The 112,189-nt window shown below is 43.1% G+C and overlaps 1 protein-coding gene across 4 annotated transcripts; it reads left to right on the top strand.

The window, feature by feature from the left end:
• Positions 1-4,144: 4,144 nt before the first annotated feature.
• zdhhc1 (zinc finger DHHC-type containing 1) lies at positions 4,145-102,447 on the top strand. 4 transcript variants are annotated; one of them, XM_067997813.1, is made up of 12 exons: positions 4,145-4,287; positions 34,532-34,889; positions 37,345-37,563; positions 41,627-41,802; positions 43,685-43,786; positions 68,220-68,344; positions 70,877-71,032; positions 74,437-74,549; positions 80,357-80,442; positions 96,935-97,052; positions 98,390-98,489; positions 101,097-102,447. In XM_067997813.1, the coding sequence occupies exons 3-12, from the start codon at positions 37,345-37,347 to the stop codon at positions 101,669-101,671; spliced, it is 1,770 nt and encodes a 589-aa protein (XP_067853914.1). In that variant the 5' UTR covers positions 4,145-4,287; positions 34,532-34,889; the 3' UTR covers positions 101,672-102,447. The 4 variants fall into 4 exon arrangements, with proteins under 4 accessions (XP_067853914.1, XP_067853913.1, XP_067853912.1 ...); XM_067997812.1 differs by having other exon boundaries at positions 34,532-34,898; XM_067997811.1 differs by lacking the exon at positions 34,532-34,889.
• Positions 102,448-112,189: the final 9,742 nt, after the last annotated feature.

The following is a 112,189-nucleotide window of genomic DNA, read 5'->3' as shown; positions in this document are numbered from 1 at the left end:
CCGATCGCAGCAGGAAGGCTTGTTGGGCCTGGAGGAAACACTCCTGCTCCTCCTGGCCCACAAGCAGTGTAATAAAGGCCTCATGGATCCTGCCCTTCTCACCTCCTTTTACCTGGCGAGCCCCAGGAATCCTGGTCCCCATGAGTTAAAAATAAAAAACCTATTAAAATGGAGGCATGCAGCCTCCGTAAAAGATGACCGACCCACTTCCTGAAAGCAGATTGATCGTCCGCCCCCCTTCCCCACCCCCCCCCCCCCCCCCTTCCCCGACTGCCTATTCCGGAAGTGGGTGGGTTATAGGCGTGTTGGTGTCAGATTTTACATTTTTTACGCCCCTACCCGTCCTTGAAGGTTAAAATTCCCCCCAAAAGACAAAAATGGATGCCCAGACAAAAAAGGGAAATATTAGGGAGAGGATCAAAAACTTGGTCAAGAAGATGGGATTTAATCAGTCTTAAAGGAGGAGAGGCAGAGACTTTTAGGGACAGAATTCCAGAGTGTAGGGCTTATGCGGCTGAAGGCTCAATTACCAATGGGCAAAGGGGGGGGTGCATTAAGTTCAGGCCGGTCGATTGTAGAGCTAGAGGAAGTTATTGAGATATGGAGGAGTGAGGCCATGAAGGGATTTAAACACGAAGATGAGAATTTAAAATTTGAGGCATTGGGGCAATGTAGGTCAGAAAGAATAGGAGTGGTGGATGAGCGGGACTTATTGTGGGATAGGATATGGACGGCGGAGTTTTGGATGAGCTGAAGTTTACAGTGTGTGGAGAATGGAAGGCTGGCCGGGAGAGTATTAGAATAGTTGAGGCTGAAGTTGAAAAAGGCATGGATCAGGGTTTTAGTGGCAGATGAACTTAAGTAGGGGCTGGCAAAGTTAGAGAGATGGAAATAGATGGTTTTTGTGATAGAGAGGACATGAGGTAAATATTGTACAGTCCTCAGCTGCATTAACGAAGTTCGGAATTTATACTTGTTAAGTAGTTCTTTAACTTCAGAAATATTGAAGGATCATTATTAATAGGATGTCATGATTATTTCTTTTTCATTCCCACTAACAAAATCACACTCAAGAAAGTCACTGCACATTTGAGCTTATTTTTTATTAATTCATTCATGAGATGTGGGCGTCGCTGGCGAGGCTAGCATTTATTGCCCATCCCTAATTGCCCTTGAGAAGGTGGTGGTGAGCCACCTTCTTGAACCGCTGCTGTCCGTGTGGTGAAGCTTCTCCCACTGTGCTGTTAGGAAGGGAGTTCCAGGATTTTGACCCAGCGACGATGAAGGAACGGCGATATATTTCCAAGTCGGGATGGTGTGTGACTTGGAGGGGAACGTGCAGGTGATGGTGATCCCATGTGCCTGCTGCCCTTGTCCTTCTAGGTGGTAGAGGTCACGGGTTTGGGAGGTGCTGTCGAAGAAGCCTTGGTGAGTTTCTGCAGTGCATCCTGTGGATGATACACACTGCAGCCACAGTGCACCGGTGGTGAAGGGAGTGAATGTTTAGGGTGGTGAATGGGGTGCCAATCAAGCGGACCTACATTGGCTCCCGGTCCAACAATGCCTCAAATTTAAAATTGTCATCCTTGTGTTCAAATCCCTCCATATCTCTGTAACCTTCTCCAGCCCTACAATTCTCCAAGAACTCTGCATTTCTCCAATTCTGGCCTTGTGCATCCCCAACTTCCACTATTGGCAGCCGTGCCTTAAGCTGTCTAGGCCACGAACTCTGGAATTCCCTCCCTAAACCTCTCTGCCTCTCTGTCCTTCAAGACCCTCCTTAAAACCCACCTCTTTGACCAAGCTTTTGGTCACCTGTCCTAATGTCTCCTTCTTTGACTCAGTGTCAATTTTTGTCTGATTACACTTCTGTAAAGTGCCTTGGGACATTTCACTACATTAAAGGCACCAAATAAATGCAACTTCTTGATGTTATTATCCACAGCTTGAAATATTATATTGGTAATTTTAAATTAAAACTTTAAAAATATATAATTTTTAATGACAAAAGGGTGTACATCTATATAGTTCCTTTAAAATCTTCAGGACATCTCAAAGCATGTCACAGCTAATGAATTAGTTTAAAATATAATCACTGCTGTTTTTGTAGGCAAACATAGCAGCCAATTTGCAGATGGCAGGTCTCACAAACAGCAATAAGATGAACGACCAGTTAATTTGTTTTGGTGGTGCTGGCTGAAAAGTGATTGCTGACCAGGACATCAGGAGAACACCCTGCTCTTTTTCAAAAAAAGTGCCAAGGGATGTTTTACATCTTCTGCAGCGTACAAAGTTTACATGGAATCTATCTCTGGTTTTAACCGCCGATCCAGGTGGTTGCTTGAAATGGGAAAAATGCAAAATATGTTTCAGTAACAGATGCCAGCACTTCATGCACTTGGCGTGCGTATGCATCCTATAAACAATCTGCATATTCAAGGTCTTTTAAAAAAAAACTATCAAGATTTACCATTTATTTTGAGAAATTACATAATTACTCAGAAGTTCGGCTTACAAAAAAATTATGGAATTGTTAAGTACAAAGTATAGATTTATAAACCACATATGATCTCTGTACTGGTAATTCTGACTCAATAGTTTATGCTGCCAAAGTTATCTCCAGAAAGTGATGATCAGGATACTGTATTTATTACATGGGATTCTTACCAGTGTTTGGGGAGGGATCATATTCCATAATTCTGTCCATTTATAATTAGGCCTACTGGTTTATAATGGCTGAATAAGTCAGATTCTGTTTTCTGGATATGGGATTACAGGATTTCCTGAGATTTTTACCCAAATTTAGGGGATCGTATTCAGCAATTCAATTGATTTTTCCATGAAAACCAAAAATTAGTGGCCTTGATGATAAAGGTGATGTGAAAGGTGCTCATGATGCATACTGCATGCAACCATCCAGCCAAATGTTGCAAGCTATTCATGGGAGACTCAAAGGATGTAGAAAGTACATCTGCTTTTGAATTAACTCCCATCTGAAGGCAGGCCCAGTAGGATGCCAATCCCTTGCCCATGTAGTTGACATACATTACAGACTCACAGCCTGGCCAGATTCTTGCCATTCTCCTGCCATCTCCACTTGCCCCTCCTCACTTACAAGAGGTTATAAAACTGAGACCCATTTCAAACCCTCTGAAATCAATAACACTGGGGCTACTTTCTACAATGAAGCACATCACACACACAAGCAACAGTTTTTATTAATCAATGAAAGTGACTTTTAAAAAGTTACTTAAATAAAGTCTGAAATAATGCATAGTCAATGTTTAAACCAGCTTCCGTAAGAGAAATATAGATTTACATTGACTGAGACCATTCATCGAAACTGGTATGGGCAGCGGTGGCTGCAAGATGAAGTGGATGGGGAGAAATGTTGACAACGGACACGCTAACAAGTACTCGCAAATATGTGAAAAACATCTCGTTGCACTTGCACCTGCAGCAGGCGTAGTTCTGACCAAGAGGCTCCACCTAAAATCTTGGCCTGGCTTTTCAGATTGCTGTTTTCATCATTTTCATTTCAGAGATTTCAACTTGCTGAGCATTCCCTCACGTAGTTAGGACCAGGTCAAACCAGAGCAATGGCGAACAATTCAAACCAGAGCAATGGCGAACAATTCAAACCAGGAGCAGTGATGAACAATTCAAACCAGAGCAATGGCGAACAAGTCAAACCAGAGCAGTGATGAACAATTCAAACCAGAGCAATGATGAACAATTCAAACCAGAGCAATGATGAACAATTCAAACCAGAGCAATGATGAACAATTCAAACCAGAGCAATGATGAACAATTCAAACCAGAGCAATGATGAACAATTCAAACCAGAGCAATGGCGAACAAGTCAAACCAGAGCAATGGCGAACAATTCAAACCAGGAGCAATGGCGAACAATTCAAACCAGGAGCAGTGATGAACAATTCAAACCAGGAGCAGTGATGAACAATTCAAACCAGAGCAGTGGCGAACAATTCAAACCAGAGCAGTCTCTTTCTGTCTTCGCCATCATTTTTCCCTCCTTCCTTTATCTCGTTCCATTTCTTACTCCCTCTCCTAGTCCTTGCCCAATTCACTTTCCCTCTCCCCTCTCTCCCTCGTTCTCCCAACTTTCCCCTTCCCATCGAGCGTCGGGACGCGCAGACGCGGCACGATCGTATTGTCGCGTCACAGAGGGAGCAGCGTGATGTCAGGCGGCGATGACCCAGAGTGGAGAATGGGGCTGTAACCATGGGCGATAGCGCGCGGAGCGGCCGTGGACCCCGCTGAAAGGTACTCGTCTCATGGACAGTTCTTGTAACCGGATTGGGAGGGAGGGAGGCTGGTGCGGTTAACTGCTCCCATCCCGGCCTTACCAGTGGCGTTGGGTGATGGTGGCATACGTGCGGCAACATGAAGGGATTCCCGGCTGTTTAAACCTGCTCCCTGGTGAAATGATGCGGCCCGGCCGGTGATGTCGCTTCGTGCCCAGCGCCGACTTGTTGATCAGAAGCAGACATTTGCGCTTTGGGGAGGCCGGTTACTTTTCACGGTGCTCCCCCGTGCTTTCTATGGCAAATAAATGGACTGGCCCGAAAGACCACAGACCCAGAGCTAGGCCGGAGTCACAGCAAAAGGCAAAGAAACCAGTGGCATCAGTGCCGTACCACGAACCGAGGTGCCAATAGTCAATGTCAATTTAGTATCTCAGGTGCCATGTAAAGCTTGTATGTAATTTTTGGTAAATGATAAACTGCACTTTGTATATAGAACAAAATGAGGATTGTGGTATATTAAAATGCTATTGAGTGCTAAATTAAACAATAAGTTTCATTTATGTGGTGCTTCATGGGGATGTAATCAGAAAAATGGATGCTGACCCAAAGAAGGAGATATTAGGAGGGGTGACCAAAAGCTGGTCAAAGGAGACTTAAGGAGGACCTTAAAGGAATAGAGTGAGGTTTAGGAAGGGAATTGCATAGTATGATGCCTATGCAGCTGAAGGCACAGCTGCCAATGGTGTGTATGTGGTGCACTTGCAACTGACGTTATTTGAGATCTCTAAGTCTGTATTTATGCTACATCTACAGCATATATGCAAAGGCTTTGCATTCACACGAAAGTTATAGGGTAAATATGGAGTCAGGGCTTGATCTGACTCTGGAGGGAACTAGAATGCGATACTTTCCTTCTCTTTGCTCTGGAGTTGGGTTGGATTGTGGGTTTGGATTTACACAATGGGTTAAATGCTCTGAGCGTACACTTGCAGTGAGGTAGCTTTTCCATGCATATTTAAGCTTACAATGTTTTAGTGCCTACATTGATGATACAGTTGTAGTGTAAATATATTTTAAAGTTACTTATTACAAGTTTTGTGCGAAAGGATTATTTGACCTTGGTTTCGTTAATGAAACATTCCTGGACCATGGGCGATAGCGCAATCTGTTAAAGACCTTTTTGACAAATGCTGTAACGTCAAAATGATCAATCCAGAGCATTTCACCTTGTTTGTTTACAGGAGAGGGAGTTTATTACTGTATCCAGCAAGAGTTCCAACATTTTTACTCCCTTTTAGCTGAGAAAATAGTTTGAATTTACTAAGAATGAGTAGCTCTGATTGAAAGATTGCCACATGTCTGCATTGGTCACATCGTTCACCTGACGAAGGAGGAAGCCTCCGAAAGCTTGTGAATTTAAAATAAAATTGCTGGACTATAACTTGGTGTTGTAAAATTGTTTACAATTGGTTTAAATAGGCTTTTGTTGATTTCCTGATAAGTTGATTCTCTTGTTGCCTATAGAGCTTTGCAATATCATGGATTACTGTCAATGAATATACGTCAGTCACACATGTAGCACTTAAAAACAAAAGTTCTTCTTCAATTTATTGTGAAGTTTATAATTTGTTTCAATGGCACAATATCAAATTATTGCAAAGTTTCCAATAAATAACACTAATTAAATAAAAAGAAAAATGTAAGCATTTGCAGTGCTAGCAGCTCACAGCAGCTGGTGTTGAATTTTGCAACAGGATCCCCACCCCCTAATGTGCATGGGCTACATTTGATTGGGAAAGGCAAAGTCCAGTGATGCAGCAATTCCTAAAGTTCACTATTAAAGGGGAAGTTGTGGTGGTTACAAAGTGGATTTATTGTCCACAGTGGCACAGCAGAGCCATGTGAGTAACACAGCTCCCTTTGATGTTGAAAAATTGGAGCTGTTGATATAGGTGGTGCACCAAAGGAGGGTATCTTTATATGGGGCCAAAGGACACCCCTCAATAAAAGCGCAGGTGCAAGCTGCGTGGCGGTCGGTCACCAACTGAAGCAATGCAGTCACTCTGGTCCCTTGTACCTGACTTCAGATGAGGAAGTATGTTGGTATTGGAAGCAAGGCAGAGGTAAGTGTGCTGCTCACTTTTCTTGTGGGGGATTATCGACCATTGCCCAAACCCACTTTGGAAACTGCTGTATCTTCTTGGAGGTGCTGTTTAAACCAGTGAATACAACCGTTGGCTGTTTGTACACACTTTTTCATGTGTGCCAAACAATTTTGGCACATTTTCTTCAAAGTGGATGGGGAGCCGAGGAACAACAAACAAACGTTGAGGCAGCCAGACTGAAATGCTCCTCAATTGCTAAGGTGTTTCTCAATGGGGCCAGCAGCCTCAGATGCAGAGGATAGCTCTAAAAGCCATCCACCCAGTGTTTCTTCTTCAAATAATGGGTGCACTGTGGAATGTCTCTGACTGTTACACATGGGGCCCTCCTTGCTGGTAGTCTGGATTCTTGCAAAATGTTGTGATTTGTTTTAGAGGCTAAAGCCATAGAGATGGTACAGAAGAAATTTGTGCTACCGGGGCCAAGAGGCTTTATTTATAAGAACAAACTAGAAAAAATGGGGCTTTTTCACAAGAACAGAGAATGCTAAGAGGAAATCTGATATTCAAAATTATGGGGTTTTAATAAGGTAAATAGGGAAAAACTATTTCCATTGGTTGGTGAGTTGATAACTAGAAGCATAAATTTAAGATAATCACCAAAAGAACAGAGGGAGATTTTTTTTATGCACGAGACTCTTCTCAAAACAAATCTGTTTGACTAAGCTTTCAGCCAACTCTCTCACCATGGCTTGACATCCCTTCCTTTATTCATTTTATCTTATTTTTCCTCCAGGTTCTGTTTTCTATGCAAGTAGTTGTTGAAACTCTCTTTGTCACTCCTCCTTCCGTGTTGTTCCGTCCTTTTCCACACATTGCAGTTACTCTCCGTGTATATTTTATAATTGAGTTGAATATTTTCCTTTTTATAATTCTGCTATACACCATTGTTCCTAGCAAGAAGTCTTTCATTGTGCCTGTTTCCATTTACTTGTATGGGATCAGTCTCCCATCCTCTTAATGACCTTAACAGTGTCCTCAAGTAAGCTTTCTAAGTGTTTAGTGCAAACTCTGTTCCCTAGCCACCGACTCCATCCCACTCCCTGGCCACTGTCTGAGGCTGAACCAGACCATTTGCAACCTTGGCATCCTATTTGACCCTGAGATGAGCTTCTGACTACATATCCACTCCATCACCAAGACCGCCTACATCCACCTCCGTAACATCACCCATCTCTGCCCTTGCCTCAGCTCATCTGCTGCTGAAACCCTCATTCATACCTTTGTTACCTCCAGACTGGACTATTCCAATGGTCTGCTGGCTGACCTCCCATCTTCCACCCTCCATTAACTTGAGCTTATCCAAAACTCTGCTGCCCGTATCCTAACTCGGAACAAGTCCCATTCTCCCATCACCCCTGTGCTCGCTGACCTACATTGGCTCCCAGTCCGGGAGCGCCTTGATTTTAAAATTCTCATCCTTGTTTTCAAATCCCTCCATGGCCTTGCCCCTCCCTATTTCTGTAACCTTCTGCAGCCCTACAACCCTCCGAGATCTCTGTGTTCATCCAATTCTTGCCTCTTGTGCATCCCCGATTTTAATCGCTTCATCGTTGGCGGCCATGCCTTCAGCTACCTAGGCCCTAATCTCTGGAATTCCCTCCCTAAACCTCTCTGCGTCTCTACCTCTCCTCCTTTAAGACACTCCTTAAAACCTACCTCTTTGACCAAGCTTTTGGTTATCTGTCCGAATACCTCCTTAAGTGGCTCGGTGTGAAATTTTGTTTGATAACACTCCTGTGAAGCGCCTTGGGACATTTCACTACGTTAAAGGCGCAATATAAATGCAAGTGCTGTTGTTGTTAACTCCCGTAGTGACATGACAGTGAGTGAGATCCAGTTTTCTTTAACATTCATTTTCTTCTTCAACCGTGAAAAGACTTTGTATATTGGAAGGCACATTGTGATTCAGCCCTGATATGCTGCTGTTTTTTGGTTATCAGTAGGTTTTGGGTTTATGGCTAGAAATGGTTAATGTCAACCATCAGGTAGTAGATATTCTTCTACTAGAATCTTATAAGTGCAGAAACCCTTTTGTGAGCAATCGTACAGAAATGGAAGTAGATTTCAAAAGCCTTGCAGTGTAAAATTGTAAGGAAATGTTTGATTGAATAAGAAAAACCCTCAGCTGCATGTAAGTTGATCCATTGGTTTTGTTGTCTAAAACAGCGTAGAGAAACATCATGCTTTTGACCTGAGTGACTATGTGTAAAACAATCCTGGGCCCTTTCACTCCTAAAATCTGATGCATTTCTGCATTGCTGTTTTCTTTCAAACCAAATTAGATGGAAATTTTACCTTCTATTTAATGCTCCACATGACTGCTACTGGTGTGCGTTTGTTAACACAATTTATAAGTGCTGAATTACATTATAGATCATTAACGGACAAAAAAAGGAAATATTTTTATTTAATGTTATTCTGGTACGTATCACTTTAAATCTCAGTTGTTGCACAGAAAGTTCTAAACTGCCAGGAAACTCAATCTTTTGATGCTATGCTGTAGAATGTTGTCTTGTAATAAGTTTTGGACTGAATCTCTGACTCAGTTCTCAAATAACTGCAGACTTCTGGATTGGTTCATTTTGTATTTTACCAACAGCTCTTTGTTGAATCTGAGAGGCGAGCTATTCAAATTACAAAGTATAAAGCCTACTGCCATCCGGGTATACAACAAAACAAGCTTCCTGTGAATTTGGCAGTTCGGCTTGTTCTCCAGAGAGGTCAATAAGACCTTCACTCAAAAGAAAAAAACAAGCTGAAGAATCCTCTCTGGTTTCGCAGTTTCCTTGAGAAAAGGAGTTTGATAGTTTAGATCATAAGAAATAGGAGCCGGAGTAGGCCATACAACCCCTTGAGCCTGCCCCGCCATTCTTTAAGATCATGGCTGATCTTGTACCTCAACTCCATTTTCCCGCCCTATCCCCATATCCCTTAATTCCCTTTAGTGTCCAAAAATTTATCGATCTCAGTATTGAATATACTCAATGACTGAGCATCCACAGCCCTCTGGGGTAGAGAATTCCAAAGATTCACAACCCTCTGAGTGAAGACATTTTTCCTCATCTCAGTCCTAAATGACCGACCTCTTATCTTGAGACTATGACCCCCTAGTTCTAGACTCTCCAGCCAGGGGAAACAGCCTCTGAGCATCCAAACTGTCAAGCCCTCTAAGAATTTTATATGTTTCAATGAGATCACCTCTCGTTCTTCTAAACTCCATTCTACCCAATCTCTCCTCATAGGACAACCCTCTCATCCCAGGAATCATTCAATCTAGTGAACCTTTGTTGTACCCCTTTAAGGCAAGTTTATCCTTCCTTAGGTAAGGAGACCAAAACTGTGCACAGTACTCCGGGTGTGGTCTTACCAGAGCCCTATATGATTGCAGCAAGACCTCCTTACTCTTATAATCCAATCCCCTTGCAATAAAGGCTAACATAGCATTTGCCTTCCTAATTGCTTGCTGTCCCTGCATGTTAACTTTCTGTGATTCATGTACAAGGATACCGAAATCCCTCTGACTACCAACATTTCTTATTCTCTCACCTTCTAAAAAAAAATTCTGCTTTTCTATTCTTCCTACCAACGTGGATAATTTCACATTTCCCCACATTATATTCCATCTGCCACCATCTCGCCCACTCATTTAACCTGTCTATAATCCCTATATCCTTATCTCCTCCCCGCAGCTTATTTTTCCACCAAGCTTTGTATCTTCAGCAAACTTGGATACATTACACTCGGCCCCCTCATCCAAGTCATTGATATATATTGTAAACAGCTGAGGCCCAAATACTGATCCTTGCGGTACCCCACTAGTTAGGACCTGCCAACCCGAAAATGACTTGTTTATTCCTACTCACTGTTTTCTGTCCATTAATCAATCCTTAAACCATGATAATATATTACCCCCAATCCCATGACCCCTTATCTTGTGTAACAACCTTTTGTGTGGCACCTTATTGAATGCCTTTTGAAAATCAAAATATACTACATCCATTGGTTCCCCCTTATCTACTCTGCTAGTTACACCTTCAGAAAACTCTAATGGATTTGTCAAACTCGATTTCCCTTTCATAAAACCGTGTTGACTCTGCCTGATCATATTCTGATTTTCTAAGTGCCCTGTTACTATGTCCTTAATAATAGATTATAGCGTTTTCCCTACTACTGATGTCAGACTAACTGGCCTATAGTTCCCTGTTTTCTCTCTCCCTCCTTTCTTGAATAGCGGGGTTAATCTGCTACCTTCCAATCCAAGGGGACTGTTCTAGAATCTATGGAATTCTGGAAGATCAAAACCAATGCATCCACTATCTCTGCAGCCACCTCTTTTTTAAAACTCTAGGATGTAGGCCATCAGATCCTGGTGATTTGTTGGCTTTTAGTCCCATTAATTTCTCCAGTACATTTTTTCTACTAATCTTAATTACTTAATTACGTTCCTTACTCTCATTAGAATTACCGTAGACTAGAGAAATCCTATGTAAATTGGATGATTTCTTAAGAGTTGCTACCTGTTACTTCACCACACCAAGTAATTTAGATCATTGTCCTACATAAGTATATCAGGGTTATATCTATTATTTGCCTGTTTAATGTTTATTTAATAAACTTACTTTGTATTTTGTATGTTCAGCAAAGTTTTTATATTTGCTTTTGAAGACTGAATGGAAATCTTATTGCAGCATAAGATAGTCCAGTACCTAATAACCATTACCAAATAGGGTTTGATAGGTTTTGGCAACATGCCGGGGTTAACCATTCATAGAGTTCCAAGGAAGCATGGACACTCTTGAAGGTTTGGGCAGTTGGGACTCACCCATGAGAATGGTCTGAAACACAAATGCTGATATAATGGTTTGAAAAGTCACCCGATCCAGATGCGATGCATCCTAGGTTGCTGAGGGAAGTAAGGGTGGAAATTGCGGAGGTACTGGCCTTAATCTTCCGAACATCCGTACATACGGGAGTGGTGCCAGAGGACTGGAGAATTGCAAATGTTACACCCTTGTTCAAAAGAACGATGTAAGGACAAGCTGAGCAACTATAGGCCAGTCACTTTAACCTCAGTGGTGGGGAAACTTTTAAAAACGATAATCTGGAACAGAATTAACAGTCATTTTGGACGAGTGTGGATTGATTAGGGAAAGCCAGCATGGATTTGTTAAAGGCAAATCGTGTTTAACTAACCTGGTAGAGTTTTTTGATGAGGTAACAGAGAGGGTAGATGAAGGCAATGCAGTTGATATGGTGTATATGGACTTTCAAAAGGCGTTTGATAAAGTACCGCACGCTAGGCTTATCACTAAGATTGCGACCCATGGAATAAAGGGGGCAGTAGCAGCATGGATACTGAATTGGCTAAGGGACAGGAAGCAGAGAGTAGTGGTGAATGGTTGTTTTTCGGACTGGAGGGAGGTGTACAGTGGTGTTCCCCAGGGATCAGTGCTGGGACCACTGCTTTTATTGATACATATCAATGACTTGGACTTGGGTATACAGGGCACAGTTTCAAAATTTGAAGATGACACAAAACTTGGAAGGGTAATAAACAGTGAGTTGGATAGTGATAGACTTCAAGAGGCTATAGATAGGCTGGTGGCATGGGCGGACACATGGCAGATGAAATTTAACGCAGAAAAATGCGAAGTGATACACTTGAGTAGGAAGAACAAGGAGAGGCAATATAAACTAGAGAGCACAACTCTAAAAGGGATACAGGAACAGAGATCCAGGGGTATATGTGCACAAATCTTTGAAGGTGGCAGGGCAGGTTGAGAAAGCGGTTAAAAAAGCATACGGATCCTGGGTTTTATAAATAGAGGCATAGAGTACAAAAGTATGGAAGTCATGATGAACCTTTATAGAACACAGGTTCGGCCACAGCTGGAGTATTGTGTCCAGTTCTGGGCACCGCACTTCAGGAAAGATATGAAGGCCTTAGAGAGGGTGCAGAAGAGGTTTACTAGAATTATTCCAGGGATGAGGGACTTTAGTTACATGGATAGACTGGAGAAGCTGGGGTTGTTCTCCTTGGAACAGAAACGGTTGCAAGGAGATTTGATAGAGGTATTCAAAATCATGAAGGGCCCAGACAGAGTAGATAGAGTGAAACTGTTGCCATTGGCGGAAGGCTCAACACCAGTGTACATAGATTTAAGGTAATTGGCAAAAGAACCAAAGATGACATGAGGAAAAACTTTTTTACACAGCGAGTGGTTAGGATCTGGAATGCACTGCCTGAGTGGGTGGTGGAGGCAGATTCAACCATGGCCGTCAAAAGGGAACTGGATAGGAAAGGAAAAAATTTGCAGGGCTACGGGGAAAGGGAGTGGGACTAGCTGGATTGCTCTTGCATAGAGCCGGCGTGGACTCGATGGGCTGAATGGCCTCCTTCCGTGCTGTAACCTTTCTATGATTCTGTGAAAAGACCAAACACGTGACAGTAACAATGCTTAAAATATTTACTTGATAATTAGACCAATCCTTTCAAAACATACAATTGAAAGAAAGAAAAGAAAGAACTTGCATTTAGATAGTGCCTTTCACGATCTCAGTACATCCCAAAGGGCTTTACAGCCAATGAAGTACCTTTTGAAGTGTTGTCACTGTTGTAATGTAGGAAATGCGGCAGCCAATTTGCAGACAGCACAATCCCACAAACAGCAATGAGATAATGACCAGATAATCTGTTTTAGAGATGTGGGTTGAGGGATAAATATCAGCCAGGCAAAACTCCCCTGCTCTTTGAGTGGTGATATGGGATCTTTTACGTCCACCTGAGGGCAGACAGGGCCTCGGTTTAACGTCTTATCTGAAAGACAGTTCCTCCGACAGTGCAGCACTCCCTCAGTACTGCACTGAAGTGTCCAGCTTAGATTTTGTGCTCAAGTCCCAGGAGTGGGACTTGAACCCACATCCTTCTGACTCAAAGGCAAGAGTGCTACCACTGAGCCCAGCTGACCTAATTTTAATTGAGCTGAGATAATTTTACTTCAGTACTTTTACGAGCTTGTGGAAGCAGAGTAGCGATTACTATGCAAATATTGACACATCCCTGGTGCACTCCCCACCTCCCCCACCCCCCCATCCCAACTACTGAAAGATAAGTGTCAGTTACCCAAAGGAAAATGCTGCAATAAATGCAGAAGATGGATTTTATTTGAATACTGCAAAAGAAATGATGTTCCAGTAGATCAGCAAACAAATGTTTACAGCAGAGAAGGAGGTCATTTGGCCCATTATGTCTTTGCTAGAGCAATCCAAAAACAATCCCATTGCCCTGCTCTCTCCCCATAGCCCTGTATCTCTCACTGCTTCAAATATTCATGCAATTTTCCCTTAAAAGATGCAGTGGTCTCTGCCCAACTACTCGCTGTGGCAAAACATTCATGCTGCTAACAACTCTGAATAAAGACATTTCTCCAAACTGTCAATTTTAAATTGATGACCCCTCATCACTGACGTCCCAACCAAAGGAAATAGTCTTTCCCTATTCACCCTTTCAAAACCCTTCATAATTTTAATAACCTGTATTAAATCTCCTCTTAACTTTCTCCGCTCCAGGGGAAACAGTCCCAGTATCTGAAGTCTCTCCTAATGACTATAGTTTTCCAACTGTGGTATAATTCTGATGAATCTATGCTGTATGCTTTCAATGGGTTTAATGTCCTTTCTATAATGGGGCACCCTAAACGATACCCAGCACTCTAACTGTGGCCTAAGCAATGATATGTACAAATTTATTACTTAAATGGGAGTCAGAGAAGCAACTGGTACATGCAGGAAGTGATTTATATGTAACAATGCACGTGCAACTTCTTGATATGTCGAGGATTGTAGCCCATTTTACAGCTGGTGATTTCAATGTTTCTGTCATGAAGCAAGTCAGCAAAGCTTGACTACATTACAGAAAAAATGAAAAAATTTGATGCCCTAGGATCCCTTTACGGAGCTTCTCGGGTCTAAGATTCCAGTTTGAAAACCTATGTTTACAAAGACTCAGTGACTAGAATTTAAACAGTTAAAATTGTACAATATAGGACTAGGATTATTAATTAACGCACCTTAAACTACAAAGGTAATGATTGTTATGATCTCCAGTAACCATAAAATTAAAGCTTTAGTGACTGTTTATTGCAAGTGTTAATTATTTTTCTTTGCTGAGTTTCTTTGTCACCTTAAGTAAGCAGGCAGCCCGTTCTGATGAAAGGTCATCAACCTGAAACGTTAACTCTGTTTCTTTCTCCACAGATGCTGCCTGACCTGCTGAGTATTTGCAACATTTTCTGTTTTTATTATAGTATGTGCATGCCCCTTAACGTGCTACTGGTAATTGTGCTGCATTTCATTTCAACTTGTATCCAGTAATCTTCAAATGCATAGTTTATTTGGAGTCACAGTGTTCCAGATAAATGTCACAGTTTGATAGAATGCTATTGTTAGTATAATGGTCATGTTTGTGTGGCTTATACCAAATATGGTGCTAGGGCAGTGTTGTCCTTCATCAGCTCCTCAACCAGTCTCCGTCCACTACTACCCTCTTCCGCCTGACCATACTTGTTTTTACATTGAACAACTTTTCCTTTAGCTCTACTCACGTCCTCCAAATTTAAGGAGTTGCTATGGGAGCCATTATGGGGGATAGCTATGCCTGCCTTTTCATGGGGTACGTGGAACATTCTTTGTTCCAGTCCTAGTCAGATCCCCTCTCTGACCTTTTTCCGGTACATTGTTGATTGAGTCGGTGCCGCTTCCTGCTCTCGCTCTGAACTGGAAAATTTCATCAACTTTGCTTCTAATTCCCACCCTTCCCTTGCCTTCACGTGGTCAATCTCCGACTCTTCCCTTCCTTTCCTTGACTTCTCCATCTCCATTTCTGGGAATATACTGTCCATTAATGTACATTATAGGCCCACCGACTCCGACAGGTATGTACGTTGACTATACTTTCTCCCGCCCCGCTTCCTGTAAGGACTCTATTCCATTCTCTCCGTTTCTCCATCTCCTTCGCATCTGTTCCAACGATGCCACCTTTCACACTAATGCTCCCAAAATGTTGTCTTTTTTTCCTCAGCCAAGGACTCCCCTCCACTTTGGTTGACAAGGCCCTCGACCGTATCGGTCTTATTTTCTGCATTTCTGTCCTCACCCCTTCCCCTCCCTCCCAGAACCATGATAGGTCCCTCTTGGCCTCACCTTCCACTCACCAGCCTCGCCTCCACATTCAACGAATCATCCTCCGCTATTTCCACCACCTCCAGATTGATGCTACCACCAAATGAATCTTCTCCTCCCCTCCTGCTTCATCATTCTGAAGAAATTGTTCCCTCCACAACACCCTGGTCCACTCTTCCATCACCCTCAATACCCATTCCCCTTCCACCAGCACCTTCCCATGCAAACACATGAGATGCAACACCTGCCCTTTCACCTCCTCCCTTCCCACTGTCCAGGGCCCCAAACACTCATTCCAGGTGAAACAGTGATTTACTTGTACTTCTTCCAACTTGGTACACTGGGAAACCAAACGTAGATTCGGTGATCACTTTGCTGGATACCTCTGTTTATCCGCAAGCGTGACCCTGAGCTTCCGGTCACTTGCCACTTTAATTCTCCATCCTACTCCGACTCTGACCTCTTTGCTCTTGGCCTCATACACTGTTCCAGTGATGCTTAACGCAAGCTCGAGGAACAGCACCTCATCTTTCTATTAGATATTTTATAGCCTTCCAGCCTTAACATCAATATGTGCATGACCATTGCCTGTCATATATTGGCAAATTCAAGAAAATCGCTCAGCAAAATTGCATGTATTGTAAAAGTTTACTTTAAAAAGTAAATTAAATTTAAATGCATTCTATTGGAGTTCTTTAGCAAAGCTAGGCACATGCTATGGGATAGTTAATAACTTTCAAGAACTAAATGATTGTGGCACCAGGATGGTATATTCTCCTTGTGAAGAATGAAACCACAACCAGGTCAGCAGTTAAGTAAGCACAGCGGCGATGGATAGTTGCTCTGGGAAATATTTCAACTTTCAGAAACCGGGGTGTTAATGTTGACATTTTATTTTTATTTATTTTAATGGCAGGAAATAGAAATGCTTTTTCGGTTTTCCACTGGGTGAGATTTTGTTTGCCTAGATTTCTGCTGCTGAGGTGATCACGATTTGCCAGTAATAATTTTCGTATCATGCGCTGAAGAGACTTAAAGAATGAAAGAATTTGCATTTACATAGTGCCTTTCATGACCTCAGGGTGTCCCAATGCGTTTTACAGCCACTTAAGTACTTTTGAAGTATAGTCTCTAATGTAGGAAACACAGCAGCCAGTTTGCACATAGCAAGTTCCCACAAACAGCAGTGAAATAAATGACCAGAAGATCTTTTTAAGCATTGGTTAAAGGATAAATATTGGCCAGGACATTGGGAGAAGTCCATTGGTCTTCTACGAATAGCACCATGGGATCTTTTACATCCAGCTGAGAAGACAGTCAGGACCTTAGTTTAACCTCTCATCCAAAAAGACGGCACCTCCTGACAGTTCAGCACTCTTTCTTCAATAATGACACGTCAACTTAAATAATGTGCTCAAGTCACTGGAGTGGGGCTTGAACCCACAACCTTCTGACTCAGAGGCGAGAGTGCTTCCACTGAACCAAGGCTGACAACTAACAGCCATTTAACTAGAAAGCCAATAACCGAGGGCATTAATCCACATCCAGAGCAGGGAAACTAAGCAGCCCAGCAAATTTTACACCCTGATTCAGTGATTCATTTGCAGATATCTCTAAGATATTCAGCGTTCCTTGAATCACTACTCTCGCTGCTTCCTGAGATCCATGCTCAATGCCATGCATGCTCTCGACTCTCTCTTCAATAGCACCGACTCGCTCTATGAGTTGTCCTGGTCCGCAGTTCCATTTCATCCTTTGCTTCATCCGGCACTTTAACAAAAAACTTTTTTTCTTCCTTTCAGGTGTCAAGGACCGCAAGTTTCAACAACTCTTAGATACCAACACCCATCCTTCTTCCCCTTTGCTTTCCTCTGGTCGCATTCCAATCTCAACCTTTTTCATGTTTTCAATATCCCCTCTTACCTTCCCCTCTCTGACCCCGAATGATCAGAACTCAAAGGCCTGATCCCCTCAGCTTCATCCCCTTACCTCAATGAATTTCGAGCGCGACATGATGCTGAGCTCTTCTTCCATAGCCTTTGTCTCTATGCCCACTTCTTTGGCCAGGAGTCGTCCCTCCGCACAGCAGAACCTTTCCCCCATCTTCAGAATTCTCGTTCCACCTGGACCCTTTCCCTCTAACCTCTGACCCTCTCTTGATCTTTTCATTTGGAACTGCCGACGTGACATCAGCTATCTCAATTTCTCTACTCCCCTCATTCACTAACCTACCTCCCTCAGAACTTGCAGCTCTCTGTTCTCAGGTGCAATCCTGACATTGTCATTAAACCTGCTGACAGGGTGGCGCTGTTGTTGTTTGGTGAACGAACCTTTACTTTGCCGAGGCTGAACGCCAACCCCTGACACCACCTCCCGCCAAACATCAAGCCATCGTTTCCCAGACCGTCACTAACCTCATCTCCTCAGGAGATCTCTTCCCCCGCCCCCCCACCACGGCCTCCAACCTCATAGTCCCCCAATCCCGCACAGCCCGCTTCTATCTCCTTCCCAAGATTCACGAACAGAACTGCCTCAGTAGGCCCATCATTTCAGCCTCTTCTTTCCCCATGGAACTAATTTCTTCCTATTTCGACACTTTTTTTCTCCTTTTGTCCAGTCTCTTCCGATGCCCTCTGCCATTTTAACAGTTTCCTGTTTTGCAGCCCTAAGTGTCTCCTTTTCACCATGGACGTCCAGTCGCTCTACACCTCAGTCCCCCACCAGGAAGGCCTGCGGGCCCTCCACTTCTTCCTTGAACGGAGGCCCAACCAGTCCCCATCCACCACCTCTGCCTGGCTGATCTTGTTCTTACGTTGAACAACAACTTCTTTTGACTCCACTCACTTCCTCCAAATAAAAGGTGTCGCTTTGGGAACTCGTATGGGACCTAACTATGCCTGCCTTTTCATGGGATACGTGGAACATTCTTTGTTCCAGTCCTACTCAGGTGCTCTCCCTCACCTCTTTTTCCGGTACATTGATGACTGTATTGGTGCCACTTCCTGTTCTCACAGCGAACTGGAAAATTTCATCACTTTGCTTCCAATTTCCTACCCTCCCTTGCCTTCACGTGGTTCATCTCCGACTCTTCCCTTCCTCGACTTCTCTATCTCCATTTCTGCAGAAAGGCAGTCAACCAATATCTACTATAAGCCCACCGACTCCTACAGCTACCTTGATTACACTTCCTCCAACCCCGCATCCTGTAAGGACTCTATTCCAGTCTCCCAGTTTCTCTGTCTCCATCGCATCTGTTCCAAAGAAGCCACCTTCCACACCATTGCTTCCGATATGTCTTCCTTTTTCCTCCACCGAAGGTCCCCCCCCCCCCCCCCCCCCTCCACTGTGGTTGACAGGGCCCTCAACCGTGTCCATCCCAATTCCTGCACTTCTTCCCTCACCCATCCCCCTCTCTCCCAGAACCACGACAGGGTTCCCCTTGTCCTCACCTTCCACCCCACCAGCCTCCACATTCAATGCGATGCCATCACCAAACACATTTCCCCTCCCCTCTCTTTCCAGCATACCAAAGGGACCGTTCCCTCCGCAACACCCTGGTCCACTCTTCCATCACCCCAACACTCGTTCCCCTTCCCACGGCACCTTCCCGTGCAAGCACAGGAGATGCAACATCTGCCCTTTCACCTCCTCCCTTCCCACCGTCCAGGGCCCCAAACACTCCTTCTAGGTGAAACAGCGATTTCATTGTACTTTTAATTTAGTATACTGTATTCGCTGCAGTGGGAAGACCAAATGCAGATTGGGTGATCGCTTTGCTGAACGCCTCTGTTCAGTCCGCAAGCGTGACCCTGAGCTTCCGGTCGCTTTCCATTTTAATTCTCTGTCCCACTCCCACTCTGACCTCTCTGTTCTCGGCCTCCTGCACTCTTCCAATAAAGTTCAACAGAAGCTCGAGGAACAGCACCTCATCTTTCGATTAAGCACTTTACAACCTTCCGGACTCTCAATTGATTTCAGTAACTTCAGATCATAACCACTGCTCCCATTTTTTCGGACAGCAGGTGCTGGTAATGGTTCTGCTGTTGCCATTTACAGCTCCTCTAGACCTATTGTTTCTTTCTTTGCTTGTCCCATGACCACCCCCTTTGCCTTGCACCATCATACCTCTTGTCATTTATTCACTTCTGCCCTCCATCCTATCACAGACCTTCTCTTTTGTTCTTTCCTTTCCCTCTCCTGCCCTTTCCCTGTCTCTGTGCTTGTTTAAAAACTGTTAAATCTTTAACTTCTTCCAGGCCTGACGACAGGTCATCGACTTGAAACGTTAACTCTGTTTCTCTCTCCACAGATGCTGCCTGACCTTCTGAGTATTTTCATCATTTTCTGTTTTTATTCCAGATTATGAAAGACTGCTTTATAGATTCATGGCACTAGGAACACAATATTTGTTCTTATGAGTTTAATTAACTGTGAAATTTTGAAATCAACAACAAATCATAAATTATATTTCAGGTTTTAAAACTTGTCTGCTTGAGTAGTTTGCATTGAAAATTACATTTAAATTATTTTCTAGATTAGTTTTGGCCTGTTTTGTATTTGTAATGAATCGTTTTAACATCCAAACCATGAGATTTTGATTTCCCCTGAGGGAGAACAAAATATATAGCTAAGTAGCGCTTTGGGCCTTTTTAACAGTTCACTGCTCATCTGTTTAAAATGCTCCAAAGATCCAGCTGCCAGCCATTTAAAGTGCAGATCAACACAGTAGAATAGACTGTATAAAAACCCAATGGTAATTGGTGGGATGCGTGCCTAAGTCTTCAGTGGAGTCTGTGCTCCCTGGCAACCTTCTTCCAACAATGCAACACTGAGCCAATTAATGTAACAATTGCAACAAAATCCACATCTGCCAAAGACTTCAGCTGCTCCATTGTTGAATTAATTCCAGCTTGCCGGGTGAGTCTATTTCAACCTGGTTGTTTCTATTTCCCTTCCTCTGAAAAACTGTTGCATCTTCCTGTGAAAGCTCATTAACAAAGCCTTAACAAGCAGCAGCAGATTTTTCAAAATAAAATTTCACTTCCTTTTTTTTGAAGATGGACAATAAAGTACAGTAAAGGCAACAAAAAAAATCGGGCATGTTTAGCTTTCTCCAAGAATTCTGCCAACTTTAATGCCTTTGGCATTGTTGTCCTTTAAAGAAGAGTGGAAATCATCCCTCTTTGAGAATCTCAAGTATCTCTGCTGAGCCCTTCTCTTTTTATTTTTTCCATACCAAGATCACAAACAGTGGTTGAAATCTCATTCTAATATGAGGCTATAGTCTTTTTCCCATTTTCTTTGAAAGGTGAAATCCCAAATGTTGCTTGTCAGATGTTTGTCCTGTCTTTTACAGTATTTGTGGGTTACTTGCTGAGCTGCATATAGACTGATTTGTGTTGCGGTTGATACGTTAAAGGGCCTTGAACTAATTATGTTTACATACTCGGTTGTTGGCATTAATGTTATTTCAAGGGGCATTTACAGTCTACCACTTAGTTTGGGACTTGTGCCATATGTAGGCCAGACCAGAGAGAGGTGGCAGGTTCCCTTCTCTGAAGGACATCACAACAATGGTCATTCATTTTTCTGGTGCTAGCCTACAAATCGAGTTACAATGAGTCTACAGCACAGAAACAAGCCATTCAGCCCAACTGGTCTATGCTGGCATTTATGCTCCACCTGAGCCTCCTCCCTCCCTACTTCATCTAATCCTATCACCATATCCTTCTATTTCTTTCTCCCTTGTGTGTTTATCAAGCGTCCCCTGAAATGCATCTATGTTATTTGCCTCAACTATTCCTTGTGGTAGTGCATTCCACATTCTTACCACTCTTTGGGTAAAGAAGTTTCTCCTGAATTCTCTATTGGATTTATTGGTGACTATCTTATATTATGACCTCTAGTTTTGGACCCCCCACAAGTGGAAAATTTCCTCTACGTCTGCCCTATCAAAACCTTTCATTATCTTAAAGAAAGGTTATCAGATCACCCCTCAACCTTCCATTTTCTACAGAAAAGAGCCCCAGCCTAATTAGCCTTTCCTGATATGTATATCCTCTCAGTTCTGGTATCATCCTTGTGAATCTTTTTTGCACCTCCTCCAATGCCTCTATATCCTTTTTATAATATGGAGACCAGAACTGTGCACAGTATTCCAAGTGTGGTTTAACTAAGGTTCTATACAAGTTCAACATAACTTGTTTGTTTTTCAATTCTGCCCCTCTAGAAATGAATCCTAATGCTTGGTTTGCTTTTTTTTGGCCTTATTAACCATTATGTTTAGTGATTTGTGTATCTGTACCCTGAAATCCCATTGCTCCTCTATCCCATTTAGACTCTTATTATCCAAACAATACATGGTCTTCTTATTCTTCCTACCAAAATGCACCACCTCACACTTATCTATATTGAAATTCATTTGCCAATTACACACCTATTCTGCAAGTTTGTTCACGTCTTCTTGCATTTTGACGCATTCTTCCTTTGTATTAACTATACCCCCCAATTTGATGTCGTCTGCAAATTTTGAAATTGTACTTCTGATTCCCAAGTCCAAGTCGTTAATGTAAATTGTGAACAATAGTGGTCCCAGCACCGATCCCCGTGGAACACCACTTCCTACCTTTTGTCAGTCTGAGACTTTTTCCATTAATCCCTACTCTCTTCTGTTTTGTAGCCAATTTGCTATCCATTCTGCTATCTGTCCTGTGACTCCACATGCTCTGACCTTAGTCATGAGTCTACAATGCAGTACTTTTTTGAAAGCCTTATTGAAATTACAAATATATTACATCCACTACGTTACCCTTGTCTACTCTTTCTGTTACTTCTTCAAAAAATTCAGAAAGGTTGGTCAAGCTTGACTTTCCCTTCTGAAATCTGTGCTGACTACTCTTATTATAGTTTCGTTTTCTAGATGTTTTTCTATTACATCTTTGAGTATCTTTATCTTTCCTACCACTGACATTAAGCTAACTGGTCTATAGTTCCCTGGACTTGTTCTAAAACCTTTTTAAATATAGGAATAACGTTACCTGTCTGCCAGTCCTCTGGCACTATTCTCTTTTCTAATAAATTTTCATGCATGTATGTGTGTAGATATATATATATATATATATATATATATACACACACATACATACATGTGTAATAGTGCTTATGCTATCTCCTCCCTAACTTTTAATATTTGCGAATGCAATGCATCTGGACCAGGGGTTTTATCCTCTCTTAAGTTACCAGATTTATATACAGGCATGGTACTGGAGGATTGGAGTACTGCTAACGTTGTACAGTTGTTTAAAAAGGGAGAAAGGGATAGACCGGGTAAATACAGACCAATCAGTCTAACCTCGGTGGTGAGCAAATTATTGGAATCAATTCTGAGGGACAGTATAAACCATCATTTAGAAAGGCACGGATTAATCAGGGACAGTCAACATGGATTTATTAAGGGAAGGTCGTGTCAGACTAACTTGATTGAATTTTTTGAGGCAGTAACAAGGAGCGTCAATGAGGGTAGTGCGTTTGATGTAGTCAGATGGATTTTTGCAAGGCTTTTGACAAGGTCCCACATGGCAGACAGGTCAAAAAAGTACAAGCCCATGGGATCCAAAGGAAAGTTGGATCCAAAATTGGCTCAGTGGCAGGAAGCAAAGGGTAATGATCGACAGGTGTTTTTGTAACTGGAAGGCTGTTTCTCGTGGGATTCTGCAGGGCTCGGTACTAGGTCCCTTGCTTTTTGTGGTATATATTAATGATTTGGACTTAAATGTAGGAGGCATGATCAAGAAGTTTGCAGATGATACCAAAATTGGCCGTGTGGTTGATAGTGAGGAGGAAAGCTGTAGACTGCAGGAAGATATCAATGGACTGGGCAAGTGGGCAGAAAAGTGGCAAATGGAATTCAATCCGGATAAGTGTGAGGTAATGCATTTGGGGAGGGCAAACAAGGCAAAGGAATACACAATAAATGAGAGGATACTGAGAGGTGTAGAGGAAGTGAGGGACCTTGGAGTGCATGTGAACAGATCCCTGAAGGTAGACAAGGTGGTTAAGAAGGCATATGGAATACTTTCCTTTATTAGCCGAGGCATAGAATGTAAGAGCAGGGAGGTCATGCTAGAACTGTATAAAACTAATTAGGCCACAGCTTGAGTACTGCGTACAGTTCTGGTCACCAAGTTACAGGAAGGATGTAATGGCACTATAGAGGGTACAGAGGAGATTTATGAGGATGTTGCCAGGACTGGAGAATTTTAGCTGAGGAAAGATTGGATAGGCTGGGGTTGTTTTCTTTGGAACAGAGGAGGCTGAGGGGTGATTTAATTGAGGTGTATAAAATTATGAAGGGCCTAGATAGAGTGGATAGAAAGGACCTATTTCCCGTAGCAGAGAGGTCAATAACCAGGGAGCATAGATTTAAAGTGAATGATACAAGGATTAGAGGGGAGCTGAGGAAATTTTTTTTCACCCAGAGGGTGCTGAGGGTCTGGAACTCACTGCCTAAAAGGGTAATAGAGGCAGAAACCCTCATCACATTTAAAAAGTACTTGGATGTGCACTTGAATTGCCGTAACCTACAAGGCTACGGACCAAGTGCTGGAAAGTGGGATTAGGCTGGCTGGCTCATTTTCAGCCGGCGCGGACACTGAGCTGAATGGCCCCCTTCTGTGCCGTAAATTTTATAAGATTCTTTGATAACGCGCCTGTGTCTGGCAGATGTAATTTAATATACATAAATGTAGTTTTAATGCAAAAGTGGTAGGGCCAACACCAAGCATGAGTAAACCATGCAGGGTTGCGAGCTTAAGACTGCTGAGTGGGGAAAAGACCTGGGTTTCAAAAAGTATATGAATTTGTGAAGCAGTGCTGCGATGCTATTGCAATAGCAAATAGAATGTTAGACACATTGTCAGGACAATTAAATGCAAAACAACAAATACTTTACCGTCTACCAGTGTTCGCTCTAATTTTTTTTCGGCCATTTGCGGAATGAATTTGGGTTTATGCTCTGATGGGTGTGTGTGCTACTGTAAAAAAAAATCACAACTTTGAATAGAAGATCTTTTTAGAAAACATTATTCAGGGTATATAACAAACAGAACAAATGTACAAAATAATGGATAATTGTAACAAGGTGAGCTGTCAAGGATTTTTAATTAAACAAAACTGGTTATAGAAATCTCACCAGTAAACACTGTCACCAGAGGAATGGGGACATCCTGATTGAGACCTGGGGCTCAATTTTCCGAGTGAAATTGCGGGTGCGTTGGGGACAGACGGGCTCCGAAAATCGCGGAAATCACGAGCGGATTCAGAGCCCGGCTCCAACCCGCAGACTTCCGGGTTCCTTATTGATGCGTCAGAGTGTGCGCGCGCCTCCCGAATGTGGATGTCCCACCAGCAATTAAAGCCAGCGGGATGATACTTTACATAGTTGTTGAGCTGGTTGAAGTACTTAATTGTCTCCACATTTTGGCAGGGGTGTGATTTTGAAGCATCCTCAGCGTGTTTCCCGTGCTGTGGGAAATGCTCCCTGTTGCAACAGACGTGTTTCAGCCAGCAGCCAGTGGGAGATGCAAATGCTTATTTGACACATGGGAAGAAAACGTCATTTATTGCAGCAGGGAACTCTGTCACTTCAGACAAAGTTTTGACTGCAAGATCTTTGTGTTTCCTTTCAAAATTCTGCTGTTCAAACATATTTAACCCCTTTGCGGACCCCCTCAAACTCTCACCGCCAGGATGGGAGGCGCCATTGCTACATCCGAGGACGAGCAACATCACTAGCCCCGCCAGGCACGCCGTCCACCCCCGCCACGTGGAGTTGCACAACACAGTGCTGCGCCACAGGCACCTGCACAAGAGCAGAGAGAGCGCCGTCGCAGGAGGCACTAACCTCGCCACAGGGTGTACAGACCAAGGCTCAGCTTCCTGGACCTCTCTGAGGAGCAGTCCATATGGAGGCTCAGAGTCAGTCGCCAGGTAGTCGCAGACATTTGCAGCCTCCTTCATGCCAAGCTGCTCCCGGCTGGCCGAGCATCTCCTTACCTGTCGCTGTCAAAGTCACCACTGCCCTCAACTTCTTCGCCTCCAGATCAATCCAGGGTGCCCCCAGGGACATCGCCGGGGTCTCTTAGTTGTCTACACACAAGTGCATAAGGCAGGTCACTGACGGGTAGTTTCGCAGGGCCTCGTAGTACGTCAGGACTACCTCAGCCAGACGGAGAGGGCAATAGGATTCCAATCTGTGGCTGACATCTCACAGTTGCAAGGACTAATCGATTGCACCATGTAGCAATATGAGCACCTCCATACGAGCCAGGACTGTTCATCAACAGGAAGGGCTATCACTCCATCAACACTCAGCTCATTTGTGACCACCACAAGAGATTCCTTCACGTGTGCACCAGATTCCCTGGCAGCTGCCACGATTCCTTCATCCTCCAGGAATCCAACATCCTGCCCCTCTTCCATGCACCGAACACCCTTATGGGCTGGCTTCTCGGGGACAAGGGATACCCCCGCACATGTGGCTCATGCCACCTCTGAGGAACCCCATCACCAAGCGACAGCCACATCGCCATCAGGTCTACAATTGAGCATGCTATAGGGCTGCTCAAGATGCGCTTTAGATGCCTTGGTCATTCTGGGGGAGCCCTTCAATAAGCACCAGACAGAGTGGGACGCATTATCGTCGTGTGTTGTGCCCTGCACAACAGAGAGGGGTGCCGCTTGAGGAGCCCCATCCACATCTGCCACCCACATGGAGGAGGAGCAGGAGCAACCCATGAGCAGAGCAGCGGCTCACCTGGCTGCTCGTGAGGCTAGTGAGTCACTGATATGTGACCATGTAGAAGTAGTCGGAAGCGAAAGGCGAAGGTTTAGTAAGCACAAAGGGTATGCACACCATACATCAGACAGTGTGAAGAGTCCAGTCCTCACACCACCTGGATAGAGCCCCCCACCCCCGTAGGATTATACTTTAATCCAATCTAAGGACTGGTTCGTGACAACAACAAGACCACCATGGTACTGGTATTCTGGTTAAAGGCAAAACAGATTTATTAAGTACATCACAATTAGTACAAAAAAGTGATACTTAACAAAGAGAAATAGTCACAGTCTGTTCCTTGAAACCTTGGAAGTATCCTTCCAAGTGACTGTGGTGCGGTCTCTCTCTCGCTGTGTTATGTTGACTGAAGATTTCTTTTCTTCCTTGCCAGAATCTTGTGTGCCTTCCTCAGCTTTTGAGGTCTCTTCTTATACTCTTTTTCAGTCTATGTGGAAGTTCACTATCGCATCCACATCTCTCAGTCTTACCATTAATCATGCCTCTCAACCTTCAGAAGTTACATCCCAAGCATAATTCCTGGTACCATCCGTGCCTTGTTGTTACAGACTTAACGGTACCTTATCTTAGAGTTTACATTGCCAGGCTTCATAGAACCGTTTGTATAAACAGACTTCTATTCACTAGCTTGCAGGGGCTTGAGATAGAGAAGCCTAAGCCTGTGTGACTCCTTGATTCATCTCACCTTCAGTCCCTTTATCTACATGTCTTTAGACACTATGCTATTACAGCAGATCCGCCCTTAGCGCCTGTGATTTCTCCAAGGTCTCTTATCTCTGTTGACCGGAGGTCACCGGTTACGGTTATTGGCTTGGTACAAAGAGGAGAAGAGTCAATTCTCTCTTAACTCTCAATTCGCTTTATTCACGCCGTTAGATCATATACATATAGCTTATACGTCTGGTTAGATATAGACATGCAGTTTGCACCAGGTTATACAGTTTTATACCCAAACTAGGATCTAAACGCACACCCACTAGGTTTCTCTGACACTCCGAGTGGTCACAGAATATAAAGGATAATACCCGAAAAGGAGAGCTGACGCTGGCCAGGCGTTCCGTTCTCTCTCTCAACGTCGTCTCTACGTCCCTGACGTAGGTTCTTCCACTTCCGCGATGGTTGGTCTCTCTCCCTTTGGTTTAGGCCTGCTCGCTTTTGCCTGTGTCTTCTCCTCATTGGCTCTGTCCCAAGGACTTAGGTAGCATTACCTCATTACTCCTTTTCTAAATAAGGACTTGTGTCTTATCACATCTCCTTTGTCTTTCACAAAACTTAGCTAATTCAAACCGGTTCCAGCCAGCTCAGGCCAACGACTGAACTCAGGTTACTTCAGTTCAAAAGTTGTTCTTGCCTGTGTATCAGCAGCTGGGGAATGTCAGGTTATTTTCTGCAGCCCCTAGCCAACAATTCCCACTTTGATGTTGTCAGCATTCAGTTAGTTTTAACTGCAAACTTGACTATAATAACCATCATGCACCCTTCTTGGCCCACCAGCACTTTCTTATTAAATACACGTTGCATGGCTCATACTATATTAATACACAGTACAATTTACATTTATAGATACATAGATTCATTGTACATTTCATTCTACTTCTACTATTGATTATAATTATAATAAATTATATCTCTTATTGGGTTAATTCTTACACCCCTCCATGCACAAAACATGCCTGCAACTACACATGCACCCACTGTGAGTCCGAACGGCCGTTGTCAGGGCCTGAATGTACTCATTTGTGAGCCGTGCTTGAAGCTCAATGGAGACTAACCTTCTCTTCATCGCAGACATTCCCGCACTTACCCGCGACACTATCTCAGAGATGCCCTCACGTCCCTGTGACAATATCTCAGGGAGTTGTTCATGTCCCTCTGACACTATCTCAGAGATTCCCTCCCATACCTGTGCCACCATTCCACTCATGCAGGAGTTGGACTCCTCCATCCTCTGCACGTGCACGTGGCACCATGCAAATGTGCTGCTGCCCCTCGATCATTCTCCTTTTAAAGGATGGCTCCCAGGGTTCAGCATCTGTGTCTAGCTGAGCAGAGCCTGGAGAGAAGTGCTCCCACCAACATGGACTCTCCACAGCTGCCCCTGCCACCAGTGTCTGCTCGTGCTCACGTGTGTGGTAACTTACCAGGTGCAAACCTAACTAACAAAGGACTAGGACCCACCAAAGTGTGAGTATCTGCGCTGGTGGATGGCTCACTCAGATGTGACGGTGCACCCTCAGAGACCGGCAAGTCCTCTGAGGAATCGCCCTCGCTGAAGGCCCTGTAGAAGAACAGAAGGCAATTTTAAGCATGACCACCGATGTGTCATGTTGCGATGAGCATACTGAGGTGCTGAAGATGGCAAGGCATATTAACATCAATTCCTATTGTGTGTGATGAATGTTTAAGTTCTGTCACCAGACGTATGTCAGGTGCCAGTCTCTGCATCCCCGACCGACAGGCACTCGAGGGTTCTGCTGAGCTCCAGAGCTTCCTGCTCCACGTATGTGAGGATGACAATTTGTTGTGGCCCCCTCTCCAGTCCTCGCCCTCTCCCGTGCATTCTGGGCTCTCTTCTCCTATAAGGAGAGAAAGTACAGATGCGAGTAAGTGATGGTGACGTGGCCAATCGATGAACGCATTGGTTTGGGTGCGACTGACTGTGAAAGATATGCATCAGAGGGTGAGTATGAGACAGAAACATGACATTGTATGAGGACTGAGTTGGGAGGTAGTGGTAGGGTAAGTAATGGGGAGGTGAGGAAGTGCAGGTAAGTTGAGAATGAGCCTTAAGTGGGCGTGAGGAGTGATGTGATAGAATAGTGTTGGCAGTGCAGAATTAGTTGGGGGGGTGGGGGCGGTGATGTGGAAGACGGAATGTAGGAGAATGAGTAAGTGCTCACTTTGGCTTGCCTAGTTAGGTCATTGAAGCACTTCCTGCACTGGACCCAGGTGCAGGAGATGTTGCTGCTGCTGGTGACCTCCTCTGCCACCTCGAGCTAGGCCTTCTTGGTGGCAGAGGCAGGCCACTTCCCCCCATCCACCAGGTAGAAGACATCGCTCCTCCTCCTCACCCCATCCAGTAGCACCTGGAGTGAGGCATCGCTAAATCTTGGAGCAGTCTTTCTCCTGTGCTGCTCCATTATGTTGTGTGGGTGTTTGCTCTAGGAGCAGCCATTGGATGACTGCCCCTTTTAAATAGAGCTCCTCCAGCTGACGGCCTGTGATGCGGGTGCGCAGTCTGCCCGCTACGCAGCTTTCAGACGGCAAACCCGGAAGCCACGGGTTTGCCGTCTGAAAGCAAACCCGTGGCTTCCGGGTTTGCTTTCAGACGGCAATTCAGTGGCTCCAATTGACTTGCGATCGTGTGGAAAACGGACATTTTTTATTGGACGGGTTACCCATGCGCCCAATCACCCCCTGGCTGCCATCCCACCTCCCTGCTAATATCGGGGCCCCAGTGTCTGTAGATGACAAGCCAAATGATGGAGAAGAGGGTGGCTGTCTCTGGTTCGGATGTTTCTGTCTTCTGTCTCTCCTTGTCTTCCGGTGTTTATATATTTTGTCCAAGTTTACTTCTTTAAAACTTGACAGATATCGAGGATAAGCATATAGAGGTGATTTTCTTTTAAACCGTTTTGTGATTTTGTTTTTATATTATTCATAAGGCTGAAGCCAGGCTCACAATCAACACTTGAAACGTTGCACATATATCCACTAGTTGTGAAACCACATTGTACTGCTCTGCATTTTGTAGAGTGAAAGTCACCATGTCCTGAAATGTTTTCAATAACTTTTTCAATCTGCTCTGCAATTAAGTACTTGTAGTCATTGTATTGGCTCATAATGAGCCCCTTCTCCTACATGATGTTTTGCCCAGAAGACCTTACTTGACCAAGGATCAGGATTTGTCTGTATTTATCAACCAGTTTTTCAATATTCTCAGTGCCAAATTCATAGCTGATTTGTTGTGGTGCAAGTGAAGCAAAATTGAAAGCGGACCATTCATTGAGTTCATTTTCTGGGAACCTTTTTTCCAGATGATCACATAGTAGGGATACGAATGTCAGAATTGAATTTCCCTTGAATGGTTCATCTCTTGTGCATGATGCAATTAGATTTTTCAACGTGTTGCACCAGAAAACTGTCTCACCGAGATACTGTCTTCTGATCCTGCGGATCCTGGCCCTCGTTAAACATAATTTAATAGGACAAAGTCAGCATGGCTTTACGAAGGGGAAGTCATGTCTGACAAATTTGCTTGAGTTCTTTGAGGACATAACGTACAGGGTGGATAAAGGGGAACCAGTGGACGTAGTGTATTTAGACTTCCAGAAGGCTTTCGACAAGGTGCCACATAAAAGATTATTGCTCAAGATAAAGAATCACTGGATTGGGGGTAATATTCTGGCATGGGTGGAGGATTGGTTATCTAACAGGAAGCAGAGAGTTGGGATAAATGGTTCATTCTCGGACTGGCAACCAGTGGCCAGTGGTGTTCCGCAGGGGTCGGTGCTGGGTCCCCAACTCTTTACAATCTATATTAACGATTTGGAGGAGGGGACCGAGTGTAACGTATCAAAGTTTGCAGATGATACAAAGATGGGAGGGAAAGTGGAGAGTGAGGAGGACATAAAAAACCTACAGGGGGATATAGACAGGCTGGGTGAGTGGGCGGAGATTTGGCAGATGCAATACAATATTGGAAAATGTGAGGTTATGCACTTTGGCAGGAAAAATCAGAGAGCAAGTTATTATCTTAAAGGCGAGAAACTGGAAAGTACTGCAGTACAAAGGGATCTGGGGGTCCTAGTGCAAGATGATCAAAAAGTTAGTATGCAGGTGCAGCAGGTGATCAAGAAGGCCAACGGAATGTTGGCTTTTATTGCTCGGGGGATAGAATATAAAAACAGGGAGGTATTGCTGCAGTTATATAAGGTATTGGTGAGACCGCACCTGGAATACTGCATACAGTTTTGGTCTCCATACTTAAGAAAAGACATACTTGCTCTCGAGGCAGTACAAAGAAGGTTCACTCGGTTAATCCCGGGGATGAGGGGGCGGACATATGAGGAGAGGTTGAGTAGATTGGGACTCTACTCATTGGAGTTCAGAAGAATGAGAGGCGATCTTATTGAAACATATAAGATTGTGAAGGGGCTTGATCGGGTGGATGCGGTAAGGATGTTTCCAAGGATGGATGAAACTAGAACTAGGGGGCATAATCTTAGAATAAGGGGCTGCTCTTTCAAAACTGAGATGAGGAGAAACTTCTTCACTCAGAGGGTGGTAGGTCTGTGGAATTTGCTGCCCCAGGAAGCTGTGGAAGCTACATCATTAAATAAATTTAAAACAGAAATCGACAGTTTCTTAGAAGTAAAGGGAATTAGGGGTTATGGGGAGCGGGCAGGAAATTGGACATGAATTTAGATTTGAGATTAGGATCAGATCAGCCATGATCTTATTGAATGGCGGAGCAGGCTCAAGGGGCCGATTGGCCTACTCTTGCTCCTATTTCTTATGTTCTTACGTTAACTGTACAGCTTTGATTGTTAAACAGCTCTTCTGTAAGCATTTGCACAATTCTGCTAGCTCAAACAGAATATCATTCAATGCCGCTATGGTGGTCGGGTAAATAGAGTCTGAGAGCTTCTTCAGGCAATACTTGGCAACTGGGTCATTGTCCTGTTTTATCACGCTCAAAGTATTGAACAAGAGCATTGTAATTGCGCATCAGAGCACTAACAGCAAAATATCTCGATAGCCACCTCACCTCATTTAGAGGTTGAAAGCTTCACCTTCAGTGACGTTTGCAATTTCCTCAAATTGTCCTTTTCGAACTGAAGATCTGCAGAAGGCTGCATGAATGGTTCTCAGCAATGTCTCTACTTCCTTTACCATTGGTACTTTGTTCCAGGCATCAACTATTCCCAAATCTTCTCGATGGGCCACACAGTGTTGCTCTACTAAATGTGGAATGGACTGCTTAAGCCATGTGGCAACGCCATTGTTTTGTCCCATCATGACAGAAGCGCCACCTGAAGTGAACATCACCATTTTCATCACGTCCAGCTGATTCAGAGTGTAGAAGTCTTTGATAGCCGTTGTAATAGCCGGTGCATTGCAAGAAGTTAACTTAACAATTCCACCGAACACTGTCTTATGCACAGCAGAAGCCGCTTCCTTGAACTTGAAATAAATGCTAAGCATCTTACTGACTGTAATATCTGTGCTCTCATCAATAAGTGTATGAAATAAAGATTGGCAAATCTCTGACATGATTTCTGGACAACACTGTTCATTGATTCCAAAAATTCAAAGGCACAGTTTTTGCTATGCCAGCTCACTGGTACCTGCAGATATTTAGCCATGTGGTCGTGTATATATTGCGCAGAGTGCGTGGAGTTGTTCATTTGTACTCCATGTCTATGAGAATCTTTATTTCATCTGTCTTCGATCGCTGTCTCACCATCAGGTCCATTCTATTCTCTCTGTCAGCAGCAGTTTCTGTTAACATTTTCTGCAAGCCGAATCCCAGTGGACGAGAATTTCTGCTTTTAAGAACAACACGGCAGATTCATAAGATTTGCTTGATAAATGCCTCTTCATATAGTCTAACTTCCATCCGTCTTCACATTTCTTGCCAGTGGAGAAATCACCTGATATTTTTGCTCCAGCACACATTTTGCAGATCAAGCCCACGTCTGCACTATATTGGAATAGCTCCCTCAGTTGTACGCGGTTCTTGATTCATGAGATTCCACCTCTACAATTTCATTTAGCCACTGTTCTTTGAATGCGAGACAGGATTTCTTCTTAATGTTGCCTCCATTGTTGGCTGATGCTATTGCCTTCCGCTTAAATATGGGTATGACAGTGTGATGCTGCTGTGACTCACAACTCCCGAGCTTTTTGTTGAATCGGCTTAATGACTGATTGCACATGATTTATTTCTGTTCGAACCAGAATTTTTAAATTGAGTCAGAAATATAAATGAGCTGTCAAATCGGTCAGTGTGAATTAAAGCTCCCCTCTCCCTTCCATTGAATCCTCAGCGGGGTTTTAAAAAATTATTGCAGTACAATTGTACATCTTGCAGGTCTCATTAGTTTTGGCTGCCTCTACATAAGGCAGGGAGTAGCTTGGTCATGCACACTGTGCATGAGTAAACTGCTCCCTGCCTTACATAGAAGCCCCAACTCAGCCCAGCCATCTGTGGCCCCAACAAAACTCAGCCCAGCCACCAGTGCCCCCAGTGATTAGGCTTACACACGTGAAACCGTACTACAGCAAGAATCACCATCTTAAGTACACCAAAGGGCAAAACTCAAACCTAACCGCAAAGAGGCCCAACCCCCCCAGCATAAATTAAATGGCAACATTTTAAAGGGGATGCAGGAACAGAAGGACCTGGAGTGATCTCGAATAGTACAAGTCAGTATTATGTGTACTTGCGAGGTTATAATGCAGGCACTGTGAGTGAACTTTACAGAAACTGGGCTCCTCAGCCTGTAAAGAAGGCGACTGCGAAGATACTTGACTGAAGTACGTCCTGCTGCCCATGATTAATTATCACATCACGTGCCCCGCCCTGAGACACGACCCCCAGTTTGGACTCTCCCACAAATGGAATCATTTTCTTTGGATTATATATATCTGGAGACACTTTTGTGACGGTGTTTCGGAGTCGTGCATGTTGAGTTTTTAGAAAGGTGGTTAGAAAGCGTCATCAATAACTTTCCATCAATGCTGATTCTTTAAAGGATGGACTGTGTGCTGCTCTGTATCAGTGGGATTCCAATGCTCTTAACATCAGCAATCTGAGGACCACACAAACGTAAACACATACTCACTAAAGCCAAATCAAAAGAAAATGGAAAGGCTCTCGATTTGGCCCCTCTTCAGAGGGCCAGATGTTTACGAGCAATCAAACCCTCAATAGTAACGTATAACTTCTATAGTATCAGCGGGGGGTTGAAGGAATGTAATGATTCTGTGCCCCCAGCCCTGCAGCAGACCTGATCGCATCACTCCAATTGAACAATTACCTCTGCTTATTACAGGGTGCATCAAGCAAATAGTGGCTGTGCCGCCGGATCAAACAGCGAGGGCCTTTCACAATTCAGTGGTCGCATGTGAGACAAGAGCAGACTAATCTCCCACTCCCGCACCTCCCTTGTCAATGAAACTACTTCACTCAACTCTTACCATCTGCACAACGCTCAGAGAGCCAGAGGCTTGCTCCAGGGAAGTTATGAAGCAGACAAAAGGAACAAAAAGTCCCCGGACTCCAAACACCCGCCTTGATGTGCACAGAGCCGGATCCGATTCTGAACACCATGAGGACGACCAGGGCCTGCGATACTCCAGCGCGTGCGCCCGCCAGATGTGACGATCCAGCTCCTGGGAGTCCTGGCCCAGGTTTGATGTGTATGTGCGGACAGAGTGCAGAAGTGTGCAGCACACAACAGATTGCTAAGCGGCCGCATACACAGTATGGCCATTCTTGGTTGTGTTTCACAGAGTCAGCACAATGGGATGTTTACAAACAAGAGATAAGGACAGAGATGCGTATGTGCAGCACAGCTCGGCCGAATATTATAAAGATAGGGCATGCTCCCTCCCAAAAGTTAGAGTTCTCTAGAGGGGATGGTCAAAAGTCCATTACCACAGGCAGTCCAGGGAGGTCAGGTCTGATCAATCCTGAGTGCGGTGAAGTAAAATCAGGTTGTATTGATTGGTTGTCAATACAAGAGGTCATTGAAAGAATGCTGAGGCATTAGAATGGCAAAAAACAACCAAATATCATGAGACAGTTCGTAGAGATAGTAGCTAAAGAAACCACCTGACAACAGTGAAAGATTGCGTAAATCAGCAGACATGGTATTTCTGTCCTATCTCCCCTCATGCCCGCTCCAAGCTCATTTTGACCATGAGACCCACTCCTGCTCCCTCGACCCTATTCCCACAAACTGCTGACCGCCAGACTTCCCTTTCTGGCCTCCATGTTAGCTGATATTGTTAACGGTTCCCTCTCCTAAAGTACTATACCACTCCCCTTCAAATCTGCTGTCATTATTCCCCTCCTCAAAAAACCCGCCCTTGATCCCTCTAACCTTCAAACTACCACCCCATCTCCAACCTCCCTTTCCTCTTCAAAGTCCTTGAACGTGTTGTCGCCTCGCAAATCCGTGCCCATCTTTCCCTCAACTCCATGTTTAAATCCCTCCAATCAGGTTTCCGTCCCTGTCACAGTACTGAGACGGCCCTTATCAAAGGCATAAATGACATCCCATGTGACTGTGACCGTGGTAAACGATCCCTCCTCATCCTTCTCGACCTGTCTTCAACCTTTGACACGGTTGACCGCACCATATTCCTCCCAGGTCTCTCCTCCGTCGTCCAGCTGGGTGGGCTGGCGCTCGCCTGGTTCCATTCTTATCTACTCAGTCATAGGCAGAGAATCACCTGCAATGGCTTCTCCTCTCGCTCCCGCACGGTTTCCTCTGGAGTCCCTCAAGGATCTATCGTTGACCCCCTCCTATTTCTTATTTACATGCTGCCACTCGGCCGCATCATCCGAAAACACATCAGATTCCACGTGTACGCTGACAACTCCCTCGACCCCTCCTCTGTCTCTCAGTTGTCACAATGCTTGTCCGACATCCAGTACTAGATGAGCAAAGATTTCCTCCAACTAAATGTTGAGAAGACCGAAGCCATTGTCTTTGGTCCCTACCACAAACTCTGTTCCCTAGCCACTGACTCCATCCCTCCACCTGGCCACTGTCAGGCTGAACCAGACCGTTCGCAACCTTAGCATCCTATTTGACCCAGAGATGAGCTTCCAACCATATATCCGCTCCATCACCAAGACTGCCTACTTCCACCTCCGTAACGTTGTCCGTCTCCGCCCCTGCCTCAGCTCATCTGTTGCTGAAATCCTTATCCATGCCGTTGTTACCTCTAGATTTGACTGTTCCAATGCTCTGGCGGACCTCCCATCTTCCACCCTCCGTAAACTTGAGCTCATCCAAAACTCTGCTGCCCATATCCTAACTCGCACCAAGTCCCGCTCTCCCATCACCTCTGTGCTCGCGGTCCGGGAATGCCTTGATTTTAAAATTCTCATCCTTGTTTTGAAATGGCCTCGCCCCTCCCTATCTCTGTAACCTCCTACAACCCTCCGAGATCTCTGCACTCCTCCTATTCTTGCCTCTTGAGCATCCTCGATTTTAATTGTTCTACTTTTGGCAGCCGTGCCTTAGGCTGTCTAGGCCCTAAGCTCTGGAATTCCCTCACTAAACCTCTCCGCCTCTCTCTCGTCCTTTAAGACGCTCCTTAAAACCTACCTCTTTGACTAAGCTTTTGGTCACCTGTCCTAATATCTCCTTATGTGGATCGATGTCATATTTTGTTTGCAAATTGCTCCTGTGAAGCGCCTTAGGACGTTTTACTAAGTCAAAGGCGCTATATAAATGCAAGTTGTTGTTGTCATTTAATGTAATCTGAAGACAGTTGTGGTACATCTATAATCAGGTTGTATTGATTGCTTGTCTTTTAACGTAATCTGAAGACAGTTGTATTACAGTTGTGAGTCAATCTATGCTATTTAATAACCAGTCGGGCCAGAATCAAGCGGAAGTTATTGATGAAGGATTAACAACCCTTTTGTTACGAGACCATAACAGGATAAAATCCGCTAACAACATTTAAATGTCTCACAGAGATGAAAAGCTTGGAGATGCCATATGCTAATTTAATGATGTAAATCAGAACAGCCCTCAGTAGCACTACACAAGCTGCACTGCTATGCTATCTATTAATTTCAATGTGAAATTAGTTACACAAGTGACTTTTTAATATTATCTTGCAGATGAATTTCATCAATAAGAACAGCAATAAAACTGCACCAGAACGAAATGTACATATTTCAACAGTGGACTCCCATCATCGCACAAGAACCAATGGCTGGAGCTGGCCACCGCATCCATATCAGATAATCATCTGGATAGTCTACTTCTACTTTGTTGTTGTTGTGTTTGGCACACTTATCCCTCTTCTTCCATATCACTGGGTACCAGCTGGCTACATTGTATCTTTTTTATATATAAATATAAGGCTTTATTGGACTTTTAAGGACTGTGCTTATTGCAGAGATGGATATTGCTGTTTAAATTATTTGTACACATTTCAGGAAGTGGCTGTACATTGTCCATTACTGAGCAATTTTGTCTGTTTCAATTCTGTATTGTACATTTGATGATAATTGGTTTCTTTGTACCAAAGCTAGTGCAAGGATGAGACAGAAGATTGCAAGAACAGTTCATGCAATGTTAATCACCCAAATAGTATGAATTGAAACTGAGAAAGAACGACAGTGTAAATATGCAATAATCTTTGTCTGCAATATACAGAATGCATTTCTTTATTAAATTGATTCTACAGATTTAGCAGATTTGGGTGTAAAATATTAATGTGAATGCAAAAGCATCCTCGCTGCACGGTGCAGCGAGGATGCTTTTGCATTCACATTAATATTTTACACCCAGCCATCTGGGTGTCTCTGTGAGACACTTAAATGTTGTTAGCGGATTTTATCCTGTTATGGTCTCGTAACAAAAGGCAGCCATCTGTCAATGTAGGCAAACAAGTAATCTTGGGCTCTGATCTGACATTGAATCTTCAATGTGCTTTTTTTCTACAACACCTGTTTATACCAAGCAGATGGCTTACTATGATTGATGCTGAAAATTTATTAAGATTTTCAAAGCTCTGTTGATGAAGAGCAAGGACTTTCTTTATGGCAGGCTTAAATATAAAGGCAAAATGGAACCCATTCTTACAAAGTAAAAAGTTTAGATACATTTAAATCCCATTTATCCCGTAAGGAAAACTGTACAAAATGGCTGACTTTAACAGATCATTAAGAAAGAAAAGAAGATAGAACTTGTAATTATATGCCGCCTTTCACAACTTCAGGATGTCCCAAAGCGCTTTACAGCTAATTAAGTACTTTTATTTTTAAAATTGTAGTCACTGTTGTAATGTAGGAAACACGGCAGTCAATTTGCGCACAGCAAGGTCCCACAAACAGCAATGAAATAAATGACCAGATCACCTGTTTTATGTGCTGATTGAGGGATACATATTGGCCAGGACACTGAGAGAAGTCCCCAGCTCCTCTTCAAATAGTGCTGTGGGATCTTTTATGTCCACCTGAGAGGGTAGACAGGGCCCCGTTTTAACGTGTTATCCCTCAGTACTGTACTGAAGTGTCAGCATAGTTTATGTGTTCCAGTCTCTAGATTGGGGCATGAACCTACAACCTTTTGATTCCGAGGCTAACACCTGAGCTCAGTTTAATAAGATTCACAAAGTTATTTGTCAGATCTTAATGAAAAATATAGCATCAATCAAGTTGAGAAATTAGCAGTAGTAAATCTTAAATTTAAGAAAAGCTGCTTGGCATAACAAGTTTTGGTGAAAATTTAAAAGACTTAAGTTTGTTATACTAAACTTACTGATTATTAACTGGAAAACTGACTTAAAAGTATTCATTGAAAATGTACTAAATTTGTATTAATTGGATCAGGACACGAATAGCTTTTGTGTTAAATTCTGGATAAATTGACTAGTATTTTTACTGGTCACACCAAAAGAATAGGTGTAAATTATATATACTTTTTAAAACAAAATTGAGAAATGCAACCAGTTTGTAGTTAAATGGCAAAATATAGATGGCAAAAAATCAATCATAAGTTATGATTGAAATATATTTGAGGATGGAATTCCTACCAATTAAAACTGAAGAATGCCTGACTTTCTGTATAATCTGCCCAGAGAATTGCATTTTCTGAAGTATCATATTTAAAAATTGGACTTTCGTGTGATTTTTGTTAGTGGAGCTACAAATTACAGTGAAAAATGGGTATTCAACAATGTATCATAGTAGGTACAGCAAAGGAGGAGGCCATTCGGCCCATCATGCCTGTGCCAGCTCTTCAAAAGAGCTATCCGATTAGTCCCATTCCCCTGCTCTTTCCCCATAGCCCTGTAATTTTTTTCCCTTCAAGTATTTATCTAATTCCTTTTTGAAAGTTACTTCTGCTTCCACCACCCTTTCTGGCAGTGCATTCCAGATCATTACAACTTGCTGCGTAAAAAAAATGTCGCCTCTGGTTCTTTTGCCGATCACCTTAAATCTACGTCCTTTGGTTACCGACCTTTCTGCCTTTGGAAACACTTTCTCCTTATCTACTTTATCAAAACCGTTCATGATTTTGAACACCTCTATCACATCTCCCCTTAACCATCTCTGTTGTAAGGAGAACAACCCTAGCTTCTCCAATCTCTCCACAATACTGAATTCTCTCATCTCTGGTGCCATTCTAGTAAATCTCTTCTGCACCCTCTGTAAGGCCTTGACATCCCTCCTAAAGTGTAGTGCCCAGAATTGAACATAATACTCTGAGGCCTAACCAGTGTTTTATAAAGGTTTAGCATAACTTCCTTGCTTTTGTACTCTATGCCTCTGTTAATAAAGCCCAGGATCCCATATGCTTTTTTAACAGCCTTCTCAACTTGTTCTGCCGCCTTCAAAGATTTGTGCATGTGCACCCTCAGGTCTCTCTGTTCCTCATCCCCTTTAAAATTGTACCATTTAGTTCATATTGCCTCTCTTTATTCTTCCTCCCAAGATGTATCATCTCACACTTCTCTGTGTTAAATTTCAACTGCCATGTGTCTGCCCATTTCACCAGACTGCCTATGTCCACCTGAAGTCTGTTACTATCCTCCACATTGTTTACTATGTTTCCGAGTTTCATGTCATTTGCAAACTTAGAAATTATTCCCAAGTTATTAGAATATATCAAAAAGAGCAGTGGTCCTAATACTGACCCCTGGGGAACACCACTATATACTTCCCTCCAGTCTGAAAAACTGTTCACCACTACTCTGCTTTCTGTCCCTTAGCCAATTTTGTATCCCTGCTGCTACTGTCCCTTTAATCCCATGGGCTTTAATTTTGCTAACCAGTCTATTGTGTGGTACTTCATCAAATGCCTTTTGAAAGTCCATATGCACAACATCAATGGCACTATCCTCATCAACCCTTTCCGTTGCTTCACCAAAGAACTCAATCAAATTAGTCAAACGCAATTTTCTTTCAAGAAATCTGTGCTGACTTTCATTTATTAGCCCATACTTTTCCAAGTGCCAATTAATTTTGTCCTGGATCATTGTCTCTAAAAGTTTCCCCAACACCGAAATTAGGCCGACTGGCCTATAATTGCCGGGTTTCTCCCTCTCCCTTTTTTTGAACATACTTGTTTTGTTCTAATTAATGACCCAACTAACTTGTTGGATTGTGCAACTTTAAAATGTGGGAGTTCTGAGAATATCAGCTCATTGGTAATACTAAAAAAAACAGATATTCTCCTCCTATTCATTCAGAGGATTTTCGCTCACCTAGTTCTTTTCTTCACACTTAATGCATTCTGTAGTACGTTCATTTGAGCAGCAAAAGCAGATGCAGTTAGCAGTTTAATCATATAAGTGATAATGTATGCAATTTTTCTCAGTAACATTACTTTATACACTTGCAGTAGATTGCTGTTTTCTAAAGATGAAATGTTTATAAGACATGTAAAATCTCTCAGTCAAGCACAGCCAATAATGTGAACAGCTAAAGTGAATTAGTTGAACATGTCCTAAGCACAACCAGCCTGATAACTTAGCCACCTTGAAACAGCTTCATTATCCATGTCAGAATTCATACTTGTCAGAATTATTCATTGTTTTAATTCCCAAAAATTTTAGTGCAGTATGAATCAAATTCATTGCATCCTTTTCCGTTGGTAATTATATATGTTAATTTGTCCAACACTGTAGCAAATCTGCCCAGATATTTGATTCATATAGAAGCTGGCCTGACTTGTTAGTGTAATGTATGTCTTAATGTGTGATTAAAAGTGTATTATCCAGTGCTGTACTTTACGCCATCAGCTTTAAGATTAACAATAGATGTCACTTTATTAAAAGATCTTTTTCATGTCAAGTTTTATTTTTCCAAAGTTGATATGTGAAGTTTTGCAATAAGGCAATAGTGTCACCATCCATAATATTCAGAACTTTTTAGCCTTAACGCTCTGCAGTGGCTTGGTGTTATGTTTATTTGCCACCTGGTTGTTCATTTGTCTTCAGCCAGCATCGACCCAGCTGATATAAACGTTCGAGCCAAGAACTATAATAGGCCAATCCCAGTGTTTGACCGCAGCAAACATAAACATGTTATTGAAAATCATCACTGCTATCTTTGTGAAGTTGATGTGTAAGTGTCTAAAATGGTGTCCTGTCAGACAGAATAATCTATTACTTCTCTATTGACTGCGGTAGGAACAAACAAGCTATCAGAATGATGTGAAATACTACCCACTGCAAACTTAGTTGAGGCTGCCTAAACTGACTTCATGTTGGCCCTTGCAGCCAAAAGATGGTAACCCTTCATCTCATCAGTCTGCACCAGATTTGAATACAGGACCCAGAAGCGAAAGGCCAGTGAGTCCAACTCACTACCACATTGAATCTCCTTTTGATATGGATATTAATGTGGGTTCCATACCAAAAATTAAATATTATTGCAATTTTAAAATTTCTTAACCATTGCGACATTGAGTCATATGGATCAAGAAAAGTTCACGTCTGGTGAAGATGCCTTTCATGATAGGATAGCCTGGAACTCATTGACTTTTACATGGCCACTTGGATGTGATACCAAAGGGCAGCTGATGCCCATGGAGCCATACTGCAGCATTAGTCAGCAGTGTTAGGAGGATGGGGTAGGGTTGGATTTTTTTTTCAGTACTGGCATCCAGCAGGTGAAGTTATTTTTCTCCTTATGGTAGTTAGGTACCTTTGCAGCTGAAATGTCAAAATGGCAGTGGGTGGATGAGGAGGTTTGTAATAAAGAAATTACTTTTATTACGACCTATCCTAAACCACCCCAGTGTAATGCACAGCAGATAGGATTTACCTCGGAGGTAATTTTGGCATTGGCGAAAAATATGCAGACCTTAAGCTTATGGAGTGTATAGTTTTCATTACAATGTGAGTAAAAACTACAAATAAAGGCAGTGCAGTATTGTATACTGTATTTGATTGAGAAGATTTCAAAAGTATACCTGGTTCTGTAAATATATTTATATTGCTAAATTGGCAAAGTATGAAGTGCGTTCATATTGCAGTAGATTGGTGCAGAGGTTGAATATCGATTCTGATTAAATTTACACAATATGACTGAGTCCTCAAACTCCACTTACTGAAAATCCATTAACATCCCAATGGTTGCCAAGTTCCCTGAGTCAAAATTGCATTGGTTTCTCCACTCGCTGACAATGTAATTTCAATCAGTTGCATGCTTTAAAGTGCCAGTGCTCTGTTTCTTTACCCTTGCCCAACTGTGAAGAAAGTTACCAGCTGGTCTTGGTCAAGATGAACTTTGCTCACTGGTACTTTAATTCACACTCTAATTTTAATCATTGTTGATCAGGGCACTGGTTGGCTGCAAATTTTGATAGCTGAGAAAGGGATTTGAGTTCTGAAGGATGGCAAGTACTAGACTAGAGGCTAAAATGTAAAAATCGTAAAAGGATAAAATAATTTAACTCTCAGAATTAAATAAATAAAGAAGCGAGTGGAAAGTTTCGTAAACCCCTGCTAGGAAAAACAAAGTGCGATAAACTTGTGAGATCAGTCCTTTCACAGAATGTGAAGTGGGAGAGAACACACAACATATTGTGACCTCACCAAATGTCTTAAAAGGATTATTCCAGCGATGTGTGGAGGAAGCATTTTGAAGAAGCTCCACTGCTCAGCTGTGGCTGTGCTTTTGTTGTTTGATTTCATTTGAACTCTTCAGTTTAGTCACTGCTCTGTAATGACTCCTAGATAGATATGATTCACTATGTAATCAGTTTTGCAGAGTTCAGTCCCCATGTCAATGGAAGTATGTGCATCTGTTGGTGACCTTTAACTTGTTGCATCAATAATTCACTAATGCTTGACTATATTTTAACCATATTAGAACATTAGGGGCCTAACATTCCCTTTTTGTGGAAAAATTACAGAAGTACTTGTTTTTCTTTATAATTAATGAACTATCAAAATTTGAGAACCGTAGGTAATTCTAGATTTATATTGTATTTGGTTCACAGAGGTTTGAAGTCCAAGCACTGCAGTCAGTGTAACAAGTGTGTAGCTGCATTTGATCATCATTGTAAATGGCTCAACAATTGTGTTGGAGGCAGGAATTACTGGTAAGTGATTTTTTTTTTGTTGTTGTTACAGTTTGATACAATAGTACAATTGCTCTAATTTTTTAATGGACTAATCTTTAAAACTCATCTGGAACAATAAATGAATTGAACTGTGATATAGGAATATATTACAGCGGAACCCTGATATATTGAACAATGTCAATGTATAGATGTTTTAGCCTGGTTCCTAGTATTACATTGCATTGAATTTTACTTCAGTATATGTTAAGGTTTTCTATCAATAGGTTGCAGTAACTTTGGGTTTGCCTGGCATCTCTGGACTCTCCAGCACCAGTTTCCCTCACTTTTGGGAATGTTGGGTTCTAGATCTCTTTCAAAAATAAGTGTGCAAGAGATATGTCTGTGTATTCCATCTTCATATTTTTAAATAATATTATTTGGATTCACATAGTTGTGCTGGGGAATGAAAGACTTTTCCGCTTTTGGCACACAATGTCAACATGAAGGATTTCCAGGCCAGGTAAAGAAGCTCGCAACGCATGGCTTAACCTCACTCTCGGAAGAGCATCTTTTCCTGCCCCATTGTGAATCTTTCGATTTTCCACGCTGGCTCTATTTTTATTGATCAGAAAGAAATTGGACCTTAAGTTAGCCACACATATAATTAGGAAGATAAACTCTATTTTAAAATTGGATTGGAGGACTTTGTGTATAATCTGGCCATTTGTAAGTAAAGATTTAGCACCATATTTGATTAAATCTATTCCTATTGGAAATACTTTACTGATTGTTCTAGAAACACAAATGTGGCTAAGGGACCACAATGATTTATTGCAGGACTTTTTTTTTATTCGTTCATGGGATGTGGGCATCGCTGGCCAGCATTTATTGCCCTTGAGAAGGTGGTGGTGAGCCACCTTTTTGAACCGCTGCAGTCCGTGTGGTGAAAGTTCTCCCACAGTGCTGTTAGGTAGGGAGTTCCAGGATTTTGACCCAGCGACGATGAAGGAATGGCGATATATTTCCAAGTCGGGATGGTGTGTGACTTGGAGGGGAACATGCAGGTGGTGATGTTCCCATGTACCTGCTGCCCTTGTCCTACTAGGTGGTAGAGGTCGCGGGTTTGGGAGGTGCTGCCGAAGAAGCCTTGGCGAGTTGCTGCAGCGCATCCTGTGGATGGTACACACTGCAGCCACGGTGTGCCGGTGGTGAAGGGAGTGAATGTTTAGGGTGGTGGATGGGGTGCCAATCAAGCGTGCTGCTTTGTCCTGGATTGTGTCAAGCTTCTTGAGTGTTGTTGGAGCTGCACTCATCAAGGCAAGTGGAGAGTATTTCATCACACAGTTGACTTGTGCCTTGTAGAAGGTGGAAAGGCTTTAGGGAGTCAGGAGGTGGGTCACTCGCCGCAGAATACCCAGCCTCTGACCTGCTCTTGTAGCCACAGTATTTATGTGGCTGATCCGGTTAAGTTTCTGATCAGTGATGACCCCCATGATGTTGATGGTGGGGGATTCGGCGATGGTAATGCCATTGACTGTCAAGGGGAGATGGTTAAACTTTCTCTTAATAGAGATGGTCATTGCCTGGCACTTGTCTGACACGAATGTTACTTGCCACTTATCAGCCCAAGCTTGGATGTTGTCCAGGTCTTGCTGCATGCGGGCACGGACTGCTTCATTATCTGAGGGGTTGCGAATGGAACTGAACACTGTGCAATCATCAACGAACATCCCCATTTCTGACCTTATGATGGAGAGAAGGTCATCTTTTGTCTTTATCTTTTGACCAAATCTATTGACTTTATGGGCCACTCAGATGCATACTGTTGACCGGAAGTCACCGGTTAACGGTTTTGGCTTAGTACACAGGGAAGAGTCAATTCTCTCTTAATTCTCAATTCGCTTTATTAACGTTATTAGATCATGTACATACCGCTTATACGTCTAGTTAGATATAGGCATGCAGTTTACAGCAGGTTATACAGTTTTATACTCAAACTAGGATTTAAACGCACACCCACTAGGTTTCTCTGACTAACGCTCCCTGAGTGGTCACAGAATAGAAAGGATATTATATTACCCGGAAAGGAGAGGTAATGCTGGCCAGGCAATTTGCCCTCTCACTCTCGACGTCGTCTCTACGTCCCTGACGTAGGGTCCCTACTTCCACGATGGTTAGTCTCCGGAGTCTCCCTCACAAACAAAACTGGGACCAAGCCTGCAATTCTTCAGTTTTATTCCCAAGTCTGTCTTTTCGAATGATGCTGTCTTCTCTGGTTGGCTTAAAGTTGCTGGAGTGGTCGGTGTTATCCCCTGATTGGCTCTGTTCCTAGGGGCTAGGTAGCATCACCTCAATACTCCTTTTCTAAATAAGGACTGGTGTCTCATCAAAGCCCCTTTGTCCCTCTAAGAAGCGGAACGAATTCAAACCGGTTCTGGCCAGTTCAGACCAGTGACTGAACTCCAGGTCACCTCAGTTCAAAAGTCAGTGTCTTTGTTAGCAATTCGAATTAACCTCAATAGGTTTCTGCAGCCTCTGGCCAACATCTCTCCCCACTTTTGATCCAAAGATGCCTATCTTAGGATCATTATTCTCCCTTTCTGTGTACCACTCCTGAGGCTGTCATTGTCCCCCAATGGGCATGTTACATCCGCGATATCATATGATTATAGAAAAAATACAAAAAAGAAGCGTATAAAATATACTTCACACAGTGTCCTTATATTGATAATCGCTTCTTCTGTTTCATTATAGCACTAACACTCAATTGTTGCAAAATTTCATTTTTCCACCTTCTAAGCTGATATACATTGAATATGACTAGTATTAATGCACATAAAATCACAATTACAGCAGCATGTGATAAAATCCTGACCCATGGATGTATTTGAACATTAGATCCCCAATTCCAAAACTTATCCCAGAACCCGGGGTCCCGTAGCAGTTCATCTGCTTTATCAGCATGAGTTTTAATTATTTTAGTGTGTTTAGTCCATTGATGAATTATCTCATTGGCTTCCTCCGCTATTTGCGTCCAATCTGCAGTCAGGTGCGGAATGGGTGGTAGTTCGGTAGGAACATATTTCCACAGATCTTGGTCTATATCTGTACGTTGGACTGTGAGGTTGTCGTTTATTACTATCCTCATTATTGGCTTAGGCAGAACTTGTCCACTGATAACCAGGTCTGAGGTCACATTGTTAATGGCCACATTGTGTCCTTCCAGAGGGCACTGTTTCCATCCTTTATTATAGTTCATAGCCGCTGTGGCTATGTAATAAGTTTGTCCCACAAGGGTGTATTGTAAAAAGGACTGGTTGTTAACTGGCAAAATGGACAATGAACAATTTTCATAAGTACTAAACCCACAATTAGTAAGTTTCTGTCTCGTTATCTCTTCTGGACAGGCCCAGTGATTCCCTCCTTGGTGACACTTTGACAAATCTACCCCTTTCTCAGCACCGTCCATTACGATAGCATAAGATGGTGGATTGCTCAAAGATATCCAAGTACCCTCATGATACTTGCCCACGTTATGAACTCTTTTTAACGGGTAGGTCAAATTGCCTCCGTGCCGGGGAATATGAAACACCGCCCCAACGTAATATTTCCCTTTATCCTCAGGACAGGTACCCAACACCCTGTTAGCTAAGGTTAAACTTCTGAGGTGGCATAGAGGTGTTTCTTCTCCGACCCATTTCTCTAACTGTTCATCCGACACCCAGTCTGGAACTTGGTGTGTGTTGAGCTGTAACAAATTAGTACCAATCATAGTCAACACCCAGCTAGTATATATGGTACACGTCTCGGCCTTATGGGCCTCCTCTGAAGTATTAGCCATACGGTCAATGATCAAATTTATTGTATCCTGTAAAGGTTTCAGCAATTTTACTGTGTCTAGGGTCACTCGTGATGCATCCTGACCTATTTGGCTGTCTCGTATTTGATCCTGATAACCCTCTCCAGTAATAACCTGCATTTTCTGCTGGAGGGATTGTATCTGGTTTTCCAACTCAGCTATGTCCAACGTGTTAACTGTTGCCACGCCCGATGCATAACCTGCCCCTGCCAGTTCTAATAGCCCTCTCTTTTTCCTGTTTTTTACTGACTGGAACTCGTTCCTGCTTAACTGTTTCCTAAGGAGGTGGATAAATAAGTGTTTTGTGGCATATGAACACCATTCTGGAGCAGTTATTTCAGTCAAATTGAAGACCACTTGCACATGTTGATATTCCGGTACCAAAGTGACAGATTCTCCCGTTTCCTCCAGTACCAGACCTACACCGTCCGTTTTGTACTGAGCTTCGCTACATCTAGGTTCTGGTGTTGTTTTAATCACTGGAGGGGGTGGTGTGGTAAGCCTCCTCGGGGTCCTGAAAATTATGAAGGGTCCTGGCCCCCGACAGAAACTCCTGTCTGCAACCCTTAACGCCCTTTTTTGCTCTATCCCCTTTCTGTGTTGTGTCTTCCTTTATACAATTGATGATGATCCAGCCGATCTTTCTAAAACGTCGACTATATCCACCCCAATCGATATATCTCTGGTACGAGTCACTACCCCAATCAATATTTACATAGGTGTGGTCCCAGTGGACCATAATTTTACCTCGACCGTCGCTCCCTGATGGTCGCTCCATAAATGGACCCACAAATTGATTAATAATTTTTCCCTCCGGGATTACCGACAATGTCACCTCTAGAACTGTGTTACATGAAAACCGTACTCCTGACGATCCGGATTCTTTCCCCTCAGTCTGGTTCAGTAAAAACTGAAGTCGAATACATTTTAAAGTTCAACACAACTTTAATAGCAGGGTTCTTAGTCTGCAGCATTGATTTGGACTCCTGATAGAGTCCCTCTATGCTGGCAGAGCAAGAACAAAAACATACAGAAATCCACACGTTTTTATACAAATCAATAGGGTTGGAACATTCTTAACGAGGGTCAACACCAATCATAAGCCGGGCATAGGTTGCCAGGCAAGGTTACATTATTTCCGGCCAATCATAAATCGTCCATGTGCTGATCATGCTGCTGTTAGACATCAAAGGGGATACTTCCTCACCATCCAACTTGGAATGTTCTTCCCTGTTCCTTCTGTTCCTTATTTCCCAACCTGGAATGTCTTTCAACTTTGGCTAAGCTCGTTACCTATATTGATCTGCCATAAACATGGAGACATTCAGACCAGTCCTTGAATCACATCAAAGACTCTACATTGCTAAGACCATGCAAACCTGCTGACTACGCAAACATATGGCCCAGCAGGAGGCCAGGCCACCTGTACCAATCTCAGTTACTAACTAATTAACCCTTTCTAACCATTTTGCATTCTGCTTCTTTACCACGTAGGCATTTTAATATTTTACCGAAAACTGACCACGTAGGGATTCTCATTCCCCCCTTTTATCATTGCATGATAACCAATTATTACGGTGCTCACTGGTTCTGCAGCGCAGCAACATTTAAGTAAGCAATAAACTATAAGAATTATAACAATGAATATGACTAGCCCTTGAACTAGAGAAGTCCCAATAGAACACAGACATGTTTCATCAATACGCCTTTGTACTCTTATCTGTTCTCAGGAACAGACTCCTTCTAAACATCTCTCAACTAAGTTGCGAATATCCTTGGTCAGCTAAACCTATTCATGTTAATTTGAAAAGGCTAACATAGTCAAATATCCTATGGTGCTTTATATTTTGTTTCCAGCCTAACTAAACTGAATGGTACCTTTCAGACCATTTTACACCTGTGAATTGGTGCCCTCCCCATTATATCCCTTAATCCAAATTCTCCCTACAATATCCCGTTAGATGCTGTACCTCATCTTAACCAGATTCCCTTCGTGTTGGCCACCAGTCCGGGTGGAAGAGAGGCAGAGCATCTGATAATCCTATCAAACTATAATTGTCTTCCCTTTTACATGCACCTTACCCCAGCAGGTGCTACTCCCGGTACCATTAAGATGTGTTCTTAGTTGAAACCACAGAGACAATGGGGACATTCTCACCCAGGCTCTGTTTTACTATCTTTGCCAAACCCTTCATCCTCTACTTACATTTATTACATGCAATGAAAATCAAGAAGCACATTACAACAAACTGCACTACGACTAATACATATGAAATTAATCTAATCCAAAGATGGATCTGTATATTCAGTCCCAAATTCCAGAGGTCATTTCACCAGGTGGTGACTTTAATTTGGTCAATGTCATGCTTAATGTTGTTATTGTCCTGTTGTAGGTTATAATAAACCTTCTGGGAGAGGCGTATCTCCATTCGCAATGCTTTCAAGTATTTAGGCAACAGGGGTGTCAGATACCCAAATATGTCCTGATATGCTTTTAAGTCCTTTCTGACATTCTCAGAAACTTGTAAGGTGGTGAGGTTATGCCGGTGTATCTCTACCAGTTGCTCGGGTCCAATCCGAACCACGACTTCAGAAATGGAGTAGAATTCTGGACTTAAAATATCACAAGTTAGATTGGCATATTTAAACGTTTTCAAATTAGTTGTAACACAATATTCGCCCTCTCCGGCATATACCACTTAAGTGGGTTTTAGATCCGCCTCTAGGGCCTCCATGGTACAGTTAATATCCGGATTGGTACCGGTATTATTAAACCCACACTGTGCTTCTAGGCTGTGTCCAACACTATGTGGACACACAGTGACAACATGTCTAGTAACACATCCCTTTAATTTTGTTCCAGCCAATCAGCTTAAATCTACGTCCTCTAGTTCTTGAACCCTCTGCTAGGGGAAACAGGTACTTCATGTCTACTTTATCTGGGCCCCTCATAATCTTGTAATTTTGTATCCATCGTGCGGATATCTTCTAAATATTGTTTCTCCCAATTTTATTGTTAACTGATGGAACCTAACCCTGAATTTTGGAAATCCAAATTACTGTGTCCCTCTTTACTTTAATTTCAGTCCTTTTGATTGATACCAGTGTTTCCTGACTGTCTCATTAATTAGTTGGTTTCTCTTTGGACCATGTGTCAGTGCCTTGTTTAAAAGGATTTCTCACTCGCCTGGACCACATTAACCATTTTCCTGTTGTGCTGTTGTCAAGTAACTGAGCCTGTCTGAGACTCATTCTTCAATGTATCTTCTTCATGTATCTCCGCATACTAGCAGCATCTCATAGGAATGAGCTTAGTGTTCTTGGATATTAACTTTCTGCTGGCCAGTCTCTTCTTCCTCATGGTATTTCCGAACATTTTCCATGGCACACATCATATGTCCTGTAGGATTCAGTCCTGTAAAAGCAACTGGTTTGTTTAAAGAGTGGTTGCAATAGCTCACCAGGCCATAGGCCTTTGTAATCATGTTCTTCATCCTGATCTCCGTTTCAGATGATGGCAACATACATTTGTATCTTTTATGTCCACTGTAGCCACTCTTAGGTTTTCAGGTTATCTTATCAAAAAGATCAGGGGTGTCTAGAGTGCTTATCTCCCCCTGCATGGTCCCGATGTCAGGGTAGTGGCCAGGCTATTGAGTGTAGTTTTCTCATTATTCATTATAGGCAAGGACACAAATATCTCCATGAGAAAGCTATCAATTTACTATTCTCAACTACACTTTCCTGACTTCCACTAGATTGTATATTTATGCCAGATTGATTTTTTTATCATGCCCAATTCAATGACTTTAGAGAAATTCCCATATCTCCCCACCTCGAGCACTCTGTCTCGGAAGACAACAAATAGGTTAAAACAAAACAAATCAAAATGTTTTCAAAAGAAGAGAATCAGGTTGATATCACCACGTTGTGACATTTGGTATCCGCTGATGTCTGCAGCTAAAGTCTTAAATCTTTAACACCACTGGATCGTTTCCTGCACCAAATTTCTCCAGCAAAGGTTGCACCGTAACTTTGTAACTACTCTTGGTAATCCTGCACCATCAACACTCACGTGGTCCCAAAAAAAAAACAGGGTTACCTGTTTTAAAAGAAACACAGAAAATCCATTGCGGCTCTTCTTGAGAGCCCAAGTGATTAATTTGTCAAATCTTCATTTATTATTTATTTATCCAAAGGAATAATCCCTTTACCCGAAACAAATTTAGAAAACTAAACAGGAGAGAGAAATTGCCTAGTCTCTCTCTCTCTGAAGCACGCAGCCTGTCTGAAATAAACACTGTCTCTCCCACATACAGATGTACGCAGGGCTGCAGACTGGAATTTCTAACTCCAAGTCCTAATCTCTGTGTTTTCAAGATGTAACCACATTAAGCAGATATCATTAGCAGCCGCCTGCTAAGATACGTTATATTCCTCTTTTATTAATTTATTAATGGTTTGGGCATGTGTTTCTAGCACTGTAGCTATCCTTTGCAAATATATGGTCAGCATTGATCCTCAGACAATTCCTTATCTGTATTTTCATTTATCTTTTAATATATCTTTAATGCGAGACCCTAAATCTCTGACCTTTTGATCTAATGTTGTCAAATCAATGGTGTTAACAACTGAGGCAAAGGCAGTTGCTATATCACTTATCACAGATCTTTACGTCTCCACTTTACGTCTCCATATTTGCCTATCTCTTTTTACGATGTCCACCTCCATTCCATGTCGCTCTTTGTTTTAACACTTGAGTTAGGAGGTGTTGATCTAATTGTTGAGTTTTCTTAGCATTCTCAATGCGAGTTATATAATTTGTCAGGGAAGGTCTCCCCTCTTTGGTCAGATCTTGTATTCTACTATTAATTTCAAATAAAATTGAATCGCCCCAGAACTTGTCAAAACTTCCTTATCATACTGTGGCAGGGTAAAACTGATAGGTGTTTAGTACCCTGTGTCAGTACATAGCTCAAGTAATGGACTTCCAATTGTCTAACCTATGCTTCCTTTTCATATGATTTGTTTTACATTCCTTTCTTATCAATTTTTCACTGTAGCGTGAAAACTTATATCTCAGTCAATTGTAGCCTTTGGCATTTCCGAGTAATTGGGACAATTTTACTAATATAACCTATACCAATTATCACCTCATGTTCACCTGTGTAATGGTTAGCCTCAGACAGTTCTCAACCGACTGGGTCATTTCTATCTGTTTGAACTGCTCTTGGCATGACAGTCTGGCTTCTTGGGATGGAAGGGGTTAATATTAACTTGCTCTTGTGGTAGGAGTAACTTGATCCTTCTCCCTTTTGAGATTAAGTTCCCACCTTCAAAATTTCTCTTCACACAGGTTTGACTGATTTTTTTACTTCTCACATTTGTGGATTGCTTTATACTATATTTTTGCGCACTATTTTTTCACATACTTTTAGTGGATGTGATTATAATCAACGCTCCGAGCTGTTCCAGCTTTCCGACTTTTCCTATCACAATGATCCTGATAGTTTTTTTAATCTAGCCCGTTAATTTTTAACCTTTTTAAACCACAGCCAATCACAAAATAAACATTCAAAATGCCAATTTTTTGAAGATCCCATGTCTGGAATTTAACATGCCCACACTTTATAAGAACCAGAATTTAATAGGTCACTTAACCTCAATAACTCCAATTTTAATTCGGCAGTATCAGAATTAAACACACGACAAGACAGATACATTACACAAAGGAAGAAAACACACAAGACACAGTAAGAAGGGGGCGTGGCCCACAACACCGACCAAAAAAACACTGATCAAGACAGACTTTTTAAAGGGACAGTACACTTAAACAACAAAACCTTTCTTTTTCGGGTCTCTGTCTTTTAAACATTTGTCTAGTCACTTAATTCTATCCATATTTTTTTTTGACAGTACTGTCTCCATAAAGCAATTAGTTCTTTGGCTGTGGTACCTCTGTTATTTATCCAAATTAATTCCTGAGCCTTTTTGGCGGCATCTAAGTTTTTATCAATAGTTAAATCGTCCATGTGCTGATCATGCTGCTGTTCGACATCAAAGGGGATACTTCCTCACCTTCCAACTTGGAATGTTCTTCCCTGTTCCTTCTGTTCCTTATTTCCCAACCTGGAATGTCTTTCAACTTTGGCTAAGCTCGTTACCTACATTGATCTGCCATAAACATGGAGACATTCAGACCAGTCCTTGAATCACATCAAAGACTCTACATTGCTAAGACCATGCAAACCTGCTGACTACGCAAACATATGGCCCAGCAGGAGGCCAGGCCACCTGTACCAATCTCAGTTACTAACTAATTAACCCTTTCTAACCATTTTGCATTCTGCTTCTTTACCACGTAGGCATTTTAATATTTTACCGAAAACTGACCACGTAGGGATTCTCACTCCCGCTCCCTCCGGTATACCCAAAGTCTTTCCTACACATGCTAACCCATCCACTCCCGTATAATACAAATTTAAATCCTCTCTTTTCCCTTTGTTGGTTCGGACTGTCTTATTCTGCAGAGCAAAGTTGTCCCTGGTCTCAGGATATCCCTCCGTCGTCGACACTGCTTCAGGCACGTTCATTCGTCGTGACGGCTCCGAGGCAGGTTCAACCACAGTTCTGATGATGGTCAATCCGATAGCAACAAAATGCATCATCCCCTTCATTCTAGGCTGGACCTGTAACAAACAAGTGTAATTTCTGCTCTTATGTACAGTTTCTTTTAGGTACTATCATAAGTCCAGTCTCTCCATAAACTGAGCCAGACCGTCCAAATCCTGTTCCCAATTTGTTTCAGATTCTAACCGTCCGTTTCTTCGAACCCACTTATTCCCCCTTTTTTGTTTTATTTTTCTTTCGTTTTTTTCCTGGATTCGCCTCTGCATGCGAACGGACAGTATCAAATTTGTTTTCAATCACCTCCTCTTGGACCTGTAGCAGGTCCTGTTCTTGATCTCCCGGACCTTCAGAATTCAGAACATCGTTAGCATCGAGCAGCACATGCCAATGATGATTATCTTGTTTTTCTCCTACCAACTTTAGCTGATTAATGTGGTACCAGCCAATCTTATCTGGTGCCGTTAATATCCTGTATACAGATGGCCTAGCTTTGTTTACTATCTCATAGGGACCGGCAAACTTTGGACTCAAGAATGAGGTGGTCTGGTGTATTCTAATCATTACTCTCTGTCCGGGGCTCAACTCTATCGGGCTGGCTTTTGCATCGAAATAAGTCTTGCTTTGCTGTTTCTTCTTTCCCTGTCGGTGAGCGGCTACATAATTTGCTTCTTTTACTGTTTCTACTAGCTGTTGTACCCGTTTTTCTGATATAATGTGGTCCACCTCGGGTTCAGACAAATCTAAACCTTCCAACCCCTCCATTCCCCTCATGTCCCTTCCTGTCATGAGTTTATAAGGAGTGTAGCCTGTTGATGAAGCCACGGTATTCCTGACTATCATCAGCACAAAGGGCAGAACCACCTGCCAGGTTGTCTTGTGCTGCTGCACCATTTTGGCTATCATGTTTTTCAATGTCCGATTCATTCTTTCCACAATTCCACTAGACTGTGGTCTATAGGGTATGTGAAATCTCTGTCTAACCCCAAAAAGGGTCATAACATCCTGCATTACTTGGGCTGTAAAATGTGTTCCCTGATCTGATTCTATGCTTCGGGGTAAACCCCAACGGGTAAACACCTTTTATAATAGAATTTTCGCAGTAACCTTGGCTGTGTTTGTTCTGGTCGGAAAAGCTTCCACCCATTTAGTGAAGGTATCCACTATTACTAGAATGTACTTGTATCCTCCTGGAGTGGGAGGAAGGGGTCCTATATAGTCTATCTGTAAATTAGTCCAAGGCCCTTCTACTGGTCTAGTATGTCAGAGGGCCCCTTTCTTAACATTTCTATCGGGGTTGTGTTGTGCACAGATCAAACAATTCTTGACATAGTGTTCCACGTCACCTGTCATTCCAGGCCACCAACACACCTCCTTTATCCTATCTAGGGTGCTTTCCGTCCCTTTATGTCCCCATAGGTCATGGTACCAGTGGATTATTTGGTTTCGTCCCCCCTCTGACACCACAAATCTTCCTTCACACAGAACCACTCCGTCTTGAATATAGAGACCCCCTTGTGCCTTTTGTATGTGTCTGACTCTGCTCCTTCTATTAGTTTTTTTAATTCTCTGTCTTTCTTTTGCTCCTCCGTTAAGTCCATTATTTTGACCTGCTTCTCTTTCTGGCCCCCGATTTCCCCAATCGGTGGCTGCCATTCCTGTCCACTTACAGCACCTCGTTTAACTAGTTCTTCAGCTTTCCTGTTCCCTTCGGGAGATAGTTTTGAATGAGCTTTCACTTTTGTGACCCCATATCCTTTCCCCTGTGCTTCTTCAAAGATGTACCATAATAGCGGGGCTGATGGAAGGGGTCTTCCATCCGCTGAGACAAAACCTCTCGCTTCCCGTAGGGGCAAATGTTCTGTGAGGCTATTACAAACATACATGCTATCAGAATATATGACTGATCTGGGCGGCTGCTAGTTCTGCTACCTGCGCACTCATAGTTTTAGGTAATTTCAGAGCCGCACTAAATCTTTCCTGTCTGTGGCGGGGTAAAACTGATAGGCGTTTAGTACCCTGTGTCAGTACATAGCTCAAGTAATGGACTTCCAATTCTAACCTATACCAATCGTTACCTCATGTTCACCTGTGTAATGGTTAGCCTCAGACAGTTCTCAACCGACTGGGTCATTTCTATCTGTTTGAACTGCTCTTGGCATGACAGTCTGGCTTCTTGGAATGGAAGGGGTTAACATTAACTTGCTCTTGTGGTAGGAGTAATTTGATACTACTCCCTCTGAGATTAAGTTTCCACAATCAAAATTTCTCTTCACACAGGTTTGACTGATTTTTCAAGCGTCAGGACGAACATGGACAGAAGTATTACCTATTATATTAATGAGACTAAGAGCCACAACAAACCGGACAACCGGGTTAACCCCTTATGAGCTAATGACAGGCAGAGCAATGCAATTACCCGAAAACATCATAACAGGTGGAGCCGATGTAGGCCCGTTAAAAGACAGAATTAAACGTTACGTTTTGGAACTGAGTACCCAACTAAAAGAAATGCGTGCAGCAAATGTCACAGCGTGGTGATATCAACCTGATCCTCTTCCTTTGAAAACATTTTGATTTGTTTTGTTTTAACCCATTTATTGTCTTCTGAGACAGAGTGCTCGAGGTGGGAAGATATGGGAGTTACATTCAAAAAAAAATTATTATGAGCACTTCATCTCTACTATAAAAACCACAAAGCCTGGACATAATTTGTTTCTGAAATTGGAATTGATAAGAAAAATTTATATGAGTTGCTATTCAAGCACTCGAGGGAGAAAAATTTACTGGTAATTTAAGGGGATAATCAAATTATATTTTAAAATAAAAGAAGTCCAGTCTAAATGGTTCCTATTGATTGCCGTGTATCAAGAATTCTTTTCGAAAAAAAAAATTTTACATTGACAAATCCTGTCAGTCAAACAATACTGCTCTCAAGTTGGGATAATTGTGAAATGATAGAAGGGACTCGGGCACAATATAGTGGGATATTTTGGGAAATAAAAGCGGTTCAAGAAGAAATTACGTAAAATAAATAAATTTTGGGATATTGGAGCTGACTGTAAATATTGTATCGGACAGTAACATTAGTTTGGCAACATTAGATCAAAGGTCAGAGATTTAGGGCCTCGCATTAAAGATATATTTAAAAATAAATGAAAATACAGATAAGGAATTCTCTAAAGATCAAATACTGATCGTACATTTGCACAGGATAGCTACAGTGCTAGAAACACATGCCTGAACCATTAATAAATTAATAAAAGACGAATATAATGTATCTTAGTAGGCGGCTGCTAATAACATCCGCAGTACATAGTTCGGTTCTAGGTTATATGATCAGACAATACACATCGTAAATTAACTTATGCTTTAACTTATGCTCTAATCTCTGCGTTTGTTCGCCACTACAGAGTTTGGTACCGGATGGTTCTGGTTACTCGTGCTTCACAATTAGTCAATCAGCACAAGCAACCAGCTCTTAGTTATACCCAACAGTCCCATAAATTCTCTTAACTTACCCCCCCCCCCCCCCCATGTTAACTGCACTGTTGGCTTAGTCTGACTCCCACAGTTCAATGATCTCTACTCCAGTTCGCTGATCGAGGCCAACCGATCAGCTCACCAGTAGTGAGATCCTGCCGACTACGCCAATTTGTTGTGGGAAAAATCACCACTCGGAGTCAGACTTAAAGATTCAACATGCAGTTTATTGGACAAAGCTTTGGGAGAACCGCTGGACACTCCGCAGTGCACGCAGTCAATTTTCTCAACTTTAAAATGGTTGTCATGCTTTTTTATACCTTTGAAATACAGATTTTCAGTAGCTTTTACATCATTAATCTTGATTACACACATTAACCAATTAAGCCCGCACAGCAACAACGGACTGTTTACATATTAACCAATTAAATTAAAACAACTGTTATCACCTTAAGACAGTATGCCTTTGTTTCACGCAGTCTGGTTCTATCGTTTTATCAGTTCGTTGTGAAATATCCTTTGTATTCCCAGACTGTAAGCCAGTTTTGGAATGTACAAACTCAACACTTTTAACTGTCTTTCCCACAGTCACAGAATCCATTTTGTTTAGTAGTGTCCATTTTGTTAGTAGTCAAGTGTTATGTTTAAGCTTTAATTAGGGTTAGTCTAATCTACACAAAGCGCATTTCAGTGTGGTTTTAGGGTAAAGACCACCGCCATGTACCCAATAGTCACTTCATCGTTGCCTTTAACCCAACAGCCCAAATTTTACGCTAACACTGTCCGTGGTCATCCTCCATGTATATCCCACAGCCAGTTCTCCTTTCCCCATCCTGTACTGATGAAGAGCCATCCACAAAAATTTTAAAAGAGGGTTCTTCCTTTCCTGTTTCCTTTGTCTTTCTGCTTTCAGGCCCCATCTTACCCCCTCCTTTTTGTTTTGATACAAATGGGCCCTTGGGATCATTTGCTATCATCAATTGACACTCATGTTTTTCTCCCTGATAAACTAAGTTGTCTGCTAACATAGTTGTGATTTTTACCCCCTTTACGGTTATATTTCTCCCTTGCAGCAACAATGTCCATCTAGCGATTCTATTTTGGCTAACTAAACCATCCTTAATCCTTCCATCTAACAGTAGCTGTACTGGGGTGTGTTCTGTTAATATTGTAAATGGGTTTAGTCCCACTATATAGGTAAAATGCTGCACTGCCCAAAAGACAGCTAGAAAGTGTCTTTCGCATACCGTATACCTCTGCTCTACTAGTGAGAGCATACGTGAGGCGTACGCTACTGGTCGTAATTTTCCGTGTGTCTCCTGCAATAGAACTGCCGAGAGGGCGGTGTCTGTGGTAGCCACCTCCAATGAAAACGGCTCAGTTGTATTTGGGGTTTTTAAAGCAGGCGCGGCAGCTAGTGCCTGCTTTAGATCAGTCATGGCCTGGCTGTGTTCTGTTTTCCACTCCCAGGCCACATTCTTTTTTAATAATTCCATCAGCGGGGCCGCCTTTGTGGCGAATCCATCAATATGGTCCCTGCAATATCCCACCAACCCCAAGAAGGACCTTAACCCTTTTACATCCCGCGGAACAGGGAGTCTACCAACTGTCTCTACCCTTCGCTTGTCAATGTCCCTTAGTCCCAGCGTCAGAATCATTCCCAAGTAAGTAACTTTTTGTTTCATGATCTGCGCTTTTTTAGGGTTAATCTTTAATCCCAAGTCATGTAACAACTGCAGTAATTCACTTAGCAGTTGATAATGTTCCCTCTTGGTTTCGGTTTGTAGGAGTAAGTCGTCTACATACTGCACTAGACATTCAGGCCTTGAGAATCCTTTTAACCCTTCCCTCAGCCGTTGGTGAAATATAGATGGGGAATTGTGAAACCCCTGCGGCAGGACGGTCCATGTATATTGCTGTCCTTGGAAAGTAAATGCAAATTTATATTGACATTCTTTCTCCAGTGGAATAGATCAAAAACCGTTACTTATGTCCAAAACCGTAAACCACTGCGCATCCTCATTTTGTCGAACTACTGTCTCTGGGCTAGTTGCTACTGTAGGGGCTGTTGACGGGGTGACTTTATTTAATTCTCTGTAGTCTATCGTTAATCGCCAGCTACCATCGGGTTTCCTCACTGGCCAAATAGGTGCGTTATTAGTAGAAGCTATTGGTCTTAATATCCCTTGCTGCAGCAGACTCTATCACCTTCTCTATCTCTTCTTCTGCTTGCTTTGGGAAACCATACTGCTTCTGTGGTTTGGGGTCTGGACCTTGTATACACACACTACCGGTCATTTTCCCACAATCATGTTTATGTTGGGCAAACACTATTAAGTTTTGTACAATAATCTGTTGTACTTCACGATCGTTACTCATTTCTCCTGGTTCTATCCACATTTCCCCGATCGTGCAGATCCTATCCTGATATTCGCCCACCGGGACGAGTGTGTGATTTATACTGCCCATGCCCAAAGGCATTTGCCAAATCATACAATTAACAGGGTCGAAGCAGAATCCCGCTTTGGCCATATAGTCACTCCCTAATATATGTTCTTGTTCTCTAGGTAATTTAATAAGGATCACTGAATGCTCTATCACGATGTCTCCCACACCGACTTCCAACGGTACACTCACATATCCCACTTGTGAATGCCCTGTGCATCCACTGAGAATAATTTTGTTTTGAATTTTCCAATCTATGTCATTGATCTGAGTGGTGTTAACGGTGGTTCGGGATCCCCCTGTGTCCCAAAGGAATGTAAGAGGGCGGCCTCCGACCCTACCATTCCCCATGTCATCCAACCGCGCGTCACACACCCATAACGGAGAGGCCTGAGACCGTCATTGCAGTTCGGGGTACAACCCGGAACTCGGTGATATTTTTATCGTATCACACTGAGGACTTGGTCTATTTGGCCCTTCCACGGGTAGGCTCTGATTTCTTCCCCGACCTGCACCCTCTCGTCTCGGGTTCGGGCAGTCCCTTGCGAAGTGTCCCTCTTGGCCACAGTTATAGCATTTGGACAGCTCGCCTTGAGTTCTCCCCGTTCCTGAGAAGTTTCCTCTTCCTCTGCCTCTACCTCTTCCCACTGTCTGATAAGCTGGAGGGGGTTCCCCCTGAGTAGGTCCCCTACCTTCATTTCTCCAAATTTTCGCCTGATCCTTAACAGGCATTCCTCTGTCCCCGGATGCCTTGGATCGTTTGGGTATTTCCCTTTCCCATACTCTAACCATCTTCCTAATTATCTAGGGTTCCGTATGTGTGTCATCAGCGGGATCAAACTGATCTAGTGCCTTCCTCGACTCCTCAGTGCCATGCGACACTAATGTTCTCAGCCATCGGTTCCTAACCTCCCGCTGTAAATTATCCCTATCTAAGTCTGTACCATAGACCCCCTGAAACACCGCCCAAATGCGGGCCGAAAATACAGTGGGGTGTTCACCTTTCCTTTGATAGCATCTCATTGGTGCCTCCACTGGATCCCCTCTGTTATCGCCCACGACAGATAAAATCTGGTCCTTTAAGGCCTCATTTGTGCCTCTACCAAGTTTTTGTTCCTCCGGTAGGACGGAGCGTATATGTGGGTGTAGGCACATTAGGATTAATTTCCTTTCCTCAGCATCGTCTAAGCCGTGTATCGCTGTCTGTTGCCTGACCGCTAGGAACAACTCCCGAGGATCATCCCCAGGCGCACACGTTCCAATATCTTTCGCAATAACCCTCAGTTCCTGTACCCCAAGTGGGGTGGAATATGTCATATCCTGGCCATCTTCCCCCACCTGTGCTCTAGTGGTTGCAAGGAGGGCCATTGGGGCAGACGGTTTTTTCAGCTCTGGAGCATAAGCTGGCGGTGGGTCCCCTAGTGGAGGTTCCCTATCACCGCTGCTGTATCTATCCGCCTTGTCTGCTAAATCATCCCAATCTACATCCCCTAGACCACTTTCTTCACCTTTTCCGGGTGCAAAAGCACACAATATGCCCCTCTGTGCGGCTAGCTGATCTTGCAGCCTCCCTATCAGTTTCTGACACTTTGTGTGATCGCCAGTACTACTCCTCTTCTCCTGAGCTGATCTGTGAATCACATTCATAGCGGTTTTTAAATCACTACATTGTTGTTTCCATCTCTCCACCTCAGCTTCAGCTGCTTGGGCTTCTCCCTCTCTCTTACTCTTTTCATTAGTCAATTTTTCGCACTGTAACTGATATTGGTTCATGTGCATCAAATCTGCACTTCTCTGTCCCTGTAGATCAGTTACCTTCTCACTAAGGCGGGCTATCTCCTCACGGAGTTTTTTATTCTCTATCTCTAATTCGTCTTGGATTTTCTGAGTCTCTTCTCTCCTAGCCTGCTGTCGGCATTCTATCCATTCCTCAAGTAAACATCCGATCGCTACGGACTTTTGTATCTTTTTAAATTTCCTATCTGACATCTTTGTTTGCGCAATTTTCCAAAGGACCTCCCCAACAGGCGTTCCCTTGTTTCCAATGTGACCCGCATACTCCCCGTATTGCGGCCACTTCCCTATTACGTATTTTTGAAGGAGTCCCTTCCAATCAAAACAGTCCAAGTCCCCAGGGCTTGGTGATTTCCCTTTATTCGTCATCTTGTGTTATTAACTATGAATTAACCCAAACTCCTGTTCTCTGTATACTTTGCCAAATTCGGTTCGCCTCGAGGCTCCCACTGACGCAACGGAGAGATTTATCCTCGAGCTCACCCAAGGACGCCAAAGATGTTGACCGGAAGTCACCGGTTAACGGTTTTGGCTTAGTACACAGGGAAGAGTCAATTCTCTCTTAATTCTCAATTCGCTTTATTAACGTTATTAGATCATGTACATACCGCTTATACGTCTAGTTAGATATAGGCATGCAGTTTACAGCAGGTTATACAGTTTTATACTCAAACTAGGATTTAAACGCACACCCACTAGGTTTCCCTGACTAACACTCCCTGAGTGGTCACAGAATAGAAAGGATATTATATTACCCGGAAAGGAGAGGTAATGCTGGCCAGGCAATTTGCCCTCTCACTCTCGACGTCGTCTCTACGTCCCTGACGTAGGGTCCCTACTTCCACGATGGTTAGTCTCCGGAGTCTCCCTCACAAACAAAACTGGGACCAAGCCTGCAATTCTTCAGTTTTATTCCCAAGTCTGTCTTTTCGAATGATGCTGTCTTCTCTGGTTGGCTTAAAGTTGCTGGAGTGGTCGGTGTTATCCCCTGATTGGCTCTGTTCCTAGGGGCTAGGTAGCATCACCTCAATACTCCTTTTCTAAATAAGGACTGGTGTCTCATCAAAGCCCCTTTGTCCCTCCTAAGAAGCGGAACGAATTCAAACTGGTTCTGGCCAGTTCAGACCAGTGACTGAACTCCAGGTCACCTCAGTTCAAAAGTCAGTGTCTTTGTTAGCAATTCGAATTAACCTCAATAGGTTTCTGCAGCCTCTGGCCAACAATACCATACAGCTCTATGGACCACCCATTTGAGATGCCTAGGGATGGTAGGACTAGAGGGCATACATTTAAAATTCTTAAGAGTTAAATTAGATTATTGTCACAGAGCATCGTTGCCCTCTGGAATAAATGACTAATGCATGTAATGCGTATTGATTCACTGCAGTCCTTTAAAAGGGAATTTGACAAGTTCCTAAGTAAAGAGGACATTTACATAGTGTTCTAAAAGTGATTCATGAAGCAAGAAATGCAAATATGAAAGTATATTTCATTATTTCAGTATAAAGTTTTACTTCCGGGTTGCTGCTGACAATAAGTTGAAAGCCAGTGTGTTTTCTGTTTTCCTTGTTAGCCTTCAGGCCAATCAGTACATTACTTCCAATGGATCAGATTTATTAAATGTGGCACTAGTTTACTTAAAAGTCATGCAGGTTAAGAATAAGCCCTCCAATTCTTCTCCTCTCTTGGTGCCAATTGCCCTCTGATTCCTGGCACAAATGGTCAGTCTTCATGTCTGAGCTAAACATTGACTGTTTGAAGGATATTACACCATGATGAAGGCACCAGTCATGCTTCATCCTGTCCTTACCTAACAGCCACACGCATGCACTTTCCAATAGAGGTCACCTGATAACAACTATGAGCATGAACCCTGGCAGACACTCTCTCTCTCCCCACACCCCATAGCCCAGTGAGACCAATCGTAGCGCCCCTACAGTTGCCCTGACTGAGATCGGTTAACTCCCACAGATCCTGGGCCTGACTGAAACCTGGCTTGCGTGCTGTCAATTAATTCACATTTATTTGAACCAAGCTGTTGCTCCATTTGTACATTGCATCTTTGGATATTTTCCACCTCACTGAGGTGTCTCCTGGCTACACTGTTAGGAAACTGGCTGCAGCAAGATGAATAAATTTGTTTAAAAATTCTGATCTTCGCCCCAAACAAGTGGCATGTCACACTCAACGGGGGTGGACACTCACGAAGCACTGTAACTGGTGCAGGTGTCTCCCACTTCATGAATTTGGGGTCCACGTCTGGGCCTAGCAGACTGATGGCCAAAGTCTAGTCTCAGCGCACTATTCCAGGAATTTCAGGCCCCTTGTAATATAGAGTTTCCCATAGCATTAATATCTGGAAAGATCTGGACTATAGGTACTATATTGTACATGTAGTAAATGCAGGCTACCGGAGATAGTGGAAGACCAGTGAGGGAAGAGTCCAGGAGAGTAATACTGGGCCAGGAGCAGAAATCTACATTTATCCAAGTCTTAACACATTGGTGTTTTTGCCAGTGCATTTGTACTTTGATGTATCAAGACTTTACTGTAAAAGGTTGTACAGAGTGGGGGAAAGTCTATACCAAATGCCCATTTTAGCATTGAATTTCTTTTGTGACTTTGAAAGAGGACAGCCATTGGAAAGCACCCACAAAACTGAAAGTTGTACTTTATTATGAGGTAAACAATGTTACTATGGTCATTGAAAACCTTTATATTCTTAAACGTTTTAAACTTCGTGGATCAATCTCAATGAATATAGTTTTACAAAAATGAGTTGCACAAATAGATCTAATCAAGATGACTAATGTCAGTCTAAATAGAGATAGAACTTACATTTATAGAGCACCTATCACGACCTCAAGCTTCCCAAAGAGCTTTAAAGCCAGTTAAGTATTTTTGAATTGCAGTCACTGTTGCAATGTAGGAAATCCTGTAGCCAGTTTATACACAAAGTCCCACAAAGCAATGTGATGATGATCAGATAATCTATTTTTAGTGATGTTTGTTGATGGTTGCCTTTGTGGTTTCTTATGAAAATGGTGTCAGTAGGGAATAAAATATTTCCTAGATTTTTCTACCAATTGACAATGAAATCTAGCCATCTATCAACAGATTATAGAAGTATTGGCATAAAATTTCTAATTTAATGCATCTGCTGCAGAGCTTTGCATGATGAGAGCTTTCAGACATTGAGGTTAATGTGTCCAATTTGCAGCCCACCCAATTTTCCAGTTACTGCTGGGAATGCTAACTAATAAAATTTACCCCAGCATCTCAATTAGTCAGTCATGTTTCTTGTATCATTCCTTTCCTGCTTTTTTGCTAGCCTTGCTTCCTGTTTTACCTCATTCAGTTGTAAGTTCTCCTTGTCCTTGTACATACCTGTTCCATTTGTTTTTGTTATCTGGAAAGCCAATGCTTCAACCCACACACTAGCACCAATAATATCTAACAAAAGCAGAGATAAAATGAGTGGAAAATAAAAATAATTCCAACGAACAACCCATAACATAGCATTTAATGTGGGTGTATAACCTGGATGAGGCCAATGAGGTTTGAAAAATCTCTATTGTCAAGCAAGTATAAATTTGTGTATACCTAAGTTTTTGAGCTGCAAGAGAGAGAGAATTATTTCATAGGTCAAGGTTATTTTTATGAAATAGTGGTAATAATAAGCACTTAAGCTACAAATTATTTTGGTTGATCTAACAATTCAAAGCAGCCATGCTTCTTTGTGGAAATAGCATGACAGAGGAATGTAATGTAGAAGATAATTTTCTAACTGATGCAAAATGTAAACTTCACTATATAGCATTTGTCCATTTGGTTCTGAGATCTGATTGACCTGTGGGTACCATTTGAGCAATAAATCTAAGTTCCTGGTTCATCGTGGTACCCTCTTCTGATTGATTTTGTAATAATTCATGTGCTGTCATCTTGCTCTGTTGCTGGCTTACCTGGCTCCCTCCATCTCAGCCTTGACTCCAGTTCCCAAATCACTCCCTCACAACAGTTGCCCTGATTTCTATACTTTGTCACTTCCACTGAGCCAGCCTCAACTTCTCTGACTGTATTATTCTTCCCAGCAGCAAATCCAGGCCAAGACCTCCTGCTCAGTCCAGGGTTTTCCCTGGGTGCTCCAGTTGGGGATCTATTCTCATCTATCTAAGACCTCTGTCCTCCGTAACTCTGGACTTTATGGTCACAGGCTCACTTGAGTTCTGTTTCACTCCCTGCCCTGCTCTGGCCATACCGCTGATCCTTCAAAATATCTTTTTATGATGTATTTTTATTTAACATTTTGAAATATTAGACTTGTATTAAACTGCACATGTGTTCACAATTTGTATATATGTAATTTGTAGCTAAGTTGTTTTTCTCTCTCTCTTACTTGAGATTTTGGTCCCCGAGAAGGTACCAGAGCACCTGGCCATGCAGTGCCTCTCACTGTTGCTGAAAATAGTGTCAGATAGTGATTATGACACTGCTCTTAAGGTCCACAAACATTGTGTAAAATATTTTAAATGGACTTAATAACTGAACATTTCAATGAATTTTAGGCTATTGAATCAGTTCAGAAATCTGCTGTGAAGTTGTAGTAGAGTTCAATTATTTTGATCAGCAACTTTACCATTAAGGGACTAAATGTTAAGCTCTAGCATAGAACCACACGTGTTGCAGCATACCACACTCCTCGAGAGCTTGGGGATTTTGGTGGCAAACAAATGATTAATTCAAAAAATACTGCAAATGATTTTTTTTCCAAAATCACTAGTATAGGCACATAAAAACAGAAAATGCTGGAGAAGCTCAGCAAGTCAGGCAGCATCTGTGGAGAAAGAAACAGAGTTAACATTTCAGGTCGAAGACCTTTCGTCAGACCTGTGTCTGCTTGCTGTGTCCTGAACAGTCGATTTAAGGCAAGCTGCTTGGTAACTGATGTGTTCTGCAGCTATTCCATAGCCCGGTCCAGTTGCCATTCTGTCTGCAGAATGTATAGACACATGGCTTTGATATATGAAAAATATGGTAGAAATTTCCTCCAAATTTCCATTTCAACTACTAGATGCTATTTCACTTTATGGACTGCTGTTGGCAGATATGTTGGCTGAAATTTCATACTGCAGCTGTGGCTGAAAAAATAGTAGCTAGTGGAGGACTTATCTTTACAATAATTCAACAGTTGGAGATAATCCATTTTTGAAGACACTATTATAAACAGTTTATATCTTGAAAGCTACTAGGACATTCAGTAATTCTATCTTTAAGCCAGGGCAATTCTTTTATAATGTGTTACTCACATATTTGATTATATTTCTCTTATTCTAAGGTCTGTTAAAACATTGAAGTAAAGTTTCATATTTTCTCAGTCTTTGCTAAAAATGCACAGTCATCCCTTATGTAAACAATTTTACAACACCAAGTTATAGTCCAGCAATTTTATTTTAAATTCACAAGCTTTCGGAGATTTTCTCCTTCCTCAGGCAAATGTTTCAAGATCTCCTTGAAGCCTAGTGCCTGCTCTGCCATTTGATAAGATCATGGCTGATCTGATTGTGACCTCAACCCTACTTTCCCGTCTACCTACTGTAACCTTTGACTCCCTTGTTAATCAGGAATCTATCTAACTCAGCCTTAAAAAATATTCAATTACCCTGCCTCCACAGCTCTCTGGGGAAGGGAGGTCCACAGATTCACGACCCGCTGGGAGAAAAAAATTCTCCTCATCTCCGTGACCCCTTAAACTGTGGCCCCTAGTTCTAGTCTCTCCCACAAGGGGAAACATCCTCTCAGCATCTACCCCTTCTAGTCCCCTCAGGATCTTATGTTTCAATAAGGTCACCTCTCATTCTTCTAAACTCCAATGTATACAGGCCCAACTTGTCCAACCTTTCCTCATAAGATAACCCCCTCATCCCAGGAATCAGTCGAGTGAACCTTCTCTGAACTGCCTCTAAAGCAATTATGTCCTTTCTTAAATAAGGACTGGGGTTGACAATTGTTTACAATTGTCAACCCCAGTCCATCACCGGCATCTCCACATCATCCCTTATGTAGCATGTTTGCCACTTTAGTTAATTCTACAGTCTTTGACATCAGAGAACTATTATCAAATTGTTTTGGCGAGTAGTGTAGTTAATGGAATTTTAGTATTTGTGGAACACTGCAATCTTAATTTAAATTGTTTAGCATTGTTGTGCTGTTCCATATATTTCCTATTGTGCAGTATTACTTTTAATTTGCTGCTTTCTCATCTAGGCATTTCCTGAATTGTGTTATCTCTGCTCTCCTTGGCGTTCTGCTGATTGTTTGCATTGCATCCTTTGTGTTTATTGAGTACTTTGTTGATGCAAATATGCTTCGCACCAACAGGAACTTTGAAAGTAAGTTTACCTTGTGGAATTTCAGTTTCAATAAATCCATGTGATGTGTGACTTAGGCTCTATACAATTATTAGTTATTGTGATACCTATTTTAATTACACGGAAACTGAGTCTGAACAGCATGAGAGTTCTTTTAAGATTTGGTTCTATATATACGAACACACGAATTAAGAGCAGGAATAGGCCATTCGGCCCCTCGTGCCTGCTCTGCCATTTGATAAGATCATGGCTGATCTGATTGTGACCTCAACCCTACTTTCCCGTCTACCTACTGTAACCTTTGACTCCCTTGTTAATCAGGAATCTATCTAACTCAGCCTTAAAAAATATTCAATTACCCTGCCTCCACAGCTCTCTGGGGAAGGGAGGTCCACAGATTCACGACCCTCTGAGAGAAAAAAATTCTCCTCATCTCCGTGACCCCTTAAACTGTGGCCCCTAGTTCTAGTCTCTCCCACAAGGGGAAACATCCTCTCAGCATCTACCCCTTCTAGTCCCCTCAGGATCTTATGTTTCAATAAGGTCACCTCTCATTCTTCTAAACTCCAATGTATACAGGCCCAACTTGTCCAACCTTTCCTCATAAGATAACCCCCTCATCCCAGGAATCAGTCGAGTGAACCTTCTCTGAACTGCCTCTAAAGCAATTATGTCCTTTCTTAAATAAGGAGACCAAAACTGCTTAGGTGTGGTCTCACCAATGCCCTGTACAACTGTAGCAAAACATCTCTACTTTTATATTCCATTCTCCTTGCAATAAATGTTGAATCTTCTACTCCTCTTTTCTGCCCTTTTCTCATCTTCTCACTCGGGTCACTAAATAACATTTAGGAATGGGAGCCCGGACTGATTTATTTTTTCCCCCAGCGCATGGACCCTGAGGCCAATTATAAACGCTCTGCAGCTCCACCGGCTGATATTAGGTAACTCACCAGGAATGGTTCTGTACTACGCCATTTTCCATTGAGCCACTGGGGATGTCTTCTTAATACTTAATAATACTATGGGCTCTCGCAAAGCAAAATATGTCCAGATTTTCTGAGCACTTTATATACTTATTTTTGAAAAGTCACACAAACTGGCGAGGTAGCTGCAAGGGATTGAATTTTAAAATTACAGTACTTAATATGCATTTCTCTGAGCAAAAACAGGATTTTGATTTATTTGAGGTGTCACGATAAAATATTCTAGGATTATTTATACTTCAAACAGATATGTATATAATATCTGTTGCTACGAATATCGTCAGGTTATGGAGATTATTTATTCACTTTGAGAGATCGAGGTGTATCTCGATTGAATGTCTTCATAGGAACTCACCAGTTTCTATTTGAATTCTCATATCTTTTTGGCATGTTTGCACGGAGAACCAAAGCCATTGATTGAAGCTCACTATTCAAATATGCTGAAACTGATTCTAAAAGCATGGACTGCCTCCACCTGCAATTGTATTGCTGAGCAGTGCCATTGAGATTTGTATTTGAATTTTTAAAAAATCTACACCAATATAATTAAGGCTTTAAACACACTCTCATCTTGACAAACTCTTTTGTTTAGAAAGAAAAGTAATAATAAATTGTGTTGGATTTTCTATTAGGACTAGGTATTCTAAAATGAATGTACCATGCACTCTTAATTTGGAATTGCTTAATTCAAAAGATCTGTTAATTTGAATTGAAATTGTGCAGAAATAGCTCCTGCAGTGTTTTATTTAAATTATTTAATTTGAACTCCCAGATAATTTGAATTTTTTGAGCAAAAAATGACTTAGAATTAACAGCAATGGACTGTACACCTTGTATCAGTGTCTGTGTTCTTTGGGGTTCACATAAACACAGGCAATGTGAGCTAATGCGCCTCATTTGTTCGCATGCAAAAATAACTATACTTTCAAATCTTTAGTTTTTAACCAGATTTGATGTATTTTATTTGTTTAGTTTAATCTTAAGACCTATTTTGAATTTCAAGCTTACTATTATTAGATGTTAAGGGTAAAGTTGAACAAAGATTTTTGCATATCTGTGTATGCAGATAACAACCATCCAGTTGACCAAGTGAAAAGTTCCGATCAATTTAAAGTATTCCATTATTGTTGCACATTAACACCTATAATGGAGAAGGGATCCCTTCATCCCCTTAGGTGCAGAGCAGAAATCAGAAGATAATTGAGTCTTCAAAATTTGGTCAAACAAAAATGTACAGCAATAACTGTAGATATCAGAATGGAAGCAAGTACAATACAGATAAACATTGTGTAGTTTTATCCACCGAGACAAGGATTAGGAACACAAATAACAAAAGAAACATTCGTGTACACGAGGGCAACATCTGATGCAAGGCTTTGTCCTGCAAAAGTCCTGGTGGATAATCAGGAAGACTTATAATTAAATGCGGTTAACGGAGTTTTCATTGTCCTGATTCTTCAGAATCAGACCCTGAACCATGGAGAAGAGGGCAAGTTGGGAGAGAACTGTAGTGAAGTTTAAATCCAATTAATAAAGAAGTGTTTCATACTTTTTTTTATTCTAACAGCTATAAACGATACAAATATCTGGCTTGCATTTCTGCCCTACGTCCCTATTCGTACAACTGCTACTGCCATTCTTATTGTGGCTGCGATAACCATCATACTAGGTCTGACTTCAGTGGCACTTTTGGGTCAACTTCTATGCTTCCACATCTACCTTTGTAAGTAACATACAAGATGTCCAGTGAACTCATTTTATCAATAAAATTCACCACTTCTCTACTGCAGTGCTAAAGAAATTGAGTTTTTCTTTTGAGCTTTAAATTAGATGTTAAAGTTTCTCTATGCTGTTTCTTAATGTTTGTTTTTAAATATTAGACTTGATCAAATTACAGTGCCATATAGTTTCATAAATTAGTTAATTTAATGCAGTTGATGTGGTGTATATGGATTTTGAAAAGGCGTTTGATAAGCTGCCACACGTTAGGCTTATCATCAAGAGTGCAGCCCATGGAATTAAAGAGGGCTGTGGCAACATGGATATAGAATTGGCTAAGGGACAGGAAGCAGACAGTAGTGGTGAACGGTTGTTTTTCGGACTGGAGGGAGGTGTACAGTGGTGTTCCCCAGGAGTCAGTGCTGGGACCACTGTTTCTCTTGATATATATTAATGACTTGGACTTGGGTGTGCAGGGCACAATTTCAAAATTTGCAGATGACACAAAACTTGGAAGGGTAGTAAACAGTGAGGAGAATAGTGATAGACTTTAAGAAGATATAGACAGGCTGGTGGAATGGGCGGACACATGAAAGATGAAATTTAACGCAGAAAAATGCAAAGTGATACATTTTGGTAGGAAGAACGAGGAGAGGCAATATAAACTGGAGGGGGACAACTCTAAAAGGGGTACAGGAACAGAGAGATCTGGGGGTATATGTGCACAAATCGTTGAAGATGGCAGGGCAAGTTGAGAAAGCGGTCAAAAAAGCATCCGGGATCCTGGGCTTTATAAATAGAGGCATAGAGTACAAAATTATGGAAGTCATGATGAACCTTTATAAAACATTGGTTCGGCCGCAGCTGGAGTATTGTGTCCAGTTCTGGGCACCGCACTTCAAGATGGCCTTAGAAAGGGTGCAGAAGAGATTTACTAGTATGATTCCAGGGATGGGGGACGTTAGTTACATGGATAGACTGTACAAGCTGGGGTTGTTCTCCTTGGAACAGAGAAGGTTGAGAGGAGATTTGATAGCGGTATTCAAAATCATGAAGGTTCTAGACAGAGTAGATAGAGAGAAACTGTTCCCATTGGCGGAAGGATCAAGGACCGGAGGACATAGATTTAAGGTAATTGGCAAAAAGAACCAAAGGTGACATGAGGAAAAACTTTTTTACACAGCGAGTGGTTAGGATCTGGAATGCACTGCCCGAGGGGGTGATGGAGGCAGATTCAATGATAGCTTTCAAAAGGGAACTGGATAAGTACTTGAAAAGAAAATATTTGCAGGGCTACGGTGAAAGGGCAGGGGAGTGGGACTAGCTGGATTGCTCTTGCATAGAGCCGGCGCAGACTCGATGGGTCGAATGGCCTTCTTCCATGCTGTAATCTTTCTATGATTCTATTTGTTAAATATCTATTTCAACAGACTATAGAAAATAAGTCAAGACTTAGAATATTGAAATGTAAACCATTTGCCATGGGGAGGCAGTATAATCATACATTACCAGAAGAGTGTTGCAGTAATCCATTTAAAGGACCTTGTTGTCCTAGATTATATATAATATATATCAAATGCTAATTGTGCTCGCAAACAGTAATTTGGTTCCTAACATTTCTGTACTGTTTCAAGGGAACACACCAGGCCGTGCAGGCTTCAAAGCTTACAAGATGTTTCTGACTGATATTATCTTGTTTTTTGCCTTCTGGCTGCAGCCCTCATATTCCATCTCTATGCTGATGGGAAGGGAGGAGGAAATTGCACTACTTGGCATTTTTACTATATGGGTACGGTAGTGTAGCAGTTATATTACTGAATTAATAGTCCAGAAACCTGGATTGATAATCCAGAGAATATGAGTTCAAATCCAACCATGGCAGTTTGAGAATTTGAATTCAGATTTTAAAATTATGGAAATAAAAAACTGGTATCAGTAAAAATGACCACGACAGTTGTTGTAAAAATCCAATTGGTTCCCAAATTACTTTTAGGGAAGGAAACCTGCTGTCCCTATTTGGTCTGACTTCAGTCCTACACCAATGTGGTTGACTTTTAACTGCCCTCTGAAGTGGCCATTTGGTTGTATCAAAACTTTCTCAGGGCAAATAGGGATGGGCAAAAAATTGCGTCCTTGACAGCAAAGCGCACATCCTGAGTGATTTTTTTTTTAAAAGTAAAAGTGCATTTAGTAACCAAATATGAAGACGCCCAGCAAGCACTATAACTAAACCTAACAAGCTGATACAGCATTATAAAAGTAACCAAAATGAATTAAAAACAAAAAAACTTTGAGGAAACAAATAATAGTTTTCTTTTTTACTTCTGAAGATGGGTGTCTCATTCTGGGGAATGGTGCTGTGATGCCAGTTCCCCCCTGGTACCTTACTGAAGTGCCCATTCATCATATGTAAGCCTGGATGATGAATGTTGACAGGCAGTTTAACCGTGGAAGGCACCTCAGCTTAGCCGAATCCTGTCCACCCCTCCCCCCCCCCCCCCCCCCCCCCCGAAGATACATGCAGAGTTTCCAGCAGAGGTCACTGGATAGAAATCAGGAGTGGAAACCTCTTTGACTAGTGCCTTGGGTTCTTTCGTGTCCTACCACAGCAGGCAGACATTTAACATCTCATGCAAAAGATTCCCTCAGTACTGCACTGAGGAGCCAGCCTAGATTATGCACTCAAGTCCTGGAGTGAGGTTTGAACCTTTCTGACTTAGAAGTGAGAGTGCTACACTGAGTCAAGCTGATGACTTTCGTATCGCGGATGAGCTACCTGTGATTTTCTGTCCGTTAACAGATGTAAAATCGTGGGCAGCGTGCCAGTGATTTTCAGATATGTGCTGCGAGTGAGCCAGGCATCCTACCATCAGCGCATTCTTGGAAAATTGTCCCCAGAAAGTCCACATAATATTCCTGCACATGAAATCATTTGAACCTTTGGAGGATAGAATTCCATATAATGGCGTGCTTTATAGGGAAAAACAGTTTGCTTGTAAATTGAAAAATTAAGCTTTAAAAATGGGCATTCTGAAAAAAGGGAATGCATTCAAAACCATTGAAATATCACCTGGGAGCAGAATGAACTTTAGTATTTACCCAAACAAACTTCAAAAAGATTCCTTCACTTAAGTAAGTCTAACAGCAGTTTTTAAAAAGAGTAAATTTTATTTTTTTCTTTGGAAAGATATCAAGGGCTTTCAATACATTTTACATGGATAGTTCTTTCAGTTTACAGTTATGTGTATTTCATTTACATATGAACTGTTTTTTGCAATCATTTCCAAAGCCATTATTAACATCACAAGTGAATTTTGTGAGCATTGCTCACCTTTCTAGATGCAGTGTTTGTGATTCAGTGTAGAAATTACAGATCGTGCATAAAGACAGTACGTTTTTTATTGATAGTGTGGAACCGGCTAAGCACTTATGAATACATAGTGCGCCAACGTCACCGGAGAGGATCCAAAGTCTCACCCAAGAGTCCGAAGGCACAAGAATCGCCACCGAGACCCGTTGAGGTAGGAAGGTGTAGGTTTTAAAAAGTGATTTGCACAAATTATAATTTTGTACACTGTTTAGTACTACATGCATTTGGCATAAATTTTGTTGATTTCCCAGGGCCAAGATGATTGAAATATTCATGGTGAACTAATGTTTTTTTTTTATCATTCGTTCATGGGATGTGGGCGTCGCTGGCGAGGCCGGCATTTGTTGCCCATCCCTAATTGCCCTTGAGAAGGTGGTGGTGAGCCGCCTTCTTGAACCGCTGCAGTCCGTGTGGTGACAGTTCTCCCACAGTGCTGTTAGGAAGGGAATTCCAGGATTTTGACCCAGCGACGATGAAGGAATGGCGATATATTTCCAAGTCGGGATGGTGTGTGACTTGGAGGGGAACATGCAGGTGGTGTTGTTCCCATGTACCTGCTGCTCTTGTCCTTCTAGGTGGTAGAGGTCGCGGGTTTGGGAGGTGCTGTCGAAGAAGCCTTGGCGAGATGCTGCAGTGCATCCTGTAGATGGTACGCATTGCAGCCACAGTGCACCGGTGGTGAAGGGAGTGAATGTTTAGGGTGGTGGATGGGGTGCCAATCAAGCGGGCTGCTTTATCTTGGATGGTGTCGAGCTGCTTAAGTGTTGTTGGAGCTGCACTCATCCAAGCAAGTGGAGAGTATTCCATCACACTCCTGACTTGTGCCTTGTAGATGGTGGAAAGGCTTTGGGGAGTCAGGAGTTGAGTCACTCACCACAGAATACCCAGCCTCTGAACTGCTCTCGCAGCCACAGTATTTATATGGCTGGTCCAGTTAAGTTTCTGGTCAATGGTGACCCCCCAGGATGTTGATGGTGGGGGATTTGATGATGGTAATGCCGTTGAATGTCAAGGGGAGGTCAAGGGAGAGAGTCAAGGACACTCTCTTGTTGGAGATGGTCATTGCCTGGAACTTATCTGGCACGAATGTTACTTGCCACTTATGAGCCCAAGCCTGGATGTTATCCAGGTCTTGCTGCATGCGGGCTCGGACTGCTACATTATTTGAGGGGTTGCGAATGGAACTGAACACTGTGCAATCATCAGCGAACATCCCCATTTCTGATCTTATGATGGAGGGAAGTTCATCGATGAAGCAGCTGAAGATGGTTGGGCCTCTGACACTGCCCTGAGGAACTCCTGCAGCAATGTCCTGGGACTGAGATGATTGGCCTCCAACAACCACTACCATCTCCCTTTGTGCTAGGTATGACTCCAGCCACTGGAGAGTTTTCCCTCTGATTCCCATTGACTTCAATTTTACTAGGGCTCCATGGTGCCACACTCTGTCAAATGCTGCCTTGATGTCAAGGGCAGTCACTCTCACCTCACCTCTGGAATTCAGCTTTTTTGTCCATGTTTGGACCAAGGCTGTAATGAGGTCTGGAGCCGAGTGGTCCTGGCGGAACCCAAACTGAGCATCGGTGAGCAGGTTATTGGTGAGTAAGTGCCGCTTGATAGCACTGTCGACGACACCTTCCATCACTTTGCTGATGATTGAGAGTAGACTTATGGGGGGTAATTGGTCGGATTGGATTTGTCCTGCTTTTTGTGGACAGGACATACCTGGGTAATTTTCCACATTGTCGGGTAGATGCCAGTGTTGTAGCTGTACTGGAACAGCTTGGCTAGAGGCGCAGCTAGTTCTGGAGCACAAGTCTTCAGCACTACAGCTGGGATGTTGTCGGGGCCCATCGCCTTTGCTGTATCCAGTGCACTCAGCCGTTTCTTGATATCACGTGGAGTGAATCGAATTGGCCGAAGACTGGCTTCCGTGATGGTGGGGATATCGGGAGGAGGCTGAGATGGATCATCCACTCGGCACTTCTGGCTGAAGATGGTTGCAAACGCTTCAGCCTTGTCTTTTGCACTCACGTGCTGGACTCTGCCATCATTGAGGATGGGGATGTTTGCAGAGCCTCCTCCTCCCGTTAGCTGTTTAATCGTCCACCACCATTCACGACTGGATGTGGCAGGACTGCAGAGCTTTGATCTGATCCGTTGGTTGTGGAATCGCTTAGCTCTGTCTATAGCATGTTGCTTCCGCTGTTTAGCACGCATGTAGTCCTGAGTTGTAGCTTCACCAGGTTGGCACCTCATTTTTAGGTACGCCTGGTGCTGCTCCTGGCATGCTCTTCTACACTCCTCCTTGAGCCAGGGTTGATCCCCTGGCTTGTTGGTAATGGTAGAGTGAGGAATATGCCGGGCCATGAGGTTACAGATTGTGCTGAAATACAATTCTGCTGCTGGCCTACAATGCCTCATGGATGCCCAGTTTTGAGCTGCTGGATCTGTTCTGAATCTATCCCATTTAGCTCGGTGTTAGTGCCACACAACACGTTGGATGGTGTCCTCAGTGCGAAGACGGGACTTCATCTCCACGAGGACTGTGCGGTGGTCACTCCTACCAATACTGTCATGGACAGATGCATTTGCGACAGGTAGATTGGTGAGGACGAGGTCAAGTAAGTTTTTTCCCTCATGTTGGTTCGCTCACCACCTGCCACAGGCCCAGTCTGGCAGCTATGTCCTTCAGGACTTGGCCAGTTCGGTCAATAGTGGTGCTACCGAGCCACTCTTGGTGATGGACATTGAAGTCCCCCACCCAGAGTATGTTTTGTGCCCTTGCTACCCTCAGTGCTTCCTCCAAGTGGTGTTCAACATGGAGGAGGACTGATTCATCAGCTGAGGGAGGGCAGTAGGTGGTAATCAGCAGGAGGTTTCCTTGCCCATGTTTGACCTGATGCCATGAGATTCAGAGTCAATGTTGAGGACTCCCAGGGCTACTCCCTCCTGACTGTCTATCACTGTACTGCCACCTCTGGTGGGTCTGTCCTGCCGGTGGGACAGGACATACCCAGGGATGGTGATGGAAGAGTCTGGGACTTTGGCTGAAAGGTATGATTCTGTGAGTATGGCTATGTCAGGCTGTTGCTTGACTCGTCTGTGGGACAGCTCTCCCAATTTTGGCACAAGTCCCCAGATGTTCGTAAGGAGGACCTTGCAGGGTCAACTGGGCTTGGTTTGCCGTTGTCGTGTCCAGTGCGTAGTGGTCCGATGCCAGGTGGTCCGTCCGGTTTTATTCTTATTATGACTTTTTGTAGCGAGATTTTACAACTGAGTGGCTTGCTTAGGCCATTTCAGAGGGCAATTAAGAATCAACCACATTGCTGTGGCTCTGGAGTCACATATCGGCCAGACCGGGTAAGGACGGCAGGTTTCCTTCCCTAAAGGGCATTAGTGAACCAGATGGGTTTTTATGATAATCCGGTAGTTTCATGGCCACCATTACTGATACTAGTATTTTAATTCCAGATTTTTTTATTTAATTAATTGAATTTAAATTCGCCAGCTGCCATGGCGGGATTTGAACTTATGACTCTGGATTTTAGTCCAGGCCTGTGGATTACTAGTCCAGTAACATAACCACTATGCTACCGTCCTTGGGGTGGGGGAAGGAGAATAGCTGCAGTTCTTCCTACAATATAGTGTGGCCAATAGTGGAAGCTGAATGAAAAAAAAATCTTTGACTTTATTTCAAATATTTCCGTTGCTTTGTGTAATTCATCACTCTGCAATGGGTTGCTCCAGACAAGACAGCCCTTTGATTTTGGTACTCTCCTCCATATCCTTCTCAATGCGAGATACCAGAACACATTTCTGACGCTCAATGTTGCTATGGCATGAATGATGGGATAAGTGTCAGATGAAGCTTTTCTGTAATTAATCTGGAATTTGCACATGCCTGCCCAAACGTGTGTGGGCGTCTTCAGCACGCAGCTGTCACTTCCAGTGAAAAATCAGCGGGAAGCCTGTTGAATGGCCCACCACCCAAAAAGAACTAGCGATCTGTTACCATATTGGGAATCCCATCAAATGGTGGGAAAGAAATCGAGGTTGAGATTGATAGGCAATTTAGAAAGGTTCGCAGTGATTACAGAGCTGTAATTATGGGGGGCTTTAACTAACCTAATGTAGACTGTGATAAAACAAATGCTTGTGATCAAAATGGGGAGTGGTTCTTAGAATGCATCTGGGACTGTTTCCTTAATCAGTGTTGTAAGTCCAACGAGGAAGGATGTGTAGAGCTAGATTGGCTCTGGGTAATGAAGCCGAACAATTAAATGATCTACAGGTAGGAAAACTTTTGGGAAATAATGGCCATAACCTAAGTAGGTTCATCTTGAAAATAGGGAAAGAAAGACTACAGATCACAGTGTTGAACTGATAAGTAGCTAATTTCCACAGCATAAAAGGGGACCTAACTACATCAGTTGGCTAAAAACATTGGCAGATCAAACGGGATTAGCGGTGGGAGATATTTAAATACGAGATGGATGAGATACAGGTTAAAAGATTCCAACCAATAAAATGAGTATGTCAAAGATTTGGCAAACTATGAGGAAGACTGCAGGAGGATAGAGACTGGTTAGGGGAATGGAAAAATAGATGGCAGATACAGTTCAGTGTCAGAAATATGAAGTGCATGTTGAGAAAAACAGGGATAGGGAATATGTCCTAAAAGGTAAGACTCTTAACAGAGTGGAGGAAGGACATCTGAAAACCTTTAAAGCTGCAAATGCATATAGAAAAAGCCTAAAATGGACTATTACAGTAGAAGTAAGAATATACACTCGGCTTGTATTCCCTTGAGTATAGGTGATTGAGGGTGATCTGATTGAGGTATTCAAAATAGTAAAAGGATTTGATAGTATTAATACGGAGAAACTATTTCCTTGGGTAGGGGAATCAAGAAGAAGGGGACATAATCTTAAAATTAGAGCTAGACCATTCAGGAGCAAAATCAGGAAGCACTTTTTCACACAAAGTGTAGTAAAAATTTGGAACTCTCTCCCCAAACGGCTGTGGATGATGGGTCAGTTGGAGGTTTCAAAACTGAGATCGATAGATTTTTGTTAGGTAAAGGTGGCGAGGGGTATGGAGCAAAGGCGATAAAATGGAGTTGAGGTGCAGATCAGCCATGATCTAATTAAATGGCGGAGCAGGCCCGAGGGGCTGAATGGCCTACTCCTGTTTCTAATGTTCTTACATAGAATGATTTACCGCAAGCAATTACTAAGGCACAATCTATAACTCCATTTAAAAGGAATTTCGATAAGTATTTGGGAAGGAAGAATATAAAAGGATATGGGTAAAAGCAGGGAAATAGGATTAAAGTGGTTAGCTCTAGTTGAGCTACTATGATTGGCTGAATAGCTGCCTGTGCTGTAAATTCTGTGATTCTATGCAGTTGATGGGTGTAGATATGGCAGTTTTGTTTCTGTGCTTGGTATTTCTCTTTCAAACGTTGATAGAATCAAAAGTACCTATACTAACATTATTTCCCTTCCTGTCCTGAAGACAGTGACTCATGTGGGAGTACAGTTCCAGGGGCAAGTAGTATTCTTAAAATGTGGACCTAGGCAAGTTATCACAGCCAAGCCCTAGCACTGCCTTTATCTGCCATCCACACGTGCTCCTTTCAGCAGAAGTCATTGAGAGTGGCAGCCTGGGACCTTTCTGGTCTGTACCAGCCCAGGTAGTATGTTTACCCACCAACCCATCAGGGAAGCTGAGGCTCTGACTTATTTGTTTCTTAATGGTGCATTCCTTACTATTTGAATGTGCTGATCACAAGTTTACTTGCATTCTAACTCCAGAAGGGACCAATAAAGAGAAACCCTTATTTGGCAAAAAGAATTGTGATGCTTGTGGTGCTGCTAGTCTACTTTTGAAAGAAGCAAACTTTTACTAGAGATGCAGAAGCTCATGTGGAATGGATATTTCTATATTTTCCAGAATTTCAGAAGTGCAGGATCCCCCGGATACACAAATACTGAAATTCAGTTTGAAGGCAGCTCATTAACTGTGTCATTGACAAAGGAGTAAGTGCTCATTACAAGTTTTTTTTAAAAATAAAAGTAATAACCATTTAACAGAAGTACCACATTAAGAACTGTATAATATTGTTACGTAAATTTGCCACTTGTATAAGCAGATAAACTAAAATGTTTGTGCTTAATTTATAATGAAATTACAATTCAAAAGTAGAAATCAGATTTAAAAAAGGGCTAGCTTTTAGAAAAAACTGTTAGCGGTGTTAATATTATCTACGTACTGTATAAGTAGAAATTTATCTGACTGGGAGGCTGTAAGTAGTGAGTCTGCTTTACAAATGAGTCATTGTGGTGGATAATACTGTGGCTCATTCTGTGGTAGTGCACTTATTTGCATCTCAGGAGGTCACATTATCCTATCTGTTCTGGACACTCAAACTTGCCTCTCCTGGATTGTATTTGTTCTACCGGTTGCTTCGACTGTGCACAGTTAGTGCATGCATTAAAATCAAATTGCCTGTCCTGGAGGCTGAGGAGCCATGGTGATTGGGGCAAATGTTGACCCACACCTTGTATGCTGGTTGGTTTCTTTTTGAGGGATTTTTGGCTGGTATGAGGTGGGAGAGTTGTCCTAATACACAAATAAATACAGTAAGTTATCCAAAATCAAATGACTTTCCTACACCATTATTCTCTTTTTTTAAAGTGACATTGTCTACATAAAAGATAATTTACCAGCATCTTGCTATAAAATTGCTAAATTTAAAGTAATTGTAAAATATTTCTGTAACTAACAAAATAACCACTGTAGCTTTGTGAATTTCTCGCGTAGGAAAGGTGCATGAACTAATGCTTGGCCATGGATCAAAATAACCAAGCAATGATTTGCTTGAGGGCTGCTCTTGTAACCCCTCCCAATAAAGCTTATTTTTAACAAGGCAATACAGTTATCCTTCCTTCTTCCCCCAAAAGTAACTTAATGCTTCGCTCCAGTTTCCCTACTCCTAGGCGGCGAAACACTCCCTCATCCCTAAACATGACTGTGCTCCTTTCCCAAAAGCGGATAATTGCTTCTTTCTCCCTCCCTCAACTGTGGTTGACATTGCTCTCCCTCTCCCTCCACCTTGCACTGAAATAACATGAGGCTGAGCTTCCAGAGCTTCCAAGATCCACCAGGGCTTATCCTCAACCTTCTGCCCATCATCAGAGCTTCCATATCACACTTCACCACTTTCAGCTTATCCTAGGATCTCAGAACATGATTGAGAGTAAGGTAGGAAGTTTTGTAAGACTCCAAGAAGACTCAGTGTCTTTGGAGTGAATGCAAATTGGGGTGTCTCAGATTATGTGGGGCCTGAAAAATTGAGTTTTCCTGCCTAGTTTAAATTTAGAAAAAGTTGGGCGACCTATTTATATAAAAAAAACAGATTCTGCAGCCATAAAATGGACAGTTGGAAATCCTACAAGAGAGACAGTGCAGAGAAGAGCCATGAGGCCAGTACCTAGTTTTAGAAGAGTGAGTTATGAGGAAAAACTGGAAGATCTTGGGTTTTTCAGTCTTGAAAGGAGGCAACTAATAGGGGACCTCACAGAGGTACATTAAGGTAATAAGTGGTACAGAAAAGGTAAACCTGGAGCACTATTTCAAGTTAAACTGTGACAGTAGGACAAGAGGCATAGGTTCAATTTGGGAAAAGGCAATATTTAGGACCGATGTCAGCAAATACTTCATGCAAAGAGTGATCAATACCTGGAATGGACTTTTAGTAGGGCAGTGGAAGAAAATACCTTGGAATTATTTGATAATTAAATAGGCCAAATTGGCCTTCCTCATGCATATTTATCTTATCTGAGCAGGATCGGATGAGCAACTGCCAACAAAAGATTATCCCAATGTTAGATAATGGATTGATGGCAAGCTACAAGCACCAATTGATATAAGCAGTTCTATTCTGAACTGAAAAACTATGAGAAGGAACCTGAAGTTGGAAATGCAGTAAATGCAAAAGGCTGCTAAAAATGATTGTGAGAGGGCAGGATGGTAGCACAGTTTATTGGAGCATGCACTGTGCCAAAGTATGGTTTTGGATTTGAGGCAACTTGGCATAACAGGGATCATAATCACTGCTTTACACTGCCCCCATAGCAAGTTCCAAGAATTTGACTCTGGGTTCTACATGTTGCACTTTGGAGGAACATTCCAGGCAACAACAGCAATTTACCAGATATACTGGACATATAGGTCAAACACATACCTGAGCACTGCAGTCATCTGTTGAGAATGGTGCACTGAACTAATAGGAAGTATTGCCGTAGAGCTGAGATGTCCAACCTGAGGGCACATGTGGCCCTTGAACCCAGATAACTCAGTCCTATTTGTGATTATATTTCTTATATGCTGGTTTGTCCTGTTTGAATTCTACATAACAACACAAGAAATAGGAGCAAGAAAAGGCCATTTGGCCCCTCGAGCCTGCTCCACCATTCAGTAAGATCATGGCTGATTTTCTACCTCAACTCCACTTTCCCGCCCTATCCCCTAATTCCCTTAGTGTCCAAAAATCTATCGAGCTCAATCTTGAATATACTCAACGACTGAGCATCCACAGCCCTCTGGGGTAGAGAATTCCAAAGATTCACAACCCTCTGAGTGAATTTTTCCTCATCTCTGTCCTAAATGGCCGACCTCTTATCTTGAGACTGTGACCCCTAGTTCTAGACTCTCCAGCTGGGGAAACAGCCTCTCAGCGTCTGTCCTGTCAAGCCCTCTTAAAAAAAAAATGTTACGCGTTTCAATGAGATCACCTCTCCTTCTAAACTCCAGAGAATATAGGCCCATTTTACTCAATCTCTCATATGACAACCCTTTCATCCCAGGAATCAATCAAGTGAACCTTCGTTGCACCCCTTCTAAGGCAAGTATATCCTTCCTTAGGTAAGGAGACCAAAACTGTACACAGTACTCCAGGTGTGGTCTCACCAGAGCCCTATATAATTGCAGCAAGACCTCTTTACTCTTTTACTCCAACCCCCTTGCAATAAAGCCGAACATAGCATTTGCCTTCTGAATTGCTTGCTGTGCCTGCATGTTAACTTTCTGTGATTCGTGTACAAGGACACCCAAATCCCTCTGAATACCAACATTTCTTGGTCTCTCACCTTTTAAAAAAATGTTCTGCTTTTCTATTCTTCCTACCAAAGTGGATAATTTCACATTTCCCCACGTTATATTCCATCTGCCACCTTTTCGCCCACTCACTTAACTTATCTATAACCCTTTGCAGACTCTTTGCGTCCTCCTCATAGCTTACTTTCCCACCTGACTTTGTATCGTCAGCAAACTTGGATACATTACACTCGATCCCCTCATCTGAGTCGTTGATATATATTGCAAACAGCTGAGGCTCGTGCACTGAGCCTTGCAGCACCCCACTAGTTACAATCTGCCAACCTGAAAATGACCTGTTTATTCCTACTCTCTGCTTTCTGTCTGTTAACCAATCCTCAATTCATGCTAAGATATTGCCCCCAATCCCATGAACCCTAATCTTGTGTAACAACCTCTTATGTAACAACCTCTTGTGTGACACCTTTTTGAAAATCCAAATATACTACATCCACTGGTTCCCCCTTATCTACCCTGCCAGTTACACCCTCAAAAAACTCTTAATAGATTTGTCACTTTCATAAAACCGTGTTGACTCTACCTAATCATATTATGATTTTCTAAGTGCCCTGTTACTACGTCCTTAATAATAGATTCTAGCATTTTTCCTGCTACTGATGTCAGGCTAACTGGCTTATAGTTCCCTGTTTTATCTCTCCCTCCTTTCTTGAATAGTGAGGTTACCTTTGCTACCTTCCAATCCACAGGGACCATTCTAGACTCTAGGGAATTCTGGAAGATCAAAACCAATGTATCCACTATCTCTGCAGCCACTTCTTTTAAAACCCTGGGATGTAGGCCATCAAGTCCAGGGGATTTGTCGGCTTTTAGTCCCATTAATTTCACCAGTACTTTTTCTTTACTAATCTTAATTACTTTAAGTTCCTCACTCTCTTTAAACCCTTGATTCCCTACTATTTCCGGTATGTTTTTTGTGTCTTCTACTGTGAAGACAGATACAAATATTTGTTTAACATCTCTGCCATTTCCTTATTCCCCATTATAATTTCTCCTGTCTCTGCCTCTAAGAGACCCATGTTTACTTTCGCTTATCACTTCCTTTTTACATATTTGTAGAAGCTCTTACAATCTGTTTTTATATTTCTTGCTAATTTACTCTCATTTAATTTTCTCCCTCTTTATCAATTTCTTGGTCATCCTTTGCTGATTTCTAAAACCCTCCCAATCCTCAGGCTTACTACTCTTTTTGGCATAGTTAGCCATGGTTGGATCACTTTTCCCATGGAGTTTTTATTCTTCAAGGGAATGTATATTCGTTGAGGTGGACAATTAAACAACTAACGGGAGGAGGAGGCTCTGTAAACATCCCCATCCTCAATGATGGCAGAGTCCAGCACATGCGTGCAAAAGACAAGGCTGAAGTGTTTGCAACCATCTTCAGCCAGAAGCGCCCAGTAGATGATCCATCTCGGTCTCCTCTCGATATCCCCACCATCACAGAAGCCAGTCTTCTGCCAATTCGATTTACTCCACGTGATGTCAAGAAACGGCTGAGTGTACTGGATACAACAAAGGCTATGGGCCCCGACAACATCCCGGCTGTAGTGCTGAAGACTTGTGCTCCAGAACTAGCCGTGCCCCTAGCCAAACTGTTCCAGTACAGCCAAAACACTGGCATCTACCTGACAATGTGGAAAATTGCCCAGGTATGTCCTGTCCACAAAAAGCAGGACAAATCCAATCCGGCCAATTACTGTCCCATCAGTCTATTCTTAATCATCAGCAAAGTGATGGAAGGTGTTGTCGACAGTGCTATCAAGCGACATTTACTTACCAATAACCTGCTCACTGATGCTCAGTTTGGGTTCCGCCAAGACCACTCTGCTCCTGACCTCATTACAGCCTTGGTCCAAACATGGACAAAAGAACTGAATTCCAGAGGTGAGGTGAGAATGATTGCCCTTGACATCAAGGCAGCATTTGACCGAGTGTGGCACCAAGGAGCCCTAGTAAAATTGAAGTCAATGGGAATCAGAGGGAAAACTCTCCAGTGGCTGGAGTTGTACCTAGCACAAAGGAAGATGGTAGTGGTTGTTGGAGGCCAATCATCTCAGCCCCAGGACATTGCTGCAGGAGTTCCTCAGGGCAGTGTCCTAGGCCCAACCATTTTCAGCTGCTTCATCAATGACCTTCCCTCCATCATAAGGTCAGAAATGGAGATGTTCGCTGATGATTGCACAGTGTTCAATTCCATTCGCAACCCCTCAGATAATGAAGCAGTCCAAGCCCACATGCAGCAAGACCTGGACAACATCCAGGCTTGGGCTGATAAGTGGAAAGTAACATTTACGCCAGACAAGTGCCAGGCAATGACCATCTCCAACAAGAGAGAGTCTAACCACCTCCCCTTGACATTCAACGGCATTAGCATCACCAAATCCCCTACCATCAACATCCTGGGGGTCACCATTGACCAGAAACTTAACTGGACCAGCCACATAAATACTGTGGCTACGAGAGCAGGTCAGAGGCTGGGTATTCTGCGACGAGTGACTCACCTCCAGACTCCCCAAAGCCTTTCCACCATCTACAAGGCACAAGTCAGGAGTGTGATGGAATACTCTCCACTTGCCTGGATGAGTGCAGCTCCAACAACACTCAAGAAGCTCGACACCATCCAGGACAAAGCAGCCCGCTTGATTGGCACCCCATCCACCACCCTAAACGTTCACTCCCTTCACCACCAATGCACCATGGCTGCAGTGTGAACCATCTACAGGATGCACTGCAGAAACTCGCCAAGGCTTCTTCAACAGCACCTCCCAAACCCGCGACCTGTACCACCTGGAAGGACAAGGGCAGCAGGCACATAGGAACAACATTACCTGCACGTTCCCCTCCAAGTCAGACACCATCCCGACTTGGAAATATATCGCCGTTCCTTCATCGTCGCTGGGTCAAAATCCTGGCACTCCCTTCCTAACAGCACTGTGGGAGAACCTTCACCACACGGACTGCAGCAGTTCAAGGTGGCGGCTCACCACCACCTTCTCATGGGCAATTAGGGATGGGCAATAAATGCTGGCCTTGCCAGCGACGCCCACATCCCATGAGCGAATTAGAACAAAAAAATATAAATTATTTCTTTAAATGTTCACCATTGCTTATCTGTTGGCTTGGAGGTTTGAAAAGGGCTGTTTTTAATGATATTGCTTTATTGGTGGTTAAATCCTAAATGAGAACGCAAAAATGTATTGGTCTTAGCAGCTTGAGATATATGCATATTAATATATGAACATGGATTTAATCTTTATTCGTTATCCCAAAGGCTCATGGTACACCCCTATGCAGCCCACTAATATAAAAATTTGGATGGACACCCCCGCAATAAAAGATGCTGAATGACATTGGGTATTTTAAATTTACCATAAAGACATTGATATGATTTTTCACATTTCGTAGTTGTCACAATTCAGCATGACCCTTTTGTTTAGTAGTGGTTTTCTATTCATACCCAACATGGGAATTCACAGATTTGAGTTTTGAGTATTATCTGATTATTTTAGAATGTTAAATTGCACAAAAATTCACTGTCCACTATAAATGAATTGGTTGAGGTGCAGTTCCATGACTATCTTATGCCCTGACCATGAGCATCAAGTTAGCCCTTAGAGCAATGCTCCTTCATGTGTGGAGAGCGGGAGACATTGCTCATGCCAAAAAGTGTTGCAAAGAAATTGATGGATTAACTTCTAATGGCCCTTTCCAGCAAGCTAAGCAAATGTAGGAAGCACTCACAAAGAAACTCAACCATCCGTGAGGCTATTTGGGCCCAAGTACCAAATTTGGCCTGGTCCAGAAATGCCAACTTGCTCAGAGACAAGTATAAACAGAGTTACGCTGAGAATATAGGTCACAATGAGGGCTACTGTACCTATAGCATGTACCTTTTTTCCAGTTTTTGAAAGCCACAAGAGAAACTTGATACTTTGAAGGGCAGCTCAAATGGAAATAAGCCACTTTCTGTGTTATCATTAGAGGAATATTTTTATTAGTTTTATTTTTATTAGTAGGTAAGATTTGCAATTTTTATGGAAAAATCCATTGGTAATGTTTGTAAGAAACTCACTCCTTTTGCTTTAGGATATTCTTATTCGTTTGTAAGATGTTATGACCATAGTAAATTTAGAAAAAGGGAGACCATAAACTGCACTGCTTATAGCAAATAATTACCTCCAGGTCAATTCTCAGTGCACTATAGGCAGGTTCAGACATGTCTCTGATATGATGCATAATCATTCTAGTTTAATCGTACTAGGTAATATAATGTAATGATTAACTTTGTTTTATGTAGCTTAGGAAACAGCATGATTGGGATGTAAGAGGCTGTCTTTTTACAGAGTGAATAAAGTTTGATTGGAAATTCAAAGGATATTCAGCTATAATTATGTGCATTTAGAACAAAGTAAGTTCTCTAAACTGACCAGTATTCAATTGTGATCACTTTTTTTTTCTGTTTAAAACACTTTAGTAGTTTCTAATATGGTACTGAGTTTATTAAAATAGTTATATGAATATCAAAATTGAATAGGCTGCTCAGGAGCTCTATGGTTCCAGTCAAGATGCTTTCACTAGAAAACAGCTGGATATTGACTAATGAGAATTTGTTGTAGTATTTAGTCTAGTAAATTGGAGACTAGCAGGTTCATTTGATGGGGAGCACATTTTCTTTAGGCTGTCTTGGTGGAATAATTCGAGGTAGTCTCAAAATAAATTCCCAAATTAGAGGACAGTTGGCGTTAACTTGGAAATGCTACTCAAACAATCCATTCAGATGGCAGCTGCTATTTGTGTTTGTAGATATTTAGTCATATCAATGCAGAAGATGTGTTTGTTCCAATTTTAAGTAAAATGTCTTACTGCACTTAATGTTGCTCTGCAGCAAAGTAAAGCTATTTCTGAATTTACAAATAGCATGATACTGCTGAATTGACTCTGCCTAATAGCTTTTTCCTCCCCTTCTTGCCAATCTTTTCACTCCTCCCTTATTCCTTGAAATTGTATATTCGGACTAGGTTTATCCATTGATATATAGTAATAAACAGCTGAACTTCTGTCACTAATAACATATTTGAAGGAGCACTGATATAAGTGGAAATAGTTGAACTCACTCCCAAACCACCCCTTATGGGAATTGTTTGCATCTCCATTTAATAGAATGATTTCAACAAGTATTTTTGCTTCCTTTGATGGAGTTCTGGCATAACATTCATAATTGGAGTTTTCCAGTACATGTGGTAATTGCTATTTCATGAGAAAGAAAAATCACGAGGTACTGACTGCAATCGGTTTCACCTCTGGGACTTGGGTTCAAATCCAGCCTATTGTCTGTCGACTGTAAGAATCATCTGGGCTGTGCAAATCAGTTCATACTGGATTTGGCGCCCACAGCACATAACTGCCCTAATTCAGCACAAAATTGGCAATCTCACTGAGAGGTGTTACAGAAGAAACATCCAGCTTTTTGGAGCAGGGAGCTGGATACTCCTATCGGAATCAGTGAGTGAGCTTCATGATGCACTAAGAATTCAAGTACTCCCATACACACAGATTGCATGGCTCCACAAACAAAAGAAATTAGATTGCCCATACACAAAAAAAAGTGGGACCACTCACGCACAAAAAGCCAGATCCCTGACACAATGAGGCCTTCCTACACAAAAATTCCAAGCCCTCAAACATGAAAACAAAATCAAGGCTTCTGCTTCTTCCTCTTCCCTCTATCCTTCTCTCCTTTCTCTCTTTCATCACCAACATCATTCTCCCTCTGTTTTCCTTTCCCTTGAAGCTTGAAAACTGGAAGATTCAGCCTCAACTCTTTTAAACTTCCTAAATTGGAGGTGAGATTGGTGCAAAAAGGCAATCCTCTAATTGGGCTAAATCCACCTAACAAGAAGCAGCCTTTTCCAGTTTTCCAGGTTCAGGAAGCTTAACTGGCTGTGGCTGAGCCATTTATCTAGCACCATCTTATATTAAACACACAGAGCTGATTTCAACAACGGTTAGTTGTAACTAATTCTATGCGTTTAACAAGAGAAGGCATGGGGCCAGATGAAAGGAGCTCATGGGCCGCATATTGGACACTGCCAGGCTACAGGATGGCTGGTTTGGATATGGTGTAGTAGGAGTGATCTTCTGAGTTTGGTACTGAGTGATATTGTTGGGGTGATGTAGAGGGAGCTTAATTTTGCAGCTAACTATGTTATAACTCACCTAGGAGTACTTCATCTTGATGCTAGGTACCCAAAATGAAAATGTTTCATTCCATAGCAGTATCATCCCTTAGATTCCATTGTTCAAAAAAAATCAATTATTTTTGATATACAAGAGCTTCAAAATTCAAGCTTTGCTGTGTAACAAATGATATTAGTGCTGTAATATTTGTGACAACTCTTGAATATAAATTCTGTTTCCACAAATGAAAAATAAATTAGTTGTGTATGTTGCAACTTCAGTTTGGGTATTGAGATTTATCACAAGTCTGACAATGTTAACATTTCTTGTTTGTGAATCACTGAGTAAAGACATGGTGGATTCAATTCTGCCCATCAATAATGTTAGCTAAAAAGTCAGCTTGAATACAAAATAAGGTTTCCGGGGTATTTTTGGTAAAATTTTCGACCGCATGAGTTTTGCTCCATTCACGTCTGAGCTGTCAGCTAACTACACAGGCAGGTAAAGAAGTCCATAGATTAAAAAGAATGGCTAGTCCCTAGAAAATACTCAAATGCTTCCTCTGAAGGTTGTGAACAAATGGTTGAGGAATCAAATGTGGCATCTGCATGGTCTCTGATGCTCTGTTTCCAGACTTTGGTTCACAACTTGGAAAGCAGCCATGTTATATATACAGTTACTTTATCACCCACAGAGCCCCTAAGACATAATTATAGTTCTCTGTGATGTGACTGTTAACAGTCATTTGGACGTTAATACGGTGAGACAGTATTGAGCCATAAACAATGGTTATCTGAACTTTGAGGATATTAACTGTATAACTAATGCATGCTAACACTGTCATGTGATTATTCTGAAGATATTGATTATGTACTTAGTTTCATTAGATTAGGTGAACCCCCCGATCGGTGCTTAATAACGTAAGTGGCAGTCGTCTGTCTCGAAAGACAATGGTGTGAGTGCCAAAGCTTTTTAGTTACTTTGGCATTCTGTAACACCATGTATGACTGAAGAGTCCAATTCTCGAGCGACAATCCTTGCCAAGATGGTGCCAGCATAAATCATAGAGTCAGATGATAAAACCTGTGCAGTATTGACTCTTGAAATTCGATGCACTTTCCTCTTTGCTCTCTCTCAGCCACCTCTCCAGCCCTCTTTGGCTCCTTGATGCAGCGCAGCCCTCCACTGTGACCTGTTGTTAGCTGCATCGCCCCAGCTTGCGGTATTGATGTTAAAGGTTTTCAAGTCCCTCTCGGAAACATCTTCGAATCTGAGCCTGGGGCTTCTCAGCAGCATTGACGCATTGATGCAAGTTCTCCATACAGGAGATCTTTTGGAATATGCCCGTCTTGCATCCGATGTAAATCACCAAGCCACCGGAGGCGTTTAAGTTTGAGAAGAGATGTTAGACTTGGCAACTTAGCTTCCTCAACTACTTCAATGTCAGGAACTTTATCTTCCCACTTTTTAGAATATGCTGAAGACAGCAGGTGTGAAAAGGGTTTAGCCTCATCTCATGCCTGTTGTAGGTGAATCCAGGTCTCACTGTCATACGTGCTCAATGCATATTTGGTCGATCCTTATCTTGGTGTTCAGTGTTAATTTACTATTATTCCACACACGCGTAGTCGATTGACCGAATGTGGTTGCTGTCTTTCTGATGCGAGAATTTAGCTCGCCGTCTAGAGATAAGTTATCCAATACAGTTGATCCTATGTAGTAAAACCTGTGTACAACTTCTAGCATGGTGTTAGCTATTGAAACTTCTGGTGCAGTTAACACACCTTGTGCCATGGTCACTGTCTTTAGACTGATTGTTAGTCCAAATTCGTCGCAAGCTAACAAAAAGCTATTGCAAATATAATAATGTAAATGCAGTGGTAACCTAATAGTTTTAGCCTTATGGAAATAAACAGTTCCTCACCTAGATTGTGCATTTCCCTTAAATTGGAATCCTGTTTAATACTGCAGGGGACTGCTGTCATGGAGATATGGTTAGATCCAATCTGGAAATTGTCCCACAGATGGGATTTTTCTAGGTCTGATACAGAAGGACATAAAAAATGTGGGATGTGCCCTATAGGATCTTAAACAAAAATGCCGAAACAAATCTCAGAAGAGTGCTCTCAGTGCATCAACATCACTTTTTACATTCCAATAGTCTTGCTGAGTATGACTGCCAAATTTGTGCCAATTAAGAGAGGTTTTTTTTCGCTTGGACTAGTTTACTCCAAACTAAATTGCTTAAAGCTCGGAATCCTTAGCAACCATCTTACAATGCAGGGTTGACATCCGATTGATTTCAGTTGAATTAAAACATACTTTGTTCCTCAATGATGAAAGGGTGAAATTTGTTTTCAACATTAATGAAAGTGATAGAATCTGGATATATAAATTTTCACTATGACCTTTGCGTTTTTTGTGCACTGTTTTTTCCACTGTATTTGCTCAATTGTCGGTCTTGGCTCAGTTGCTTCTTAGTCAGAAGCTCGTGGGTTCAAGCCCCACTCCAGGCTTGAGCACATAATCTCAACTTTGACACTCCAGTGCAGTACTGAGGGTGCGCTGTATTGTCAGAGATCATAGTATCATAGTAGGTACAGCATTGGAGGAGGCCATTCAGCCCATCATGCCTGTGCCGGCTCTTTGAAAGAGCTATCCAATTAGTCCCATTCCCCCGCTCTTTCCCCATAGCCCTGTAAATTTTTTCCTTTCAAGTATTTATCCAATTCCCTTTTGAAAGTTACTATTGAAGCTGCTTCCACCTCTCTTTCGAGCAGTGCATTCCAGATCTTTACAAGTCGCTGCGTAAAAAAAATGTTTCCTCATGTCGCCTCTGGCTCTTTTGCCGATCATTTTAAATCTGTGTCCTCTGGTTACCGACCCTTCTGCCACTGGAAACAGTTTCTCCTTGTTTACTCTGTCAAAACCGTTTATGATTTTGAACACCTCTATCAAATCTCCCCTTAACCTTCTCTATTCTAAGGAGAACAACCCCAGCTTGTCCAGTCTCTCCACATAACTGAATTCCCTCATCCCTTGCACCATTCTAATAAACCTCTTCTGCACCCTCTCTAAGGCCTTGACATCCATCCTAAAGTGTGGGGTGGTAAAGATGCCTTCTTTCGGATGAGAAATTTAACAGAGGTCCTGTCTGCCCCCTCGGGTGAGCAAAATAGATCCTGTGTCACCGTTCGACGAAGAGCAGGGGAGTTCTTCCAGTGTTCTGGCAAACATTTATCGACCAACATCACTAAAAGATTATCTGGACGTTATCTCATTGCTGTTTGTGGGACCTTGCTGTGCAGGAATTGACTGCTGCGTTTCCTGCATCACAAAGTGACTACACTTCAAAAGTACTTCATTGGCGGTAAAGCGCTTTGGGATGTCCTGAGGTCATGAAAGGCACAATATTAATGCAAGTCTGTCTTTCTTTCTTAACTGCCCTGGGAAGTAGCCTAGCAAAGCCAATCCGTTCCACCAAGTGAAAATGTTCTGTTGCACATCAGACGTCACACATTCTTACAGATGCAAAATAATCTTTTTTTAAAAAAAAGAGAAAGCATAGCATTGACATGAACATTTACAAGCAGTTGCAACTACTCTTGCATTAATCTCACTGTAGTTATCTGGAATGGCTTATTTAGAGCAGTGTCCTTAAATGCACAGGCCAGGTCTTCAGAGCCCCTGCTCTTCTTTGAAATAGGCCTTGGGCCTTTTGTGCCCACCTGAGAGGGCAAACAGGACCTTGGTTTAACGTCTCATTCGGAAGAAGGCACCTCCGACAGTCCAGCACTCCCTCAGTACTTGTGCTCAAGTCTCTGGACTGGGGCTTGAACCTGAAAATCTTCTGACTTCGAGGCGAGAGTGCTACCATTGGGCCACGGCTGACACGTGTCGTCCACGTTGGTATGGGACTGGAGTCAGATATAGGCTAGACTGGATAAGGATGGCAGGTTTCCTTCCCTAAAGGATATCAATGAACCAGTTGGGTTTTTATGACAATCTGAAAGCTTCATGGCCACTTTTTTTTACCAATACCTTTTTATTTCCAGATTTTTTTTTAACTGATTTCAAATTCTGGAACTGTCATGGTGTAACTTGATCTTGCATTCTCTAGATTATTGTCCAGGCCTCTGTATTACTAGTCCAGTAACATAACCACTACAATTTGATGGATACAATTTTCAGAATTGATTTTTACAGGAAAAAAGCCATACTTGGATCAATGTGGTACTGAGGAAAGAGATGTATAGAATGTTAATAACTTAACTGTAAGTCACAGCTTATGGGTGGTAAACGATCACGAGAGGAAATGTAATAGGAAATATCTACACAAGCAAAATTAATTAATTGTAAGTCATTTAGTGCTGCAATTCTGCCCCATCAACTTTTAGCTGAACCTGAGCCTTGCCTTGCATATTCACAATAAGGGCGCTGGTGTAACAATGTTATGAAAGGAGCATTGCCTCTAAATACTTTGGTCTGAACGGTGTAGTTATCTGTGGCAGTAATAATCTAAATTTTCAACTCGAGAATCTGAGTGTAAATCTGAATCAGTTGAAGTTTGATCAAATGGGAAGTAAGCTATAGGTTAGACTGCAATGTGTACGAATTTGCTTCCAACTGAGAAGTTTCAGCTCTGAGAATGATGGGATAAAAGTGCCTGCAGTAAGCTAGCAGTGTATCCACACTCAATGGTATCACAAGACACACACACCCACAAATGAATTATTTAAAATATTGTACACTCTGATTATTAATCCAAACATAATATTGCCTATATTTTTATTTTTATGAAGTATTTAATATCAATAACTGTTACAGAAAGCAATCCTTAATGGCTCTCCTAAAAATGGAAAAAATTTGGGGGTCTTCGTAGTGCAGTGAATTGAACAATGCCCCTTTATCTTTGGAACCCAGGTTTGAAATCAGTCCAAATTGATGTAATGAAAGTCTCTTATTACTGCTGTAATTTGAATAGAATCATAGAAATTTATGCCACAGAAGGAGGCCATCCGGCCCATCATGTCTGTGCTGGCCGAAAAAGAGTCATCCAGCCTAATCCCACTTTCTAGCTCTTGGTCCATAATCTTGTAGGTTACGGCACTTCAAGTGCACATCCAAGCACCTTTTAAATGCGAAGAGGGTTTCTGCCTCTACCACCTTTCCATGCAGTGAGTTCCAGACCTCCATCACCCTCCGGGTGAAAAATTTTTTCCTCAGCTCCTCTCTAATCCTTCTACCAATTACTTTAAATCTATGCCCACTGGTTATTGATCCCTCTGCTAAGGGAAGTAGGTCCTTCCTATCCACTCTATCTAGGCCCCTCATAATTTTATACACCTCAATTAAATCCCCCCTCAGCCTCCTCTGTTCCAAAGAAAACAACCCCAGCCTATCCAATCTTTCCTCATAGTTAAAATTCTCCAGTCCTCGTAAATCTCCTCTGCACCCTCTTTAGTGTAATCACATCTTTCCTGTAATGTATGCAGTACTCAAGCTGTGGCCTAACTAGTGTTTTATACAAGTTCTAGTATAACCTCCCTGCTCTTATATTCTATGCCTCAGCTAATATATGCCTTCTTAACTACCTTATCTACCTGTCCTGCTACCTTCAGGAATCTGTGGACATGTACTCCAAGGTCTCTCTGTTCCTCTACACCTCTCAGTATCCTCCTATTTATTGTATATTCCCTTGCTTTGTTTGCCCTCCCCAAATGCATTACCTTACACTCCTCCGGATTGAATTCCATTTGCCACTTTTCTGCCTACCTGACCAATCCATTTGATATCTTCCTGCAGTCTACAGCTTTCTTCATCACTATCAACCACACAGCCAATTTTTGTATCATCTGCAAACTTCTTAAACATGCCTGCTACATTTAAGTCTAAATCATTGATATAGACCACAAAAAGCAAGGGACCTGGCACTGAGCCCTGCGGAACCCCACCGGGAACAGCCTTCCGGTCACAAAAACACCCATCGATCATTACCCTTTGCTTTCTGCCGCTGAGCCAATTTTGGATCCAACTTGCCACTTTCCCTTGGATCCCATGGGCTTTTACTTTTCTGACCAGTCTGCCATGTGGGACCTTGTCAAAAGCCTTGCTAAAATCCATGTAGACTACATCAAACACACTACCCTCATCGACCCTCCTTGTTACCTGCTCAAAAAATTCAATCAAGTTAGTCTGACATGACCTTCCCTTAACAAATCCATGCTGACTGTCCTTGATTAATCTATGCCTTTCTAAATGACGACTAATACTGTCACTCAGAATTTGCCCATCACCGAGGTTAGGCTGACTGGCCTGTAATTACTCGGTCTATCCCTTTCTCCCTTTTTAAACAATGGTACAACGTTATCAGTCCTCCGGCACCACGCCTGTAGCCGGAGAGGATTGGAAAATGATGGTCAGAGCCTCCACTATTTTCTCCCTTGCTTCTCTTAACAGTTTGGGATATGTTTCATCCGGGCCTGGTGATTTATCTACTTTCAAAGATGCTAAACCCCTTAATATTTCCTCCCTCACTATCCTTATCCCATCCAATATTTCACACTCCTCTTCCTTAACTACAATGTCTGCATCGCCCCCCTCTTTTATGAAGACAGACGTAAAATATTCATTAAGAACCATACCCACATCTTCCGCCTCCACACATAGGTTACCTTTTTGGTCTCTAATAGGCCCTTAGTTGTCCTCTTGCTCTTTATGTATTTATAAAACATTTTTGGGTTTTCCTTCATTTTACTTGCCAATATTCTTTCATGCCCTCTCTTTGCTTTCCTAATCTCCTTTTTAATTTCACCCCTGCACTTTCTATTCTCCTCTAGACTTTCTGCAGTATTGAGCTCTCGATATCTGACATACGCTTCCCTTGCAATATAAGGTGTGGACTACTGCAAATTTTTTTTGTGAACCCGATGGGTCTGACTGGGTGTGGTTCCTTGGTGGCCCTCTGGCACCTCACCCCATTATAAGCCTGGACAGGGTGTATAGATTGTTTAACCATGGGCGGGGTATCATTTGCCAGCTGATCTCCTCCTTACCCAACATCTACACATAATGCAATCCCACTCCTTATGCCTGAAGTGCACAGTCTCACTGGGCAATACCTTCAACAAATATTTCCTTTCAAGAGTCACTGCCTAACTGTTGTTTGTTTCATTGTAGTCTACCAGACTATTATCAGAATGGTGACTTGAGATTGTCCAGTACTAAGTTGGAGGATGATTCTTTGCCTACAATCTCTGCTCATCTTCAGCAAGCCAGGGTGAAGAAGACTTTGCAGGTAAAGGAGGCTGATGTACAGAAAATTACAAAATACATGTATTTAAGGATTCTGGGGGTAACTAAAGGATTTGAGTATTTGATTCCCAAACAGAACGCCCTACATTTAAGTTAAAAGGCTGTTACCCAAAGTAACTCCTCTCAATAAGAGATATTTAATCAGTTCCTTAGCTCAGCTGCAGGTTAGAGTGCCAAGCAAAAATGAAAACAAAGCATTCCATTTGGAGAAGGAAAAGCTAGCTCCACACAATTTAGCTCTGATGGAATTCTAAATTTGCAACCTTTAGTCAGCGTTAGTGTTTGTGAAGTTTCTGGCCACAAGAGGCCTGAGAATTGTTGGGTCGTGCCCTAAACAAAGCATTGATGATTTTCCTGTATCTCAAAAGCAGAACATAACTGAAACAATTATGTAATCCTATCAAAATGGCAGTTTTCAAGTATCTACTGTCTGACGCTACATTCCATCATCATGACGTGACAACAACTACTTACATTTATATAGCGCCTTTAATGTAGTAAAACATAACTCCGTCACTGAACATTTGGACCATTTGCAATCTATACCAATGATAACTCAATTACACTTTAGTGATGTCCAAACTGAAACTATGTACACCTTTATACACCAACTGTCCTGCACCCAAGCAACATTACCATGTGTGTCTTGCCCTAATTTTTCTCGAAGAGGCCTGCGCCATTTTCTTGCATCGAGTGATATCAATTGGGGACTGGAGAAAGCTGTAGCTAAGAGTGTCTCTGTTCTACTTAGATGATGAAACTTGATTCTATGTTCTGCACAGCAGAATGTAACAGACTCATTATATAACCATGAATTATGACATATTGGTAGTCCACCGTTTTACTCCCTTGCTCACATCAATATTTGTTTAAGTGAGGGAGGTGAGGTGGGGGAAATGTGACCAATTGGAATTAGGTGTTAGGTGACTATGCAAAAGTTACTAATTTCAAGGGTACACGAAAGAAGATTTGTTCAGTCAACGTCCATAAAGTCGCTGCTTTACTGTACCATTGTAGTGTGTTATGTCTAATACTGCATGGTTCATGGCAATAAATTAAATTGTTTCCTTATGTAACATCACGGGGACTACTGAAATTCGTTATGTTCAGCTTGGTGGTTGCAAAAACAATTTGAGATTTTTTTTTAAAGGTCTGGAATAATATTTAGAGAACATCAATGATTAGTGATAAAATAATGTGTTTGTTTTACATGTGAGCAGCTCTGTCCCATTTCTAACTGGGGTGTATATATCCCAAGAGCAGAGTTTAACATTGGATGAGAGATACGGATAACTGTTATTAATCTCTTTGTAATTGAAGAAAAAGAAGAGAGTGCGCAAAGTACCTGCGGGTGTAATTAATGACAGGTCGTCAGCCAACGCCATTAAACTACCATCTGTTCCTCCTCTATCAGAACCAGGTAAGGATCAGTTTCTGAATAACTGAGAAAAGCAAGAAAACTTTTAAAGCAATGTTGTGGGTTTTTTTATATACTTTTGCCAAAATTAAGGAATTGCAAGTTACAGTACACTCCCAGAACCCAATTTTCTAAACTTTCATATTTATAATGCTCATAATTTGAAATGAGCTGACGTAGGTCAGCAAAAAAAAACCTTTGCTTAATTGATGTCAACTTGCCACGATGAAATTAAGGTAAAATTTATGATTTATTTTAATTAGTACAGAAACCTAATCTATCATATTTCTATATAAAAATATTATACTTTGCCCCGGTAGCTTGGTGGATAAAGGCCTTGTAATATCCAGCCATGTGAGCCAGAAGGTCCCGTGGTCATTCCCGTGGACCTTGGAGTGCATGTCCACAGATCCCTGAAGGTAGCAGGACAAGTAGATAAGGTGGTTAAGAAGGCATATGGGATACTTTCCTTTATTAGCCGAGGCACATAATATAAGAGTAGGGAGGTTATACTAGAACTGTATAAAACACTAGTTAGACCACAGCTAGAGTACTGCATACAGTTCTGGTCAGCACGTTACAGGAAAGATGTGATTGTACTAGAGAGGGTACAGAGGAGATTTACGAGGATGTTGCCAAGACTGGAGAATTTTAGCTATGAAGAAAGATTGGATAAGGTGGGGTTGTTTTCTTTGGAACAGAGGAGGCTGAGGGGAGATTTAATTGAGGTGCATAAAATTATGAGGGGCCTAGATAGAGCGGATAGGGAGGACCTATTTCCCTTAGCAGTGCGGTCAATAACCAGGGGGCATAGATTTAAAATAGTTGGTAGAAGGATTAGATGGGAGCTGAGGAGAAATTTTTTCACCTAGAGGGTGATGGGGGTCTGGAACTCACTGCCTGAAAGGGTGGCAGAGGCAGAAGCCCTCATTGCATTTAAAAAGTACTTGGATATGCACTTAAAGTGCCATAACTTACAAGGCTACGGACCAAGAGCTGGAAAGTGGGATTAGACTGGATGGCTTTTTTCGGCCGCAACAGACACAATGGGCCAAATGGCCCCCTTCTGGTCTGTAAATTTCTATGATTCTATATATGCAAATCAGCTGGGCCATGCATACCTTTACGATAGCAAAATTAGTAGAAAGTTTCCCTTACGTGAACGCACTAACTCATAGAATGAGAAAAAGATAACCATATAAAGCATTGCATTTCAAATGCAAAAGTCCTTGCCTGTGCAACAAAACTTGTCCAAATTGTGGTAAATATAGAAAAATCAAATAAGTTGAGTTTGTGACACTTTTTCACCTTGACTTGTTCCATGTTCACTTTTTCGTTACACTACCTGATTAAACTTAACCATATAGCCAAGAGAACCTTAAATCAGTCAACAACAGCCATTCTTAGTTATCCGCATTCTCTATTGCTTCCAGTAATTCATATCGGCAGCCTCTACAATGTTGAGCTCAACTGAGGCTACTAAGAGGATTGCTGAAAGTGAGTGCTTTCTGCCTTTAATGTTCACTTCTAGTTGAGGGCACATGGTTGGCATCAAGGAAGTATTTTGGGCCAATTGTCTTGGTTCTGAGGCAGCTTCACTAGTGAAGCTGAGAATGGGTGTGTATGGGGTGGGGCGGTACTGAGCTGGTAACAGTTGTTCCAGTGCGAGCTGATTTTGACAGCAGAACCGGAGCAACTGAGGAATCCTGCTGGAGAGGACGGAGGCAGGCAGGTGGGGAGAGACAATGCATTTGAAATTCATATGAGCAATCAACAGCGTAATCTGGGGACTCTTGAATATCTGGGCGGTGAACTTGGCCTTCTGCAGTAGCACAAAATGGGTGATAACAAATCGGCAGCCTGTGGTGTTGCACCAAGTCAATGGAAAAGTAAATCGGGCTGTTGATTCATTATCACCGAAGACCAATCAATTTCCCCCCCCCCCCCCCCACCCGCCTCCATTATGGCAGATAGACAAGGTTCCATTGTGCAACTTAATAAAAGGTCAGGCTACTTTGAAGAGTATGCTATGTAAATTCAACAAAGAAATAATAGATCGTTACAAAATTGCACATTTCCTATTTTGTGTAAGGTAGATGTTTTTACTACCTCACTGGTGTTTCAATTTTATTTTCCTTTTTTACCCCCTAAATATTTACGTATTATCTCCTCTCACCACGCCCGCCCCCTCTTTATGGACTCCTACCTCTGGAGCCTTTTTGAGCTGAGAGGGTAATATTGCGAGTGGAAGACCTTTCCACAATTTGGCTTCAGTGCCCATCCACGCTCAGCTGACAGCAGCGTACTTACTGTGAGGTGAAGCTAGCTATATAAAAGGAATCTTCCAAGGATCCTGGTCAGAAAATGAAAAAAACAGATTTGAGGCAAGGCTGAAACATGAGCATGTCACCACAGGGTTTCCAAATGACTTATTGTACCCAATCCTGAGGGGTAAATCTTTCTAAATATACAAATTTTGCACATCCTTCAGCTATGCAGCTATGTAGCATTTTAAGTAACCAGAGTAATAAGCATAGTTTCACTGAAGAATTCCTGTAATGATCAATACTGCTTTAATTATGTAACTCCACTTCTTGCTCCATCCCACAGATCTTGCTGCTGCTTTCCAGAGTTCAGTGATCCCTATCCCAGCTTTCCCACCAAGGGCTACTCTACCACCCTTAATGCCAAATGGTACTAACCATGTGCAGGCCGCAGGCCCTCCAGCTGAGTATCACTCTGATTCTGCAGAGTCCATGGATGAAATTCCAGTGATCCAGACCAGACTTGGCAGTGCAGCAATGGTCGACTACACCAACACAATCCTTCACAGTGCAAAGGGCAACCTTGGAAATTCCCTTCAGAGTCTGATTCCCAAACCACAGCACCACGGTGAAGGACCTAAGCCATTTTCTCCAGTGCAACCAAATATTAGGAAGAACGCCAAAAAGATTGCTGGCTTGGATCCAAAAATTGAACTGGTTCACAAGGTTCCACCTGTGTATGTTAGTCACAGCAGTGGTGAATTTCCTCTACCTGAATTATTACAAAGCCCTAGAGCTAAAATGGAGCATTCTGGGTCTGGAAAACGGAAACTGTCCAGTAAAAAATACCCAGATTTGCCTGTGTTCTTTCTCCATGCCAGGGACAACTTGGACACAAGAACAAACACAACATCTGCGTGATGTTTAAGACCTAATTTTGAATTACTGAAATGGTCAATGGGTTTCAACCCATAAATGTCAAAACTGGGCTCCTAGCAATCATCCAGTTTTGGTGTATGAAGAAAGTGAGTCTATTGGCAGCCACAGGAAGTGGTATGTGATGCTCCCTGCCTTTGATCTAGAGCTGGTCCATTGTGACCTAAACATTCAGTGGCAGACCTTGAGATTTGAACAATAATCAATTTTTTTTCCTTTTTTATATATACATATATAAATGAGGGTTGATACGTTCTGTGAAAATATCCCTCTTACAGAGGTTTTAATATATTTCTGTTTTTGTTATTTTTATATAAATACTATTTGGCACTAAATATACATCAATATAAATCATTAGGCCAATCAGAAAATAAACTATGTTTCTCATGGACAGTGTCAATGCTATGTTTTTGGAAGTATAACATCAACTTTTTAAAAATCCTGGTTACAGTCCAATTTATGTAACTTTGTGTGAGGGAGATTGCAACAATCTCGGAAAAACTTGATAGACTTGTCATTTACTGGAGATCCTTTAAATAGATTTCCTGGAAACATAGCATTTACTTTGTGTGGCCTTAACGTTCTTTTAAAGGTAGTCTGACATTAGCCTTTTTTTGGGTCCAATTTGTTAACATGTAACTCAATGGTTTATCCTCTTAAGTGCCAATCACCCTATAGATGTAATTTCTGTTTAACCTTTTCAAGACTACAGTACTATTTCTGTACTGAAATAAAGCATTTAATTTAGACAGTTTTTAAAAGTTTATTCAGATATTACTATGGATCAACTGCTTCACTAAAATGCCGTGTTGTTGATTTTTAGGACATGGTTTGCACCTAGTGTCTTCCACTGTGCTTCTCACAGTGTAGGAAATTAAATATTGGGAAGACCAAAGCCATAAACTCAGTTCCCTAGCCACTGACTCCATCCTTCTCCCTGGCCATCGTCTGAGGCCGCACCAGATTGTTTGCAACCTTGATGTCCTATTTGACACTGAGCTGAGCTTCCGACCCCACATCCTCTCCCTCACCAAGACCACTACTTCCACCTCCGTTTCATTGCCCGTCTCAGCCCCTGCCTCAGTACATCTGCTGCTGAAACCCTCATCCATGCCTTTGTTATCTCCAGATTCATCTTTTCCAAAACTCTTCCGGCTGGCCTCCCACCTTGCACCCTCCGTAAACTTGAGTTCATCCAAAACACTGCTGCTGCCCGTATCCTTACTCGCACCAAATCCCTTTCACCCATCACCACTGTGCTTGCTGAACTACATTGCTCCCGGACCAACAATGCCTCGATTTTAAAATTCTTATCCTTGTTTTCAAATCCTTCCATGGCCTCACCCCTCCCCATCTCTGTAATCTCCTCCAGCCCTACAACCCCCTCAGATCTCTGCATTGCTGTACTTTTGACCTCTTGGGCATCCCCGATTTTCATTGTTCCACCATTGGCGGCCATGCCTCCAGCTGCCTAGGCCACTAAGGTCTGGAATCCCACCATCTCTCCTCCTTTAAGACACTCCCTAAAACCTACCTCTTCCTAATATCTCTTTATGTGGCTCGGTGTCAAATCTTTGTCTGTTAACTCTCCTGTGAAACCCATGGGATGTTTTACCACGTTGCATAATGTCGTTCCTCCCAGTTAAAGGGTGATCAGAAGTGTATCAGTAGCTGAAAATGTCACTTGAGACCATGGAAGTCCATGGCAACAATGTGGTAGGGATCTTCTTTATATCGTATATAAATGGACATTTTAGAATATATACAATAGACATTTGTACATTGCTCCAAGCTGGCAAAATGGACAGCTATTGGGTGATGGGGGTAAAAGAGATTGCTGCAGCAACTGAATTTGAATATAAGTAGGTGATTGAACTATTGACCTAATTTCCCCCATAGTGAAGTACCACAGACATCATGGGCTCGATTTTGGCGTCGTGTTTCCGGCGGGTTCCCAGCGGGGTGGCCCCGAAAATCCCGATATCCGGTCACGTGACCGGATCGCGACGAAATCCCGGCCACTTCCCGGTACCGCGCTGACGTGCGGGGCTGCGCGCGCAAGCCCCGCTGGTGGGACTCCCGCAGGCAATTAAAGCCAGCGGGGTTCCACTTGAGTGTACTTACCTTGCTTGTTGTGGTCATTTAATGAGCTGAAGCAGCTGTCAAAAGAGGAAGTGTGGGATTTTAGGTTCAAGGCAGTGAGTTTCCCACACTGGGGGAAACAGTCCCTCCTCAACCAGGCGTGTTGCAGCCAGCAGCCTGTGGCAGGTGCCAAGGTGCGCTCCACGGGGGAGAGCCCTCACCCACGCAGGAGGCCACCGCGTCACATAGGGCAACCCCTGCCCTCCACCACCCCCCGCCAAGCCAGAGGACAGACCGACACGAAACCGCAGCCCCAGTCCGAGGAAACACCCACCTACCCTGCACAACCCCTCAGACCAACACCTGCCAGATGGGTGGTGCGTTGACATCGTCGGAGGACGAACAGCATGACCAGCCCCAGCAGCCTCGCAGTCCACGCCGTCCGCCTCGGAGACGTGGGGCCCCCCAACACGGTGCGGTGGCACACCCACCTGCACAGCAGGAGGGAGGGCAACCGCAGAGAGAGATGCGTCGCAGGAGGCACTACCCTCCGCACAGGGTGTACAGAGCGAGGCTCAGCTTCATGGACCTCTCCGAGGAGCAGTGCATACGTCGGCTCAGAGTCAATCGCCAGGTAGTCGCCGACATCTGCAGCCTCCTTAACGACGAGCTGCTCCCTGATGGACCAAGCAGCATCTTCTTACCTGTCGCTGTCAAAGTCACCACTGCCCTCAACTTCTTCGCATCCGGTTCCTTCCAGGGTGCCACCGGGGACATCACTGGGGTCTGTCAGTCCTCTGCACACAAGTGCATAAGGCAGGTCACCGATGGGTTGTTCCGCAGGGCCTCGCACTACATCAACTTCGCCATGGACGAGCGCAGCCAGATGGAGAGGGCGGTTGGATTCCATGCCATGGCTGGCTTCCCACGGGTACAGGGTGTAATCGACTGCACCCACATCGCAATATGGGCACCTCCGCATGAGCCAGGGCTGTTCATAAACAGGAAGGGGTATCACTCCATGAAGGCCCAGCTCATCTGTGACCACCGCCAGAGATTCCTACACGTTTGCGCCAGAAACCCCGGCAGCTGCCACGATGCCTTCGTCCTCAGGGAGTCCGCCGTCCCGCCCATCCTGCAGGCACCCAACGCCGGCAACGGCTGGTTCCTCGGCGACAAGGGGTATCCCCTACACACGTGGCTCATGACGCCTCTGAGGAACCCCATCACCGAGCCGGAGCGTCGGTACAATGACAGCCACACTGCTACCAGGTCTACAATTGAGCAGACCATAGGGCTGCTCAAGATGCGCTTCAGGTGCCTTGATCTTTCTGGGGGAGCGCTCCAATACACACCATTCAGAGTGGGACGAATCATAGTTGTCTGCTGTGCCCTGCACAACATGGCCCAACAGAGAGGGGTGCCGCTGGAGGAGGCCCCATCCACACCCGCCACCACCATTGAGGACGGCGAGGGCGAGGAGGAGGAGGAGGCGGAGGAGGAGGACGCGCCAGAGGATGTTGGACGACCCATGCGCCGAACCACGACTCACCGGGATGGTCGCCGGGCCAGGGAGGCACTCATACGTCAACGGTTCTCCTAGAGTCAGACAGTGCGAAGCGCTCGCATCTCCTCACCTGTACATGCGAGCGGCCATACCAGCCCCCTCCACTGAAGACTGTTGCCAGTACTCCTGCACCCACAGCAGTGTGCCCAATGGGCGGCAGCAGGGGTTCGCCGTCATGATGGCCTCCACGGAACGCACCTATTGCACAGGCTGCGGAAGAATGGACGAGAGGTGGCAGGAGTGGTGAGAATAGAGTATTTAATATGTACAATGTGACATGATATAAAAAAAATGTACAAATTAATAGACACCCTGGTGTATTCCCTTTGTGCTTATAACGCCTTTGGATTTCTTTTGCGGGTACCCCTACGTGGTGCTACCCCTGTGGCTCCAGCAGAGGTAGTGGCAGGTTGCTCGTGTTCTCGCCTTGACCGGGTAGATGCTTTTGGCGGACGGCCCCTGGGTTTCGGTGCCCGTGAGGGCACCTCCACCGACTGCTCCTCCTGCACCGGGGCAGGGACAGACTCGGCCACCTGGAGAGGAGGCACCATTGCGGGTACTGGTTGAGAGGTGGGCAACGGGTGGGACGTGGGGGCGCCTTGAGAAGCGTCCCCGCTTCCATGTCCCCGGTCACCATCATCCCTCTCGTGGCCTCGGCCCACATCACCCCTTCCACCCTGCTGGACGGCAGTTTGGATGGCATGTGTGAGGCCTTGCAAGGCCACCCCGAGTGTATCCGTCAGCCTGTTGATGGCGGCGGAATGTTGCTCACCGTGAATCCGTACATACGTTGTCAGGGCCTGCAAGGACTCGATCTGGAGCTGTGCGTGACGCTTGAGGGAGGCCAGCCTGTCCTCCACCGCAGACAGTCCCGCACCTACCCGCAACACTGTGTCGCCGGTACCCTCCTGTGCCTGCGCCACCAATGCCTGCATGCAGGAGTTGGACTCCTCCATCGCCTGCGCAATTGTGGACAATGCGCACGGCACCTCTCCCAGTACCTCAGCAATTAGCTGGTGCCCCTCGACGACTCTCCTTTTCACTGGTGGCCCCCTGGGTTCAGCATCTGGGTCCGGCTGAGTAGAGCCTGGAGATGAGTGCTCCCTCCGACGCGGACCCTCCGCGGCTGCCCCTGCCACCAGGGTCTGCTCATGCTCACTCGTGCGTGGTGACTCACCAAGTGCTACCCCAACTAGTTGGCGAGGGGGACCCACCGAGGTGCGTGTCTCTGCGCTGGTGGATGGTTGGCTCTGATGTGACGATGCACCCTCAGAGACCGCCATGTCCTCTGAGGAATCGCCCTCCTCGATCGCTTCACTCGCAGACGGCCCTGCAAGAGAACAGAAGGCACTATGAGGCATGTGGACCAACTTTACGGTGCGCCTGATGGCAGGTGATGATACGGTCACTCGCGATCATGGGTGTTGAGTGTCAGCTTTCCCTTACCGGCCGTTTCGGCAGCGACACACTCGCCATCAGCTACCGACAGGCAATGTCGCGTGCGGGCGAGGTCGAGCGCCTCCACCTCGGCGTCGGTGAGCTCTACCACTTGCGGCGGGCCACCTCTGGTGCGTGCCCTTTCACGATTGTTCTTGCTCCTCTTCTCCTGTCAAGGCAAAACACAGATGTGTGAGTGGGTGCGTATTGCATTGTGAGACGCATCGAGCATCGGTGTGGGTGGGTTGAGCGTGGCGCGGATGGATGGGAGGATGCGTGTGCCACTTGCCCATCCCATTGCATGGGGATTGGGGTGTGTGGTAGTGTTCGGGTGGGGACAGGGACGGTGGGTACTTGCGGGCACGGCGAGGATGGTGAATGAGTGGCTGTGAGGATTGCTGATGGAGCGCAGTGGTGGCTGTGCAGGAGGGGTTGTGATCTGTTTGGCGTGATGGTGGGGACGGGCTGTGGGAGGGTGCGTTGGTGTACTCACCTTGCCAGACCTAGTCAGGTCATTGAAGCGCTTGCGGCACTGCTCCCAAGTCCTTGGGGTGTTGGCCCTGCTGCTCACCTCCGCCGCCACCTCTGCCCATGCCTTCCTGGTGGCGGCGGCAGGGAACTTGCCTCCATCCTCCGGGAAGAGCGTGTCCCTCCTCCTCCTCACGCCCTCCAGCATCAGCTGCAGCGCTAGGTCGGAAAAACGGGGCGCAGCCTTTCCCCTTGGCTGAGCCATCATCAACAACCTAATGATTGCAGCAGGAGGGGCTTTGGGAGACTGCCCCTTTAAGTGGAGCTCCTACATCGCGTCGACGGCACTGCGCATGCGCAGCCAGCCGGCACGCAGCTGGGGAGCGGAGAACCCGGAAGCAGGGCTTAATCTGTTCAATTATCCCGCGATCGCGTGGGGGACGCACGCAATTAGCCGTCCGCGTTTTCCACGCTCCCGGAGGACCACCCGCTGGGAACCCGCAGGCCTGCTAAATTCGAGCCCCATGTCTTGCTGCTAATGGGAAAAACAAGATGCTTTGAAAGCCACACCATTGTATTTGTTCAGTGGACTGTAACGTGAGAAGATAACAGCTTTCATAATGATCAGATTGTACACTTTTGAAGTTTAGCAGGTTCTTGCTTTGTGAATGCTAGATTTGTATGTCCTTCAGTTTCCATGGTGGTAGTGTTTGAGTTTCTGCACTGCTAACTTTGTAACTTGCACCAGAAAGACACCGACTGTTGAAAACCTATGTTTACTTTAACTGAACGCTTGTACAAAGTAAAATCATTAGCTTAGCCTGAAAGCTGTATGCTTTTATATTAGGCAGTGTACAATTCTTAAAGTTTGAGCTCAGAGTACTGTTGACTCAGTTCACATGGGATGCACTGACTTGCAAAGTTAATTAGAATTGATAAATGTATAGCACTGAGTGCTCACCCCACTTAGTTTTCAGACATGAATAATGCTATTATTTGTATAAACTGTCGGGACTGGAATATTCTAGGGCATGAGTTCTTAAGCAGATTCTTGTGCCGACTTATTTAAATTCCTAGACTGCATATGGCACCTTACGGGAACGATTAATTGGCATGAGAAGATGCAGAGGTAACAAATATAAAACTTCCTTAGATTATTTCTTAAAAGATTACTGTATCCCTTTCTAGTAATCGCATTGACCGTTAGTGATAATGAGATCATTTTAATTGTTAAGTCACTTTCTAGTAATCTCTTTCACTAATAGTAATCATTTGACCTTTTAAAAGATTTGTATCATTTTTACCAATTTCATTGGCCAGTTGATAGCTGATGACTGGTCTGTGTGTGGCACTTTTGAACAATAGAATTTTTTTGTGCTCTGTAATTGGTTCATGAAAGTGATGTAATAGAAAGATTTCATCTGTCATGGTGTCTGTTGTAGAAAGGGCTTTTATTTCAAGGCTTCAGCCTGTCTCCAAAGCCTGGGATTTTACTGGAATGTTTTTAACTTCAGAAAAAGGTGCACTGACCTTCCAACCACACATGTGTATTCTGAGTTTACAGAATTTCCCAGCTTGTGTTAAGTCAGTTTCTGATTTGAAGCATAAAGGTATGTTCCCTCATTCTTTGAGGATTTGATTGTTTTTGCTTTTTCCAAAAGACTTGCAAACAAACTGGAGGTTGATTTTTCAAATAATTATTTCAGGCAGGTTTCACTTGAAATGCAAAAAATCCTTTCTATTATAAAATGCACAGCTAAATGAGACCCATAATTAGCAGCAGCTGGAGTTACTTTGTTTTCCTTTGTAGCTGTCAACAAAGATTAGAAAGAAAAACTTGTATTTATATAGTGCCTTTCACAACCTCAAGACATCCCAAAGCACTTTACAGCCAATGAAGTGCTTTTGAAGTTTAGCAACTGTTGTAATGTAGGAAACATGGCAGCCAATTTGCCCACAGCAAGGTTCCACATACAGCAACGAGATAATGACCAGATAATCTGTTTTAGTGGTGTTAGTTGAGCGATAAAATTGGCCAGGACACCGGGGAGAACTTCCCTGCTCTTCTTCAAAATAGTGCCATGGGATCTTTTATATCCACGTGAGAGAGCAGGCGAGGCCTCAGTTTAATGTCTCATCTGAAAGACGGCACCTCCGACAGTGCAACACTCCCTCAGTATTAGTCTCTGGAGTGGGACTTGAACCCACAACTTTCTGATTCAGAGGCAAGATTGCTACTACTGAGCAACGACTGACACCCAACTGTGGATTTCTTTTTGCTCAATTGAATGGTTGAAAATTTAGTTCAAAAATCTTTCTCTTGTAGCCATTTTGGCAAAGTGAATTTTAAGGGAGTTTTTTTTAATTGAAAGCTGGGAAACTGCATAAACATTAAAGTTGGCAAACTCAGTAAGAGTGCATAAATTGCTTCAAAGCAGAACGTAAAGACAAGAACTGGTTGACAAGGGGGAAAAAAGTGAGGGGTGCCGAATGGCACAAAAGGGGAGGCACAGGTCAAGGGAAGAGGCTGACAGGCAGGGCTACAGTGTGTGGTTGGGTGGGCCTGAAGTTCTGAAAGGGGCTAAAGGCAGTTCTGGTGCCATTCTCCTAAATTGCACTCTCTTCCTCCAATCCCTATAAATAGTTTTTCTACCTCATTCTTCCTGCTCCCTCAACAATGTATGTCTATCTCCTCTCCTCTTTCTCCCCCCCCCTCCCCCCACCACCCCAAGAAAAAAACTCAGTCTCCTATCCACGATAGGTTCCCTTACTCTTTCTCCCTCCTTGCTCACAACACGTATTTTCCAACTCAAGTTCTGATCCACTAACTCTTCTTTTACAGCCTTTTTCATGTCATATTTAAGTTTATTGCAGGGGTAATAAATATTTAAATAGCATTTTATCTGTGGATGGATCCAATTTCAAGGTAATTCTGAAGCATGTTAAGCGATAATCAGTCCAACATTCCACCCTATGCATAGCTAAATTTAAGATCTAGTTATCTTTCTGCTGGAGCCAGTGTTTAAAATATGAGTTCATCCATGTAGTTTTGAATGTGGCTGGAAATTCTGCTGATCAACAAGAGCAAAAAAGCTTCATTTTGATGCCCTGAAATCTATATCTGGTCAACAAAATAATCATCTGGTCAACAAAGTAATCATCTCACCCTGCTGAAGAAAGCACAATGTAACTCTTGATATCTGACTTTGTTGGGGGGGAAAAAAAATCAACACATTTTTCAGATTATCCTCCAGAGTTCCTGCAAAAGCACGAGACTTTTAATTCCTGTTCTGAGAGGAGCCGAGCCGAGCGGAGGGAGCGTCCCATAAAAAGGCGGGATTTCAGAGCGCTGAGAACAGCTGAGAGGAGCCGAGCCGAGCGGAGGGAGCGTCCCATAAAAAGGCGGGATTTCAGAGCGCTGAGAACAGCTGAGAGGAGCCGAGCCGAGCGGAGGGAGCGTCCCATAAAAAGGCGGGATTTCAGAGCGCTGAGAGGAGCCGAGCGGAGCGGAGGGAGCATCCGATAAAAGGCGGGATTTCAGAGCGCTGAAAACAGCTGAGAGGAGCCGAGCCGAGCGGAGGGAGCGTCCCATAAAAAGGCGGGATTTCAGAGCGCTGAGAACAGCTGAGAGGAGCCGAGCGGAGGGAGCTGCGACCGAGTTCGAAGTGACGTCAGGAATCAGATCGGGACGCGACACAGGGGAGGCACCTGATTGGTGAGTAGGTTCAGGTCAGTATTTCTACTTATCGACAGTAACTAAAGTAAAAAGAAAGGGAAGGTCTGCAGGTCTTATAGGAAGTAGCGTTTTTTTTTAGTAAATCAAGGTCCCTAGTGTAGTTAACATTCTCTAAATTAAGAACAATTTAAAGGAGTAAACTCCTTAAAGGGAGTGGTAAGTAGTTTTTCTTTCCTTTTTTTTCTCTTGACATTGTAGTTGTTGTTAAGCTAACTTAAGGGTTAAGTCATGGCAGGAGATCCCACAGCCGTGTCATGTTCCTCTTGTGGGATGTGGGAATTCAGGGATCCTTCTTGTATCCCTGATTCCTTCACCTGCGGGAAGTGTGTCCAGCTGCAGCTACTGTTTGACCACTTGACGGCTCTGGAGCTGCGGATGGACTCACTTTGGAGCATCCGCGATGCTGAGAAAGTCGTGGATAGCACGTTCAGTGAGTTGGTCACACCGCAGATAAAAATTACTGAGGGAGATAGTGAATGGGTCACCAACAGACAGAGGAAGAGTAGGAAGGCAGTGCAGGGGTCCCCTGCGGTCATCTCCCTCCAAAACAGGTATACCGTTTTGGATACTGTTGGGGGAGATGGCTCACCAGGGGAAGGTGGCAGTGGCCAGGTTCATGGCACCGTGGCTGGCTCTGCTGCACAGGAGGGCAGGAAAAAGAGTGGCAGAGCTATATTGATAGGGGACTCGATTGTAAGGGGAATAGACAGGCGTTTCTGCGGACGCAACCGAGACTCCAGGATGGTATGTTGCCTCCCTGGTGCAAGGGTCAAGGATGTCTTGGAGCGGCTGCAGGACATTCTGGAGGGGGAGGGTGAACAGCCAGTTGTCGTGGTGCATATAGGCACCAACGATATAGGTAAAAAACAGGATGAGGTCCTACAAGCTGAATTTAGGGAGTTAGGAGTTAAACTAAAGAGTAGGACCTCAAAGGGAGTAATCTCAGGATTGCTACCAGTGCCACGGGCTAGTCAGAGTAGGAATGACAGGATAGCTAGGATGAATACGTGGCTTGAGAGATGGTGCAAGAGGGAGGGATTCAAATTCCTGGGCCATTGGAATCGGTTCTGGGGGAGGTGGGACCAGTACAAATTGGACGATCTGCATCTGGGCAGGACTGGAACCAATGTCCTAGGGGGAGTGTTTGCTAGTGCTGTTGGGGAGGGTTTAAACTAATGTGGCAGGGGGATGGGAACCGATGCAGGAAGTCAGT

The sequence above is a fragment of the Heptranchias perlo genome, chromosome 16 (genome assembly GCF_035084215.1).
Source record: "Heptranchias perlo isolate sHepPer1 chromosome 16, sHepPer1.hap1, whole genome shotgun sequence".
Lineage (NCBI taxonomy): Eukaryota > Metazoa > Chordata > Chondrichthyes > Hexanchiformes > Hexanchidae > Heptranchias > Heptranchias perlo.
Note: the sequence above shows the minus strand (reverse complement) of the source record. Positions and strands in the feature narration are given on the sequence as shown.

Bases quoted from the DNA above. Each gene is read 5' to 3' on its own strand.
- zdhhc1 (XM_067997811.1), top strand. From the start codon at position 37,345: ATGAATTTCATCAATAAGAACAGCAATAAAACTGCACCAGAACGAAAT. The intron at 41,803-43,684 runs GTAAGTGTCTAA...TTTGGTTCACAG, and splicing joins TATCTTTGTGAAGTTGATGT to AGGTTTGAAGTCCAAGCACT. The intron at 43,787-68,219 runs GTAAGTGATTTT...TTTCTCATCTAG, and splicing joins GTTGGAGGCAGGAATTACTG to GCATTTCCTGAATTGTGTTA.